The sequence below is a fragment of the Phoenix dactylifera genome, chromosome 5 (assembly GCF_051530095.1).
Source record: "Phoenix dactylifera cultivar Ajwa chromosome 5, Ajwa_hap1_PhDact_Kaust_v1.1, whole genome shotgun sequence".
Classification (NCBI taxonomy): domain Eukaryota; kingdom Viridiplantae; phylum Streptophyta; class Magnoliopsida; order Arecales; family Arecaceae; genus Phoenix; species Phoenix dactylifera.
This window is the reverse complement of record NC_143194.1, coordinates 9,952,349-10,096,527: the sequence shown is the minus strand read 5'-3', so window position 1 is coordinate 10,096,527 and position 144,179 is coordinate 9,952,349. Positions and strand designations below refer to the sequence as shown.

Here is a 144,179-nt window from a genome sequence, read left to right as displayed (position 1 = left end):
AATGCCTAAAGCATCTTCTGATGGAATAACTTGCCGGGCAGAGTATACTCGGGCAACTACTACATGGACTTGCATCTATTTTATTTTCTTAATGAATTGGCAGAGTACTGGGCAATCCTTCCCTCAAAAAAAAGAAAAAAATTGACATCCTTTCAACTTTTGGCATAAAATAGTTTCATTTTAAAACTTTTAATTTTCTCAATTAGGCCCAGAAACTTAATTTTTGGTTGCAATATATCTCAATCATCTATCAGTGCCTTTAACACTGGTGTTGAGAAGAAGATTATGATCGTCCTCCCTTGGAAGATCCTTCCCGTGTGCTATCCTTTGGAAAAGCCTCCATATGGAACTCCAATTCAAGGGGGATGTCATCATATGCAAGTTCCCAAGCAATGTACTGTTGCCATGAAGGATGAATCAAAAAGAAAAGAGAGGAGGATTATGGCATCGACTGTTGATATGAAGGATGAACCAAGCCTCTTGTTGATGGCACCACGGACTTTTGTTGATGCTGCTGAAGGATTGGATGATGAAGTATCTTTTCTCCCCGTGGAAGTAGATTCAATCCTGGCCTGCAAGATCTAATATTGAAGTCTTGTTTTTAGCAGCATCAGTGGTTTTGTCTTCCTCTGTTCCAGGACTATGCCGTCGCTCTGCAGGGCCTATTCAAATCCTGTAATCTTACCTTGCAAATACTCTCTGTTTTACTACTCCCTTTCCATCAAATAAGATATTGCTGGGGAAGAGGAGAGCTTTGATCAGCAGATGAGAGGGATGTGGGAGATGGTAAGGAGCAGAGCTGAAGAATTAGACACATTTTTGTTTTTCTGTTGGCATGCCGGTTTTATTTTTATTTTTTATTTTTTTGATACAACGGCGCCTCACACTAAATATGAGTGCATCCAACAAAATCAGAAAAGAGAAGATGGCGAAAAAAGAAAGAAACAAATATTTGGTTCTCCTAAAGGAATTCTACAGAATGATGAGCTATAAAGGAGGTGACCTAGCCAGCAACACTGTTCGCTTTCCTATAGACGTGAGTGGCCCAAAAGGAGCCACACCCTCTCGATAGCTTGTATATGTCGCGGAAAAGCAAGTAACCTTCAATATTGTTGTGCCAGCCTCGAAACGATCACTGTAGCTAAGTCTTCTTCAAAGTGTTTTATTTTTTTCATGGGAAATAGATTGTAATACCCAGGCCTTTTAAGGCCTGGAACTGAACTGGGTCAGGTCCATTTGACTAGCCTAGAATTTTGTTTTGGCCTAGTTGCTTCGGCGCAAAAGAAAAGAAAAAAAAAGAAAAGAAAAAAAAAGAAAAGAAAAGAAAATACCGCACCTGCGCAACACGTGCGAGCTGGAAAGAGACTCCCGATGGGAGTCTTCTTCTTCCCGTGCTCATCGGAAGGAATCCGACTCCGAGTCGGATTTCGATCGTGATCGAGGCTATAAGAGCTCCTCCCGATCCTCCCGATCCTCCTCCACCAGAAAGACGGCCTCGATTGGAGCTCTTCGCCGGAAATTGTGGCATCTTTCCTCTCCGAAGCTCGGTCACTGTTCACATCGCCGCCACTATCGTTCGTTGTCAGAAACTAGGTAAGGACTTGACCTCCCTTGAGCTCCTCTTTCCCTCCTTCTTCCAAGGTTATTGAGAGCCCCAATTAGGCTGGTGATCATCGATTTTTTGCTGAAAAAGGGCGATGCCCTATTTCCTCTATTTTTGGAAAATCGGCCGTGTTTCTTCTAATTTCAGCTGCCTTCGCCTCCAGCGTTTGTCGTTGGCATCTTCCTTCAGTCCTTCACAGTAGTTGGAACCCATGGCCAGAGTCTCTGTCGTTGCGATGCCTCTGTTCCATGGGTTAAGAGGGTCAAACTTCTGTTTATGAGGGTTTTTTCCTCGCTGCCAGCGGCTAGTTGTCGTCGGCCGCCATCCATAGTGGCGACCGTAGGTCCTCGACTCCGGGCATCACTTGCAGCCACCGTCTCCCTCTCCCTTATTCTTCCTTTGGTTAGAGAGAGACCTTGTTCTCTCTTTCTCTCTTGTTTTTCTCTTTACAAAGTTTCTCTCTTTTCCTTACTTTCTCTCTCTCTCTCTCTCTTTTCTCTCTTGTTGGACTTTCTCTCTCTTGATCCATGGCCAGACATGCTAATTGATTGAGATTGACATGTGCTATTGATAACCAAATTCAGACCCCTAATTGATCCGGATTAAGATTCTCTCTCTTCTCCATCTTTTTCTCTCTAGATTCTCTCTATGGGACTTTCTTTCTCTCTACTGAATTTTCTCTCTCTACTCTCTCTCTAGAGGTAGTTGGATCTAGTAAGAACTTTTTACAATGATTTTAAATTGACCCGGATGAAGGATCCTGATCTAGGGTCGTCGGACGACGTGACAGCCTCCTGGCCCTGCTAAACATTGTTAGATTTGATAGCCCCAATTTTTGTTGAACCATTTGTGCTTTAATCTGAGTATGATTCGATGAATTTCACTTTGATCGAACCGACTGGGATATCGGGCACTCCCGCCTGGTCAGCCCTATAAGGGTATTGGAATTAGGATTCTATTCTTCAAATAATCATGATAAATTCTGATTGAAAATATAATTTTTAAATATCAGGATCTAAAAAAGGTTTTCAAGAATTATTGAATATATTAGTTGGATTGCAGTCGAGGTAAGTAATGTAATATTTTTCTAGATTTATTGGTAAATTATAAATATTTTTTGAGTCGAATTATTCTTGATTTGTGAATTTGATGCATGGTGTTATGACTTTACCACAGGATAATATGGTCATAGTTCTTGACTGTTGAGTTAAATTTGATAATTTGAAATAAATTAATTTATGAATGATAATTGGCTTTTTTGACACTATATGATTTTAGAACTAAAATATGAAATCGAGAACAAATTAAATTTCGACCTAGCTATGTTGAGGACTCTGCCAATGGGGGCTAATATGTTGGTACATGATTTATCCTGAAGGTTGTATCCAAGATTATTAGTGACATACCGCCAGCAAACTAGCAATTCTAAAGGACTTTACTGCAAGATGATGTGCAACTAATAGCAAGATGATTAGTCAGTGTTATGACCCTGCTATAGGATAATGTGGTCATAGCTCAGAATCGATAAGATGAAACGATTATTTGAAAGAATTAAATCCATAAAAACAATTGTACTATTTTTAAAAAAGATTTGATTCGAATATTAGTACTGCACCTATGCTAATTTTCTGCATATTACTATCTATTTAATTGTATGATCATTTAGCTAAAGTGTTCATTACTTACCGGGTTGTTTAGCTCATTATACGATTTCTTGTTGTTTTACAAATTCAGAGAAGTGGCCTACCAAGGTTTTATGATATGAGAGAGTGACTAGAAAAACTGTAGCACAAGTTACCTTAAATTAGAGTTTATTTAAATTGACCAATGTTAGAATTGTGAGACGTTGTTAGTTGAGTTAGTCAATAAAAGAAAGATTGCATATTACTAGTTGAATTATTTATGTCCGTCTGATTTTGATATCATCATGAGATGCCTTGCATGCTTATAGGTGGAGTTTCCTACGAGTGTGCGGCGATTGCCATGACCCCCAGCTCGTGATCTCGGGTTGGGGCGTGACATAAATAGCCCTCAAATATGAATTAAAACCACTATAGTGTGATTTCTTCTCATTCTCCCGTTTTATTATTATGGTTGCCTTGTAGCAGCAAGTGTCATATTTTTTGAGATTGAATTGAAAGCTCTTTTAATCTTCAAAAAAAAAAGTGAGAGTAGAACCATGATATTTTTGGCATAAACAATGTTTGGCTCTACAAAACAAAAGTCGGTACATGATGATAAAATTGGAAAATGGGAGGAGCCAAAAAACTATGGCTAAAGTGGAGAAGGACCGCACAAGGATCGGATATTATAGGCCGGGTAGGTCATATGGGTTTTGGGGTGGAGGTGGCCAAGTGGGTGGTGGAGTCTGAGATGAATAGGAAGAAAACCAGCGCAACAGCTAGATGGGTTGGTGCTAGAGATCTCGTGCTAATTTATTGAGAAGGATATTTTTAAAATTTTAGAAATATTTTGTCAAGATATGGCAATCATGTGTTCAGAGAGTCTAACAGAGATAGATGGTTGGACCATATTGCAGCATAAAATTAAGTATTAAAATTTGATTAAAATATTAAAAGGTTTCAGGTGAAAGTGTTTTTTGCAAAAAGTTGAAAACTTATCACCGGAGAGAGAGACAGAGAGCATTCTTTGGTTATTATAGATTAATTAATGAAGATAATTTGTATCTTTAGTTCGGCCTCCTAATTAGGGTACTAGTGAGCTGGGCCAGGCATGAGCTGGGCCCGTTCCTAACCAAGACCACGGTCGGTACATATATTAAAGCGACTCGGGCCTAGCTTGAAGTTTCCAGGCTACCGAATTTGGCACCCAATCATGCTATACGGCCTTATCAGGCCAATTGTGATGATGCTACATTTGGTAGCCGATCAAACTTGTTTCGATCAATATTGTCCTTCCAAGAAGGAATAGCAATACTTCCATGCTTGCCTCCTATGACAGCTTGATAATGGTCGGGTATGCGTTTACCAAGCATTGATTACGATATGATCACAATTGGGCTAATAAGCCTAAAAATCTGGTTATGAACTAGGTTTCTCGGGTTGGGTCAATTTTCTTTCAGTTATTGATCAATTCTTGAATTAGTTTTAGTTTTCCTCCTAGCTAAATGATTTTCTGAGCTAATCTTCAAAAACATATCAAGCCAAAACTATACAATTATTCTCAAATTATCCACAAATTTTATGATTTATTCACAAATTATTCATGACTTACTCAAAAAAAAATTATGAATTACAAATTAATGATATCATATTTGTTGACGGTGGTGATGTCTTCTGCTATCACCTACTATTCTTGCCTCTATCATAAGTACTTTTAACTAAATTTTCAAAATATCCATATTTCTCGTAACTTTATTTTTTAAAATTTTGGTTATATCAGAATTCTTTCGAAACTTTTGACGAATTTGATGGATTCTTTATGAATTAATAATCATCTAGCCATATTACTCCTGAACGCCAATCTTGTGATTATGATTTAAACTGCTCGGCTGGTTCGGCCATTTGATATCTCTAGCCCTAATTTGTAGCAATTGCCTCAACTTAATAACTGGGGATTGTGGTTGTTAAATTTCTCTATTTGCCCACAGTTATTTAGAATATGTCCAATCTCTAACTGGGCTCGTTTGGTTCGCAGAAAGCATTTTTCTTCTTAGGAATATGATTCTGAGAAGAAGATTCTTAGGAAGAAAATGCCTGAGAATGTACTTTTGGTATGTTTGGTTAAACATGGAAAAAGTGACAGATTTCCAGAGTGCTTATGTTTGGTTGACCATCCACTTTTCTGGAAAAGTTATGTGTAATTCCTATTATACCCTTCATAAAAATTAGATCTTTAATGCTTCTTTAATGCTGAAGAGCCTTTTTGGAAAAAAATAAAGATGGAGTGATTTCTGCCTCATTGGAAAGTGACTTTTCCATGTTTCTCATGGAAAAGACTTTCCCATGAAATGTGAGAATCATATTTTCATGGGTATACAACTTTTCTATCTCTCTCCTTTGAAAACTCTAACCAAATAAGAGGTGTGAGGCCCAAGCCGAAGGAGAGGCCGGAATCCTCGGCTGCATCCTCTCGAGCGTAATGGGGGCGAGATCCGCGGCGGCCATTTGAATGGCCGATGAACCCGCACAACCGCCGCTGAAATCGCGGCGGTAATTTGAAACTTTTCTCCCTAAAAATCCCCCACCTCACTCTGCCTCTAACCCCTTTTCCCTCCTCCGCTGCTAGGGTTTGGAGCTCGCACCAGTGTCGCCGGAGAGAGTAGCCGCAGCTTCTCTTCATAGCAAGGTAAGCCTTACCCTATATCCTTCCTACCTTATGATAATGAAATAAAAGAAGAGGAGAAGAGGAGAAAAAGGCGTATCTGTGATTGTCAGCTTGCCGGCTCTCGGTCGCAGGTATCATCTGGCTTCGGCCGCAACCACCGCCAGTCGTCGGAGGGGGCTGCAGTCGGGTCGAAGTCCTTCCCTTTCTCCCTTCTGGTGGGACAAAGGGGGCGACTCTCGTCTTTTTCCTTGGGTGAACAGAGGAAGAAGGAAAGAAGAAAGAAAAAAAAAAAGAAAAAAAAAAAAGGGAGGGGACTCACCGTGGGCGCTGGCCGCAGGCGCGGCCTGCGACTGCGGCGCCGGAGGCCGGGGAACGCCGGCCGCAGGTGCGGCCTGCGACTGCGATGCCGGAGGCTGGGGAACGCCGGCCGCGGGCCGCAGGCGCGGCCTGCGACTGCGGGCGCCGGAGGCCGGGGAACGCCGGCCACGACCGCAGCCGCGGACCGCAGGTGCGGCCACGGCCGCAACCGCGGGTGCCGCTAGCCGGCCGAGGGGGCGTCGCCGGCTGCTGCTTGGCCCTCTCGAGCCCGATCTCCCCTTACGGGAGAAGAAAGAGGGAAGGAGAAAAGAAGAAGAAGAAGAAGAAGAAGAAGAAGAAGAAGAGGAGGAGGAGGAGGAGGAAGAAGAAGAAGAAGAGGAGGAGGGGAAGCTTCGGGAATGAAGAAGAGGGGAAGTTTCGGGAGAAGAGAAGGAAAAAAAAAAGAAAAGAAAAGAAGAAGAAGAAAAAAAAAAAGAGAGAAAAGGAAAAATAATAATAAATAATAATAATAATAAATATATAATTAAATAAATAGAGAATTAGATGTATTTAAATGAAATGAAATAACAATAAATAAATAAATTAACATAGAAAATGATAATCTGTCCTCTATGATGATGATAGGTACAGTGAAGTTGTCATCTGGTTCTAGAGATTCGTGAGCGAATCAAGGTAAGTAACCCTGGCACTGATCTTATTAATTTAGAAATCACTGTTTAATTGTAAGAATAAAATAATAAAAAAAAATATATTGTTATGATGTATTTTCTTAAAAGTAGGATCAAGCATATGATTGCATGTGATTCATGAGTTTGGTTAAATTGCATCCTTCATAAATATTTCAGTATAAATTATGGTTATGATAAATTGCATGAAAATGAGATTTGCGGCATGATTATGAATCTTATACATTACGATGAATTATGGTTATGATAAATTGCATGAAAATGAGATTTAGATTTGTGGCATGATCATGAATTTTATACATTACGATGCCATTTGTCATTTTCCAACCTATGTATGAAAGTATGACTTACGAAAAAGAACAATGATTTATGAACTCTCAGATAGCTATGCCTACCTCTAGAAATAGAGGTCAGTCGACCCCTCTGGAGCTAGCATCCAACGAATATGGCCCTCTGCCAACGGGTTAAAGTTGGTAACGAATAAGAATAAGTTATAAAACTTGTCGACTACGAATACGAACCCTGTCACGGGATTATAGTGACCATAGCAGCACATCTGTCTGAGAGTAAGATTTATAAAGTATGGATGAATGGCAGCATTTTTATAAGACTTGCATTATCATGTTTATGAACTTGCATGGTTGAAGCATATTGTGCTTTATAACCTGTTTTGAATAATTTATCTATGAAATGCTTTATTTTCTGTTAAGTTCTTCAAATGATGCATGGGCATGAGAAAAATTATGCTTGATCTAATAAGATAGTACATGGTTACTTACTGAGTAGCAAGCTCATACCCCTCCTGTTGTTTTCTTTTATTTATTTCAGATAATTAAGGCGATTAGGAGCGGGAAAGAGTGAATGAAAATGGGAGTTGAAGCATAGTTACAGGGACTCTTAGAAGTATCTATGTTAATAAGTTTGGGTTGTAATATTACAAACTCAAGTATTTGATTTAGATGCACGGTATTTGCTTCTTTATGATTAGTTAATAGATTTGATCGGATTTGATTTTATTTTATGAAATAAGATTGTTATCATGGGCTGCGTGTTATTGTGGGCAACAACCTATAATAGCACGGCCATGTCATAAACCGGATTTGGGGCGCATAATATATATATATATATAAAAAATCATGTCCGGATCCGGGGCGTGACATTTAGTGGTATCAGAGCAATAGGTTTGATCAGGGATAGAAGTTAGAGCTTGGTAATGGGCACACTTAGAGTCTAGTAATAGATGGTTACGTCTCATTTAGTTGGGTCTAACTAGTTAAACAAAAGTAGATAGATTTATTTTTTTGTTTTTTTTATAATCCTACTGTTGCTCAATTATGGAAACTAATAAACGTTGGCTTTCTAATAGGTAAACAATGAGGAACAGAGAGGAACAAGTTTTGAGGAATATTGCAGCTAGAAGAAGAGGGACAAGAGCACCCTCTCGGAGAACTACTAGCCAACCAGTTGAGCCAGCTCCTACCGCGACCGCCACCCAAACAGATTTTGCTGGAGTATGTCAGGTGATGACTCAACTCCTTCAGCAGCAACAGCAGATGCAACAATTGATACAACAACAGATGCAACAGCAGGTGCAAACCACTGTCCAACCTGCACAGCGTATGGACTCTTGCTATGAGAGGTTCCGGAGGTTGAATCCTCCTATGTTTGATGGTGGAGCTGATTATTTAGCTGCCGAGACTTGGATTCGGGAAATAGAAGAAATGTTTGATGCACTACAATTTCCCGAAGATGTCAAGATCAGACTGGCGATACCCATGCTTAAAGGAAATGCCAAGTTTTGGTGGACGGCCATGAAAGCTACATTCGAGGGTGATGATGAACAACTGACTTGGAATGAATTCAAGGATATATTCTATGATCAGTACTTTCCTAAGTCAGTAAGGCTATCAAAGGAGAATGAGTTCCTATCTTTGAGGCAGTCAGAGAACATGACGGTGTTGGAATATGCCAACAAGTTCAATGAATTAGGCCGGTTCTGTCCTCGACTTATGGAGGATGATCAAAGCAAGGCCAATAGATTCGAGCAAGGCTTGAGATACGGGATTCGATCCCGGTTGTCAGTTCTAATTTTTAATAGTTACAGGGATGTACTGGACAGAGCTCTGAAGGTTGAAGCTGAACTGATTAGATCAGAAAGAGAAAGAGGTGGCCAGAAGAAGCCTAGGATATCAGGGAATCAGATTAAACAGCCAAGAGACTATGAAGGCCCTTCAAATAAGAAGAGATTTGAAGCTTGTTACTACTGTGATAAATTTCATGCTGGACCTTGTCTAAAGAAAGCAGGAGCCTGCTTCATTTGTGGGCAGCCGGGGCACATGGCACGTGACTGTCCGAATAGAAAGGAGAATGACTCTGGACCTGCCAGACCTGCTGATCAAAGACAGAAGGGTGGTGCACGGGTTTTCGCACTAACACAGCAGGATGCTAGTGCCAGTGACGAAGTGGTGGCAGGTATGATTCCCATTAATACTATAGATGCTTATGTATTGTTTGATTCTGGCTCTACTCATTCCTTTATATCCTCCAAGTTTTCTGCCTCTTTGAATCGCATACCTGATAAGCTAGATGAGCCACTATATGTTGCTACTCCTCTTAAGAAAACAGTAGTGGTTGATTCTGTTTTTAAGAACTGCATAATTCAGATAGGAGATAGAGAATTGATAGCAAACTTGATACAATTAGATATACATGACTTTGATGTGATTCTCGGGATGAACTGGCTGTCCGAGTATCATGCTCATATCGACTGCTATGGCAAAAAGGTAGTGTTCCAGATACCTGATGAACTGAAATTCTTCTACCAAGGTGATGCACCCACCATGAAGCCCTCCTTGCATATTATTTCTGCTATGAGTGCAAGGAAGGCACTAGGAAAGGGGTGTCAGGCCTATCTAGCCTATGTTGTGGACACTCAAAAAGAATCAGGACTGGAGGATATTCCTGTTGTGAGGGAATATCCAGATGATTTTCCGGAGGAACTACCTGGGCTACCTCCTGATCAAGAAATCGATTTCGAAATTAATCTCATACCGGGTGTTGGACCAATCTCTAAGGCTCCTTACCGGATGGCCCCTGCGGAGCTGAGAGAATTGAAAGTTCAGCTACAGGAGCTTCTAGAGAAGAAATTCATCCGTCCGAGTGTTTCTCCATGGGGAGCTCCTGTACTATTTGTAAAGAAGAAGGATGGAAGTATGCGGCTATGTATTGATTACCGAGAGCTGAACAAGGTGACAGTGAAGAACAAGTACCCTTTGCCCCGCATTGATGACTTATTTGATCAGCTGCAAGGTGCCCAAGTCTTCTCCAAGATAGATTTGCGATCCGGTTATCATCAATTAATAATAAGAGCTGAGGATGTGCCTAAGACTGCATTTCGAACCCGATATGGCCATTACGAATTTTTGGTTATGTCTTTTGGACTAACCAATGCACCTGCTGCCTTTATGGACTTAATGAACAGGGCCTTCAAACAATATTTGGATCAATTTGTTATTGTTTTCATAGATGACATCTTGGTCTATTCTAAGAGTAATGAAGAACATGAAGATCACTTGAGAAGGGTATTGCAAACTCTTCGAGAGAAGAAGCTCTATGCCAAATTGAGCAAATGCGAGTTTTGGCTGGACAACATCGCATTCCTTGGGCATGTGATTTCCAAAGAAGGGGTATCAGTGGACCCAAAGAAAATAGAAGCAGTGGTGGACTGGCCTCATCCTACAAATGTGACTGAGATTAGAAGCTTCTTGGGTTTGGCTGGGTACTATAGAAGATTTGTGGAAGGATTTTCCCGGATAGCTACTCCTTTGACTCGTTTAACTCAGAAACGAGCAAAGTTTGAATGGGGCGAGGATTGTGAACGAAGCTTTCAGGAGTTAAAGCAAAGGTTAGTGTCTGCTCCTGTTTTCACTCTGCCGTCTAATATTGGGGGTTTCACCATTTATAGTGATGCCTCCAAGAAAGGGTTGGGCTGTGTACTGATGCAAAATGATAAAGTAGTGGCATATGCCTCTAGACAGTTGAAACCCTATGAGCAGAACTATCCGACGCATGATTTGGAATTGGCAGCGGTAGTCTTCGCTTTAAAATTTTGGCGACACTATCTGTATGGGGAGCCATGTGAGATATTTACTGATCACAAAAGCTTGAAGTATATATTTACCCAGAAAGAGTTAAACATGAGGCAGAGGAGATGGCTCGAACTACTGAAAGATTATGATCTAAATATTAAGTATCATCCGGGAAAGGCTAATGTGGTGGCAGATGCTCTCAGTAGGAAGTCAGCAGTGGGCACAACAGCTTTGCTCACTACTCAAAAACAAATTTTGAAAGATCTCCACATGATGCAGATTGAGGTGACTACCAAGGATGCTGAGAACATGCTGGCTAGTTTGATGGTACAACCCACCTTGATAGAGAAAATAAAGACTGCTCAACAAACAGATGCACAGATGTGTCAGCTCAAGAAAGATGCAGAAAGAGGGTTGCGACCCGAACTCAGGATTCACCCAGATGGTACTCTACGATTTGGGAGTAGACTGTGTGTACCTAAAGATGCTGACTTGAAGAAAGAGATTTTGGCGGAAGCTCACCAATCCTATTTCTCTATTCATCCTGGTAGCACTAAGATGTATAGAGATTTAAGGGAACATTTTTGGTGGAATGGTATGAAAAGAGAGATAGCCGAGTTTGTAGCTCGGTGCTTGGTATGTCAACAAGTGAAAGCTGAACACCAAAGACCTGCCGGATTGTTGGAGCCATTGGAGATACCAGAATGGAAATGGGAACACATCACCATGGACTTCGTTATTGGGCTTCCCAAGACAGTTAAGAAAAATGATGCAGTATGGGTGATTGTTGATCGCCTCACAAAGTCAGCTCACTTTTTACCCTTTAGGGTTGGCACTTCACTTGATAGGCTGGCGCAGAAGTACATTGATGAGATCGTGCGCCTACACGGGGTACCGGTGAGCATTGTATCTGATCGAGACCCACGATTTGTATCTAGATTCTGGAGAAGTTTTCAAGATGCTATGGGTACTGAATTGAGGCTCAGCACTGCTTACCACCCTCAGACCGATGGTCAGTCAGAAAGGACGATCCAGACCTTAGAGGATATGCTGAGAACATGTACAGTTGATCTTGGAGGTTGCTGGGATAATCATATAGCCTTGGTGGAGTTTGCTTATAATAATAGTTACCATTCTAGCATCAAGATGGCACCATATGAAGCCCTTTACGGGAGGAAGTGCAGGTCTCCTCTGCATTGGGATGATGTTGGAGAAAAGAAGTTATTGGGTCCAGAATTAGTGCAGAATGCCAGAGAGAAAATCTTGTTGATCAAGGAAAGACTCAAGGCAGCTCAGGATAGACAGAAGCGTTGGGCAGATAAAAAGAGGAGAGAAGTAGAATTTCAAGCAGGTGATTTTGTTTTCTTGAAGATTTCACCCTCGAAAGGTATCATGAGATTTGGAAGACATAGTAAACTAAGTCCACGCTACATCGGGCCCTTTGAGATTCTGGACAGAGTTGGAGAGGTTGCTTACAGATTAGCCTTGCCACCCGGGCTATTTAAAGTACACAATGTTTTTCATGTTTCCTTACTGAGGAAGTATGTCTCTGATCCCAGTCATGTGGTACAGTATGAGCCATTGCAAGTTGACGAAGATTTGACTTATGAAGAATTTCCTTTACGTATTATCGATCGCAAGGAGCAAGTTTTGAGGCGGCGTACCATCCCATATGTGAAAGTACAATGGAGCAACCATTCAGAAAGAGAGGCAACTTGGGAGCTTGAGGATGAAATGCATGCGAGGTATCCGCAATTCTTCGAAGTCTCAGGTATGTGAATTTCGAGGACGAAATTTTATTTAAGGGGGGGAGAATGTGAGGCCCAAGCCGAAGGAGAGGCCGGAATCCTCGGCTGCATCCTCTCGAGCGTAACGGGGGCGAGATCCGCGGCGGCCATTTGAATGGCCGATGAACCCGCACAACCGCCGCTGAAATCGCGGCGGTAATTTAAAATTTTTCTCCCTAAAAATCCCCCACCTCACTCTGCCTCTAACCCCTTTTCCCTCCTCCGCTGCTAGGGTTTGGAGCTCGCACCAGTGCCGCCGGAGAGAGTAGCCGCAGCTTCTCTTCATAGCAAGGTAAGCCTTACCCTATATCCTTCCTACCTTATGATAATGAAATAAAAGAAGAGAAGAAGAGGAGAAAAAGGCGTATCTGTGATTGTCAGCTTGCCGGCTCTCGGTCGCAGGTATCATCTGGCTTCGGCCGCAACCACCGCCAGTCGTCGGAGGGGGCTGCAGTCGGGTCGAAGTCCTTCCCTTTCTCCCTTCTGGTGGGACAAAGGGGGCGACTCTCGTCTTTTTCCTTGGGTGAACAGAGGAAGAAGGAAAGAAGAAAGAAAAAAAAAAGAAAAAAAAAAAGGGAGGGGACTCACCGTGGGCGCTGGCCGCAGGCGCGGCCTGCGACTGCGGCGCCGGAGGCCGGGGAACGCCGGCCGCGGGCCGCAGGCGCGGCCTGCGACTGCGGGCGCCGGAGGCCGGGGAACGCCGGCCGCGGGCCGCAGGCGCGGCCTGCGACTGCGGGCGCCGGAGGCCGGGGAACGCCGGCCACGACCGCAGCCGCGGACCGCAGGTGCGGCCACGGCCGCAACCGCGGGTGCCGCTAGCCGGCCGAGGGGGCGTCGCCGGCTGCTGCTTGGCCCTCTCGAGCCCGATCTCCCCTTACGGGAGAAGAAAGAGGGAAGGAGAAAAGAAGAAGAAGAAGAAGAAGAAGAAGAAGAAGAGGAGGAGGAGGAGGAGGAAGAAGAAGAAGAAGAGGAGGAGGGGAAGCTTCGGGAATGAAGAAGAGGGGAAGTTTCAGGAGAAGAGGAGGAAAAAAAAAAGAAGAAAAGAAGAAGAAGAAAAAAAAAAGAGAGAAAAGGAAAAATAATAATAAATAATAATAATAATAAATATATAATTAAATAAATAGAGAATTAGATGTATTTAAATGAAATGAAATAACAATAAATAAATAAATTAAAATAGAAAATGATAATCTGTCCTCTATGATGATGATAGGTACAGTGAAGTTGTCATCTGGTTCTAGAGATTCGTGAGCGAATCAAGGTAAGTAACCCTGGCACTGATCTTATTAATTTAGAAATCACTGTTTAATTGTAAGAATAAAATAATAAAAAAAAAATATATTGTTATGATGTATTTTCTTAAAAGTAGGATCAAGCATATGATTGCATGTGATTCATGAGTTTGGTTAAATTGCATCCTTCATAAATATTTCAGTATAAATTATGGTTATGATAAATTGCATGAAAATGAGATTTGCGGCATGATTATGAATCTTATACATTACGATGAATTATGGTTATGATAAATTGCATGAAAATGAGATTTAGATTTGTGGCATGATCATGAATTTTATACATTACGATGCCATTTGTCATTTTCCAACCTATGTATGAAAGTATGACTTACGAAAAAGAACAATGATTTATGAACTCTCAGATAGCTATGCCTACCTCTAGAAATAGAGGTCAGTCGACCCCTCTGGAGCTAGCATCCAACGAATATGGCCCTCTGCCAACGGGTTAAAGTTGGTAACGAATAAGAATAAGTTATAAAACTTGTCGACTACGAATACGAACCCTGTCACGGGATTATAGTGACCATAGCAGCACATCTGTCTGAGAGTAAGATTTATAAAGTATGGATGAATGGCAGCATTTTTATAAGACTTGCATTATCATGTTTATGAACTTGCATGGTTGAAGCATATTGTGCTTTATAACCTGTTTTGAATAATTTATCTATGAAATGCTTTATTTTCTGTTAAGTTCTTCAAATGATGCATGGGCATGAGAAAAATTATGCTTGATCTAATAAGATAGTACATGGTTACTTACTGAGTAGCAAGCTCATACCCCTCCTGTTGTTTTCTTTTATTTATTTCAGATAATTAAGGCGATTAGGAGTGGGAAAGAGTGAATGAAAATGGGAGTTGAAGCATAGTTACAGGGACTCTTAGAAGTATCTATGTTAATAAGTTTGGGTTGTAATATTACAAACTCAAGTATTTGATTTAGATGCACGGTATTTGCTTCTTTATGATTAGTTAATAGATTTGATCGGATTTGATTTTATTTTATGAAATAAGATTGTTATCATGGGCTGCGTGTTATTGTGGGCAACAACCTATAATAGCACGGCCATGTCATAAACCGGATTTGGGGCGCATAATATATATATATAAAAAAAAAATCATGTCCGGATCCGGGGCGTGACAAGAGGCATCTCATTACTTTTCCGTTGACCACACTTTTTTCCCTCCTTTTCCCACGAACCAAACGAGCCCTAAGTGCATTTGAGACGTGAATTTGTTGCATGACATAGCATGATGAGTGTACATAACCTTGCAGCCAGCTAGTCTTTCATTTATATCTAACAAATTTATTTGATGGGTTCCCACATGTCAAGTCCACCTAGGGGCACAATTGTATAACTCAAGCAGGTTGAGCCCAAAATAACAATCCAAGATAAATATTTTCCACCTAAACCTCATTTGATCCGGCCTTAAAAGCCAAAACCCATGGCTTACACCCCACTTGAGCTCAATTTTGTTAGCTTAGGTATAACGTCGAGCTCTGCCGAGTCGTTAATAAAAATAAATAAAAAGATACTAGAATCAAACCTATAAATCAGAAAAAATAGAAATACCAGCTATAAATGGATAAAGAAATATTTACTTACAATATTTTTGAGATAAATATATGAAGTATGAAAAGTATTATTAAGTGAAAATGAGGCTAAATATAATCTTGCGGTGAACTAAAATATTATGATATAAAAACAGTCAGGTGGAAAGTATAAGTAATTGATTTACCAAGTTTTTTGTTAAAGTAGTTATAATTGAGTTAATGGTATGATGCGGAATGACCTCACTAGAAAATACCACATTCATTCTTAGGAAGTAGGATCCTTTCCTGTGCATCTTTTGCACTGCAGAAGGTTGTGCATATCATCTATCTCAGAATGGAGGGCACTTTCACAATCTTCTTACCTATCATGTTTGGTAATTAACTATATGTTTGGCATCCCGACTTGACAGTCTCAATTTCCAAAATGAATGAGAGCCTTTCATTGAGGTGCATTACATGGCAGCTAATGTGACTTAAATCTCACCCACCTATCACGGATCGATATGAGTGAGCATTTTGAAAGTATTTGAATTCGAAAAAAATTAAATTCTTAGCGGAATTCTAAATGAGGAAGGAGGTTATGGTAGATTTGAATTCTAAGCAGGATTCAGATTAGAAAAGAGATTATGACAATCCCTTGATTTTGTGCCTCCAAATTGTCATGGATAGACGCTCCCTTCTCTCTCTATATATATATAGAGCCAAGGGACCCCAAAGGGTGGGAGGGGGGAGACGAGAGTCTCATAAGCTCTCAAGGCGAGTTAAGGCTTCCTAAGCTCCCGACGGCTGAGCCTCAACCGCCAAACTTCTGACAGGTGCACCTGCAATGGCCAAGCCTCCAACAGCCAAGCTCTCGATAGTCGAGCCTCGATGACCAAGCTTCCGAGGGACGAGGCTGATCACTATAGTAGGACGAGCACTCTAGGTTAGGCAATCAAAACCTAGGCATCCAGAAAGATCACTCTATTTTGATCTTTTTTATTATATATTCTCTTTCTATTTCTCACTCTTATTCCAAAGCCTTATTTGACTTAAGCATCAGAGGAGGCTCAGTTGGAGCCACTCCGGTGGGCCTTTCTTCTCTTTTTGTGGTGCAGGTTGGTATTTTTTCACTGCAAATCGGCTCTCCATCTTCTATCACCGTGGACTGAGCAAATCGATATGTATGTATGTATATGTATATATATATGTATGTATATGATGTATATATATTTGTATATTTATACGAATATGTATATATGTGTGTGTATGTTCCATATATTGTAATCAATGAATTCCAAATTGAGCCAACATATCTTTTATACAAGACTATTGTAGATGACATACTTGATTTAGAAATGCATCTAAGCTTTTCCGCCTCACAAATAGCTTTTAGCATAGAGCCTTGTATGCTCATATTTTTGCCTTATTTTTTCAAGAGACAGAAGCATCCTCAATTTAGAACTTTAGAAAATTTAAACAAACAAGATTGGACATTGGCAACATGTCACATGCTCAACTTAAAAACAAAAAGTTCAAGTTGGCTACATAGGTAATCAATTTTAACTTAAAAATAAGTTAACATGTTCAATTTTAACTTAAAATTGGTTACATGGGTAACCATTTTGGCTAGAAAAGGAAATAGAAATGATATGTGTATCTAATAATATCAATTTGGATTTATTGCAAGATGTGTCTTGTAATGAAAACTTAAAGCTCTGATAGCTAGAAAAAAGTTCAGACTTTGCCAAACAGAAAAGTTTTAAAAACTTGTGACATAATGCCAGAAGTTGTAATTAGTAGTTATTAAGGAAGCATGAGAATAATTTTGAGACTTTGTGCCGCAAACAAATCTGAATTGCTATGAAGGCATCCTCTATATGGACCACCACAGTATTTCATTAATGTCTTTATTTGTATTATAAATATATTGTTCTTGTTTCCTTCCTGATTCTCAGAATTTTGTTTCTATTTAATTTAAAAGGATCCTCAGACTCGATGTGAACTATCTTGTCCACTATGAGTAAGGCTGGATAGGATTCAAGAGCGAGATCAGCCACATCACGTAGCCGAGTTGCAGACCAAAGTTCTAAAAGCCGTAACTTGATCATATGATATCTGATTGAGATGACCTTTATTTTTTTAATTAAGTAGTTTTTCGAGATCTATGACATGACGCCACACCCTTTAGAAGGCGACGCCCCTAGTGATCGAGCCCAAATTTTTTTATTTGGGGCCTAAAACGGGCCGATCAAACTAAAAGTTTTTTTTTTTTTTGGCGTAAGATTTTGATTATCATAGCTCTTTATCCAAGAAAAATTAGATAAAGCAACAGAAGACATAGTTGATATAGAAGTCGAGATCTACCTCCTAAAAAATTTTAGGTTTTCTAAAATATTTGTGCTAGTGATGTCTATTTTAGGAAAGAAAGTTCTACCAGAATTAGAAAGAGGAATCGAGCCTAAATTATGCAAGGGTGGACCTCATCATTGTAAATAAAGGCTGTGTACCTCTGTTTTTTTAATCATCGATGAAAAAAAAGAGATTTAAGTTCTATTTTTATAATTCTTCGATCTTTTTCTAGTTTTCTTTTGAGATATTTGAGTTGGGAGGATTAAGAAAAATCTTTCTTCTTATCACTACCGTGCTTGCATTTTACTTCATAACTTCAAATTAATAAAAGCTTTTGTTAGTCACATGCCAATGGGCTTATTGCAGTTATATTTCCAATATAATGGGGTTCAAGCTTTACAAAAGCAATGTGTGCTATACTATCTACCTTGCGCCAAGCATTTAAAATTGACCCTTCCAAAGAAGTTGTCAGTGTGCTAGGTGAACAACTTCAGGTGATCACCTCAATTATTTAGTTATTTTTTTCTCGTTAATTTTATTTGGCTAATATTCTTGCCTTTTGGCCCTTTTTCTGTTATGAATATGGGCAATTTTTGGTTTCAAAATTGGTTGCTTGTTGCATTAGTGCTGAAAATAAGAGACAACCAACTTGTGTTCATTCATCAGGAGTCTTATCTTTGCTTCATCAGCTTGCTGTGGATGCTGATTCATCACTTTATGATTATCACTTTATGATTACATCCGAGTATGACCTCATAATGTTTGTTAGAGGAGATTATTGTGGTTCAATTTGCTTGTTAGTGTTGTTTAACTAGATCAATATTTAATTTGTTGTATTTCTCTTTGGGGCTTTTGTTCTTGATTTTATCTAGAAGTGGTCATCTGTTTCTGATCATGCTGTTGTAGGAGTTAGAACCATTCCCTGACCTATGTTGCTTGCAGAGAATTGGGGTGTTCCATGATGGCCTGTGCAATGTCTACTCTCCATGGGATCAATTTCTAAAATTTTTTTTGCAGCTTCCCCTTTCCTTTTTCTGTTGCATGTCTTATTTATTCGATACCGACAGTCTCGATTTTGCTTTTAATTTTACTTATATCGACATGAATTTGTTATCTCAAACTTTTCAGATGCAATCAATCGCCATAAGACAATCACCTGCACTTGCGAATTGATGATGACACACCAAATATCAGCCTCTGAAAGTTTTGCAAGGTTAGGCTTGCCCTTAGAGTTGGTTTGATTTAGCATTGGTCAGCACCTAGCTAGACATGCATCCTGTATCTAAACCCAATGATGATGATATTTTCATAGTCCGAGCTTTCAACTTAATTTTAAACTAATCTTTATTGACTTTTAATTTGCTTTTATTGTTATCTGAAATAGAAAATAGGTTTATATATTCTTCATCGCAAAGGTTTGTCTAATTATCCACTGCCGAATGTGACTCTTAGTTTAGCCATACATTGTGGCTTGATGAGTCAGCAGGGAAGCATGATATGAAGACGATCAATTTTCTTATGGACTCATTATTTGTATTCATAATGTTATTTGTATATATAATATTAGCTATATTATAAAAATAATTTTTTAATTTTATATTTGTGGCATATCTCTTTCATGTGTACGTCCGAATTATCCGAATGGGCCGATGAGGCAGTGGTGATGTAATGAACATAAGACTTGGTACAAGAGGGGTCCAAGAAGGAAAGATAAATCATCTGGATAGATCAGACTTCTGTCCCGTCTTTTTTGCCGTCAATGTTACTTTTTGACTTTCTAGCAATACTCACACTTGTTATGTATGAGTTGCAGATGTACCAAGATAAAAAAAAATGAGGGACAAAAAAGCTATTGAGATTCTTGAAACAACCATATTTAGCTAAATTTTCTGTATTGACAAAGGGAAAAGTTTGTCCACGCAGTAAAAAATCATCAATTGCTCCCTCAACTTCTTTCTCCAACCAAATAATATTATGATATAAAAACTTCCTCACTTATCCGACTAACCAAATAATATTATGATATAATATCTTATTCCCCTTCAAATTTATTCATAGTTCTTCTTTAAAAAAAAAAAAAACCATCATCAAATCTAGCCTTTCACCACCCCCCCCCCCCCCCACCCTCCCTCAAGTGTAGGAAGTGTGAATCGTTGACCGTGAGCTTAGTTTGCGGCAAAAGGTTTGAATGCTCTTGCCGACGATGGCTCGGGACCTGAGGGGCTGGTGATAGCTCCTCGGAGGAGATTTTTTATGTGGCGAGAGATTGGGAGGTATGTGCCTATGGCTCTGGCGCATTCGAGGTGGCGGATCGGTGACAGACAGAGCATCGATGTGTTGGAGGACCCATGGGTGGATGCACTTCCTCTGAGTCTATGGCCGACGACGATCAGTGTTGAGGCAGGGGCAGGACTTCGGGTCTCTGACCTGCTCAGGCCGGGGGAGGCAGAGTGGGATGGCGATAGGCTGGGCCAGCTATTTGGGGAGCATCTTGTGGAGCGGGTAAGGGCGATCCCCCTTCCGGGATCTGCAGGTCCAGATGTCAGAGTTTGGAGCACTACCTGTCGAGCCAGTGCTGGGATTGGTGAGGTTTCCCGGGTTCTTCAGCTGGGGTTACAGTCGGGCCTAGACTGTGGTTGGGTGTGGAGGTTCGGACTACACCAGAGGGTTGCCCTCTTCCTCTGGAAGGTGGCTTGGGAGCGGTTGCCGACATGCTCAGTCTTGAGTAGACGTGGTATGAGCCTGTCCCCCTTATGTCTGGTTTGCGGGGTGGCCGAGTCAGTAGATCATGTACTATTCCACTGCGAGAGGGCGAGAGGTGTATGGAGGTTGACTGAGATCCAGGGGGACGCCTGGAGCAGTAGGGTTATTTTCCTGGAGATAGTTCGACATTGGGCTGGTGATCCTCACATGCGGAGATCAGCCATTAGGGCGTCTTGTACAGCATATCAGATATGGCTGGCCAGGAACGCCCGGGTGTTTGGGGAGCGGCGGCTATCCCAGCGTTTTGTGATGGAGCGGGCCTGTGCCCAAGCTGATGAGATTATCCATGTAGAGTCTGCTCATAGACCTTTGATAGCTCGGGACACCTGGGGCTCCCACATTGCTTCGGCAGCTCCGCATCGGGTATTCTTTACCTGGGAGCCCCCACCCCCGAGTTTCCTCAAGGTTAATTTCGATGGCTCTGTCTTGGACGGTGGCAGGAGGGGAGGGGCCGGATTTATTGTCAGGGGCCCCGGCGCTGATGCGATGGCAGCTGGAGGCTGTCAGATTTTTGATACTTCGGTTCCAGGGGCGGAGCTGCACGCGGCCTGGATGGGTCTGTCTTATGCGCGGCGGGTGCTCCACGCGAGCTCGATCCTGCTCGAGGGTGACTCAGCTACGGTGGTCAGCTGGATCCGCAGGGGTCCGAGCTGCCATGGTGGTGCCCATCCCTTACTTCGTGACATTTGGATGATGGCGAGGGAGGGGGTTACATTACAGGCTATGCATGTGTATCGGGAGGCTAATGGGGTGGCCGACTAGGTGGCATCGTATGTAGCGTGCCACTCGGGAGGTACCCTATGGGCTGGGAAGAGAGATATGCCCGGAGCACTTCGGGACCTTTTGTATTCTGACTCTATAGGATGTATTCGTATCCGCTATGTATGAATCGCCCGCTTTAGCAAAAAAAAAAAAAACGATGGCTCGGGAGTTGGGATCCGATAGAAGACGTTGCGGTCATGAGTTCGGGTTGATTGATGTTCTTTGGAGATGTTGCCGGTCGGATGGCGCTCCGTGCAGATCTCAAAGCACTCCAAATCATCCTTCATTATGCCTGCACGGATCTGGAAGCAATCATTTTGCGATCCGACGGTGGATTCACGTGAAGGAACGTGAAAGATACAACCCTGTCGCGCACTATTGGGCCCCCCTCACCGAATATTTGGGAAGTTGGACCGTAGCGGATAGCGTCAACTCCGTATTCGTGACAGGGATTGATATCCCCGCGGCTCGTCGCAGTGTTTGTTGCGACGGAAACCAAGGCTTCTCGCTCGCGATCGACGCAGAATTTTTCATCCAATGCGTACGAAAGCTGTCACATCAATGTTGATTACCTGGCTTTTTGACTGGTCAGACTCCCTGGTTTAGGCATCTTTGCTGCAATTATAACGACGGAGCAAAAGTTGGCATTGAGGCATAATGTTGTTCTACATTATTTTAAATACCGTTTTTTTGAATTACATAAATTTATATTCTACATTACTTTTTCATTGCAGCATAAATGAGAAAATAGTTGTAAATTATTAATTTATGTAAAATTATAAATAGGTTATTTAATATTTTAAAAAATACAGAACTTATTATTATTTTTAATTATTTTAGAATGGCAGATTTTGAAAAAATAGCTGATAGAATAAAATCAAGTGTACTTATTTAATAACCTATTAAAACTATAACTTTAATTAAGCAATTGGTTGGTTTCAACCTCACCATATCAGAAACTTCAATGAGAAGTAAAAGAGAAACAATTAAGAGAGGTGGCAATCCGATCGGATTGGATAGAAGATAGATCTTTGATCCAAATTCGATTTATTCATTAAACGGGTCAAAAATTTATACTTGAATCTAATCATTTTATTAAATAGATAAGTTAACTCGACCAACAGTAAGTTGAATAAAGTTATACAGATTAAATGGGTAAAGCATTGCTATCTCTTAATTTTTTATTTTTTTATAATAGTTAAAAAATTCAAATCATGATTGAATTCAAGTTCAGATTGACTAATGCTGGAGAAAATTAAATATTTATTATTATTATTATTATTATTATTATTATTATTATTATTATTATAATATAAATATGGACGTTGCAAACTTTGTATTGTGAGCTGTGCTTCCCCACGACGGCCGCCTGCTGTCTGACTTGCTGGCCTGCGATCCCACCTCCTCCCGCGGCCGCAGTGGAAACAAGAAGATTCCTCCACCGCCGGCCTCACCCACGACCGCCATATGGACGCGCTTCACAGTTCCCACCAAAAATTTTTATATTTCTTTATTTTTTTCTTTTTCTTTTTGTATTTTTTCTTAAATTCTTATACAAAGATGGCTTTCCCATCACTTTCATTAAAAGAGATGTATACCAACGATAAATGCTTTCTCCCTGCAATTCTTTAAAATCGGCACCGACCTTCCATCTTTATCTCGAATCCGATCCTTTTCTCTCCTTTCTTCTATTTTTCAGCTGCTTCACCACCCCCCCCCCCCCCCCCCAACAAATTTCTCAATTCCTTCGCCGACTTAGCTTCGTAGCCGCCAACTAATGGACCTTCCTCGTTTCCTTCTCAACGCGTTGAGTACTCTTGGTCATTAAGTTTGCAACCAACTGGTATCTTCATAGAAATTTCGTATTCCGACTCATTGTTGCTGTATATATATATCTATACGCATCGTAGGGAGCCAATCCTTCAATCGACTTCTTTTCTCCCGTTCATGGACTTTGCTGCTTGCTTCCTCGCCCCGGGCCGCCGCATCACCTTGCCTCACAAGAGATGGCGCGTGGCGATGACTGTCATCTACTCGTGCCGCACCATCTGCACCCTTGCGAAGAAAAAGCTCAGCGCCGTCCTCCGCAGCCCCTCCTACGTCCTCCTCGACATCGACGGCGCCGATCACCAAAGCGAAACTCCGATCTTTGACGTCGATGCCGAGGTCCTGTCGACCGTCGTCAAGGAGAAGAAGCTCGATGACTTGCACCGGCTCGGCGGAGTCAGTATGCTGGCTGGCAAGTTGGCTTGTCATGCAGAGGCCGGGATCGCCGGCGGCATTGGTGATCTTCGCCGGAGACAGGAGGTGTTTGGTTCGAATACATATCCGAAGCCCAAGCCTAAGGGGTTCTTTTGGTTTGTGTATGAAGCGCTTAATGATTTCTTCCTCCTCATCCTTATTGCTTGCGCTGTTGTCTCTCTTGGATTTGGAATCAAAGAGCATGGCATTAAAGATGGCTGGTAAGTTTTGGAAATTTATAATATTTTGAATTTGATGTTTTCAATATTTGTGTTTCGGGTTTGGATTAATTTAAGCATCAGTTGGATGCATGCCTTTTCTTTTCTTTTCTAATTTTATTTCTCTCATGTTTTCTGGTAGTCATGTTTTCTGGTAGACAAACCACCTCTTGATCCTAAAAAAGAAGTTGGAATTCATACTGCAGTAATTAGAAAAGGTTTGACCACCAAGGGAATTAATACTAGGTCATTAGAACAACTGCAAAAGACAAGTTAGCTAGTTACAGAGTTGAAAAGATCTATCCTTTCCATGGGGTTATTAAGCTGGATGCCTTTAATATCCCCATGTCCGGCCACTAAGAGCCCAATCAATTATTTTGTGACATCCAGGCTGTTAGACAAATTAATAGATTCACAGCTTTGTTCCCCACTAGCTGGGGCTTGGCTAGAGCTAATCAAAATTTGGACCGAGCTCTAAAGCAGAAATTAGGCCTGATGGCTATGCCCAGATCCGGTCCGGCCCGACTGTCGGACTTAAAATTTTGTCCAGACCTGACCTGACTTTATAAATCTGATCCCAGATCCAACCCGATAGGCTCGATTTTTTCGGCCAAAATAGCTCAACAGCTTAATGGGTTCTCTAAAATTTTATATATATATATATATATATATATATATATATATATATATATATATATATATATATATATATATAAAAAAAATAGTGAGTTGCACGTCTTAAGACTTTATCCATTCACCTACATTTTTTTTTAGTTTAGCAATGTTGCATCATAATAATCAGCAACCACTTTCCCAATTAAACATTATTTCCTCAACAGAATAGTGAGTTGCACATCTTAAGACTTTATCCTCTCACCTACATTTTTTTTAGTTTAGAAATGTTGCATCATAATAGTGCAAGCATGATTTTATTTTAAAAAAGCCAGCATGATTTTGATTTATAATTGAAAGAAATTTTCTCACGCAAGCATGATATTATTTTAAGATTGAAGTTTGGCGATCTCCAGCCCTCCATTAAAAAAGAAAGAAAGAAAGAAAGGTGTTTCTCATGTACATGATTATTTCAAACAGGTACGATGGCGCCAGCATTTTCCTTGCCATCTTCTTGGTCGCCGTCGTCTCCTCCATCAGCAACTTCCGCCAGATGAAGCGCTTCGACAAGCTCGCCGGCGAGTGTAGCAACATCCACGCCAATGTCATCAGAGATGGCCGGCGGCAGGACGTGTCCATCTTCGACATTGTCGTGGGGGACATCGTCTTCCTCAAGATCGGCGACCAAGTCCCCGCTGATGGCCTCTTCCTCGAAGGCCACTCTTTGCAAGTCGACGAATCCAGCATGACCGGCGAATGCCACCCCATCGACGTCGACGCCCAAAAGAACCCCTTCCTCACCTCCGGCGTCAAAGTGGTGGATGGTTACGCTCGAATGCTCGTCACCGCCGTCGGCATGGACACTACATGGGGAGAGATGATGAGCACCATCACCCGCGAGACCACCGAGCCGACACCGCTCCAGGAGCGGCTCCAAAAGCTCACGTCGAGCATCGGGAAGATCGGAATTGCGGTCGCCGTCTTAGTCTTCGCAGTCCTGATGATCCGCTACTTCACCGGAAGCACCACAGATGAGAACGGCCGGCCAAAGTTCGACAGGAGAAAGGTGACGGCCGACGGCGTGATCAGCGCCATAGTGGAGATATTCCAGCAGGCGGTCACCATCATCGTCGTCGCCATCCCCGAAGGCCTTCCCCTGGCGGTGACTCTGACTTTGGCCTTCTCCATGAAGAGGATGATGAAGGATCATGCATTGGTGCGGAGGCTCTCGGCGTGCGAGACGATGGGCTCGGTGACGACCATCTGCACCGACAAAACAGGGACGTTGACATTGAATCAGATGATGGTCACCACGTTTTGGGTTGGCGAAGAAAGGGTCGAGAGGGGCGGCGCCGCTTCCATTGATGGAAGAATTCTCCGCTTCATCCACCAAGGAGTTGGGTTGAACACTACCGGTAGTGTTTACAGGCCTAATTCCGTTTCAGAGCCAGAGATCACCGGCAGCCCAACAGAGAAAGCGCTTCTTTCTTGGGCACTTGAGCTTGGGATGGATGTCGAGGAGTTGAAAAGAAGCTGCGACATTGTCCATGTCGAGGCCTTCAATTCGGAGAAGAAGCGAAGTGGAGTTCTGGTGAAGGAGAACGGAAGGGCGGCGACGATCGCACATTGGAAAGGAGCTGCAGAAATGATTCTTGCTCGGTGCTCGAACTACATTGAGACAAATGGCATGATTCGAGAAATGGATGCTGAGAAGAGAAGGATGTTTGATCTCATTATCAAGGACATGGCAGCTTGTAGCCTTAGATGCATTGCCTTTGCCTGCAAGGAGTCTGAAGCAGAGGATGTTCGAAAGCTTGATGATGAGAGGCTAACTTTGCTGGGATTGGTTGGCCTGAAAGATCCATGCCGGCCCAAAGCGAGATCGGCAATTCAAGCTTGTCGAAGTGCTGGAGCCGCCGTCAAGATGATAACAGGTGACAATGTCTTCACAGCCAGAGCGATCGCCGCCGAATGCGGAATACTCAGAGATGATGACTTGGATGGACTGGTGATCAAAGGGGAAGAGTTCCGAAACTATTCGATAGAGAAGAGATTGGAAATTGTGGATAGAATCCGAGTGATGGCAAGGTCATCTCCATTCGATAAGCTGCTGATGGTGCAGTCCTTGAAGCAGAAGGGCCATGTTGTTGCAGTCACTGGAGATGGGACAAATGATGCACCAGCACTCAAGGAAGCTGATGTTGGGCTCTCCATGGGCATCCAGGGCACAGAGGTGGCCAAGGAGAGCTCGGACATCATAATAATGGATGACAACTTCGACACCGTCGTCACCGTCATGAGATGGGGAAGGTGTGTCTACACAAACATTCAGAAATTTCTTCAGTTTCAGCTCACAGTGAACATTGCAGCACTGGTCATAAACTTCGTGTCGGCGGTCGCTTCTGGTGAAGTTCCATTGACTACCGTTCAGCTCTTGTGGGTGAACTTGATCATGGATACCATGGGAGCTCTGGCATTAGCTACTGATAGACCAACAAAGGAATTGATGCAAAAGCCACCTGTAGGACGAACCGAGCCACTAATCAGCAACATCATGTGGAGGAACATTACAGCACAGGCTCTCTTTCAGATAGCAGTTCTACTGGTGTTCCAGTTTGCAGGGAAGTCCATATTTGGAGCAAGTGAAAAGATCAACAACACAATGATCTTTAATACGTTTGTGTTGTGCCAAGTCTTCAATGAATTCAATGCGCGGAAGCTGGAGAAGAAGAATGTGTTTGAGGGGATTCATAGGAACCAACTCTTCTTGGGGATCATTGCAGTGACCTTGATCCTGCAGGTGATGATGGTGGAGCTGTTGAAAAGGTTTGCCGATACAGAAAGGTTAGACTGGGGACAATGGGGTATTTGCGCTGGTATTGCAGCTATCTCATGGCCAATTGCTTGGATTGTAAAGTGTATACATGTTTCTACCACACCAGTCTCTGACCTTCTTGCTCTCTGTAAAGTTTTCTAGTATGATTCTTTTATTTTTTGTTATTTTCATTCTTTTTTTTTTTCTAGTATCTGTTTACTGTGATATGTAGATATGCTCAATACATTCTTTTAGTTGTTATGTCTTATATGATTCAATTAATGTTTCATGTTAGACGAATGGATTTAGTTGCTCTCTGCGTTCTATACCAAACAATGTGAATGGCTTCTGCCTGAATTCTTTAGTGGTTCCTTGATTCACAAATTATCTTCTCTTTCATTTTCTTTTCCTTTTCCCCCACAGAGTGCACCCATTCAGAAATTATCAATAACTCGATCTAGTCTTTTCCATTACCACTTTGTTTTATCTGCTGTTTGTGATCTTTCATCTCTGTTGTTACCAGTTTTTCTGATTACTTGTTTCCTCAATATTTAGAAGCTCTAATATCACCCTATTTAAGACAGAGGTAGTGACACCAGTGAATAGTGTTGTCAGATATTTAGATTCAGGTTACGTTGATGATCTAGATAAAAGGAGATCTCCAACTAGTTATGTTTACACTCATCTCGGATTGTGTCATTAGCTAGAAGCCATTTTGCAGTCTGCAATTGCTTTATCTGCAACCGAGGCAGAATGCATGGCAGCGACGGAGGAAATGAAGGAGGCATTATGGTTGAGGGGTTTGGTTGGTGATCTTGGCTTGCAATAGATGCCGACTATTATGTATTTTGACAGACAGAGTGCCATGCATTTGACCAAAAAATCAGATGTAGCATGAAAGGACCAAACACATTGATGTCAAATTTCACTTCATTCGAAAATTTGTCTTTATGTTTCAAGCCTTCTTGTTTGTTCTAACTAGATGATAACTGAACATAAAAAGCATGAATGAAACTTCAGTTGTGTCAATGCCTGCTTTGCTTATGGACTTGGCTTGCTTGCATCTGTCGTACTCATCATGATGTCTTTTATGGTGAGATTTTGGAAGTTTAAATTGAAACTGCTCTATTCACAAGCATAAACCACTGCTGAACCTGTTATCTATATTTTTTTTCCATCTCCGTTGGGCTATAGTTGGTTGAAATTTGGCACTCTCTGACTAATTGATTGTCCAGCTCAGAAATGTTATAGTTCTTATGTCATTAATAGACCTGCAATTTTATTTCTGAAGAGTAACTTCTACTGGGAACTTGCATCAATCATCCACCTGGCCCTCCATTGATTTGTAAGTGCTTCCATTTCCTTTTGGATGGGCATTCTCCTTTTGTGCCATCATCTATTTGCTGACAATGTTCTTATCCGAATTCAATTTAGATGTTGAGATGATAAAATATAGTTCACCTCTTGATTTTTTGCACAGGGATATGTTTTTAGGCTAATTACATGTATCTTACTTCCATAGGAAATTAAACCTATTTTCTCTGTCCTCCTACAATAGACAAGTAGAGAAAAATTCTACTAGAATAGCCTTTCGGTTTCATGTGATATATGAGCAAATGAATGAATGAATAAATGAATGGATAAATAATCTAATGAGTCAAACAATGCACATTTTTATTATCAATCACCTGGACTCTAACTTGAAGACTCTTTCAATCCTTGACCAGCGGCAATCCAATCTCCAGATAGCTGCATTTCTAGCAATGTCTGTTCGATCTTCTACAAGGTTTCTAAATTTACCCCAATTGCTGAGTCTTCCTGGGTTGACATGTCTCACTCTCACCTCTGCGGTGATTTTTATTCTCGACAATGTATTAGACTTTGTTGACACGCTTCTATCTAACTTCCGCTATGTACCCAATTAATCATATATGGGTGCATTTTCGAACTTGAATCATGTAAAAGTGATAGACTAGCAAATGCTCATATGGATTCTTACTCCGACTTTATAGATAGTTGTCTGCGCGGACAATTGGAAGTAACCAATAGAGATAAAATCAGTTGTATGATTAAGATGTTAAGGGCTTGTTTAGATATTTCTATGGGTAATATCTTATAGCAACATAGTCTCTTGGCCTATCCAACCCGCATTTTCTAAGGGTCTGTCTAAGTTCTAGCCTAAATTCCAGCTAGTAGGCCTGTTGTTTTGCAAAAAGATAAAAATGAACAATGAATTTTTTTTTTTTATTCTTTCAATAGGATTCGGGCCGGAAAGTGTTGGGTTGATATGAGTCATACTTAAATGGACTGCACTATCCACGTATCCAGCAAGAAATTCAGTCCAATCCTCCTGGATCAGCCATACAAGATTGAACTGTGGAACTTGAAAATTTAGTTAATGTGATTTTTGTTATATCCTTTATCCCTTGTGATATCGCATCCCATTTGTTGGAGCATTTAGTTACCCAAAAGCTTATTATCAATAAATCTTGGCCTTATGTTCAGAGTACTGAGCAAGAATTTATTTCCAGATTTTCAATTTGTTTAAGTAAGTTATCTCAATAAATTGTTGCCACTCGTGTCAAATCCACTAATGTTATGAATCGCTAGCACCACTTTGATTGGAATTGGCAAGTGTCCTATCATGCCGTACCTCATTGTAGCCTGTTATAAATACCTAATTGAACCTATGGCTTTCATGTCTATTAGCAAAAATGCTCAACCATCAATAATCTTGCATAGAATGTTTCCTTCAAATTGTAAATATTGAAACTATGTAAAAACCTCGCCCAAAAAAACTAGCTAGAAGGATATAATTTTAGACTTTTATCACTTATTATCTATCCAAGACCACTATATGCACACATATGATATGGGACTAAACATGGCTGCTTCAGTCCTCATATACTTCTCTTAATTGGCCTTCGAGCCTTCACTAAGAAAAGAAAGAGTTTAACCATATAAAAAAAATATACAATGACTAGCTCCTAGTCAACTCCAAAATGGCTTATGTGGCATAGTAACCTTAGTCACACAAGGGTTGTAGGCTGAGTATACTCTAATTTGTTTTATAATGATCTATGATTTTTTTGGAGGGTTAAAATAATAGAAGGAGAGGAGGAGGGGCAGAACCTCACCCGCGTAGCAGCCCCCACTGGGCCCTCATTCCATTAGAAAATGTTCGATGCGGGTTGCAAGTTTCTACGTACCCTTTCCAATCTGTGGAAAACTCCACTAGGCCATCCACATATGAGTACGTTACCCCAGTGCCACCTCAGTACTAATAGAAGGAAAGCATATCCACACAGAGCCATGCAGGCATGGGGCATACGGTCTTCAACGCTCGCACATTTCAAACTCGAACAACTCGGATAGAATTTAAGCTCTCTTACCATCAGATTACCACCTCAGTGGCTGATGACCCATATTCTCACCCAGGGAGGCTGCACAAAATATTGTAATTTGAGATCATTATTCTAATTTAAAGTACCAACTGCCGCCCCATACGCACCTAATATGAGAGTAAAGACGTACAGAACGGCGCGGTTCCTCAAAAAATAGTACAAGTCCCAAGTTTGAGCTTTTATGACACTTGGATAAATCGAACAGGAGGCTGCACGCCTTACCCATGGTTTTAATACCGCGGTTCACATGATTCGCTCTTTTAAAAATTATCATAGGAAGTTTTTTTTCCTCTTTGCTTTAAATGTTGTTTGGTGGTGGTACAGGTGTTGGAAGAGATATCCCTTGCATTGTTGAAGGGATTGGCCTATTCTGCAAAATAGCATATTTTGCTATTTGGTTAATGACATAGTGGAGGAAATTTATGGAGGGAATAAGCTGCATTAAATGTGTATTGATCTTTACAGTAGTTTTGATTTTTTTTTTTTAAAGACTACATTGCCCTCTCTATTTTTTGAATATTTATAGTGGATAAAGATAAAATAGTAATTAAGAGCTCTTTTGGTTCGTGGGAAGCATTTTTTCTCCTGAGAATATGATTCCTAGGAAAAAGAATTCTAAGAAAAGAATACCTGAAAATGTACTTTTGGCATATTTGGTTAAACATGGAAAAGTGACAGATTTCCAAAGTGCTTATGTTTGGTTAACTATCCATTTTTCTGCAAAAGTTATGTGTAATTCCTATTATACCTTTAATAAAAATTAGGTATTTAATGTCTATTTAATGCTGAAGGGCCTTTTTGGAAAAAGAATAAAGATGGAGTGATTTTCGCCTCATGGGATAGTAACTTTTTCATTTTTCTTATCGGAAAGACTTTTTCATAAAATATGGGAATCATATTCCCATGTGAATACAACTTTTCTATTTCTCTCTTTTGAAAACTCCAACCAAACAAGAAGCATCTCATTACTTTTCCGTTGACCACACTTTCCCCCCTTCTTTTCCCACGAACCAAACGAGCCCTGAAGGAAATAGGATTAAGTTATTTCATAATACAAGTCTATTCTCCCATTTTGGTTCTAGGCTTGTACCTTGATGGGAGACAACCCCGCCACAGTAAGCAGATATTCTAAGGTGTTAAACAAGAATTTGGAATGATATCCTCCTAATTTGGAGGATATCCCTACTTACTTTTTGTTTTGTGATCAAACACCCCCTTAAAGTACAGAATGGCTTTGACTTGTAGTAGCAAGATAGGCTATCTTTGTTTCTAAGGCACATACCTAAAAATAGGTGCCACCCCACAACACAAGATGGGATATCTTACCTGATTAAGTTAGATTTCATGGGGACATTTTCAAAATGGGGAGCTAGCCAACGCCAACCCTTTTTCCGACAGAGGAGGAGCTAAGAGTCAATCAAGGATTACTTCACAAGAAATTCTCGAAGAGACTTACTGTTACGATCACTATCTTCAGACCGCAATGATTTAGAACTGTTACGAGTCTTGCAACCCGTTGTGGATAGGGGTGGATAAAAAGAAGAGAAAAAGAGGTAGCCTCATTCGAGAGAAGCCGGATCTCCAAGGATGATCAAAGCGATCATTTTTTGGATATTTTCATACCTTCCCCAACCTTACATAACATGAATTCTTAAATAAAAGAAACAAGGTTTGCATGCACAACTGCATGCACATTACACCCAATCCACCTTCTCCTATCCTTTAGGAGAGGTTACAATAAACGCTAAAGATAAAGGCATGCATGCACAACCGCATGTACGTTACACCCAACCCACATTCTCTTATCCGTTAGGAGAGGTTACAACTAACGTTAAAGATTAGAAAGACTAACCAACAGAGTAGGACCCTTACTTGATCAAGTAACAGCATAATAGAACTTCAACAAAATATGAAGCACATGGGGCACCTCGATCCACACGTCACCCGAGATATCTCATGTTACACCCATGCATGTATCATCCCTCCACGCCGAGAACTTTCTTGTCCTCAAGGAAAACTTGTTCATCGATCATATCTTCGTTGGGAGGCTGGGCTTGAACAATTTTCTTGAGACCAATTCGCTGTTTTAGGAGAGAAACATGAAACATGGGGTGAACCTTGCTATCCGCGAGCATGGCGAGCTTATAGGCGATCGGGCTAATTTTTTGAATGATTTGATAAGGCCCAAAAAACTTCGAAGATAGCTTTTGACTAGTAGACTGGGACATACTTGCCTGTCGGTATGGTTGTTTCTTTAGATAGACCCAATCCCCCACCGAAAACTCCACTTCATGGTGGTGTTTGTCATAAACTTGCTTCATCCGATTTTGACTGAGATGTAGCCGATGACGTATCACTTTCAACATCTCATCTCGAGCCCAGAGTGTTTGATCAACGGCCACGATCATTGTGGTACCCGATACATAAGATAACAACATAGGAGGTGGCCGGCCATACACAACTTCAAAGGATTGCATTGTGAAAAGAGGTGTTGTATATGTATTCAACCCATGGCAACCATGTACTCCATTCTTTTGGCTTTTCCAAAGTGATGCATCTGAGGTACATTTCAAGAGTGCAGTTTACGACTTCCATTTGGCCGTCGGTTTAGGGGTGATAGGCCAAACTGAAGTTGAAATACATCCCCTGTAATTTGAACAAATTAGTCCAAAATGTACCTATGAAAGTTGGATCTAGGTCGCAAACAATGCTCTCTGGCATTCCATATAGCTTAAAGATGTGTTCAAAAAATACTTGCGCCACCTTGATCGCTGTGTAGGGATGAGATAGGGGTACGAAGTGTACAAATTTGGACAGTCAGTCAACCACCACCAAGATGACTGTCTTCCTCCTGGATGTTGAAAGCCCATCCACAAATCCATGGAGATGTGAGCCCATACCTATGTGGGAATGGAAAGAGATTGTAGTAGACCCACGGGTGCAAGGTTTTGAGATTTGTGTCATTGGCATGTGTCACAATCTCGAATGAACTCGCGCACCATGTTGCGCATGCCCTTCCAATAAAAAATCGAGCGAATACGCTGTAGGTTTTTGTGAAATCCTTCATGAGTAGAGTCATGGAATTTTTTCATGATAGTGGGGATGAGATCAGAAGTAGGGATGAGGTATATCCGGTCCTTGAAGAACAAGATTCCCTCAGCATGGCGCCACGGCCCCACTGCTTCACCTTCATCAATGAGCTTGATCAAATTTTGCAAGGTAGGGTCAGCTGCAACTTCATCTTGGATGGGTTTGAGCCAGCGAGGTATCGGTTGGGAGAATGCTTGGAGGTCACCATGATCTCGTCGAGAGAGAGCATCGGCAACCTTATTTTCAACACCCTTTTTATACTCAATGATGAAATCATACCCGATGAGCTTGGAGAGCCAATAATGTTGAGTGTTAATGGAGATGCACTGATCCCATAGGTACTTGAGACTTTTCTGATCAGTTTTGATGATGAAGGGCCGGCTTAGAAGGTAGGGGCGCCATTTCTTGATGGCGAGCATCTCCTTGTCATAGGTGGAGAGCTCCAAGTTGCGCCCATGTAGGGCTTGACTGAAGAAGGCGATCGATCAACCTTGTTATTATAAAACCACCCCTACACCGGATCCGCTAGCATCACATTTCACCTCGAAAGGTTAGGAGAAGTTAGGGAGGCCAAGCACTGGAGCTGAAGTCATGGCATTTTTCAACCTCTCGAAGGCTTCTGTGGCAGCTGGGGACCAAGAGAAATTATTCTTTTAAGCACATCGGTTAGGGGTCCTACAATGTTACCATACACTACCAGAAAACACGCGTATAGTGACGGGAAATTAGTGACGGCCCATTATCAGTCACTATTTGTGACGGATTAGTGACAGACAGAAATTTGGTCACCGTGGCGTGAACTTAGTGACAGATTAGTGACCGACCGGTCACAAAATACGCGGGTAGGGTGGGCGCCAAAACTTAGTGACCACCGTAGTGACGGGATATCTGTCACAAAATTGGTAACTGAAATTGCAACGAGACAGTGACAAATTCATCCGTCACAAAAATCGTAACCCAAATGTTTATAAATTTTTAAAAAATTATTTTTGATAGTGACGGATTATTGACAGAAATTTTCGTCACCAAATTTAATTTCTAATTCTAAAAATATTAAAAATAATATTTTTGAGTAATTATAAATAAAAAAAGAAAAAAGATAAAAGGAGGAAATCTAAAATGAACTAAGAGTGCCGCGCTTAATTTCTAATTCCCCCCCCCCCCCCCCCGCCCGCCCGCCCAGCGCCAACACCAAAATTCTAATCCCCCTATCCCTAGCCCCTGCAGCCGCCCCTCAACCCCCCCACACCACACCCACACCCCCCCCCCCCCCCCCCGGGCGATCCCTAACCCCTCCTCCTCCCCCCCAACCCAAATCCAACAAATCCCTAACCGGAAGGCTGTCCACGGCAGGGATGACCGTCCGGATTTCCTAACCCCTTCTCCTCCTCCCTATGCCGACGAGAGCTACCTGATCTTCTTCGAGTCTCCTCGAATACGGATTCTCGCTTCGAGAGCTCACATCCGAGGCCAATCGCGGGATTTCGTTCTGGAGCCCCAGTTTAGATTCCGATGGTTCTTTCCGGTTGCTCTCGATGCGAGCATTCTAAAGGCTGGTCATACATTTGGGGTTTTTCAATCTTTTGTTTAACCAATTGCAAAAATCAGACATTTTCTAGATTCCAAATGGATTTTGAGCATCGGCGAGATGGCACTGTTTTTACTTCTTTGATTGTCAGATGACCTCATTCTATGATTTTTGAGTCTTTCCCATTTGGTAGTCCCCTGTCACAACTCCAACAAATTTGATCTGACACCTATTCACCCACTATATGCAACTATATGTCTTTAGGTTGTGTATGTCTTGTAACAACATATGATTATGAATCTTGTAACTGCATACAACAATATATTTTTTGATTTGCCTGTCTATGCTCATTGGTATCAACACAATGACTACCACATTTGTCTCTGTGTACTGTAAATGTCATCAGCCCGCTGTTGCTCGTAAGTTATTCGATGAAATGCTTGAGAGGAATGAGATTGGAACCATGAATTCTAGTGCTGGATCCACTAATGATGCACAATATGTAGTGCTATCGAATATTTATGCTGCTTCAAAAAATGGGAAGAAGCAGAGAGGATAAGGAGGAGAATGGTGGAAAATGGAATACAAAAAATGTGTGGTTGCAGTTCGATCATGAAAGATAAAAATTCTTTCATCATTTCAAAAAAAAAAAAAAAAAGGCCCCTCCTTAGTGAGTTTGCCTTAGGCCCCCAAATGCATTGGGCCGCCCCTGCTTAGAATCAGTGGACTTGTTCCTTATACCATTTGATGTAGAAATTTTAATTTGGTAATTTATTAAGTATTTTTTGTCTATAAAGTTAAGTTTTTTTGTTTTGCTTTGAAAGGTGCATTGTGAGACCGTTACTGATGGGAGTGCCAGTGACACTCTGGAGCCATGGAAATTTAAGGTTTCATATGACAAGTTGGTCATTGCATCCGGAGCAGAGGCCTCGACCTTTGGTATACGTGGTGTAAGAGAGCATGCGGTCTTTCTCCGTGAGGTTCACCATGCCCAAGAGATTCGGAGGAAGCTCCTTCTCAATCTGATGCTGTCTGATGTGCCCGGTATGCCATTTCAGAAGATAGGAAACATCATGGATGTTATTGCATTAATTAGTACCTTGTGTAAATTTGTTTTCTTATAATGATTTCAGCCTGCTATGATATTTGTTTTTTGCAAATAATGTTATGTAGTTCAAGCACTGCCAAATCCTGCATTTGTGCATTCTTTGAACAGCAAATATTAGAGTATACAGTGATTTGGTGTAATGCATTTAATACTTGATTTTTTTTTTGGCAAATATAGGCATATCAGAAGAAGAAAAGAGGAGACTGTTGCACTGTGTTGTTATTGGAGGTGGTCCAACCGGTGTTGAGTTCAGTGGTGAAATTAGTGATTTCATCATTGGAGATGTTCATCAACGTTACTCCCATGTTAAAGACTATATCTGTGTGACCCTAATTGAGGTTTTCCTGTCATACCTCTCCAGCATGATTTTATGAACTTGAATTATTTTTTCCTCTATATCTCTTTTTTATTCCTCTAATGGAGTGTTTGATGCTATAGCTCATAAAACATCGTGTAATTTAGTTACTTGAGAAATTTATTTCTAGTCAATCTTGTCAAGAACATATGTGGATAAAAATCATCTGAACTCTTTCTTTTTTGTGTTAGGCAAATGAAATTTTATCATCTTTCGATGTTCGACTCAGAACATATGCTACAAAACAACTCACTAAGGTCAGTGATTCTAAGCAAGGGATTGTGCAATCTCTTCTTTTGTTGATTTTCAATTGCTGTTTGTTAAATTGCTTGATTGCTCTCTGCATTTCCATTTCCCTTAGTCCTGAATTTACTTCAGAAACTTTTTATATGAAGAGCATCATTTTCTTTTATGCTGATATTGTTTTCAATGTTCATTGCTTTTGTATTGACCTTGTACTATCCCTTGTTAAATTGCTATTCGATTCTTTCTCCTTGAGAATTCAGTTCAACCTCAACGGCTCCTGAAGAACAGCAAGCAAAGGTAAACATACTCATTTTAACCAACTAAATGCTTCTATTTATGCCTCTTAAGTTTTATGCATGACATCTTCATTCCGAATTTTGGTTATCACTTGAAGCATCTTATAGTGTTCACTTGAAAAGCATCTTATAGTTTTCACTTGAAGAGCATCTTAAGCTCCTTCCTTTTTCTGAGAAAGCATGTTAAGATCTTTATGGAATATTATGTCTCACAACATTGTTAAGGGGTTCCTGTTGTATCATGCTTATCATATATAGGTAATGTTGATGCCTTTTCCAAGCAGATAAATGAAGTTCGAAGGATGAATGGTCCATTGTCGGAAGCACTGCCAGACTTCTATTCAGATGCTTCAATATCAAGGTACCTCCGGTCAAGAAACTGGAATGCAGAAAAGGCAAGTAAAATGCTGAAAGAGACTGTGAAATGGAGATTGAAATACAAGCCAGAAGCCATTCGCTGGGTATGGGTAGTTCTTTATGTTCTTGAAAAACTGTAGTTTAACACAAGTTGGTCACTGACCAATCAAATTATTTCTGCATCAAATTTTTATATCTCCAAAGCCCTTATTTTGAAAGAAAGTGCAGATAAGTTGCTATTTATCAACTGCATAGAATTTTTAGAGTCCACTCATTCTTGATATTTTGGTAAAGCCTACATGATTACAAGTTTGTTTGTAGCTTTCTGTTTCCTGATGTAATTTCTTGTTGACTACCAGGAAGATGTTGCCCATGAAGCTGCTACCGGAAAGATTTACCGGGCTGATTACTCTGACAAATATGGAAGATCTGTTCTTGTTATGAGGCCTGGATTTCAGGTGGGAGGGAAATATAAGAGAAAATTGTGAATATTTAATAGATTTCTTCATCATCTGACTCTCAGGTTTCTGCATGACATGAAAGCCATATTGTGACTTTTTGCTTTTAATTTTGTATACGTGGTGGTTTTCTCCTTGAAAAAAGAATGAATGAAAAAACAAAGCTGTGTGGGCCACGTTCATTAGCGTTTCATCGTTCGAGTGTTACTTTAAAATTGTACCAGTAGGTTGTGGTGATAATTTTCAAAAACAAAAGTTCTGAACTGGTGGACCAAAATTTTTCCTGTGTCTTTCATTTTTGGGATTATAGGTCTTGCTCGCATGTTATGTTTCAACAAGAAGGAACATGTCAGAGATAACGACCTTTTATATATTACTGTCTTAGGGATTGGGAACCATTTAGTGAGATTATCAGGCTTGTAATTGTTGTTTTGTTTTGTTTTGTTTTTCCAGTTCCAGTTTTGTAATTTCAACCTACTTATAATAATTCAAAAGGTTTCACTGTTTTTGTCTTCCCATCTTCTTTTTTTTCTGGTGCTGCAGAAGGAAGGGAAGCTCTCGTCAACTGAGTCTGCAGTGAGGAAGGCAGAGGATGTGGTGAGCAGCATGCTGGCCAAGGGTTTTGTCCTGAGCAAGGATGCCCTCAAGAGAGCCAGGTCCTTTGACGAACGGCACCATTTTATGTCCGGCGCCTCAGCTATGGCTTTAGTCCCCTGGAGGATCTCACTGGAATTATTGGGCAATCATCATCCTCTTCTACCTCTACAAGTCAAGCTCCAGAGCTGTACTCGCGTGAAGACCTTCTAGGTATTTTTGAGCACTAAAAGAAAAAATGGCAAGAGGAGGTTCTTCAAAAGATGAGAGAAGAGATTGGCTTTGGACCATGGCATGCAGAACGGGGGGTAATGGTGATTCTGGTTCTGCTGATCATGCTTCATTATACTTGCTTTTGCCTTAGATGATAGGTCTTTGCATTTCTAGGAGGAATGAAATCTCTGTTATGACATACTTTTTGTACTTTGATTTTGATGGATTTAGGACATGTTGATGCCTATTTTGAATGACATGTTAAAAAACTTTTGCGTAATGTTGAATGCCTTTGCTATTAATGATATTGTTATTATTATTATGAGCCAATCAATGTACCAAATGTACCAGGTTATTGGAATGTGATCAGTGACTAAATTTGGTTACTGAATTGTTTACCAAGTATTGTGACGAGCAGCCATAAATTTAGTGACAGAGTTTTGGTTACTAAAAATTGATTATGCTCAGTGAGTTGTGACAAATTAGTGACGGTAATCTTGTTACTAGATCAGTGACGGAATTAATAACAAATTTAGTGACAAAATTTGTGACCATGTCTGTGACGACTAAATTTGTCACTGAAGGTTGTGACAGATTAGTGACCAAATTTGTGACCGAATTCTGTGACAAAATCAGTGACCAAGTTACCTTCGTCACTAACTCAATGACTGGTTAGTGACGGAAAATACATAATTTCTTAAATATTTAATTTTTGGATTTGTAATGGTTTAGTGACGGTGATTCTGTCACGGAGTTTAGTGACGAGAATCGCCGCCGTCACTGAGAATTTAGTGACGCGTGTTTTTGTAACCAATTCAGTGACGGGAGCTCCGGTCACAAATTCCGTATTAGTGACCGGAAACATGGTATAGTGACGGAAATTTTCGTCACTATACGCGTGTTTTCTGGTAGTGATAATTCTGGATGAATTACGATAATATCCCATTAGGCCTAGGAATCCCTGAAGAGATTTGATTGTAACGGGTTTTGGCCATTTGAGCATTGCCTTGATTTTCTCCTAGTAGACGTGCACACCCTCTTTGTTGATGACGTGGCCGAGATATAGCACCACGGCTTGGCCGAATATACACTTCTCCCTCTTGACGAATAGTTGATGGGCCCGCAATGTAGAGAATACCAGATCCAAGTGATTGAGATGGTCTTCCATCGTGCGGCTGTAAATTAAAATGTCATCGAAGAATACCAATACAAATTTGCGTAAAAATGATTGCAATACCTCATTCATCAGGGATTGGAAAGTTGATGGATCATTGCTTAGGCCAAATGGCATGACCCAAAATTTATAGTGCCCGTGGTGAGTTCGAAAAGCCGTCTTTTGCACATCTTCAGGTTGGACCCGAATTTGGTGATATCCAGATCATAGATCGAGTTTGGTAAAAATCTCAGATCCATGCAGCTCGTCCAACAACTCATTGATCACCATAATGGGAAACTTGTCTTTGATCGTGATTTTGTTCAAGGCTTGATAGTCGATGCATAGTCGCCAAGATCCGTCATGTTTTTTACAAGTAGAATCGGGGATGAGTACGGGCTGTTGCTGGGCCGGATGACTTCGGACAACAATAGTTTCATGATCATCTTCTTGATTTTTGCCTTTTGAAAATGTGGATATCGATAAGGGTGAACACTAACCGGTGCACTACCTGGTAGGAGAGGAATGCTATGGTCATTGGCCAATTGGGGTGGTAGGCCGGTAGGCTTTTCAAAGACATCTATGAATGTCTCCAGAAGAGCAAGTAGGCGTGGATCTATGGACGTGACTATCATTACTGTGGGTACCCCATCCATGGCGTGTAAATGGATGGCCATGGCTTCCTTTCACCGGCAGGACTCTCGGTGAATTTCTGTTGCATTCACAAACTTAGAGTTTGGATTAGATAAACATGTAGGCATACCCTTGCATTTTCCGTATTGAACTGCATTTGGAGTTTGGAGAAATCCTATAGGATCAGCCCCAATGTTTGCAGCCATTGTGCTCCCAATATGACTTCATAGCCTTCTAAGGGAAGAAGGAAGAAGTCTACTATGAGCGGTACACCTTAGAGATGCATGGGTACCTTCAAACATTTATCCGCACAGGATAACCTCTCTCCGTTGGCAACCTGGACTTCCAAATTTCTACAGAGGACGGGTTTTAACCCCACCCGTGTGGCTAACTCTTCCTTTAGGAAGTTGTGTGTGTTGCCTGAGTCAACAAGAATAGTGACCGTATGATTGATGACCTTACCCATCACCCTCATGGTTTGGAGAGCGTGGGCCCCTGTCATGGCGTGAAGAGAGATGGCGAAGAGTCCTTGAAATGTTCGATAGAGCACTCAATTGTTCCTTTGTCATCATTCTCGTTTCGCCAGCAAGCCTCCATGATGAAGAGCTTCTTACATACTTGATTGTGACGGGGACCATACTTGCCATCGTAATGAAAGCACAGCCCATTTTGTCGGTGTTTTTCGATCTCGGCGGTTGAAAACCTATGAACAAGTGTCGTAGGAGCAGGGCTGCGTTCTGTCCCTTCTTTAACAAGGGGTCGGGTTTGGCCAAAGTTGGTGGGCCATTTTTTGGCGGCCAGGACCCAAGCCTCATATAGCCTTGCAAGGCCAATGGCAGCCGTGAGGGACGCAGGCTGTAAGGCTTACACCTCCACTTGGATGGACTCCTTAAGTCCACTGGTGAAGCACCCGATTTGTTGCTGTTGAATTAAGGTGCCTGCCCGAGTGAGTAGCCTCTCAAATTGAGTTTGATAGTTCCAGACACTTCCTCGTTGTTGCAGCTTAGTGAGATCGCCGAAGAAGTCCTCAAGTTGGATGGGACCAAACCGAGCATGGAGACCGGCTGTAAGTGTAGCACATGTGCAAATGTGGCCTTCTCTCTTTGCAATTTGGTACCACAATTGGGCGTCACCATCCAAATGATAAGTGGCGAAAGCCACTTGATCATTGGGCTAGATGTTCTGGAACTCGAAGAATTGATCTACCCGACATACAAAGCTCGTGGGATCCTTCTTGCCATCATAGTGGGGAAACTCCAGCTTGGTGAGTCGCGGTAGAATGGAGCATCCCCCGGGAGAGAATTCGGCCGAAGGTTGGCCGTTAGAATGACTAGCAGAGGTCTCGCCATGGTCGGGGGGATGCAAAGGAGTAAGTTGATCGAGGCGGATCGTTAGGGCGGCAAACATCTCCTGGATCTCGAAACGACTTTGCTCCTGAGTAGAAGAGAGGTTGCTGAGCTCTACCTCGATGCGGCTGATCTGATCGTCGACCATGCCTAGCTCTGATACCAAGATGTTATGATCACTATTTTCAAACCGCAATGATTTGGAGCTGTTACGAGTCTTGCAACCCGTTGTGGATAGTGGTGTAGCCTCGTTCGAGAGAAGCCGGATAATCAAACCGATCATTTTCTCGATATTTTCATACCTTCCCTAACCTTACATAACATGTATTCTTAAATAAAGAAAACAAGGCATGCATGCACAACCGCATGCACGCCTTTCCAACATGAGCACATATAATATGCTTATTACTCCGTAATGTGTCTTTGTCTACCGATTAATTAGCTAATTGCCTTGTTTCGTTGAACTCGCATCCACTCAACAAGTAAAATTTGGATTAAATTATAGAAAAACTTATATCCTACACAGCATGCACCAAATGATGGTGCACCACGTTTATCACAAGCATTTATTCCTGTGACAGTGCATCGAGATGAGCGCTTGATGAATGAATAAATACTTGTGATTAGTATAGTGCACCGTCACATGGTGCATGCCTTGTAGAATATAATTTCTCAAATTGTAGTCACTCTTTGAGCGGCCTTCCATGAGTAGAATGCAGCCTCATGTAACGTAGCATTTTTTGCTGGCACATATGCTCCTACATATAATCCTTTAAAAGGTGCTATATACTATTTTCTACGCTTGCAAAAAAAGACATAATACTTTTGGTATTTTATATATATTGAATAGCTACCTTAAGCATCTTATAAACCTTTAATTAACAATGTGATATTTACCCACGGAAATCTTTTTATAATAATATATCGGGCATGAGTCAAATGCATCTCTAGTCTCATTCGTATGCTCTATGCTATTTTGTATGCGAAAACAAGAGTCGAAATAAAAGAATACCTGTATTATATTATAGAAGAAAGATCCAAGACAAGATAAAAAGACAAAGGAAATCAAGAAAAGAATGCAGATGAGATGATTGAACATCCAAAGACTCAGTTTACATCTAAGGTTGGTTTGAGCCAAAGGTGGCGTAATACCCTGAGATGGTCAGCAACCTCTTCTAATGGTGGGCTTACCCCACGGACGTCCTTGGATTTTGCGATTCCAATTCGCCGTCCGCCTCCCAAGCGGGATGGCATCACTGCCCGTGCCTTGCAAACCAAAGGAGTTGGAGAGTCCACATGCTTACTGATGAAGGTTAGGTGAAGAAATCTATGGTCAACATTCAAAGAGCCCAACCTTCATGCTTTCACATTTTCCAAGCCAGATGTCCCCAAAATTTCTTAGGTCATCAATCCAAGAATCCTTAATGGTTATCAACTGAGTATTACTCTATGTACCATAAAAGAGATTAGCATATACAAGTCTGATACTTTTAAACCACAAAAGTTCTTGAGCTGTCTTTTTTGGTCCAACATTTGATGCAGTGATCAGTTGAAACCTAAGAAAAATAATTAAGTAATATACACATATGCATATTTATTAGCCACAGACAACATAGTTTACTCCTTAGAAGCAAATTCTGTTGTAGTAGACTTTCCTCAAATAATTATTGATAAATTTAATGGTTATGACAGCCATTACCTGTGCAAATCTTTGGAAGCCTTTCCATGGCCGCCACCTCGACACTATGCAAAGACTCGCCATAGATAGAGACAAGAGACTTCTTTCGGCTCCTTCCTCTCCTCATCCAATCCTTATCTCTGACTCCTTGCCCCTCTTCCTCTTGCTAACCCGCCCCGCCACTACAAGAAACTTGGACATTAGCGACGCTTTTGTTGGCTATTAGCGACGCTTTTAAGCGTCGGTAGAAACCATCCCGACGTTTTCCAAAGCGTTGGTAAAGCGTCGTCTATGCTACAGTGGAAAAAATATTTTCCGACACTTTTAAAAGCGTCGCTTTTTACCGACGCTTTAAAGCGTCGCGAATTACCATTTGCCAAGAAAATTACCATTTGCTGTCTGCATCTTCTCCTCCATTCAGAAATATAAATAACCTCCCCGATCGGTACCTTCATTCTATCCGTGCGGAGTGGTTGGGTTTGGCTATATAAACAATTATTTTTTTTCAGATCCGCCGATGTGGGACTAAAATGAGGTGGTTTGTTGTTTTCCGACGATGCTTTTAACGACACTTTTAAGCGTCGTTATTTAATGACGCTAAAAAGCGTCGTTAAAAGTATCGTTAATTACATATTAACTTCGACGACGCTTTTAAGCGTCGTCATTAGCCGACGCTTTTAAAAAGCGTTGGCAAATGTTGACGGAAAAAATTTTTTGCCGACGCTTGGAATAAGCGTCGGCAAATAAGAATCAGAAGTTTTCTTTTTTTTGTGTAGTGCACCCTACCTCGAGGCAGATGTTGTGCAGGTTTGGGTACAGGTTTGAAATTGTAGGATGAATACAGATGTTAGCTTATCTAACCTATATCCAACTTGCTGTCATTCCTAAAAAATCTATAGTAATTTATATTAAATAGATACAAAAATATTTTATATAAATAATAATAATAATTAAAATAATATATCATATATAGATTATTTATATACTTATAAGTGAGGTAAATAAAGTCAAGCATGCTCATTTGTTAACCAAGTAAGTTGAACTCGAGCTAGCTTATGAGCAACTGGCTTGTTTGACAGCCCTACAAGTGGCATCATATAAAAAATTCTTTATATAACTCACTATAGAGGGCCCTTCATAGAATAATTATTCCTTTTACGGGCCTAGGTAGAGCAAACTAGCTCATTCATGTCACCATTAAGTTATGTTGCATATCTTGTTATAAGGCAAACTCAATTTTCCACTCTCTTGAGGAGTCCTTATAGTTACGCCAAGTTCTACTCTAATTTTTATCAAGTAAAATGGTTGAAAAAGTTATACTCTAATAAACAAAAACTTCATAAAGCAAATCCTGTAAGCATCTACTACAAATTCGACTGCCTTTGGCGATGACACTTGCAAAACAATGAAAATTAGCAAAATGATGACATCATAAATATTTTGATCAAATGAAAGAAAACCAGTTTACACAATAAAAATAAAGAAATTAGTAGCGGCAGCCATATCATCTCTAGTCAGATTCAGCTGATCATGATTCATCATCTCCAAGATAATAACTTAGAAAATGGGCATATTAAGAAGAGAAAAGTAGCAATCCAACTCTGTTTGTTTTTTTTCGCTTAATTCTTAAATTTTACAAAAAAAAACTGAAGAAACTTTGTAGACCAAGCACGACCTTCACAAGAAATTATTGTTACTCATACTGCTCCCCACCAAATATTAATGACACATGCAGCCATCCATGTCTTCACTTATATGCATATAGAACACGGGGATGACCAAGGTCATCCAAAACATTATGTTGACCGTTACAACACATGGCAACCGTTCTTGTTTTCAAACCAAAACTAGACACCATGCATGCAGCAAGACATGGCCAACTTTTTACATAGAGAAAGGGAACGGGAGATATCAAAAAGAAAAAAACAAGAACAGATGATTCCAATCAAATGACAGTTGGAATCATCTGTTCTTGCCTTGGTCCCATCGGAGTTGGCCCATCACATAGATGGAACAACACAGGCATCTCCCACACTCTCTCTCCTCTCTCTCTCTCTCTCTCTCTCTCTCTCTCTCTGATATGAGAGGGAAAGAGAGGAGAGAGAGAAGGTGGTGGGCCCAGCAGTCAAAGTTCTGAGGGGAGGTCAGACCGTGGGGAAATCAGAGCCAGAGTCAGAGAATCCCGACGTTGACCCGTCCCGCTGAGCAAATGCTTTCGCTGCGGCAGTAAACGACACGTTGGCAGAAGAAATTGGACGGCAACAACGAAAAATTTTCAAGATAAAAAAGCTTTAAAGACCGTAAAAATAAAAAAGAGAAAAGAAAACCTAAAAGATTCTGGACGCGACAGCCCAATCTTCCGTGATGATGACGTCAGTCTCGTTCGCATGGTTCTGGATCACTGACGGAGGATCCCGCGGCCTGGGCTTTGACGTCATCCCCGTCCCTGACGCCGTCAGGCGCGGAAGGAGGAGGTGGGGCCCGCTCGTTGCTGAGATAACCCCTCGGTGGGGGTGTCTCATGGGGAATTGTAGAGCTGCCAGAATGCGCTGGACTTATCTCATCAACAGTCATCTGGAAGCCATGCAATGACATCCTCTCCATTGCCTCTCTTTATATCAATATTGTTTTGGAAGGAAAAAAAAAAAATCTTAAATCTTATCGTACCTTTTTGATGGCACATTCAATTGTGTCATAGATGAATCAACTACCAAAATGAGGTCAAATTTAATCCAAGTTATAATTTTTTATAAATAATTAAGTAATGTGACTTGTTGTCTACCAGACAGAAAAGTAAGATTACTTTTTTATAAATTTTTTTATGCATAAGATTATGAGATCTAATACATGCTTGTATGATATCTTTTCTCTTTTTTTTTTTTTCCGCTAGCATTTGAGTTTAATATAAAGTGGAGGAAATTTGCAACCTACAGAATTTTAACATGGGGAATATTATATTTACTTTTTTATTAGTAGTTTTAGTTCAATTAATTTGTTTTGACAATGACTTTTGAGCACCCTATCATGAAATTGATGCGTGTGGATAATGCAAAATGAAGACAAAAACTCACCTTTATTTACACCTATCCAACTTTGCCATGTCAGTTAAGAAGTAACATCGACAAGTGTGCATTACGGGTCTTATGAAGTGGTGAAAAAATGAGCACGTAGACAAAGCCCTATGCAATGACAGATGTACTAATCTACCACCAAAAAAAAAAAAAAAAGTGAGATGTACTAAACTCTCACAAATTAGTCTCCTTTCTTTTGCCAAAGGTTCGAGGTGAGGAGAAAATTCTTGTCACATGCTTTGACATGACATGGATCAGTGGTACCTTGATCCAAGAGGGCACGACGAAAGGACTTGGGATTGAAAGCTGTGATGATGAAGATATGATGGGGATTCGGAGGCCACACAAGGCCGGCCGGGCAAGCGACTGGGGTACGGTTTTGAAGGGGATAAGAAGGGAGCCGGTAGCGTGAGGTGTGAAGTAATCTCTCCTGCAGGCTCTCTTCCAAGCTCACTCGATCTTTTATTAATCTTTTTCTTACCACGTCTGGCCACTGGAGCATGCAGCAGAGACCACATGCCATATCAGTACCATGCAAAAGAGATTAGAAAGAAGAAAGAGAGAGAGAGAGAGAGAGAGGGAGGAAGGAGAGAGATATGGGAACGAAGAAGGGTACAGTCACCTCGTAGGCTCTTACACAGTTGCACCGAACTGTCTCTCCCCGTCTTCTCAAATCTCACGTGAACCTCTTCTGCTCTCTCTCTCTCTCTCTTTCCCCCACTCTTTCTCCTTTCTGAATTCTGAGAAAGTTCTCCCTTCCAGCTCATGTTTGGGCTCTACATTGGCGGTTGGTTTATACTTTATCCCGGACAGAGAGAGGGAGAGAGAGGGAGAGAGAGAGGAATATTCACCAGGGTAGGGGATGGGGCGGTCCCACAAAGGAACAGGCTTGGGGTGGCACCGCGTGTCGAGCAGGGTACGGTGCAAAGTTTAGGATGGAGAAGACAAACTTTATCATTTTTAGCATTTAATTTCAGGTGGGGTTTTGCAATTCCCCATTACTCGTGACCCCTGAGGATCTTTTAAAAAGATCATTTGTTTTATATTACGTTATTCTCAATAGAAATAAGGTTTAAGTTTCCCCATTGTTAGTATTTGATGAAAGGGAGTTGAGCTTTGAAAAAAATAATGTATGCCACCAAGGTGGTAGCCTGGTGGTAAGAAGGCTTGGATTCCATTCGAGTTGTCCGGATTCGAAACGCGCGATCAGAGGACCGCATGCCCCACGCCCGGATGGCTCTGTGTGGATATGCTTTCCTTCCATAAGTAAGCTGAGGTGACGTACTCACACGTGGATGGCCCAGTGGGGTTTTCCATGGGTTGGAGAGGGCACGAGGAAACTTATAACCCGCATCGAACATTTCCTAGTGGAAGGAGGCCTAATGGAGGCTGCTACGCGGGTGGGGTTTTACCCCTCCCCCTCCCCTCCTTTTTTTTTGACCAAAAAAAATAAAAAAAATGATGTATTTTATTTTTATTTTTATTTTAGAAAAAAATAGAAATATTTTATTTTTTTAAATTCAATTCAAAATCTTATCTAATATTTAAATGTTATTTCGATCCTAATTTTGATTTCAATCACAAACTAAATATGTCGGATGAGTATTTCGATTTTTTAATTTTATTCTAAATTTAGAAGAGATTTGCACTGCAATACTACAATGACTTAAAAACTATCACTTGTCAAAAAATAAACAATAACGTGCTTTGTTGGAATTCCATTTGTCTCTTTTAAATTAATAAAATGGTAAAGTGAAAGGTGTAGTACTATGTTGAGCGAGATTTACGAGGCAGCGTAGCATTGCCTAGAGATTCATGCTCATGAGACTTTAAAGTACGGATTAATGCAAATTAAAGAACTGATGCAATTCAGTTTGAGGGACACTTTAAGATGGGTTGGGCGGTGCTAGCAATGACAAAATTTTAGCTAGCTTGTTAAGTGTACCATTGTACTTGCTCCCGTAATTTTACTGACAGTTTAGATTGTTGTTTTTTGGCCAACATTTATGTTGTTTTTGTGAGTTTTTCTTTTGATGTCGTAATATTGTACTAGCCAACAATTATTTGTTGGGTAGTTATTAATACCTCATGAGAGCATACCCTTGGAGGGGATCTAGAATTCAACCCTTGAATATTGCAAAACAATTTATTTAGTATATTCAAATTTGATGATCAAAAGGCTGTTCTCCTGCACTTTATATTTATTACATATTTGGTGCGCATTAGCTAAGTAGTATCATGTATCAAAACTACTAGAAAAATGGATTAGTGAGTCAGTGATCCAATCAATGAATCGTCGATCCAATTGCTATATCAATAATAAGATATTCAAAATTTAAGAAAAATTACAAACTATTTTGTGTGAATACAAAACAAGAACATAACGTATATTGCATATTTGGAGTTTCTAGAAACATGACTGCTCATTGATATATGCATATTTAATGTACCTTTTTCAGCAATAAGGAATTATAATTCTAAAATATGTAAATGAATCATTTTAATTAATTATCTCAATCTCATAAAATAAATGCCTAGTGAGTACAATGCAATTGTGTACATGTGACTATGTCAAAGGCATTCTTGTGTAAACTTTAAAAATTCAGGAAACTAACAACAATTGGCATTTGAAACATTCCTCTTTTTCTCATTGAAATAGTAAATATTGTAGCTATTAAAAATATTAGGCCGAGAGCCAGCCACCCTTTTCCCAACTTCTTGGCATTTGTAGATGGGAGGTCCAGGTTTCAAATCTTGGTGGTAGCAATCCCACCCGTATTCTTAAAAGAAATGTTAGGGCAAAGCAATACACTCAATCTCAAGGAGCTTTGGAAGCCAAGGGGGCTAACTTTCTAGGATTTAACTAGGACTTTGAATGGGGAGAATGACACTATTAGAAGGATTCGATCGACAGTTGTGTTGTCATCAGATGCATTCTAACAATGAACATCACACCATTGGATCTTCTGGTCATCTCTCTTGATTTAGACTTAAATGTCAATTCTTTGGATGGTAATAAACGATCCATCCAATAATTTTAGATGGACTTGATTTTCAAGAAAGCTTTCCTCAAACTTAGAAACTTCTAACGATGCCTTGACCATTGGCCACTATTGGATTAGCCCTATTTTTGAGGTGAATAGTGGATTGTTAATTTATTTTAATAGTCTAAAGCTTGCCATTGGATGGCCTTTTGCGCCTCTAGTTTAGTATGACTTTGATAGTTTAGAGTTGTTACTTTTGATACTTCATTTACATTCATCTTGCACCTAATCATAAATTAATTATTTTTAGATGTTTTTATAATTTAAAATTAGTTAAATTATTTCAAATATAAAATTATAGTATCCATCTGCATTCACATGTGCATTCTGACTAGCAGATAAATTACTATTTTGTAACATATTAAGGAAGTTTTGGATGTTTTATTTATTAAATGAGCAATAATTTATTTATAGGGGTAATTGAGCTTTTGCCTTCTAAATTAACTCTCATTTAACCATTCATTGAAAACTTTATAGCCGTTGCTAGATTTTAGTGTGGCTATTTACATTTAACTGTTTATATCTTTGCAAATGTGTACAAAATAGTTATAACTATGTATAGGGGCAGGCTTAACTACGTACACAATACTCATCTTACTGATGGACTAAAGGTAAAGTGCTAGTTGTTTAGAAGCCAACTTAATTGTATGAGAGTTATGTTTCAAAATATGTTTAGATAACAAAAGTATCCCACAAAGCTGACACAACTAACTTGTAACTCTCATCTTTTATTGCTTCACTCATTGGCAACTTGTACTTGACTATGATCAATGAGCAGGATGAAATGATGGTTACATATCACTTGTACAATTTTATTTTGTTTTTAATTTCTCTGTCACATGAATTCTAAATGAAATGGAATGCATATACAAAATTGTTATCAAAACTAAGGACCAGGATTTTTTTTTTTTGTCAGTAGAGACTAAATGTAAAATGGTAGCAATCTAGTGGTCAGACCTTATTTCTCCTTCTCTGTTTTTTAAGTAACAATGAAGACATCACTAATCATTTCAAATAAATGATATGAAATTTATTTTTAAGCCAAATGCTTGGAGGAGGGTGAGATTTGTATTCTATAACCTAGTTTGCCGCAACTACTCTCATAATGTGGATATCTAACCTAATTGTCCATACTCTTTTTCTTTGCTTGTATGATGCTCTGAATAATTTTCCAACCCATGTTCATAGTTCTAAAATTCTATGATACTCTTGATCGCACCATGGCATGCACCACATGGCCGTGCACGCAGCCAATCACAGCCGCTCATTCTCGTGAGCTTCATTCCTGCTACAGAAACGAGCGCATGTGATTAAGGACATACACGGCCATATGGTGCATACCGTGTAGGATATAATTTCTCCTTGATCACCATGCCATAAATTCTACTTAAATGAAAACTACTCTTTTCGGGGTTAAAGACCTGGAAACATACTTAATCTTAAATGACAACCTCCTAACGAGGGAGTCGGTAGATTTGAAGTAGGAAAATGCTACAGGGTATTGCTCATTTGGCCATAAAAGAGTAGCCTCCTTATTTTTGCAAATAAACATTGGTACCATCAATAGAACCAGCACAGACTAGTTAGAGGCTTGTCCTCAGTGCCAAGACTTGGTCCAACGCCTGCCTTGCTTGTAACTGTTACACTTAGCTAGCCTAGTGTCAGTCCTGAAGAAAATATGTAACCCAAGACCTCTTGGTTAACTGAACATTTACAGGCATGGATCCAGATGCCTCGTGAATACCTAAGCCTATGCTTCTAGAGTTGCACATGATTCTCTTTAATCTTATTTGATGATAACATAATTTTGTTAAGGACCTCAAATTTAGTCCATACAAAGGAATTTCCGGACTACCACCCTAGCAATCAAAAAGTTGTCCATGATCAGTTTGCCCAAGAGATCATATTCTTTTCCCATGCTTAGATGTAGAAGAGAGTCCTATTGTACCTTCATGTACCTTCATGTCCCTTTGAGGTGGATTATATTACTCATAGATTTCTTTCTGTTGAGAAGTACGGTTGGAACTTCATCTGAGAGAAGAAGATGTCATCCATCTCAGAGATGGGTGGCTCTTCTTTATCACCGCACCGTATATCATACTAACAATGCCTCATCGTATTGCAAAATGAATAAGAGCCGTCCAACTTCGAGATGGACGGCAGGGCCGCTATCTAGGATTCTGCGGTACAAAAGTGGCAAAAACTGGTTGGAATGCCTTCTTCTGACCTATGAAATCTCTCTTCCAACTGGACACTAATAAGACTATAAAAGTGTTACCATGGCGGATAAGGCTATATGCTCATAAATTGGTACTTGATAGTCCAAGCACTTTGTGAATGGGCCATGCAAGCCCTACGCATGCTGCCATAACATCACATAGCCATATGTACATGCATCGACATAGTAGTTAGCTCATGTGTTGAGAGAGATGACAACCAATGGACCTGAGTTTCATTGTCTCAGTAGTAGAATTTCAGGGAGTTGGAGAGCATGCATCCCTTGTAGCACACTTCAGAAGTTCAAGATTCTCTCTCTCTCTCTCTATAGTAGAAACCTGAGTTACTAGCCTGTCATTAAGCTCGATATTTTAATTTTAGCCATGTACTTGGTACCCAACAAAATGATCCATGAACATGAGAATTTGATACTCTGTTCTTGGCCAACCAGCAATAAGTGAATGCTGTGTTTACTTTCTCCTCATTCAAAGTACCTAGTGATCTAAGAAGAATCTAATGAAAAATCAGGTCCCAATCATGTACCAATCCATTTGATTTGAAGCTCTTTGAGGGAGGGTTGTATCCCTCAAAAGCTAACCATCATGAGAGTGGTCCACCCCCTCTCCACAACATAACTGTGAGAAGTTGAGATCCCCTATCCAATTATATATTATTCTAAAAATCATGTGACTTATGAGTGACTTCTTTTATATTACTGCTATCATCATTGGTCTGGTAAGTTTGAGGCTATGAGATATCATGGAGTCATGTGAAGTGCAAGTAGTCTTTGGGCTTGGCCTGCCTCTTATACAGTACATTAGTACCTACATGAATGGAGACAGGAAAACCACCTCAGAGCCATGATGTGCACTACCAAAGCAATTGGAATTTGGGGAGCAGGGACTCTCTCTCTCGCTCTCTCTCTCTCCCTCTCTCTCTATGGGGGCTGGGGAGATGGAAAGAGAAAAGACAGCACAAGGGGCAGAGAAAGGCCAAGACACAGAGGCACACAAAGGCAACACAGACATTGGCAGTATGGGACTAACCACTGCTCTCTTTTAACCTTTTGTATGTGTGAGACAGAAGATCCTGTGGAAAATTTGTGTCATGTACAGAGAAGTAAAGCAAGAGGGTCTCCACATAGTTCCCTCAGAAGCCAACATCCAAAACTATGAGCTTTTGGGATTCTCTTAAGCTCTCCTCTTCAGTTCTCCTTGCTCACTTGACACTACTTGCTTGTCCTTGGGGGTGTGTTTTGGAGAATAAAATTCCTGTTTTCTGGATAATTTTTCCAGCTTTCAGCTATATCAAGAGCAGTCCTGATGGCATCAGCACTGGCGCCAAGGAGTCCTCTCCCTGTGAATCCTACACAGTAGAGTCCATCCTCCCCTTTCCACCCATGGGGGAATGGAGTCTTGGGCTTGCCATCATCTGAGAAAAAATCAGTGTCCTGCATTTGAAAACAACTATCTATTTTAATGAGTAACTATTTTCTATAACCTAAACTTAATACAAAACCAATATTCACTTTACTGAGTAAGTGTTTTCTCTAAGGTAACTGCCTCCCAACAAAAAAGCAAAAGGAGGAAAACAAAAAGAAAATGGAGGTCATGCTCCTGACTAAGTTATATAGAACTCAAACAACTAATCTACTAAGATGCAGTACGAGGGGTTCTGAATCATTGTAAAGGGGGCTTACATTGAGCCAGGTGGGGACATTGCTCCTATAGCCAGTTGCAAAGACCACAGAGTCAAACTCCTCCTCTCTTTCATCTACAAACTTTGCTCCATTGCTTGTTAGGGACTCCACTTCTGGTACTATCTGCCAGCAGGGAGAGCAGAGTAACTATTATGACAAAACAGAGTAGATCCAAGAGATGGTAAAAAACTTGGCTGAGAGAGAGAGAGAGAGAGAGAGAGATGCATTTTCTAGTACGTATTATTCTGTTTTGTAATTAGAAAACAGAGAAAAAGACCGGATGGAAAGTTTACAAAGAAAGGACTGGAGAATAATGAGTTTGGAAGAAACTACGTTTTATCATATATATCATAAAAATGAGTATATACACAGATGCATTTAATTTTTTTATGTGAATGGCACAGAAACAGTTGAAGAGGACATAGTAAAAAAAGAAATAAACATAAGAAAATGTTAAATGAGGCGGAGTGAAAAGGCGTTTGGTAGACTTTTGGAATTGGGATTTGGGCATGCTTTGTAAAAGAGATCCCATTAATCAAACCAAAGGGAAAAAGGTAACAAAAAAAGAAACAAATGTGAAATAATAAATGCATGGAAGACTTCAAGAATCATGACAGATTAACATGTTACTGGCTTGGATTTTTTTTTTTTTTTTTTTTTTTTAAGAAGAAGAAGAAGAAGGGAAACTACATATATTGCATTAAAGTGAAAGAAGATACCTGGATCCTTCCTTTTTTGATCAGGGACAGGGCTCCCACATCCAAGACAGGGGTCTTGCCAGTTGTATTCTTGAGCTCTAAAGGTCCCACCTCTGGCCTTTTTAGCCCATACTTCTCAGTGTTACCAATCACCATCCTGGCCACCATTAACAAAAACCTATCAACCAACCTCACTGGCAAGCATTTCAGCAGCTTCATTGCTAGCCCAAATGTAGAGGTCCCAAACATCTCCCTTGGCAGCACATGAACCTGTTTTCAATAGAATTGAATAATGTATAAAACATTAAAGACCAAATCAAGATGATAAAATCCAATTGGAATGGAGGACTCCATTAACAAACTTAAGAAAAGCCAGATATTCAAAAATAGCCTCATGTAGCATATTAAAAAACTTCATTTGATTCAATGAAAAGACCCATGTGCCAAAAAGAAAAATATATATCTAGATATATAATGCAGCTTAACAAGAAGCAGAAAAAAAGTTTGCTCTAAGCTCAGAACAGTGAGGAGATGAAAACAAAATGAGCAGAGGAATTAAAGGAGAGATTACCCCACTCCTCACGGACAGGAAGGGCATTGCACCTGACTCGCACAAATCCAAGCACATCTCCATCCCAGAATTCCCACATCCCACAACCAACACTCTCTTTCCCTTGTACTCCTTCCCACTCTTATACTCGCTAGAGTGCAGCACACTCCCCTTGAACTCCTCTATTCCTTTCAACTCGGGCACCACAGGCTCCGCATTCTCTCCGGTGGCCACCACCAGCCATGGGGAAACGTACTCCACCACCTCCAACTCTCCCGGCTCCGACGTAGAGTGGCTTGACTCGGAGAGCGAGTCACTCAGCTGTGATGGTGAGTTTGATTGGAGAGAGAGGTCGGAGACGGTGGTGACTCGCCAGAGGGACTCGGCGGCGTCGAAGCGGGTGGCGACGACGGTGCAACCAAAGATGGGGTGAAGGGAGAAGTGGCGGGCGTAGGAGTGGAGGTAGCGGAGGAAGTCGGCCTTGGAGGGGTAAGTGGGGAAGTGGGAAGGGAATGGGAGGTGGGGGAGCTGGCAGAAGGCTTTGGGGAGGTGGAGGGAGAGGCGGTCGTAGGTGCGGTGGCGCCAGAGGTCGGCAATGCCGTCCGACCTCTCGAGGATGACGGAGGGCACCGACAAGCGGCGGAGGGAGGCGGCCACCGCGAGGCCTGAGGGGCCTGCACCAACTATAATGGGACCGTGAGCCATGACAACCCTTCGGATGGGGGTACTTGGGGTAGTACTTGGAGCATCAACAATGGCAGTGGGAGGTGGTGCTGGGATTCTCTCACACATCTCTACTTGTTCTTGTGGAGTCAGCGGTTAGGAGTCAAACTTTTTATTCTACTGTTTGTTTTCAGTGCAAGTATTTCCCCTCTTAGGATGCCAAAGAAGCTAAACTCAACACTCTTATAACATAGACATAATACAGTACTAAAACCCTATAAATATCCAAGACCTCTGTGTGTGTGTGTGTGTGTGTGTGTGTGTGGAACGTGCATTACAGTTAAAATGAGGGGCCTGCCTTCTTCTTTTCTCTCCTTTTTCTCTTCATGTTGGAAAAGAAGAAATATCAGTGATAGAATAGGCTCTAATGTTGTGAAGAAAACCTACATACCCCAAACTTTATTGTGAACTTTATTGAATAGGCTCTAATGCTCTCTCTCTCTCCCCCTTTTCCTACCCTACGCCGTCTGCCTTGTCGTAATGAAGTTAAGGAGTTGTGTTCCACGCTCTGTGAGTCTTTTTTTACCCTCCCGACTCTAGAAGAGAAGCCAAACAAAATGACTTGACCTATGAGTACCTAAGATAAACTGTAGTATCTTCATATCTCTCTCTCTCTTACATAAACTACAGTGGAGCAGGTCCAAAAGATGAGAACTCTCTCTTGGTGCGAGCTCAGCAGGAGGGCCCCTTCCTATATATATAGGAGAGAAGCGAAACGACGAAGTACATAGTACACAACTATTTCAATATGTTGAGACTCTGATCCTATTGCAGCACTTTTCAAAGCTCAGTCCTCCCTTCCCCAGTTCCCCTTTATGAAGCTAAAAAGGAAGGCCTCTTTAGGTCATCCAATGTGGAGAGGGAATGTCCCAAATCTATTTCTCTATATGAAGTGATACAGGGTGGATGTGGGATTGAAAGGTAACGCGAACCAAGAACGGAGGGGAGAGGAGAAGGAGGTGATCTCAATCATGCACTGTTTTATCAAAATGGTAGGAGATTTTTTTTTTTTTTTTTTTGCATGAATTCTCTTCTAAAAATTTTAATTCTTAAAATTTATGTTTTTTTTGTACCCTTATAAAATACTATTTCTGCACAAATGTTTCTAATATAATAGTTTCTTCTAACACCGTTAATAAAACTATATTTATTTTAATTAAAAATAAAATAGAATTTTAAAATTATTTTTTTGTCCATTATTTCGATCATCTTATAAATGTTTCTTTTTGCACATTTATCCATTAAAAGTATTTTAGTTATCTTAATTTGAAACCGTTAATTTTTTAACATTAGATGGCATGGATATATATGCAAAAATAAGAATAAAAAAAATAGAATAGCAAAATAAATGTCTTAAGAGGATATATATATGCAAATATTAATTTGGAAGGATATTCATGCAAAATTCGATATTTAAGAAAGTATTCATGCAAAAAAAACTTAAAAAAAAAAAAAAAAATCTTAAGCATGAACTTGGTTTTCTGTGTACATTGGGTCACCTATGGCATATGAATATATGAGAGGAATATGAGTTTGTTGTCCTCTTTGACCAAAGAAAATGTTTCCAATATTTTGTTTCAATTACTTACATTAAAATGAGAAAGATCAAGGAAAAGAATTGGTGCAAACATGTGGACCATGAATATACGAGAAGTGATCATCTGTCGATCTGCAAAGCGATTTGCCCATTCTATTACCTGAATTGAAACAAAAATAAAGGCCTGATGGAGTTGGTCTGGTCCAAAATTGAAACCATACCGACCGGTCGGATTCAGCATATTTTAACCCTTTGGGTTCGGTACATGTTGGTTACCAACCCAACCAAGAAATTTCAAATATCGACCTTAGTAAAACATCAAGATGGTTAGATCAAGAAAGTAACAAATGTTATTTGGGAGGTCGAAAGTTGTCCGTTCTAAAGTCATGACAGCTTGTTTGAAGAAGCATACTGAATTGAAGCACACTTATTCTTTAAAATCACATATTATCCACACAAAAAAAACCTTCATTTGCTTCAAATAATGGCTGATATCAAGAAAAAACTGTGCATTAATGAAGACTTTTGTAGACGTGGAAACTTTACCATAAGTGTGTAATATATGGCACATTATGGGCAAGAGCTCGGGGCAGCTTGAGAGGGCATATTCTTTGCAAGCCGGAGACTGAGTGCAGAGCTCATCATCCTGGAGGAAGCCTCGGCCTCGGTGATTGATTAGATACGAGAGGAGTGAAGGGGGATGTGAGCCCTCTACTCCACGACATCCGACAGATGATGAAAAGATACAGCGCCTTTAAAATTGTGCATGTCTACTGGGAGGCAAACTGAGCCACGGATTGGATTACTACTTATGCGGCCGCAAATTGAATTGATACTTTTGCGGCTCAGCATCCCAAGAAAATTCTTTGAACTCATCAGGGGTCCCTCCTGCACCCAACCTACACTAAAGTAGGATGAGCAGCCGATGTACCAAAAAAAAAAAAAATCTGTGGGAATAATGGTATACCCTCAATAGTCAATAGTAACAATCCTAATTCATGGTACTAATTTTCAAATACCTAGTAAAATATGGTCATAAGTCACCCAAGTATTCTAGTATGAGATATTTTCCTAAGTGTTTGACATGGTCGCCCCCTGCATTTTCATCCTTCGAAACTGAGCTTCATGCCCTAATCCTTGTGTCGTTGGCGTTATGTGCGTATGATGAGCATGTCATCGACAGGCACCTTCCTTCTTCCTGCTAGTACATGGTTGTCAGATCCATTCACCTTCAAAACCATAAAACAATAACTCTCCCATGCTATGGAAGCCCATCAAGTCCACATGAAGGCATGATCTACCGGTTGCTCTTATCCTCCAAGGACATCTTTTATGGTCATAAAATTCTTTGACCTTCTCAATATAACAAATTCTACCACTTACTCTAATCATTATGACACACTTGTCTGTTCCTTTTCTCATCACAACTAACATTTTAAGGCAAGCAATTATAAGCACAAATATCTCACAAACCTCACAAATAATTTAGTTTCTATACACAAGCAATATAACGGAGTTTGTTTCACACAGATCGAACGTATTGTTCACACCACATACAGTTTGCTGCACACAGATTGAAAATACTGTTCACAATCTCATAGAATTAATTGCAGCTCGAAGGAGCCTAATTTCTGCACTCTATGCCAGTGTGTTACAGTTCAATTTGATACAGCTTCCAGCAGCAGTGTTTCGTAGTACTCAACCAGTACGTTCCATCCACCTGGACACATGAAGCCATCTGGTGGATCCAGTCTGTTCTGTGCAAGAGACCGCATCTGTATGTCCCAACCAAATCATTTCAGTATCACTTGAAACAAGCTGTTATTTATCACATGTGAACAGTAAAGTAAATTACCTTCGTGCCAGAGATGAACAGAAAATCTTGAGGCCTGGAAGGATCAAAGAAATCCATTTTCTGCTTCTTTATGTCATATGCAGCAACCTAGTCATCCAAAAATGAATAATAATAAACCAAACCAAGCCCCGATGCATGAAATATAATGTTGCCGCAGTCAGCATGAAGTATAACGCTGAGGTTATGATCGCTACTGACATATAAGTCACTCAAAATGGTAATTTGGTGTATACTTTGAAAGTTTTGAGTAATGTTGATGTCCCATAATAATTAAGCTCTTCTAAAATCGTTAGGTACCAATGCCATGTAAACAATGACCATGATCAACCCAGCTCAGCCCTGGACAGGATTTTTTGGAGTATAAAGTAATGGCTGTTGTTAGTCATTATAGATTAATAATGGTGAGATAAAGTGTAATTTCATGATGTCCTTGTAGATTAAAATATTATTACTTGAACTCAGATTTCAATTCAAAAATATTATTTTAGGCAGACAAACAATGAAAATGAAATATGGAAGCTGATATTACCATGATAGAACAGATGTTATAATAGGATAGCAGCTAAATTACGCCATCGGCTTAAGCCATGCTACCTAAATAACTTATAGGAAAAGAAAACAATATAAAAGGACGTTGGTAAACTTGTAATAGCTAACAAGTTTCATCAGAAATCGAGAATCAGATGGCACAATTTGCAAATCTGTAAACTTGAGAAAATCAGGACACCAATTTTATTAAACATATACTCAAGGTCTGCAGAATCGGTACTGGAACCCGTACCGGTCGGTGGGCGAGTCAGCACGGTACTGTACTGACATATGGTATGTTTGGCCGTGCCGGTTCCGAACCGGCATGCCTAATTTTTTTCTTTTAAGTTTTTCAAGTTTAATTAAGTTTGATCAATTTTTTCAACTTTTTCAATGATTTTAAGTATAATTTGATGTTTTTTGATGCTTATACGATCCCGGTTTAACCTAAATGATGTATTTTATTGTTTTAAAGTGATACAAAATACAAAATGATTAGTGAGATGTTGTATGCTACAAGAAGCAACATGAAATATCCTAAAATCAACTAGTGAAGTAGAAAATATAAAATAATATAATTAATTACATATATTTAAAGTACAACATACATACCGATATCTAAAACCTCGTCAAGAGGCAATGCCTCTCGTAAATATCCAGATCATTAACATAGTCACGAAGCATATCAGCCCACCCTTCTAACCAAGCGGCGTTGTAGTCTTGTATTTCATCCCATAATGAATGCGCTCTGGGTTATAACCACTCTCTGATCTCTCGTTGAAGCTCTGGCTTTGAGAGGTATCCTCTGACTGATAATATGGCTATGGAAGAGTCCATCCAAATATGCTCGCAACAAAATCCGACTTGTAAGATGTTTCGGTCTATGTAAGATGGCCACCGAAAGACAATGCCTCAGATGCACCATATCCATATTCATATCCATATGGATCATAGGTTGCCTATGACCGCGGATAATAGGATCTAGTATAAGACTCGGAACTTGATACGTCTATTGATCCTACTCCATGTACAAGATCATCTACAGCTGCATCGTGTCCTTTTGAATGACCTCGAAGAGCTCGTCTCCTATATGCAATCATATCCTTGCAGACTCTACCAAATCGTGCACCGTGGTCCCTATACTATATAGCATGCGTAAATTGGAACTCACCGGTGAATCGAAAACCACTCTGCGGCTGTCTCATGAACGATGGTCTTATATCCTCCACTCTCTCTGACCAACAGATCCATGACCACTAAAATTGTCATCGTTGTTGCTGCTCCTAGTCCCTGAATCTGAGTGAATTGGCTCCTCCACACTCTCCATGGAGGCTGCAGGTGCCTTTTTTTTTGGTATGCTGAGTAGCTACATGCTTACCATTCGTGGCCCTCTACCTACTTGTTTTTTGTGCCCCTCTGCCTGGCTATGTTGGGAGGATGAATGTTGCCTACCTGACCAAGTCGACCGAATAGCGTAATGGCCTAGCCTAAGCATCTCTCGATCACATCTCTGAAAGGATGTCTCAAACAAGTCATGTGATGATCGGCTCCCCAATGACTCCTGTGGTTGTGGTTGATCAGTTAAAAGGATGCATAGAATATTGCAATCTGCCCATTGTCCAACATCGATCCTAGCCTTGCTGGCTACGAAATTAGCCGGCTGTGAAGGCGATCCTCGCTCATCAAGCTCTAGGTTTTCTGCTGGCCCACAAGCCATCCGATCATAGGATCATCCCCATCGTCAACGAAAGTACTATGGATCAAATCTATGTACTTTAGATCCATTTCTTACTAAATGCACTTTAACTTCAACCTCAAATTGTAGTAAAAATATACAAGGTCGTTAAGGCACTTCTACGGTAGACGGTTTCTCTGCTTGCTGTGGATGAGGGCGAAGTTGAACTAGCTGTTCTCGCAGCCAATTGAGGAGACCGTCTAGGAGAGGATCCCTATAGCTAGCAACTTAAGATTTTTCGCGAACAAACCAAAATGAATCCACCATTTAACTGCAAAAATATTGAAAAAATTACATATAAGATAGTATCATATTAGTAATCATCTAACGTCAGGTAAATGTCCTTCTAATTTGTAACATACCTGAATTCATACTTTTTTTATGACAGCTGCCGAGACTCCAAAGCTGCCAGTGCCCTCTCTAAATATTTTCATTTGTGAAAAAAAACTATATTATAAAATATTAATAATTGAATAAATTAGTTAACTTACCTCTTCTAAATATTAGGCTGCGACTTTTAGATCAGGCTCCATCTTGTAAATCACATTATGCAGAGTGGCCAAAAGTTCATCCATATCAATTCTAGATACGGTGTACTGAAACCTTAGATTCATGCAGTATGTTGCAGATAGAGTTCGTAATTGTCTTAGTAAAATTGTACAAGTACAGGAGCAGTCTAATTTTCAATATTCTTACTTATTGCTAGATACAAGTTTCTATCCATCTAGTAGTCCCACTACCGCTTAATGATATCAATGTAATCTTGGACATACGTCGGATCTGTCTCCTTGATCCGAATCTTTGCCCTCTCTATCATATGATACAAGAAGCCCATCTGAGGAAACCTCTCATTGTCTATAGCCCGAAGCATTTCGTACCATGGTTTGATAGCCTTCACTATCTTCTCGGCTTGCTGTCAGAATATCTGCCTCGCCACCAAGTCCTCGACAGTGCTTTCTTCAATGTCGGCCCTCAAATCTACTTTCCTACCACTCGGAACTAACAAACATCTGACATAGGGTTGCTTTCCTCTCAAGAAGGCTATCAAGTGCAATGTAGTTGGTAGCAAACCGTCACACCTAGTAAAAAGACCTCTCCCCTTGCATACCTCTTCACTAGTGATAGAACACATGCATCACTATAAATATATCTGGTGATGGTTTAGACTGTCTCCACTATCTGTTGCACCCTATTAATCATCGCAATGTCTATTAACATTAGCTCGATACAATATACAGCACGAGGTCTAGAAAATATGTGGTCGTCGCTCCATCATGATCTTCCGGTGATTTTATATTGTAGCCCATTATCAGTGATGACTTGCACAACATTCTCCTCTCCTACCTGATCAATCACCTCCTTTATCAATCTGAGGATATACAGTATTGTGTACCGGATCGGAAGCATCAAGCGACTTATGAAAGAAAGTCTCATATCACAATATGTCAAGAAGTTAATAATGCTTTATCTAATAGGATCGGTCCAACCATCACACATCATTGTCAGTCCATTTGTCAGCCACTTACTCTTGTAAGAGACAATCCACTTCTCTAGCTCATCCTTATTATTTTCAAGAAGCTCACTGTAGATGTCCTTCAATCCTAGAGGATCTACACCAGGATCGATAGCCTATATAGAGAAAATACAAATCTATAGTACGTATTATCTACCATATTCGTTGGGATGTGGCTGAAGTAGAACCAGCATCCAATAGCTCACCACATATCCTTTTTATCCTTCTTTAGCATTGTGTCAATCATTTACTGCTTCGAATCTTTGCTGGAGAAAGCAAGTGGATCTAAATCATGGATGATGGCTCCTGGTGGAGTCTCCCTAGAGGATTTTCTACTACCAAAAGCTTCTAGCATAGATGCAATATGGCCACCGCCTCTGCTGACGGCCTTCCTAACTGAGAAAATCCTCCTGAACTCTGGATCTATCTTACTGCTTACAGAACCAAAGCCCGACTCATAGTATGAGGGCCAAAATCGAGCCCTATGTATGGCCACCTCATCCTGCTGCCACTGATCATCCAGACTCGTCTGAATAGCGCATGGATCTGTGTCTCCTCGTCATTTGGAACAGATGCCTTCTTTGACTCCCTGGAGTAATAGAAAGATGGTTTTGCCACTCGGCGGTCCACCTCCGCCTTCTTGAAAATTCTCCCCTTTGCTATTTTGAAATCAGCTAAGTGTTTCTTCATCAACTCTCGAACCTCCTGTGAAAATTTTCAAGTACAAATACGTCGGGATAACTACCAGCACCATATATGACCTAAAAATTAAAAAATTTATGACATTGTATAGCTCATCCATAAATCTATAACATATCATAAAATCAAGCCAAAATCAAAAATTTTAGGATGATCTCCACTTATTTTGCAAATTTTAAGATATTTTTTGGCGTCAAAAAAAAGAAGAAAAAATAAGATAAGGGAGAGAAAGCATACCTTATTTAGGATTGGATTCTTCTTCAATCGTGCTGAAACAGCGTATGTTTTGTTGTGGGGAAGAAGATGTATTCGGATAGGTTGGGAAGGCCTGAGAAACTACCATTCTTTAAAACAAAAAAGAGAGAGAGAAGTGGGCCAATTCGGAACCGGCCTAACTCGGTGCAAACCGAATGATTCACACCGCTTTCAGCCCGTTTTGGCCAGTTTCTATCGATTCGGGACCAGTTCCGGTTGGTTGGAAGCCGATCCCAAATAAAATAGGCAAATCAACCCAATCCCCACTGGGTCGGCTCAGTACGAGCCAAACCGAGCGGTTTGGCAGATCTTATATATACTACTATCTGAACTCCTACAAGGCTGGCATACTCTCTCTCCCTCGCTCCCCCTCCCCCCAACCCTCTCCCACCTTCGAAAATCATAATTTGATGTGTACCCAATTGAAAAAAGATTTTGCATATAAACGACTGAGGTATGGCACCTTCCCATGTCCAATTCTAATTTTTCATGCACATGAAGCAAAACATCATATTTGAATGCACATGCGAGATGCTATAGATGTCTGAATTGTTAGTTTTCATTAGAATTGAAAAATTTCAGAGGGTCAGTTAGTATACCTTGAACGGTAGAATGTTAAGCTTCTCAAGTCCTGGAGCCATACTCAGAACTCCCCCCCCCCCCCCCCCACCCCCCAAAACCGTCTCCCACCTTCGAAGATCATAATTCGATGTGTATACAATTGAAAAAAGAATATGCATATAAATGACTGAGGTATGGCACCTTCCCATGTCCAATTCTAATTTTTCATGCACATGAAGCAAAACATCATATTTGAATGCACATGCGAGATGCTATGGATGTCTGAATTGCTAGTCTTCATTAGAGTTGAAAAATTTCATAGGGTCAGTCAGTATACCTTGAACGGTAGAATGTTAAGCTTCTCAAGTCCTGGAGCCATACTCAGAACTTTCTTTCCATGATCAGGATCATAAAGGTCCTTGTCTTGTTTTGGGTACTTCATACCAGCTGGGTCTCTACCCACAATATAGAAGTTCGCGCCAGCATTTATCCGAGACTTTGCATGCCACTGCACCTCAGTCGGACCAGCATAATGCATGGGAGAGGGGAATATTGCAATTACTGTTGTCTCTGGGTCAAGTACACCATCCTCAAGAACCTGTAATAAACCAGGGGAAGCAAAAAAGAATTTTTAGCACTCATGAACCACTTATAAGCATCCATATGATGTCCTAGTTTTCTTTTTGAAAGAAAAAAAGGATTAAGCAGAGTTTCAACTACGTGTTATTGGGATGACAAAATTCGGTCAGACATACAAACATCAAATTTGATGCAGGAATGAAATGGATAACAAGAGTTTGATCCAGTATATTGCTATTGCTAAAAGATATATCTGATAGTTTAACGTGAGAACCTTTTCATGTTGCTTCATTCTCCAACCAAGTGGTACATCATCTGCTTTGGTGAAGCCCCCCAGTGGATGAAGCAATAGAATTGGGTTCTTGTAGCCCATTTCTAGAAGACGTCTACGTGTGTCTGTCATGAGTAAAGCATGCCCATTGTGTACAGGATTTCGAAGCTGGAAAGCAAATACTGCATCAGCATTGCGCCTCGAAAATTCTTCACGGAGTTGAGCAGGTGACAGCCGATAGCCATCAAGACCATCATTGTACTTGATTGGCTCTGTAACTTCCAAATCTCCTCCAATTAGCCAGTTTCCAGCATTTTCAATAGCTTCCTTAACATATGGCAAGCCTTCAGCAGTTGTTCCCCAAGTTCTTGCAATTCTTTCTTCTTTGTTATGTTTGTAGATCTCAATGCTGAAAGAAAAAGTGAGAAGACATCCAATTAAAACTCTAAAATGAGATTAACAAAATACAGTAGTTAAATGCTAACACATTTCACACCCCTCAAAACATGAAATATTATAGAAAATATGATGTTATTTCAACTAAGGTTAATTATGATAATCAGTTAACAATCAAAATCCTACTTACTTTAACCATATGCATGCAAAGCACTATTTAAGTTTCTAAAGCGAGCTATCAAGCAATAATTGGCAATAAGATGCTCAAAGTGGAGGTAAGCTAATGTAGATATGTATTGGAAATGCTAAAAGGTAAGATTTTGTGTATAGAGCCAATATAGGTCAGCAAGAATTTCTAATGTGAATAAATCCTTAGAAAGAAAGCTTAGATAATTAATGTATTTTACACATACTTGAGAGCTTCGGATGAAAGTGGTCATCAAGGTAGGTTGAACCGTACCGAGCCGACCCAATGGAAAACTGGGTCGGTTCGCCTAATGGAATCGATTCCAGCCCCGAACCAGCCGGAACAGGTTCCAAACCGATCAGAACCGGTCAAAAAATGCCCGAGCTTAACTAAATCGGCCAACCAGTTCCGTTCGAACGACGGTTCGCACCGAGTCGACCTAGTTCGGAACCGAGCTCCCTCCCCCTCCGCTTCTTTTGTTAAAAAAAAGTGTTAGGAAGGCCCCAACAGTTTTTTTTGAAAGTTTGTTTAGCCGTAAGACGGCTAAACAACTCCTCCTTCCCCCCAATTTGCGAAATCACACCGATTCAACGTGATTGAAGGAAGATCCAATCCTAAATAAGGTGTGCTTCCCCTCTCCTATCTCATTTTTTCTAAATTTTTTTTGGGCTTGAAAAAATAGCTCGAAACTTGCAAAATAAGAAGAGATTATGCCAAAATTTTTGATTTGGCTTCCAATTTATTATATGTTGTAGGTCTATGGATGATTTACATGATGACATAAAATTTTTATTTTTTAAATTATATATAATTTTTAAAAATTAAAAATATATTTTCGGATTAAAAAATAAAAAAAATATAAACAAATAAAATTAAAAAAATGTAACATCAAAACTCAAAAGTGTATTTAGGGACATGCAAGCTACTCTCCAATAAAATTTGATGTCCATTTATTCAAATTTTGATGTGATTATGTGCACAGTGACCTAGGCCTAGGACTCCTCTCAGAGCCAGAGCTTCAACAAGAGATCCGAGAGTGCTTATAACCCGAAGCGTGTTCCTTATAGGATGAACATATAAGACTACAATGCTGTTTGGTTAGAAAGGTGGGATGATATACCTCCGGACTATGCTAATAATTCGGATATCTACGAGGGGCATCACCATTCGACGAGATTTTAGATATCAGTATATATATTATACATTAAACATATGTAACAGATTGTATTATTTTATATTTTTCACCTCACTACTTGATTTGAGGATATTTCATGTTGCTTCTTGTAGCATGCAGCATCTCACCAATTATTTTATGTTTTGTATCATTTTAAAACAATAAGATGCATCCTTTAGGTTAAACTAGGATCATAGAAACATCAAAAAATATTAAAAAAAAATCAAATTAGACTTAAAATAATTGAAAAAGTTCAACAAGATTGATTACCAATTAAATTAACTTGAAAAACTCCAAAAAAAAATAGGCATGCCGTTTCCGCCCATCCACCGACCGGTACGGGTTTCGGTACCAGTTCGGCAGACCTTGGTGGTTGCTATATTGCTATATTAACTAGAAAAAGTCAGACACCTTGGCTTTAAAGTTAGCATGTCTCACAGTACTATTTGTAACATAAGATGTCTTTAAGGCATCCACATTCCAAAAAACTAAGAGCACTATGCATGTCATTCTTCTTTGGTCCAACAATAAGTACATGGTATATAACTGATATTGTGCAGATGAAGGATCACATACTATATAACAGCTACATTAGAACTATAGGTGGGTCCCATCTAACAATTGTACTTACCATTCATATGGTATGGAATCTACAGGTTAATTTTGCAATGGCAATTGTTTGATGCATTGGGGAAATATGAATCTCGCATTAAATATAAACTTAGAATGAGAATGATACAAGGTTCGTCATCTCAGTACCGGACCTATATAGGTACCATGCTGGTATAGTGTCAGTACATCCAATATAGGGATCGGTTCGGTGTACCAAAACTTGGTGAACCTCACATACTAAGACCCGATTTGGTATCAGTATGGTATAGCACGCTTGGTATGGGGCGGTATAGATCAGTATGACAAGTCATGGAATGATATATATTGGAACTGCACATCGATGTATACAATGGGTCATAACAAAAAATTTGTTTATTGAAGCACTAGATGTTAACATGTAATATTTGTTCGAACATTTAATTGTGTATTCAAATTTATGCTAAAAATCTCCTTCATCTCTGCTCAATTTCTTCTGCATTACATCACACTTCATTCACGCAATGCCAGAGAAATTATGATAAAATTTAACTCTGTACATACATGTGTTACTGCAATCTGAAGTGTATGAAGTTTCTTTTTTTTCTTGATACAACATAAATATTTACGAAATTGAAGTGCAAGGAAAATAAAGGAGCAAGGGCTTATTAAGACAATGCTTTGTCAAAGGATTTCAGGAAGATGAGATAAGCTAAGGCAACATGGACTTCACCCTTGAAAAAGAATTTGGCAAGGTTTGCCATAACACTAGAGGTAACTCTCAGTAGGAATCATTGGCAAATGAGGCTTCATATGCTGACAGTACATACATGGGACAATGCTTGATGGTAAAGATTATGGTCATTATTTCCTTGATTAATCTATACTATTATCTAATGATTGATTAAAGCATGAATTGTTATTAAAAAGCTCATTATATCAGCATGTTTTATCCAGACCTATATTCAATTCAAAATATTGTATTTCTGTTACACTATTTAGTTCTATGGTCTACTCAGGATATGTCTATGTTGATCCTTGAATCTCCAGGTTCCACATAGAGTAAGCAATTTTAAACCACTTGTAGCACTTATTCCTAGTGACTTTAAATAAATCCCTTTCTCCATCACAGAAATCAATATGGCAATTTAATGTTATAGACTTGGAAAGGCAAGAACTTGTTAATACAGAATTGCCAACAGTCCTAACAAATATCCAAATATTCAGACTAGCAAATCCATATCTTGAAATCTACAATACTTGAAGCGGTTTATGTAACTTCTGCCCATCTTTGATTAGTTTGAACAAGCATCTAAGGATCGTTTTGGTAAGAACAGTTTCGTGATTCTTAACATATTTGTATTACATGAGGATGTATTATTTTTATGGACATCACTTAGAAAACCCTTGTAAAAAGAATGTGAGCAACTGATTCAAAAACCAGTTTATAAAACCTGGCATATAGGGTAGATCAATTCATACTTGCACTCAGACACATTTGTCATACACCAGTTAAAATAGAATCCATGCATATTACATATATTCTTCATTTTTTCTGTTTACTAAATGACATATATATCTGATTGGAAATATAATGATTCATTAGGACAATGGTCATAATAATTTTTTAAAGTAGCAGAAAAAATCATTCAAATATATGAAATATTAGTTTTAACTCCTGTGCATGCATTGAGAATACAGAACAACACATTTTCTGGTAATAGGGTACACGTATCTGAACCAGGATATAGGGGCAGGCAAGCTTCCTAAAGTCCAAAAATCCTAAGAACAATATTGTCTGAATTTTCACCGGATTCTAGATGTTTGACAAGCTAATTCAACATGCTCCATTGCTTTAAACATTTTTGTTAACTTTTTAAAATAATTATATGTTAAAAAATATTTAATCTCAAACTTCAGAATAATATATGTCATAAGCTTTAACCGTCTATCCTTACATAAAAGAGAAGAAATTGGTAGCTCGACCATAGTGTTCATACTTCATACCTTTCAGTTCAGGAGCATCTCCTCTTCAGTGGAATTATAGATCCTTTTTTATTTCTTATATAAAAGGCTAAATTCCCATTGTAGCTAAAGAAATAAAAATTAGACCAGCATAAGGTTTAAGGAAACATAACTTCCCGCCCAACTCTTCTCTTAAAAGAAAAAGGATTGATAATTTCAAGTCTTCAATAGTAGCATATAGATAGTATAAAATTTACAAGAAAAATTTGTTAAATTACTTAAGGAAGTATCCAGCATAAGATCGGAGGAAACATAACTCCCCCAACTCTTCACTTGCAGATAAATACTAGATAATTTATTAGGAATCATTAATGAATCCTTTACCCTACAAGATAATTTATTAGGAATCATTAATAAATACTAGACATTTTACTACATTATCCTACTTACAATATTAGATTAGACTATTCACGATGACCATAAACACATACAGCTACCTTTCTTTAAGATTATTTCCTTCCAAAAGTTAACCGGCCATAGAGCACTTTAAAAATAGTAATAACATTTTATTGTTTTCAAGGTTGTTGAGTCAAATATCCAGGCTGTCAATGGGCTCGGCTGGCCCAATCGGCCCAAAGAACCAACTGCAAAAAAATAGGGCATGTGTCATGTTTTAGCGCCATGGGCCCAAGCTCAAGTTTTAGGGCCATGGGCCAAGGCTTCAGCCTGAAAATAGATATTTAACTAAATTTTGGAATGAGCCTGGGCTGGGAAATCAGTAAAAAAAATGAATAAGGCCCAATTTTAGCCCAGCTATGCTCCAAAAAAGGTTCTTGAACTGGGTTGGACTTGGGCCTAACACCTCTGAACATGATCCAGGCTAGATCGGGCTCAAGCCTGACAGTTAAACTTCATGATTGCTTGACACTAGGCCCGTCCGGCCCAACCTAGCCCACTGACACCCCTAAAGGCATCTTAGAAATCATTTCTTCATTTTGCAACAATCGAAGAGGTTCATTAACCAAGATAATTAATTGTTCTGAAAGTCATGTTTTTACTTAAGATGGCACCTTTGCGAGGATATCTTTAATCAGCCAATGCCAAGGCAACAAAGCTAGCATCAAACCTACCCACTCAGAACCCTCCTTAATTCCTACCAGGGTTCCCATCACCGATGACAGAAGAAAGATAAGCTAAAATGGGAGCTGGAGGGGCAGGAAGAAAGATTCTCACTTGGACAGGACATGCGGACGAGTTTTGACCAAGCTCCAAGAAGCTTGGGAAGAGAAGGAGGCAGGGCCAAACTGAGCTAAACCTAAAGGAATGCATGGTTAAAAAGAAGTGTACCCAAGTGTCGTTGGATAATTTGTTGATCCTTTTTATCTTTATCCTGGTGGTGCTCTCTTACTTACTATTTTTTTGGTGCTTTAGCCAACCTTACTCATCTATGAGATAGATGAGACAGTGGGAAAATGCTGTGTCAAGACTTTTTCCTTGAAAGGCATCATCTGTTGATGAATTCATTTTAAGACTAAGATTCCTCAATTTCAATTCTATAACGGGACACTTTTTTATGATATTTGTGACTTTAGAACATATATTAACTAATATATCTTTTTCGATCATTTCAAATTGTGATTACGATTCATTTCATTAACTTATGAGTCTAAGAAATCGTAGCATTACATGATTCATCGAAAAAAGGAATGATAGCCACTTTTTTCTCTATAACAGGATTATTAGTTTCTCGTTGGATTTCTTCGGGACATTTTCCGTTAAGTAATTTATACGAGTTATTAATCTTCTTTTCCTATATTTTCTTTATTATTCATATAATTTTCAAAAGATTGAACCACAAAAATGATTTAAGCACAATAACTACCCCAAGTACTATTTTTACTCAAGGTTTCGCTACGTCGGGTCTTCCAACTGAAATGCATCAATCCACAATATTAGTACCTACAATCTCAGTGGTTAATGATGCACGTAAGTATGATGTTATTGAGCTATGCAGATCGTTATTATCAATCGCTCTTCTAGTCATTACATTTCGAAACAACATCAATTTTTTTTTTGTAAAAGCAATAATTTCTTAATTAGATCATTTTTCTTTGGTAAGATTAAATACTTGAATGAAAAAAGAAGAAGCATTTTTAAAAAAACTTCTTATCTTTCATTTTGAAATTATTACAAATATCAATTGACTCAGCATTTGGATTATTGGAGTTATCGTATGATTAGTTTAGGGTTTACCTTTTTAACCATAGGCATTCTTTGTGGAGCAGTATGGGCTAATGAAGCATGGGGATCTTATTGGAGTTGGGACCCAAAGAAAACTTGGGCATTTATTACTTGGACCATATTCCCAATTTATCCACACACCAGAACAAATCAAAGTTTACAAGGTACGAATTCGGCACTTATAGCTTCTATAGGATTTTTTATAATTTTGATATGCTATTTTGGGGTCAATCTATTAGGAATAGGTTTACATAGTTATGGTTCATTCACATTAACATCTAATTGAATAAGCTACATAAAAAAATACAAAAGAATATCGACCCATATATAACGAAAGTTTGCTTGTTCGAGTTTTAGTTTTGACAATCAGTCAAAACTAAAACTCAACATGCATCTCATTACAATTCTACTTCACTTTATTTTTTTGCAATGTACAGTGAACGATTTAAAAAAAAAAATCTTAAAATTAAAGAATTATAAGACTTTTTATCTCACTAATGAAACACTATTTATAAAAGTAATTAGATAGAATAGCTTGTACCTTGTCAACTGATAACGAGAGAACCAAATCTAGATAAATACCAACCCTATTACAGGTAGAAAGATACAAATTGAAACAAATAGTTCTCGTGGTCCATAATCCAAAAATTAGAGTGTGGAATATTCAATAGCTTGTATCCATAAAACATCTGACATGACATAGATAATAAATAAATAGGAGTTAATATCACTCTAATTGCCATTACAAAAGTAATTAGTATTGCTTTTTGGCATTAAAAGATATTTTGGACTAGTAATTATTCCAAAAAATACTACTGATTCTGCAACAAAACCACTCATTCCTGGCAATGCAAGAGAAGCCATCGAGAAACTACTGGACATGGAAAATATTTTTGCCGTTGGGATAGATATCCCTCCCATTTCGTCGAGATAAACAAGACATATTCTATCACAATTCGTTCCCGCCAAGAAAAAAAGTGCAGCACGAATAAATCCATGAAAGTATTTGTAAAATGGCTCCATTGAGTCCCATGTCGGTTATAGAACCAATTCCTATAATTGTAAAACTCATGTGAGATACATAGGAATAGTTTATTCTCTTTTTAAAATTGCGTTGACCGAGAGAAATTCAAGTTGCATAGATTATTTGCATCGTTCCAACTATTACCAACCAGGGAGAAAATATAGAATGAGTGTGGGGCAATAATTCCATATTGATCCGAATCAATCCATATGCCCCCATTTTTAATAAGATTCCAGCTAGAAGCATACATGTACTGTAATGTGCTTCTCCATGGGTATTTGGTAACGATGTATGCAGGGGTATAATCGGCTATTTGACAACATAAGCAATGAAGAAACCAAAATATAATATTATTTCCAATGCCACAAGATATGATTGATTAGTTAATCTTTCAAAATCTAATGTTGGTTCATTGGAACCATATAAACCCATACCTAGAACTCCTATTAAGAGAAATATAGAACCCCCTGCTATGTACAAAATAAACTTTGTAGCTGAGTAGAGAATTAATTGACTAAAAGGCTTTCTACTAGAATTGCGCACAACACATCAAAGACTTGTAAAAAATAAAAATCCCTATAATGCACAGATGTTTTAAAGATATAGGCAACACAAGATGACCTTTATTCAATACAGGATGGAAGAATAATCAAATATTACACATATGTTTTCATACAAGGTTGAAGGATAATTAGATATCGTATATTTGTCCAACCAACTGGAGCCTAGAGCTAATGATGATCCTAAAACTTCCTCCAACATGTAAAATAAAATATTAACAACTTCTATGTACGAAAGGTGATGCACTAATAAGTATAACAAACATATAACAAATAACAAATGCAAATCATAGCAAACAAGTGGAATAGAACAACAATGCCTAGCAATGTCATTTGCGCAAATGCTCTATCACCATTTCGTCATTGATTTTGTTTCAAAAGGACAAGATGTATGAGTCTTGGCGCCGATTCTAGTTCGAATATACTGCAATCAGTAGTCTCCATTTTAAGAAATAGTATTAGAGCCAAGGAATGCCAAACCATCCCGAACCAGTCGAAAGCCAACATGGTTCAAGCCTTTAAAACGAAATGAGGCTGGTTCACTTAGACTGCCCCTCTCCCAGCTATTTAATGTGGTTCAGCCTCGATTCTTCACCTCTCGGTGGCTCGGAATACCCAAGAGAGACTCCCCGCTGTTCAAGAAATGCCTCGCTTACAAACACCACCTACCCCTCAACCCTGCGTCCGCCTAGCCACTCGCAATAGCCTGCCCCCCACCCTCCGGTAGGTCACTCCCTCCTACCTCTCCCTCTCTCTCGGTCGGGTTAGGGTTAGGGTTAGAGTTTCCATTCCTTCGCCCTCCCCCTTCCTCCCTTCATCCCTCCCTCTCCCTCTCCCTCTCCCTCTCTCTCTCTCCCCCTCCCCCCTCTCTCCTTTTCTCCCTCCCCCTCTCCCTCTCTACCCACTCCCTCCTTTTTTCCCTCTCCCTCTCCTCCTCCCTCTCCAGCTCATCTTGTGTCGACACTATTTTTTTCCCATTTCAAACTTTTTTAATTTTCAAACTTTACATTAAAGTCAACAAATCATCTACCAACTTCGGTTCAAAATTTGAAAATAAAAATACATCCGAAACGGACCAGAATGGCATGGTACCAACACCGTACCGTACCATTGGGCGACTAGTACGAGTTCCGGTACCGGTATAGACAACTTTGATTGGAGCTTTCCGGAGAATATCTAAAGTATGATGATTCATATGATGGATTGAAGTAAAATGAACAAAGTCTGAAAAACTAGCCAAACAGTCAAGATATTGCATTATCTAGAATATTGCAAAGAACCTATAAGAAATGCATTATATTGGTATGACCATAAAATGATGTGGTTAATCTGACAGGTAATTGGTTTGAAACCAGTAGCACAGCCAACTCTTTTCTATAGCTAGAGGTGCAGCTACTATCAAACTACAATCTCCAACAAAGAGAAGTGATGGGCTATGATTCTTAACTAAAGGTACAATACGCCAGACAGAAAAAAGCAGAATGCTTTTGTTCTCTCTATCCAAGAAGAGAACCTGGAGTGCAACCTTATAGATGATAAACAATAAGGACTTAAGAAGGAAAATAGAGAAAAGACCTTAAATGAATGCATAATAAGTTAATTTTTTCTAAGAAGCCACTTAAAGTGGCAACTGAAAGATTAACACTTTCAGCAGTAACTCTATATGATGGAATACCTCTATCCAAGAAGAGAACCTGGCATGCATCTTTATAGATGATAAACAATAGGGACTTGAGAGGAAAATAGAGAAATACCTTAGAAATGAATGCATAATAAGTTAAATTTTTCTGAGAAGAAACTTAAAGTGGCAACTGAAAGATTAGCACTTTCAGCAGTAATTCTATATAATGGAATACCTATTGCAAAGTTGTCAAAGAAAGAAAAAAGTTAAAAACCTTGTGTCTAGATGGGATGCAAAGACCCATGCAAGCACTTGTTTAGTCCTACAATGGGTGTGCATTAGTAGATTTTGGATACTTAAGCAGGGCCAAGGACCCCAATAAATAACTTCTAGCCAGCCCTTTCTAGGTTAGGTTTTCGATTGCTAGAAATGGTATCAAAGCAGACACAATCCACAGCCCATAGGGCTAGGGGATGTTGCAATTTGGGATGAATACGAGGTGGTTATGGCGTTCAAGGTAGGATCCTTCCATTGGAAAGGATGCTAAGGCTTAAATGGAAAATGTGAGGGCCTCAAGGTTATGTGCCTAATTCCATAGCAGATCTACATTGGGAAGATCTTGGATACTTGAGCAAGGCCAAGAAACCTCAAATAATAACCTTCTAGATGGACTTTTTGGGGGAAGCCCTGCATCATTACAAATGATATCAGAGTTGAAGTAACCCATGGCCAGCATAGGCCCTTTTGGAGCTGATCACAAGTCGCTATTGGTGTTTATGATTGGACCCTTCCCTTTGCAAGAACACCCCAGCTTAACAAGAAGTGTGTGTGAGAACCTGCACACGAATGTGTTTAGTCTCACAATAGGTATGTGTTGAGGAGATCTTGGCTACTGAAGCAAGGCCAAGGACCCTAAGTAATAACCCTTTACCTAGCTTTTTTAGGTGGGGATTTGGATCATTAAGTAGAATACCCATAGGGCTGTCAAACAAATTGAAAAGCTCGAGCTCCGCTCAAGCTCAGCCCAAGAAGAGATACAATAAAACTTGGCTCGAAGCTAAACAAACCAAACTTGAACTTGATTTTGATTGGTGCATTTGTTTTGGACTGATTAAATATTAATTGAGGTCTGAACCAAATCCTAAACCAAGCTTGAATCAAGAATTGAATTTTCATTTAAGATTGAACCAAGCTTTGTTTAATCTCAAGTTGATTACAACACGATTTAGGATTATCGAGCTGATCAAATAGGCTCCCCTTCAGCTCAATTGAAAAATAAGTTTAAATTCAGCTGAATATAATGATAAACAAAACAAGCTTGGTCAGTTCCAAGCTTGAGCAAGCTCAGCTCAATTACAACCTTAAATACCCCTAATACATTGTGAAAAGATCATGATATCTAATCCCAAAATCATTTGGTAACTCCTTCAACAAGAAGACCAATCCCAATGATCTTCACCAGAAAAGTTTCATTAAAATCTGATGCAGCAGCCACCATACCCTTGTCCAACTTCCCTGATAATCCATGCAAGGCCTTAAGTTCTTTTTTGTGCTCCTTATTTTTTGCATTTGTCTCTATCACTTCAAAATTCCATATTGCAAGGTTTCACATGTATGTCAAATGCATACTAATGTCATATAGAGACACCGCAGGTACATGCATAATAACAGACACCCTATGCAAATGTTATGTCCTATTATGATGGAAATAATAGCTGTTAATAGACCAGTTCACCCCTAACTTGATTGATTTAGGAATAGAAGCATGGCGGCTATAGCAGCGGTTATTAGCAGTTATAATGGAAAATGACAGGAAAATGAGGTTATATTTGATGTCAATTAGATAGAAAATATTTCTTCGATCTGGCATCGATAATCAAGTTCATAAACATTATTTTATCCAGAGTAAAGTGAAATTATCAAATAATGACCATCATTCCCAGTATAAAGTTATAATAATGGCCATTAGAACAAGATAATGGTCAAATATTGGCCATTACTCTAAACCTTATGTGGCCAGAAAAAATGTCTGAAATCTAGTCATGTGCCATTCTTTATCAACCTAGCACAACAGCTGGTCTAGAAGGATCTGCTTTTCATTGCAAGAATTTTAATACTGCAGAATGGACCCACAAGTATCCTCATCTTTACCTTTAATAGTTTTGAAGATAGAATTGTCTACAATATTCATGTCTAGCACAGAACTCATACATTAGTAACCATTGCTCTAGGAAGAAAAGTTCCAAGAGCATTCCCAATAAAAAAGGCATCAAAATAAATATTTATTTTTAAAACAAGGAACTCTGAATGTCTTGGGGAAAAAATTACAGCAAGAAATAAGGAAAACCAACAATAAACATGTATATCTCAATTTTTTAAAGGGAATAAAGCATGTGACTGTTACATGTTTGACAAATAAAGCCTCATCAGATTCAGGTATGACCTAAATCTTTAATGATTTCTAAGCATTAGGGTCCAGTCAGATGTCTAGAATCACCTCACCACTTGAAAAATATCCAGGCAGAAAGACCGAACAGGACAAAAAGGAAAGGAAATAAGAAAAGGGAAGATGAAGTAGCAAAGGGAAAGGACACTTCAGAAAAATCTTCCACTGAGGAAATAAAAAATACCATTGTCCTTGAAGTTTTCATAATCTTAAACTCACTAAAATCTCGAGTTAATCAAGTTTAGCACGTCATCTTTTTTCGAGATGCCCCCTTTACTTCATTAAGATGATGAAACAGTAGTGCAGATACTAGTTTATCCAGTTTACTTATATTTCAAATAAACTAGGTAAACGCAAACACCAGACCCTAAGATGAATTCACAATCAAATATCAACATGAACTGATAATTTCAGAAATGTTACAAGATAAGCATAACAAACATTAATAAGGGTTTCTCATAATATAAAACTGTCAAGGCTCCAAAATTAGATGTTAACAATACACTATTGATAAATTTCAAATCGCAATATAGAATGGAACATCTAAAACAGGACATGCTATGAGATATGATCCATACTTCAATTTTAAACCAGATACACATGATTCCTGTGCTCACTGTTACACTAATAATGAGATCCAGAACATATAACAAAGTAGTAAGAAGAAACTTGTGACTCTGAACATTTAGATTCAAAAGGCCAAAGAATTTGATTTTGCAAAAAAAAAAATCATACATAAACATTTTCATATGCATGAGTGTGAAGTAATAGAAGTAATAATTTAAGAAAAAAATATGTATAAGTAATACTATAATGTAATAGTAGTAAAATTTAATGCAAGATGCTAAAGCCCTAGAAAGTTAATCTTGAACTTTCACATAAAGGCACAATCACCCTATACTGGCATCATCAAACTAATAATTAAAAAAAATTAAAATCATAAGATAATTGATAAGTCTTACGCACATAATAAGCTGCATACATACATGTAGACATTCTACAGCTTAAACTATTTTATCATTGATGGAAGGTTATCACATACTACTAAGAGAAATTTTAATTATATATACAGCGCATCATTATCCCATTTGCTTACTAGGACAAATCACCCATATGATTGCAATACAAGCCTTTTTACCATCAAAATAGGGTTTCCTATGTAGTATAATCCAAAGTCAATAGAGTTCATGGAATTACAAAGCAGTGTCTTCTTTTTTTCCTTTTTGACTAATCAGTGACTTAGTATTAACCCAAAGTTGAATTCCTAGCAAAGGCAACTTTACATGACAGCGGGGCCTACCATGACACCTACGAGGCTAGTTGGTAGATGTGAGATCAATTTTTACCAGCCCATGTCTAAGATAATGCAGCTAGGGGCACTTCCACAAATTTTAGAACTTTAAGTATATTGATATGTATTTAGGAAAAAAAAACAATAATGTTACATTGAAATACATAGGTAGGACCCACAAAAGTGAAAGAAATTCTTAAAAGCTGTTTAACTAATAACATCATCCCAACTATAATTTGAATTGATAAAATTCATGTCGTCGAGTCCTCATTGACCGGATGTCATCAGCTTCTCAGAGACGACTCTCCGGTCACGTGTTGCGATATAGGGTTTCCACAATCCACATCAACAAGTGAATAGTTTTTGCTCAACATCATAATTGCGTTATACTCACGCAAACATTTTTTTATAAGTAAGACTACGAATACATTACAAATATAATTCAACAATGAAATCACAAAAATAAGCTATGCATAAACCAGAAGCCTCCATCATGATCAGAAACTTCAATAACCTATGCAATCTATATCAGTCAAACTTAAGTATCACCAAACATGGTAGGAGAAAAAAACTAACAAGAATGTCCTACCAACATCCGTCGATTTCCCAGCAATAAAAATCTCAGCAGAGCCCTTTGAATCATTGAAAGCCAATTACAAGCATTGATATCGAATCAATCCACTTAGAAAAATTGAAACAACTAAAATAAGAAGCTAAAATCCTATCAACACCTCAAAATCAATCAGTTAAATAAATACAGAAAGCACTAGTCATCACTCGCAGTAGAAATTATGAAGATAACATCCTTCACTAACCGATTCACACTATAAAACAATTTACAGAATCCAGCATACACGATTCAAGCAGTCTTAAGTACATCCATCCATAAGCATCAAAATATAACAGCAGTAAACCCCCTCTTTCACTATACTCGCAACTAAAAAGATAATTTTGCATTGTATAGTCTATTTTTGATCATCAGAAAGACCACACAGATTAGTTAGAACACTAACACTAAAAAACAATAAAAAAGAGAGATTTTTACGAAGGAAAAGGCAACAAAAACTCTCTTACTCGCTCAAGATGGCGACGAGTTTGTTGTTGGCGTCGACGAGCGCGACCTTGCGCTGGTTCCCGATGGCCTTCTTCTGGGTGTCGTCGATGGCGAGCACGATCGGGACCGACATGTTGACGAACGACCCGTCCGGGAGGCGGAGCGAGTTGAAATGAAGTGCTTGGAGGAACTCGGCTTCCCTCATGAACCCTCGGAGGGGGCTCGCCCACCCCTCGCTGAGGACATGGACCCACTCGAGATCGACCCGCGAGAGCCTGAGCTTGGGCAGCGCCGCCGCCTCCCTCCGCCGGACATCCCTCGCCGGCCCCGCCGGCGCCACCAGGTCCACCAGCCGCCCGCCGTCGGGCTCGATGAGGCCGCACGCGATCCGGCGGCTCCTGAGGGTCCTCGCCGCCTGCCGGGGAGCAGCGAGGAGGGGGAAGGGGAGAAGAGGGCGAGGAGAGATATCGTATTTGAGGGGACTGGGGAATGGGGGGGTTGAGATCGGGGTTTTGGCGAGGAAGGTCGCCATAGATGCCATTAATGGAGGCAAACAGAAAAAAAGAGGACTTTTTTTGGTACCCCTAGTCCCCTCCTCTTCCGATGGCCAGGGGGGTATTTTCGGAAGGGGGAGGAGGTATATTTTGGGAATTTGGGAGGGGGTAGTTAAATAGATTCCAGGGGAGTCGGTAGGTACTATCTCAATAGGAGAGGACGCAGGTAGACGGATATGAGGATGGGTTCAATATCTTGCAGAGGAAGAGGATGAATCTGGACTGCTTTTCTGGCTTCATCCTTGGTTCCAAACCGGGGGATATGCAAGGATCCTTTTATTTTTTCCAAAAAAGTTTAGGTTTAACCGTTTGAGGGATGGAGTCCGTAACTTGGCCTTGGTGCATGCTTCCTCGATGCTTTTCCCTTGTTGGAATTTAGAGGCGGCTCCAACACTTGGTCATAGACAGCTATGGATAATTAGAAAGGTGACTTTATTGTATTTTCTTGTTACCGTTAGGAAAAAGGCCAATCAAATTTGAATGCAATATTTTTATTCTTTTAAGGCTACCCATATTAACATAAAGATTAATGCACCTGACTGAGTTGCTACATATACAGCCAATCATGAACCATTTTATGGATTTCTACTTCCATAGCTCCAGCTCAGTTATTGAACGTTTTATATGTTGATTTTCATGATTATATTTATTCAAAAAAAATATAATACATATCCAATTCTAAGCAACAAAAAAAAAATCAATCATAAATTAGGCTAAGTCTAAATTTTAAAATGAACTTCCTCGAGTCATGGAGAAGGAATGAGTTGGCTAACAAAACTAATTACTAAATTTTTCTTTTTTCAATTCCATTCTTAGAATTTTTTATTAGTCAATAATTTAAATAAATTGAATGTTGCATGGAGAATTAACTAAGTCAATACTCAAGAAACATGATCAACATGACGACACGACTTAAAATAATAGATATTTAGGATAACTAAAGAAATAATTAAAACTGTGTTTTGATATCTGATCTGGTATAAAATATACTTGCCTATCATGGGTCAATACGTGGTATGCAGGAAGACCAAATTCTAATATATTTGAATTTTAAATGTATTAAGAGGAAAGCTTATAGCTCCATAATTAAAAGGATCCATACGAGGAAGGACGGTTATAACACACTGTGAATTCGGCCTCCAATAGTAACGGAACCATATCTCCTTCTCTATATAAATAGGGCCAGATGATCAAAGTACAAACTCTCATAGCTCATCTATCAACTCAGACTGTCATTCTGTTCTTCTTTTGTGCAGATCAAAATTCTTCTTCTCTCGCCTCCTTTCTCTGGTTCTCTCCAGAAATCTCTCTGCTCTCTTCTCCGCATTTAGAAAGTAGTGAAAGCAGAAGGGGAAGTCCGGCTTCATCTCTTCTTCTCTTTTCCTCAAAGAAAGACCTACCACGTTGCCAACCTCAAGCTATATCGGCTCTCAAGCTGATCTCACAAGACCACAACCTCGATGAGCTAGCCTCTAGAAGATCGATGAGCTGACCTCCCGTAGGTTAACAAGTCGACCTTCTACAGATGAACAATTTGACCTTCCACAGGCCAAAAAGATAGTCTTTTCTACAGACTCAAGACTCCGAAGAATCCTCTTTAATGACTCCTCTATAAAAGGAGATCTGAAACACCAAGCATACAGATTAGGTTATTCTATCCCATACTCTCTTCTTCCACACCATTATCAAAAACAATCAAAAGTCTCTTATTCTCTTATTATTGCCTATTTCCTTTTCTTTTCCGCACCAAACACTCTTTCTAATTTAAGCATCAGGAGTCCGATCGGAACTAAAACAACGACTCCTTTGAACTTGTGTTGTCTTGCATATCAACAGAGGTGCTCCACATCAGCAATCCAGAGATCGGCAGCAATAATATAGTATGAAATAATTAATTAATTAAAAAATTTAAAATGCCATGCGGTGGACCAACAATGCATCTCAAGCTTAATAGTGAAGTGGTGGCACTTTTTTTTTCCCTATCTGTATATCTTTAAATAGATGATATCTATTTATTGATTTATACATGTCTGCTAGTAATATCCAGTAAATAATTAACAAAACTTCATTACTCTGATGAACAGTTTAAATGGACAAATCAACATCAAAGTAGTCCCATATTGCCAGGCTGTGTTTTGGTGACAGCGTCAATAATGCAATAAAATCGCATGTTTGTATTCACTCATACTTCTGTCATTAATAATTTGTTTTTGGTCTCGTTGGCCCATCTTTATCTACCCGACAGCTAGTGTCTGAAGCGGATACCTCCTATGTCATTTAATAGTTATTATTTCACCCACTCGCTTTGATGAGCATAGTGCACACCAGCCCCACTAAATTATTCACTCATGTTCTCTCCTCTAGGAATAATTGAAGACCTTAAATTAATCAAGTGGTCCATGAGTAGCTTCTTCCATGCTGACTCCTTCAGCTATCAGGTGCTTATAAAGTATTATGCCCATCACTTCTAGGTGAACTGCCCTAGCACCCACCTGTTAGAGTGATGGCCATTTTTTTTTTTTAATTCCACAATTTTATGAAGCTCCTTGCATCATTGGTGACATGGTAGGCATGATTTGTAAAGTAATAATGTTCGAAAACATGAATAAGTGCATTTGCAATGTGATTGACACATTGGTCTCAAGTTCACTGCTGTAATTTGACATGATTTTTGGATTGATCAAGGATTTGAGGTTTATGGATGTATACCTAAAGCTACATCTTGGCTAACCAGCTTAGTAATGACCGAAATCTAGTCCAAGAGAGAGTTGCAAATTGGTACCCATTTGTAAACCGAGCAGCAATTACATCAAAATCCTCGATCCATGATGCTAATTCAAGTTGCATCCGACTAGGATTATCACCAAGCCTGCATATTTTGTACTAGTTAATTCATCTGTTCAAACCTTGTATGTGAACTAGACATTGTTAGGAAAAATTTAAATGCGCACGCGGCCCGAAATTTGGCCGCGTGCGCATTTGAGAAAAAGAAAAAGAAAAAGAAAAAGAAAGGCCAGCGGGCGTTACACGGATGCATTTGAAAACGCGTCTGCAAAATTACCATATTGCCCCTATAAAAATCTCTATATAAACTCCTTGTTCTCATCTCTTTTAGATACACAAAAAAAATTGAAAAAAATAGTGGAAAAATTCTTCTTCCTCTTAGCCACTTCCGAATTTTGTTTTTACATTTTCATTCAGTTTATTTAGTTTTTTTCATTACGCTCTTTGCTGGATCTGCAAGTCCGATCGGGTCGCTTTGACTTCTTCCGAGACGTGCCGAAGAAGAAGTTGTAGGATCGTCGTATCTCCGAGAAGGATTGCCAGGAGATCCGTACGTGGGGGAAAATACTTCTTTGGGACAGCGTCTACGCGCTACGACCTTTCTTCAATCAGGCTACTTTCTTCTACTTTTATTTTTAATTTAATATTAGTAGATTTGTAGGATTTGAAATTTTATGATATAAATTTATTAAATGCATAGATTTATTTTGTGCTAGATTAGATTTATTTTGCATTGAAATAAAATTATTTAGATGCCGAATAATATGCATGTATATTATTCCCTTTAAGATTTTTTATTAATTGAATTAATAGATTTATTTGTTTATTTATATGATATATTGCTAACAGACATATGGCATGCAATGTATCATGTTGATTTTCTTCGCATCTAAATATTGTGCAATGCTGTTATCTAGCTACGAGATAAGTTAACATGTTTCTTTTAGGTCTCTATCTGCACTTGATATGGATCATGATATAAGTTAAACTATAGTTTAATCCGTGGGCTAGTGCTGTGGCAACCAAAAGGTCAGATTTGTTTAACCCAAAGCCCGCCTGTGGTAGCTGGAATCCAACTCTAATTTCTTTATTTTTCTAATAGTACACTATAGGGAAAATAGGAATTTCCGACCATAATCCGCCAACGCTAGAAAAAAGCATCGATAATTTGGCTACCGTGCCAAAATTTGCCAACGCTTTTTACTCGTATCAGTATATTACGGTGCTTAAAAGCATCGGAAGTAGAGGAAAGGGATCTCCCAGACTCTTTTTGGTAAGCATCATTGGGAGCAAATAATAAAACAACGTGAATAAGCGTCATCAGAAGCCAATAACAAAATGACACTTATAAGCGTCGTCGATTTCTATATATTCTCCTAAATCGATCGACCGACCCAGCATCCCCATCAGCCCCCTTTTAGTCTCCTTTCTTCTCTAATGCCCAAATCAATCGATCGACCTGCCGAGCTCTGCCTTCGCCTTTTCGCGCTTTCTCCTTTGCCAACTTCCTCCTCCTCGCTGCTCATACCCACCGCCAATCTGTGGTGTTCTTCGAAGCTCCAGCTAACCGCCCTCCTCCGGCCGACTGCCCTTCTTCACTGCGGATCTCAACCAGTCTACTTTCATGCTGGTGATTTTATTTTCAGAATATTTTCCTCTTGTGTTTCATGCATATATTTGTATATAGAGTTTTAAATATATATTTTTTTTAAAAATACACTTATGATGCTTTTAAAGCATCGTTAAAACATACGATAGCGACGCTTATTTGCGTCGTTAATTAGAGACGTAAATAAGCATCACCAATATAAGACGCTTCAATGCCAACGCTATTTAAAAGCGTCAACGATTAGCGGCGCTTATGAGCGTCGTTTGTTATAACTCACAACGTGAATCAAAAGTGTCGTAAAATTATTTTTTTATGGTAGCATTGATGACGCTTTTGCAATGCTTTAGAAAGCGTCAGGAATCTAACTTGCAGTACTTTTCGCATCGGCAAATCCATTAAAAAGTGTCGGCAATGCCAGATGTTCCTATAGTGGCATGTGTTTAAGGGTGTGATAAATAGAGCTTGATTGTGCCTATGTTTGGTCGAGCTTGGTGTTACATTCAATTTCAAGCCCGACTTTTTAGACCATGCTCGGTTCTTTTATTATTTGATCTGAGGTAAATTCAAGCTTAATTTCTAATCAAGCCAAAGACAAGCCAAGCCAATTTGCTTGATAATTTAAATCAAGTTAAAATCAATTCGAGCTTAAATAAAGTCTCAACTTATGGAGCTTAGACCATATCTTCAACAATTAACTACAAGAATGAATTTGTAAATACAGGGCCAGATGGGCTGACTGGGACCATAGTCGGCGGCCCATCTGAAGATCCAAACTAGGTATCTTCAAAAAGGAGGCGGTTATAACTGCCTAACAACCGCGGACACGACGGATCTCGCTCCCCTCTTCCCCAAAGCAAGCCATAAAAGCCGGAGGAGTTCTTCACTGAGGCATCTTTCCCTCCTCAATACTTCTTTTCTCCATTCTTTTAGCAGCAGCGGAGCTCCCCGGATCCGCCGTCGAGCTGCCGGAGGAAGCGGTACAAGCTGCCGGAAGAAGTTCCCCATCTCCTCCTCAGAACTAGGTAAGCCCTTAATCCCTTTATTCATGCTCTGTTAGATTAGATCTAGCCTAGCTATGAAACAAAAACAAGAAAAGGAAAGAATGAAAACAAAAGAAAAAGAATAGGAAGAAGAAGAAGATGAAGAGGAGGAGGAGGAAAGGAAGGGGAAGAGTTTACCTGGTATGCTCAGCCGCAGTCGTCGACGGCCGGAGGCCCTTCCTCCCCTCCTTTGGTCACGACGAGCTCGGCCGCAGCCATGGCCGCATCCATGGCCATGGCCGCATCCATGGCCATGGCCGTGGGTTATTGCCCCTGCCCCAATGGGAACGAGGAAGGAGCCACCGGCTCCGACCGCAGGCTCCATCGGCCCTCGGCCAGAGCTGCGGCAGGTCGGAGGCCCCTTCCTCTCGAGAGGGTGGTCCCGACCCCCATGTCCATCAAAGGGGGAGATGGGGATGAGGGGAAGAAGGGAGGCTGAGGATGGGGAAGAAAAGAGGCGGGCGACGGTGGACTCTAGATTTGGTAGCCGAAGGCTCCATAGAGGAGATTGGGGCCTCCCGAGCCCGCCTCCTTTCCTCATGGGAGGAGAGGAGAAGACGAGGGGAAGGAGATCGGGGTGAAAAATGGAAGAAGAAGGGGAAGAAGATGGGTTTTGATCGGGAAGAAGAAGATGAAAATAGGAAAAGGGCTTTTTATGGTTCAAATAAATGGACCAAGGGCCGGGCTTGGTCCGAGCCCAATGTCCCTGAACCCAAATTGACTTAGGCTAAAAGGGGGCCTAAGGGCCTTCAATAGGTGCTGAGTTAATGGGCCACGGGATGACCTTAAATAATGGTGATTATAAGGGCCTAAAGAGCCTAAACCTTACAGAAGGGTTAATTTGAATATAAGCTATATGGGTTGAGTCAAAAGTTTCCTTTAAATTAACTAAAGCTAATAGGGTCTAGTTATAAATCAACTAAGTAAGTTGCTGGGCGTGAATATAAACAAGCCCATAATCAATTTAAAAAAAAAATCATCGTCCACAAGTTGTTCCTTTCAAACGCGCATGTCATCCCAATTTCATTTTCATCTCTCCATACCAAGCTCCTTGGTAATCTTGTCTTCCGTATGCACAAATAAAAGGTTGTGAATGGGAATCTAGGTACTGTCTACAAATTAAGGAACATCAAATTTGCTATAGAACCAACAACCATGTCTATAAGAAAAGAAATTTGGCCATACCACTGTATGAAGAAAAGGTGGTCAAGGGAAGGAGGCTTTGGTCAAGATGGAGGCTTAGAAATGAGTTCTCTAAGGTCCCTATCGTAGAACCTAACTTTCCTTCGTACGTTAATGTTCCCATGCTTGAAAGAGTCACTGAGCATGGGTTTGGGGACAGTTACGTGGTCCCAAGTCCTAGCCCATGAACTGGTCCTCTTTTTTTTGAACACAGACTGCTGGCCTTCAGGTTTACAAGAAGCAAACAAAGCTCTCCATCTCTCTCTCTCTCTCTCTCTCTCTACACACAATACATACACCCAGACACACAGACATGGTGAACCATGCGATGTGTTTGCATGGTTTGAGATGGGGTCCAGGAGGGCCCGACTATCCTGAACCCTGCAATGGTTAGTGATCATGCATGTTTCCGTTGTACATGCACATGAGAAACCTAGCAAGGGCCTCAACTTAGATGGTATACCAAATTTATAAAGGAGAAAGTATTGTAAAAACTAAGCAAAGATTCCCGTGCTTCATAGGAGAATGAAGCATGCAGAAGTTGATACACAAGAAAAAAATAGTGAATAAATAGATATCTGTACTTTTTGTTCCTTTGCAAAGTTTAGATCATTTTATCACCTCTTTTTCTTACCAGTACTCATGCCAGTGGTTAACTAGCTCTCAAACAGTTTATGTATTCAATATATTTTCTATCATTTCTTTTACATGTTTTAAGGGTGAAAAAACTGCTATAATTGCATATATATATAAAAAACCTACATAAAAGCCACATGATGTGGCCTAAATCTAATCCGCCTATCATGGGTCAACATGTGGCGAGCATTTTAAAATGATTTGAATCCGAAAGAATTTGAATTTTTTGTAGGATCCAAATAACAAAAAAGGGAGATTATGGCAAATTTGAATCCAAATAAGAAAGGAGGTTATAGCAATCCCTTGATTTTCGCCTCCAAATCGTAATGGATCTATGCTCCCTCTTCTATATAACAAGGCTAAGGGACTCCAAAGAGGAGAGAGGAACGATCAAAGTCTCTGAAGCACAGATAGCGAGAGGCTCTCAAGAAGATGCTTTCAAGCTCTCATTGCTCTCAAGCACAAGCTCTCATAGCTATCTCTATGCATAGCCATACCCACATGTTATCTCCTCTCCAGATAGGATGCGCATCCTTGGAGGCCGCCCTTCCATGCCATCTGAGATTCGAGCATCATGCATGCGAGACCTATATCCTGGAGACTAGGACATGGGTCCCTAGAGGTCGTCCTTCTATACCATCCAAGATACAAGCATCATGCGTATCAGACGTGCAACTATTGTGCTTGCGCACGGGACGCAACCACCGACCAAAAGGCCGAGCTACCAAGCTCCAAGCCATGCTCCCATGCCGAGCTCCCAAGCCAAGCACTTCAGGTCGAGTCTTCCATGTCATGCACCGCAGGCCAAGCTCCCAAGCCAATAACTCTAAGCTGAGCTCCCAGGCCGAGCATTCCAGATCGCGCTCCCATGCCGAGCACTCCATGCTAAGCTCCCAAGCCAAACACCTAGGTCGAACACTCTAGGCTGAGCACTCCAAGCACTCCAAGCCGAGCTTCCATGCTAAGCACCCTAGGCCGAGCTCCTATGTCGAGCATGCTAGGTCGGGCTCCCATGTCGATCACTTCAAACCAAGCATCCCAGGTCGAGCTCCTAGTCCGAGCACTCCAGGCCGAGCTCCCATGCTGAGTACTCTAGGCCAAGCTCCCATGTTGAGCATTCTAGACCGAGCACTTTAGGCCAAGCACTCACAGCCTAATAATTCAGAGAAATCGTTCAACTCTAATGCTCTTTATTCTCATGCTATTTCTCACTGTTATTCCAAAAGCCCTACCAAATTTAAACATCGGAGGAGGTCCGGTTAAAGCCACCCTAGTGGGCTTTTCTATTCTCCTTATGTGTAGATCTATGACTCTCCATGATAAATTGGTGCTCCGTCTTTCACCACCATGGACCGAGCAAATTGATCTACACCCTTCATACCTCCAAATCATCAGACCATGGTCGGGCAAGATTTGGACAACAACAGATTGATGCAATATGAAGGGTTTGAACCTTCAACCTTGTGGAAAACAAGGATGTACCCACTTTCTTTCTTTGTCGGATTTGAGCACCTTCGATAACGACATCATCAGTCAGACACAACTCGATATGACAACCAACAAAGACTCTCTCAAGTGTAACAGGTCAGGCGATCCATCCAACGGCCCTGAGGAGGCAACACCTCTATCATATAAGCCTACACGGCTATCACAGGTCGGGCAAGCTATCTTACGACCATGAGGAGGCAACACCTCCATCCTATAAGTCCACAAGGCTACCACAGGTTAGACAAGCCATTCAACGGCCCTGACCTGCAAGACTATGCAGCTAGAAAGTTTTTTGGATAACATCCATAGAGACAACACCTCCGTTCATTGGAAGAGCCATCCAACAGCCCCAACTTGCAAGCCTATTGGGCTAAAATATTTTTTTGGGGAGCTTCCGCAAAGGCAACACCTCGTTCATTAGATGAGGCATCCAATAGTCCCAACCTACAAGCCTAGGTAGCTAGAAAGTTCTTTGGGGAGCCTCCGCAGGGCTAACACCTTCATTCATCGGATGAGCCATTCAGCGACCCCAACTTGTGAGCCTACGCAGCTAGAAAGTTCTTTGGAAAGCTTTTACGAAGGCAATACCTGTGTTTTACTGACTTCCAAGTCGAATACTTGGCGAACTAACCGACCTCTCTAGGTTGGAATAGCCAAGGTGGAGAAACTGGCTCTTGCGTTGAAGACCTGACCAACTAACCGACCTCTCCAGATCAAGACGACCCAGGTGGAGACCTACTTCCATTCTACTGACCCTGCATCGAAGATCTAGTGAGCTAACCAACCTTTTTAGGTTGAGACGTCCTTGATGGAGATGGAAATATCCAACTAACTATAAAGTTGACTAGATCTGTCGACCAAAAGGATAGGATGAGCCTAGAGTAGTTGAAGTCCAAACTGACCTAGGACGCCTAGCTCCATCACCTCAGTCGACAACCATGTGATCTTCGAATCTCAACAGCTCAAGAGTTGAACCTTCGAGTACTCCCAACCTATAAGCTCGCACATGAAAAGATCCAAATCCACCTTGGCCAAGTAGCACTAAGAATAGGGGGCAAACATCTAGCAAGCCAATCTATCCAGCAAGCTAACCAATAGTAGGTTGAAGAGCAGATCTTCATAGCTCTTAGCATGAAAAGCCGACCCTAGCAACTTTCAAAACAAAGAAGGGTTTAATGACTAGCCGAGGTTTTCACACCTGGTCGTAGTTTAGACTCGTGACTTTAAAAGATGGATGAAGCAAAAGGGGCCCAAACCTGCCTACAATTAGCTAGCTTGACTATTTCTATCATCTAAGCTAGGAAAAATGGCTTGAACTTGGAAGTGGGGAAGGAGGGGGCAAGTGATGTGGCCTAAATCAAATCCTCTTATCACAAGTCGACACGTGGAGAACATTTTGAAAAGATTTGAATTTGAAAAAAAAAAGAATTCTTGGCAGAGTCCAAACAAGAAAGGATATTATGATAAATTTGAATCCGGACAAGAAATAAGGTTATAGCAATTCCTTGATTTTTGCCTCTAAATCGTAATGGATTCGTGCTCCCTCCACTATATAAACAAGGCCATGGACTCCAAAAAGAGGAGGAACGACTAGTGGCTCCTAAGAATAGATGGCAAGAGATTCCTAAGAAGAGGCTTTCAAGCTCTCATGGCGATAAGCACTCATGGCTGCCTCTGCGCCTGACACCTCTTCCATGGTCGTTCCCGCACATAGTCTCCTCTCTAGACGGGATGTGCATCTTTGGAGGCCACCCTTCTATGCCACTCGAGGCCCGAACGCCATGCTTGCAAGACCTGCATTCTTAGAAACCAGGAGACACATCCTTGGAGGTGGCTCTTCCATGCTGTCCAAGACACAAGTGTCGTGTGCATAGGACACGCAATCGCCAACTAGAAGGCCGACTACCAAGCTCCAGGCCGCACACCCACGCTGAGCACTCTGGGCTAAGCTTCCATGCCGAGCACTTCAGGTCGAACACTCTGGGCCAAGTTCCCATGCCAAGTACTCCAGGTCGAGCACTCCGAGCCGACCTCCTATGCCGAGCACTTCGGGCCAAACTCCTAAGCCGAGCTCCCAGGTTGAGCCCTCTAGGCTGAGAACTCCAAGCTAATCTTCCAGGCCGAGCTCCCATATCGAGCACTCTAGGTCAAGCTTACATGCCAAACACTTCAGACCAAGCTCTCAGGTTGAGCTCCTAAGCTTGGCGCTCCAGGCCAAGCTCCCATGCCGAGCACTCCCGGCCAAGCTTCCATGTCTAAAACTCCAGGCTAAGCTCGTAAGCTGAGCTTCTATGCTGAGAACCCCAAGCTGAGCTCTAGACTGAGCTCCCAAGCGGAGCTTTCATTCCGAGCACTCCAAGTCGAGCGCTTTAGGTCGAGCACTTCAGGCTAGACACTCAAGACCTAACGATCCAAGGAGATCATTTTACTCTGATGCTTATTATTCTCTTGCTATTTTTCGATGTTATTCCAAAGCCTTGTCTGACTTAAGCATCGAAAGAGGCTCGGCCGAGGCCAACCTGATGGGCCTTTCTCTTCTCTTTATATGCATATTCGTGATTCTCTACGGCAGATAGGCACTCCGTCTTCCACCACTGTAGACTGAGCGGATTGAGCTGCATTTTCTACACCACCAAATCATCGTATCATAATCTGGTAGGATTTAGGCATCAATACCATCTATAAGATATGTGGCCACTAAGGTCCTGACCACATCAATAGATATCCTTTCATATTCTCTTTGGAACTTGGTTTTTTTTCTTGGTTCTCCAGAAAATCTTCTGCATTATCTGGCCTCCAAATGCTTCAACTTCCATGGTGGTGGCTTCAGTGGGAGCTTTTGGAGATCTCCTCATCAATGTCCCGGTGCGTGGCATGATGGAATCCTGAATAGAGTTCGAGTACATGATCATCATTCCCATTCATGTAGCACGGCCCACAATTAAAGCTTCAAGCCACATGGCAATCCAAACTAGAAGATCACAGGGGCCTCCATCTCAATCATTAACTCTTTCAGGCTTAAATGTTCAGTGATGTGATGGTCTCGTACTAGCTAAAATCCTCATGATTCGACCAATGCCTGAGACCAACATGTTGGTCCCATGCCTAACCAAATGGCTAGTGGTCTAAACCCGCCAAAGTATCATATCCTCTGTCCTCATTAGCTTGAAAACTACTGTTTATATCCTGGAGTCATTCAGCCGTTAGACCATGTTCAGTTTGGAACTCACCTCCAAACGGGCTTTGAGAGAAAGAAATAAGAGAGAAAGTCATTCCAATCAAACATGCTTATTCCAGAAGAAATATCTATTTCTACTATATCTTTCTCAATCTTAAACAAAAGATGGCATTAAAATATACCATTGTAGAACTAATATCAAATTATATTCTAGAAAAAGTTAAATACGAGATCCAAATTAATGCACCAAACAATTTTTAAGTCTAGTGGTTGGCACCCCATCACTTAGCACATCTGGGTAGAGATAAATATAGGATGCAAAGTCCAACTGTTGAGTTCAACAATGAAGTAATTGCACGTAGGGTTGTATATGACTACAAGTTCGACAATTCCATTTCCCCCTTCTTGAAAACCTATCTCAGCAGTGATCTTCCTACTTTTTTCCCCCTTGTTTGTCACTAATTCCTCTCTATTAGGCTTGACAAGTTATCATATGTGTATTAAGCACTTGATGTATAGGTTAGAATTTTCAAATCACATAATTTTAGAGGCAATAGATGATACCCAATGATTCGAATCATCAATATGAAACCTAATCATCTAATTTTAAATAGGTGTAGGATGACTTGGATCCATATAAATGTGTGGACGCCTATATGTGTTTGTGTATATAGTTTGGGTAGGGCTATGGTTATTGGCTGGAACCAAGGAGGCGCCGATGGTATGGGCGGGTGCCATTCCTTGCTCCGAAGTATTCGATGTTGGGATCCCTTGCACGCCGCAAAAAAAATTCTGAACGCAGCGGAAGACATGCGCGAGATCCCGTTCATTGCATGAACTGATTTTAAAACCGATGTTTGTAGATAGATTAGGATTAAATTCTTTTTACATCATTAAGAAGATCAGATCTTTATTTTGTGCGGATAGATGATCACCGCAAACTGATGATCATGGTATTTGATGAAGGTTTGCTTGAAGCCGCACACGCGTCCGGCCTCCACGGGTATCCACACGAGGTAGAGGACCGACTGAAGCCTTTGAATCTCCTCGGGGTGCTAGCTCCCTTGCAGAGATGACTTTGGATGGCTGAAATCTTTCCTTTGAATCAACTCTTGATTGCCTATTGAATCAACTCTTGATTGCCTAAGGGAAGAGAAAGAAGAAGGAATAGCCAAGGAAGAAGATCTAAAGGCCACGCAACCTTTTCTTTTTTCTTTGTATTGGAACCAAGGAAGGGAGGAAGGAGGCCCATGCCACAAGCTTCTTTTCCTTTCTTTTTCTTGCGGCTGAAAGGAGGAAGAGGGAAGAAGCCTTGCTGCCGTGATAACCCAAGGAAAAACCTAAGTGGAGGGGTCGCACGCCCTTTCTCTTTTATGCGCTTAGGGATTGGGATGAGCTCCTAAAAATTTAGGAGCTCATCCTTATCCCCACGTTTTCAAGAGAGGAGGGGCGTACGCCCCTCCTTATCTCTTCATGCAAATGCAAAGGAGGGGCGTAAGCCCCTCCTTCCCATCCTCCTTTAAGTCAGCCTCCACTTAATCAAATTAAGTGAGGGGGTTGGGTCTAATTCTGGGGGTCCAATTCTCTTCCAAAAAGGATTAGGTGCACCCATTTTCTTTCCTTTCAAATTCTAATCCAATTAGAATTCAATTGAACCATGACTCAATTGAACTCTTCAATCCTAATCCAATTAGGAGTCATTAGATTAATTAGATTAATTAATTAGGACTTAAGAAATCCTAATCAAATTAGAACTTATTAAAATTTCAGTCCTAATCCAATTAGGACTCTAGAAATCCTACTCCAAGTAGGACTCTAATTTAATTTGGAATCCTAATCCAATTAGAACTCTAAGAATCCTACTCCAAATAGGACTCGATTTTAATATGATCAAGTCCAATTAATTAAATCCAATTAATTAAATTAAATTGCAATCCAATTGCAATTATTCCTTCTTCGACTCACTAACTCTTAGTGGGTTAACCAATTATCAATCAAATTGATTATTTATGATTCCTAATCATAATTCAATCATCGGATCGGTCAATACCTCTAATGTGTGTGACCCCATAGGTTCTATTCTGTCTGGTAATGAGATATATTGCGATCTCTATCACAATATCATTGAAAACTTTTTTCAATGGGTTGGAATAATTCCAACTCAACTCACCAGGGATCATTGATCATCAAGATAGTCCCTGTAAGTTTCACCATCCACAGTGACACCTAGCAGCATGTAGTGGCTACCCAGCAGAATGGAATGATGAACCTCTAGGTGCAATTATCGTATGATACAGTCTTTCTTTTGTGGATCCCTATAGGACGGAGGTCATGGATAACTCCTCAAACCCCATCGTTTGTCATATGTCAAGATTTATTTGACTTCAGTTCGAGAATGGAAAACTCTTTCTCCACTGTACGTACTGTCCTAGTCGAGGTCTTACGAACTCCGTCTTATAAATCATATAGGATCACTCCCTATCCACCAAGGTCGATAGATTCCTTGTAGGTACATATCCTACTTCTACGGTGAACCTACTACAACCAATCTACACCACAAGGACCCATATGGCTAGAGACTATATATACGTGCAGTCAAACTACAGCAACCTCACTGTGATAGCCGAAACACAGCAGGTCAAAGGACTAGTCACACTACTGCAACATCAAGCAAGTCACTGACGAGTGGATAGATATCCAAGTGACTTCTTGTCTTGGTCACGCTCAGTACCCTTGTTCTCTAATAAGCACCTGCATTATCACTTCAGTATCCCTACACTGTGGACTCGAGTCTCGTCCATCCATAAGAAAAGCAATCTGTGCACTGATCTCATCAGATCGATCACCATCCTTGTGATGATCCATCGATCAGGAGCATTTAAGAATTAATCACCAATAACACATGGTTCAAATTCTCAACTCTTGAGAATATGCATCATCATCTTATTAATTTTTTGGACGATTCATAGACACATATACAATATGAATGAAAAAAATGCCCATTTATTATTCAATAATAATAAAGTTAAGTACAAAATTATGTCTTAGAATTAATAATGTGTCAGCCAGATTAGCTTCTAGGGCATACATCTAACATTCGAGCTATGGTTTGTGGCGATGTGGCCTTTCAGGTCAAGCAGGCCAACGAGGCTGCAGACTAGGTGGCCTTGTACGTGGCCAATTATTCTGGAGATACCCTTTGGGATTGGAGAGAGGGAGTTGCCTAGTGCGCTTCGAAACTTGTTGTCTTTTGACTTTTTTTGAATGTATCCGTACTAGAATTGTATGAATCATCTATTCTAAGAAACAAAACCACTGAATTTTTTTTTTCTTTTTAAAAATCACCACCTCGTAGCCTTTTCCACATGATAAAAGAAACTATAAGCCCACCAAAGGCTAATGCATGCGTTTTATGGGGTTTCACCATTTAACAACTTAGGATCTTATCCAAAAAAGCTAACCGAAAAGTAATTTTTAGGTTTCTTGGTCCTGTATAACTATCCAGAATCTACCCAATGATTAACCGATGTGGGACTAAACACATGCCTGCACGAGTCCTCACATACTCCCCCATTTAAGCCCTAACATCCTCATCAGGCAAAGAGTTCAAATTCATTCAAATTTAATCACAAGCATCACGATCGGCCCATAGTTAGCCTCAATAAATTCGTGCTACAGTGTCTCCTAGTCCATATAAATTATGGGCCAAGTCCATTTTGATACTATTTGCAACAACCCAACAACCCAGTACCTTACCAAAATACTAGTCAAAAGATATTTTTTGGTTTTTTGGTCTATCCAAAATTTATTCAACAAATGACCAATATAAAAACTGCCCAGCGAATAATGTGGGAATAAACGCGATCCTCGCACACTACCCTCTCTTTCTGCCAACCTATGCTCCTCTTTATTTACCTTTCCGCGCTCTCTCTCCACCGTATCCTTCGAAGAATACTTTAAAAAGAGCTCTTTTCTAGGATTGAGCTGAGCTCTGTACTGGGGGGATGAGGAGGTTGGTGAGCCAGGATTGGGATATTTGGGCTGTAGCCCCGTTGCCTTTTATTAGCTATTGGGTTGGTTTTGTTTTTACCGTTGTTTTTGGCTGGCGAAGGAAGCTCTGCTTTTGACCTGCTTGCATTTGTTTCTTTGGTGCAAAGTTTATTTGAGCTGGTGAGTTGATGGGTCTTGGAGGCTTGGCTTTTTGGGACTGCATCATGAGATCTTTTCACTTCTATTATGTCAGTCTTGGGGTTGGGTTTTTGAACTCTAATCCTTCTCTCGTCTCTTTCTCTCTTTCCTCTTCATGTCATGGTCTTTTAATTAATTTGTTATGTTCTAGAATGAGCTCGACATTTTTATTTTGAATATGGGTAACTGGTCTACTTGTAAAATATTGTATTTGCAATTAAGATTTTATTATTATTATGAGTTTTGAATATAATTCTGTGTTCATGAGTTCAAAGTGGTGTTGGGTTTATGCTCTAATCCTTTCTTTGTCGTGTTTCTGGTTTAAAAAGTTGAGATCTTCAAGACTTCCCCCCCCCCCCCCCCCCCCCCCCCCCCCCCCCCCTCAAATTTAATGGTTTGGGTTTATTTTATGAGTTCTTAGGTTGGGTGTTTGTTGATTAGTTTCCACAGAAATGTCTTTGGTTGATTTTTGTTTTTTGAAAATTAGATGTGTTGATGCTTTACTTTCATTTCCGAATGGAAGTGGGTTAGGCTCTGAGTAACTCTTTATCTAAGAAGATTTGTTAATGCTTTTTGTACTTGGTTGGAATATTTTAATCTCATTCCATCTTTCAAGAAAAGTTTAAAGCTTTCACTCTTTTATATTTGATGCTGAACTCTTGTGCTTTAATGTCATGAATTTTTTTGGTATCACAGGTGGGGTATTCCATGACTCATTTCATAGGAGCTGAAATAAATACAAAAATAAAAACGAACATATTTGTTTGGTGCATAAGAAAAAGTTTAATATCATGAATTGTATGGTTCATTACATATTTGACAAAAAAATTCTTCTCTCCACTTTGAGTTCTTGCTGTTGTTTATTGGTTTATGAAGATGGAATTCATGGTTCTATTGAGTTTTGTCCCAATGCAAGAAAAATATTGAATCAAAAGTATTGAGTTGTGTGAATTAGCTATTGGGTTTTATGAACAGTGAGTTGTGGCAAAAAGATTGTGCTTTTATTCCTCTCTTCAACCCTTTGGTCTCTATATTGTTTCAATAATAATTTTTTTGTTCACTTTCCTTCTTCCTTTGGGAAATGCATAGGTCTTGCTGACAGGTTTTCTTCTCTCCTTTCTTCTGGTTTTTAGCACAGCAATCCATCAAATCTTTGAGAAAGAAGGACTAATACGCAAGTTGGCGAAAGACCCTTTTGTTTTCAAACAAGGTTGGGTTTTTGCTTCCCAAGTTCTTCGGCAGCCATGCCTATAAGACAGATGAAAGAGAGCTCAGAGCAGCACCTTGTGATCAAGGCCCAAGCTAACACCCCCATGAGCCAAGTTCAGAAGGCTTCTAAAACCTCTCAGAATGGAATAGGCCCACCACCTCAGGAACCACCCCAGAATGCAAAGCAGCCAAGCCACAACCCATCTCCTGCTAAGAGTAGAAGCAGAAGACGAGGTCAAGGGGTGCCAAAGGCCGGGCAATGCGACACTCTATCCAGATTGAAGTCGCTGGCCACATACCAGATTCCATCTGAGTGTTTGGAGAGTTCAAGTCATTTGGGTGACTCAGAATGGGTTTCCCTTCTTCAAGTAAATCTCTGAGGTTTCCTTCAAGGCCTGGGCTTGGTGAAGCAGGGACTAGATGTATAGTAAAAGCTAACCATTTTTTTGCTGAGCTACCAGACAAGGATTTCATCCACCATGACATAAGAAAAATTAATCTGTTCTAACTCCCTCCTGTTTAAATTTTTTAAATTTTGTATCATGCTAGCATAACAAGTACTGAAGCTATAGTAAATTTACATTGCTGGCTACCATCTCTTATTTTTCATGTTTTACATTTGCAACAGTATATCTTCTTCATATTAAGTTTATCTTGAGACATTAATTTTATTTACTTATTTCAGCATTTCAAAATGGCAAAAGTGAAAATATTAATTGGTTTGCTCATCTTTTCTCAAATAAAAGGGGACAGATGGACATATTGATCTGATCTCCATATTGATTTTTGTCCTTTCTTTTAGGGGAAGGTAACATTTCAGAGTATGCATTTTGTTTATTTCAGTGAATATAACACCTGAGGTGGCATCAAAAAATGTGAACAGAAGTATCATAGCAGAGCTGGTGAAACTGTACAGGGAATCTGAACTTGGGATGAGGTTGCCTGCCTATGATGGCAGGAGGAGTCTGTACACGGCTGGAGATCTCCCTTTCTCTTACAGGGAGTTCAACATCAAGCTTGTGGATGAAGAAGTAGGATGGCCCCAGGTAAGGACTTCTGGTCCAATTTATTGTGTCATTTGTTCCCCATATTCTCTTTTACTTTATCTCTTAATGGGACCACGCACTCCTTTTCTTGCATCTCAAAAACTCAGACATCTTGATAGACTTAAATGTGCTAATCAATCATCTACCGGAAAAATTTCTTTTAGATTTTGTTAGCATTTAGTTTTTCCCCTCGGTCCTTTGCTAAAGAGTTTCCAGATCTGTTCTTATTCATCTGTGCTGCAAGTTTGTGGACTTTCCTACTTTATCATGTCATTAGCAGAATAGTATTATTCCCTGCTCCTGTAATGATTTCATTTTCATGTTATTAAATTGAAGCAGAAGGAAGAGAGAATATAAGGCGGTAATTAAGTTTGTTGCCAGAGCAAATTTGCACCACCTTGGCCAATTTTTGGTAGGCAAACGTGCAGATGATCCACAGGAAGTTCTTCAAGTTCTTGACATTGTTCTGAGTGAACTTTCAAGTAAAAGGTGTCCATCCTAACGAGGTTTTAATGTGGTTTCAATACTTCTTCTTTAAGTACAATGAGTGATTGGGCTCTTCATATAACCTACTATGTACGTAATTATGCACATTAGGTACTATTCCGTTGGAAGATCTTTCTTTTCTCCCGAAATTAGGACACCACAAAGGCTCAGTGATGGTTTGGAGTCATGGCGTGGGTTTTACCAGAGTATAAGGCCTACCCAGATGGGGTTGTCCCTAAATATTGGTATATCTGCCTAAAATTCAATTCCTGTATGATTAAATGATGTTGATATGTTAATCCATGCTTTAGAAAGGAGGCTTTGGAAGCTCTGTGACTCCTCTTTTCAAATGCTTTTTGTTCCATTTTTGTTCTTTAGACATGTCTACAGCAGCATTTATTGAACCTCTGAGTTTGTGGCTCAGCTCCTGGGAAAGAATGCATTGTTGAGGCCATTTTCTGATTCCAGTCATGTTAAGGTATGAGTTTGTTTATACAATGTTAGATACGAGTAATTTCCTTTACGCATGTTAGTTAACCCTCTTTACTATTCAATGTTAATATTCACCAGGTTAAGAAAGCACTTAGAGGAGTCAAAGTTGAAGTAACACACAGAGGACATGTGCGACGGAAGTACCGGCTATCTGGGTTAACATCACAACCTACTAGGGAACTCATGTAAAATTTCAGACCAGATAACTCAACATAGCTTGATTGTATTATCTTCTCAACTCCTATCAATTGTAATGTTTGTTTTCAGCCAAGTTTGAGGGATCTTGATGCCAGTCTGGTCGTATCAAATGGTATTGCAGCGACTAAATGCTTTGTTACGGTTCAACTTTGTAGGTTTCCAGTTGATGACCAGTGCATGAAGTCAGTCATTGATTACTTCAAGGACATGTATGGATTCACCATCCAATATACCCATCTTCCTTGCCTTCAAGTGGGAAACCAGAAAAAGGCTAACTATTTGCCAATGGAGGTGAAAGGCTTATATTATGATGTCAGACTGATTCAGTAGGTACCCTTTAGGTTATGTTGGTCATATTGAAAAAGTCATTTGTTGACATCCAACTTTACAGGCATGTAACATCTTGGGAGGACAAAGGTATACCAAAAGACTGAATGAAAAGCAAATCACTGCTCTGCTGAAAGTCCAACACCAAAGGCCAAAGGATAGACATTTTGCAGGTGCTCTATTGACCACGTACCAAACATTTGTCTGCCTGGATGTGTTTTATTAATTAAGTGCTTGTTTTCTTGATATGCATGTACCATTGAGCCTCATATACTAATGTCATGTGCAGACAGTTCAACATAATGTCTACAATCAAGATCTGTATGCAAAGGAGTTTGGGATCAAAATCAGTGAGAAGCTAGTTTCTGTTGAGGCTCAAGTTCTTCCTGCACCTTGGGTGGTGCTTAAGTTCGCACTGCTTATGATTATTATTCTTATATTGTTGTTATCATTATTATCATTATTCATTACTGTTATCATTATTAGTGATCTTTTATCACTTTTTTACCTGTCTCTTTCTGCTTTTGTGTTATCTTTTCATAGTTGAAATATCATGACACTGGGAAGGAGAAAGAATATTTGCCTTATGTTGGTCAGTGGAATATGATGAACAAGGTACTTCCATTCTGCTTATTTCCTTTTCCATTTGAGAAAAAAAAAAAAAATCACAACCAAGTCTTTGCACTTTAACGGATAGCTTAATTCTTATTCCCTGATGTTGCATCTCTGAATTCAATTTGATATGTCATTCTTAACTACTGACTGATTTTTTAAGTCTGGGTTTCATGTTGGTTTCCATATAGAAAATGGTAAATGGAAGCTAGGTAACTTGATGGGCATGCATTAACTTTTCTTGTATTGTCCAAGAGAGAGTAGCACACAACTTTTGCAATGAACTGGCTCATATGTGTCAAGTCTCAGGCATGGCAATCTTATTATGTTTAAATATTTTGTTCTACCTTGTGTTAAAAATGACAGTTATCTTATGATTGTTATTTTGTCATTATTATTATATTTTTATTTTGCAGGAATTCAATCCTGAACCTGTAATTCCAATATATTCAGCCAGGTCTGAACATGTTGAGAAGGCTCTGAAGCATGTCTATCATGCATCAATCAAACTCAAAGGGAAGGAATTGGAATTACTAGTAGCTATTTTACCCGACAATAATGGCTCTTTGTATGGTATACTCTGCATGTCCTTTACTTGATCCCACTGTATAAATTTACATTTTGAGTCAAATGGTCATTGTCTTACATTTCCAAGGGATCTCAAGTGGATCTTTGAGACAGATCTGGGGTTAATATCACAATGCTGTCTCACAAAGCATGTTTCCAGGATAAGCAAACAGTATCTTGCCAATGCCTCCCTGAAAATCAATGTGAAGGTTAAAAAGAGACATCCTAATTTAAAGTGCCTTGATAAATATAGATGTATGTTTACTTGTTCATGGTTATTATATTTGAATTCTTCCAAGTTCTTTAAACTTTAAAGATGAGATATTTGTCATTTTACCTGACCATTTGCTGTCCTCTTTATGCCTCCTGCTGTTTAATGTATATTGTTGATGTATCCAACTATCTACTGATATCAGAAAGTATATCATTTTATGAAAGACACAATGGTATTCTTGTTGACATTGTTTTCTTCTTCGTTTTGCATGCTGAAAAAGCTCAAATATTGCCTCGCCTAAAAAATCAGGGTCATGTTCCAAGGGTCATATACACTGGTATATTGGCTATCATGCTGATAGATGTATGCATTAACTTCTATCTTCAAGTGATTTTCAATTAGGCAACACGCTAACCATCTGAAACCAAGAAAATTAAATCCTGGAGAGTTTAATAACTTATATAAAATTATAAAAACTATGATGATTTGACCTTTCTTTTGCTCAAGTTATTTTAAGTGTCCAACTTATAGAAAAAACAGGATTATACAACAAATATATGATGTTTTTCAGATGGGAGGAAGAAATACTGTTCTTATGGATGCAATCAGTTGGACAATACCATTAGTCAGTGATACACTGACTATAATATTTGGAGCAGATGTGACACACCCAGAAAATGGAGAAGACTCCAGCCCTTCAATTGCTGCTGTACCGAGAAATTTATGAATTGTTAGATAACTTCCATAATATTTGTTCAAGATCTCAAATGTCAACAGGTCATTTCCTTGTTGTAGGTAGTAGCTTCTCAAGACTGGCCTGAAATTACAAAATATGCCGGCCTGGATTGTGCTCAGGCTCACAGGCAGGAACTTATACAAGATTTATGTAAGACATGGCATGATCCTGTCCGGGGCACAGTTAGTGGAGGCATGATTCGGTATGTAGGTTTTCTTGTCCAAGATAGATTCATATAGGTTCAGTTAAAGTACACCATATTACATGTCCTTGTTGAAGTATCTTTACAGGGAGGTGATATAATTTTAATTAGTATGATTTGGTAACACCAGCTTTGCTGGTTCGACCCAACATTACTTGAAGTTTTTTTTTTTCCTTTTCTTTAGCATAACTGCTTTAGGACTTTCTTCCCTTTATGCTAAAATTCCAGCAGAAGTTTATCTTTCTTCTGATAAATGCTTTCTTTTTATATACCACAGGGATCTCTTAATATCCTTTAGGAAGGCTACTGGGCAAAAGCCATTGAGGATCATATTTTACAGGTCATCATACATTTTTCAGCATGTGTAGATTTAAATGTAAGCATTATATTGAGAAGTAAATCATATGATCCAACTTCTAGATACAAACTACTTATGATTAACTGTTTGTCCGTTACCACTTTTCTGAGGTTTAATGGAGAATCGATTTTCAAGGTATTTCTTTACTTGCATATAGCCTTTTGATCAACATATGGTCGATTTCAATGTGAGGCATCTAGTTGATCAATTTGAAGTTAATCCATATCTTTCTCGGCAAGGTTCGCTATCTCGGTATCAGACCCGTATTGATACCATTCTATTACAGTATCGACATGCGGCATGATATGAGATGTACCGAGTGTCGGTATGGTATGAAACTGCTTACCGATTTGCTACCGATATGGTACATCCAGTACGGTACAGCAGTACTGTACCAAACCGACGATACGGCGAACCTTACTCTTTGGTATGGTCTCAAGTCTCATCATTGGGCTCTTACTAGTACCCTTCTTAGGAAGGTTTTCAGCCTTGTATTAGGCCCCATTTTAGTACCTTACAGGTATGATAAGATACACCCCAATACGAACACATGGCACATTATTGAAATTGGCATAGCACCTATACTATTTGCTGATACGAGGGTGTACCAAGTCCATGTACTGTACCAGGCAGTATGGTATTGCCCGTATTGTGGGTCGGTGCTCAAAACCTTGCTCCTAACAGTCTTAGGAATATAAATGTGAAAAAATACTGCACTGCATATATTGAAACCAATGATCAATTCTTAACGGATTCAAAAAATCGGCCATGGTGTGATAGTCCAAATATGTAAGATTATGACAAAGGCATAGATCATCAATTATGGCACATTTATTTAATACATGATCGGACCATTAATGCATCTAGATACTACAATTTTATATATTCTTGCATACAGACCACGCCATAGAACTTAAGACCCTTCCACATCCCTTCTTATAATCATGATGATCATAGATCAAGAGTTTGGTAGATAGTAAACAAATCATATTGCAATGTCAATCTTTATGAAAAAGAAAAAGTGCCATTGAGAGGATAGGCATAGAAGTCTTGTATTAATTGACTATGAGATGTGCATTGTGTGCCTAGTTAGATCATTAAAAAAAAAACTAGCCTTTCTGTTGGGTAATTGGCTAACAAGTATAATGAATCAGAAGTGTCCAAAAGGTGTGGTAAACCCGTTTCGTGCTGATCCAATGCATACCGAACCAAGAAGAAGGAGAGGGACTGGGGGAGAGGAAGGAGAGGGAGAAGGGAGAGAGAGGGGCCCATGGAGAGGGGGAGTGGGAGAAGGATGGAGGAAGAGAGAGAGAGGGAAGGACGGAGGGAGGGTGAAAGAGAAGGAGAGAGAGAAAGGGGTAAAAGGAGGTTGATGATCGTTGCCAGAGAGGGGGGGGGGAGGTAGAAGAGAGAGGGTGACTTACCTCATCAGCGATGGCTAGCGCCGAAAGAGAAAGAGCAGCTCAAAGGAGCGAGGGCATAATTGGGACTTTGAGACTAGGGCAAGATCGAGATTTGAGAGAACCCATCAAGGAGGGAGGGAAAGAGAATAGGGGGAAGGGGGCCTTACCTTGTCAGTGGTTAGTGGAGAGAGAGAGAGAGAGAGCAGCTCGAAAAAGCTAGGGCACAATCGGTCTTCGAAAGATCATTGGGGGGGGACAAGGGGAAGAGTTTTATCGCCAAACCATCCCGGTTGGTGTCGATTCAACGTTCCCTAGTCCAAAGTGACATCTAGTTTAGAGATAGTATGACAGACAAACACCTTCAGCTATAATGTGAGACACCCCCAATACTTTGCTAATATTAGAGCATGTGATGGTTTCTCTTGGTTTCTTTTGAGATGAGATCATCAGTCTCTTTGAAAGAATATGAGCTAATAGTGGAGTATTATTAGTAGGATCATCAACCTTGAAACTTAACCATGAAGGGTACACAATTATCAAACTGGCCACTAGTGTGAACAACATATACAATGTTGTGATATATTTGTCGAGTGAAGAACCATATCATGCTTCATCAATCTGGGGACAAATCTTATTTACGTACATTCATTTAGCAATTGATGAGGTTGAAGAACCCAATGCTCCTAAATGGTGGTGGCTTGTCATCTTGGACATCAAGCTACTTAATACTTGGATTTTCACTTGTAACATGTATAAATAGTCAGATCCAACTGGAAAAGAAGATCATGGGAAGGTACAAGATGACACATCCTGTGCACAGTATAGCAACTCATTCAGTGAGCAAGACCGTCCAGTGCATTGGAGGTGAGTGCAGAGGGGATGAACAAAAAGAACATTGTAACATAGAAGATTAGGTAAATATCAAATAATTTCTTTACAACATGTTTTATATTGAGCATTTAGTGACAAAGAATCACTTGTGTTTCAAAAAGCAATGAGCTTTCGTCCTTAATTTGAATGATAACCTGATCTAGTTAGATGTTTGCGATAGATTAGTGCCTCATGAATTCAGAGCATTCTGAAAAGAATATACCTCATCAACCAATCAACAATAAAGAAAACATGAAAGGCTGAAGAGGACATGATTAAAGGTTATGAAATATCTTCTTGAGGAAAGTGATGCAAAGAACCTACTTTGAATGCGATCCACAAAAAGGCAGACAAAAAAGCAGCCAGAACTAGCATCCCAAAGAATCAAAAAATTGTGAAGACTCAATGAAGAAGATGTGAAGTTTTTTTTTTTTTTTTTTTTTTTGTGTGTGTGTGTGTGGGGGGGATCCTTGTGGTTGTACAGATGAAATGATGCAAGAAGAGCTGAATCCAACTCAAACTTGATAAATGAAATCTTAGGGCTTCAAACTGGCTTCGTTTGCTCATGACTGGCCCTAAGGTGCCTGTGGGAGGAAGAATTCCAAATTAGGATTAGATGACCTATAGAAATTGGCGCCATTGCAGAGCACCAATGCAGTGACAAATAAATGAAAAGAACAAAATATTTATTAAGAACAAGGGAGTCTCAACTGGAGAGCATGATAACATCACAATGATGTGTGTGTGTGTGTTGGGGGGGGGGGGGGGGGTTGTGTGTGTTGGGGGGGGGGGTGGTGGGGGACCTTGAGGCTTTGTGATTATGATGAACTTTGCAGCAACCTGTGGCAATCAGGATGCTAGATTTCATCAACAATTGGCTAAGCCTAGGCACCTACAGCATCACGTGTTAAAAATTGATGGGATGTCTGCATTTAACTCAGAGGTAATAGGCATGGCAATTTCTTCTGGTGAGTCACCTAAGGTATTGCAACCAGCTAGGCAAGACAATTTCAAACTCTGAAGGTACCTAATGAACAATTGCTGTGAATCCATAGGGGCAATTCAACAAATATACACAGGGCATAGTCTCTCATGTTTGGGACATATATGAAATGCATGATAATGCAGTGTATGTACATATATGCAACAACTATATGATTAATATTTAAACAATTAATAAACATATTCACATAATTATGCATATTTTTGCTTTCAGGAATGTTGTGAGTGAAAAGCAATTTTACCAAGTTTTGCTCTATGCGCTAGATGCAATCCGGAAGGTCAGTAAAATTTTGCATATTTTTTCTTTAATGGTCAAACATAGATATATAGGTCAGAAGTTCCAATAACCTAAGTAAGATCATGCATGATTATATGCAGGCTTGTGCCTCTCTTGAACCGAATTATCAACCAGCAGTGACTTGTATTGTGGTCCAAAAAAGGCTTCATACAAAACCCTTTGCGAACAATCACAAGGATCGAGCTAGCACTGACAATAGTGGAAATATTTTACCTGGCACATTCTTAAGTTAAGCTATGTAGACTTTAAGGTAGATTTGTTTGGAGATTTTTCTGATATAGGTCTTTTTTTTGTTTTTTTTTCAGTCATGATTGTTTATTCTAAAATCTGTCATCCAACAGAATTTGACTTCTATTTATGTAGCCATGCTGGAATTCAGGTGATCTTACTATTATTTGAAACATCAACCATAAATTTATCTATGATTAGCTGAAGCAGTGCATAGGATTGAGAACAAGATATACTACAGTTAAATCACATCAAACTCAGTTTAGACTCAGGAAAATGGAAGACAATTAAATACCACTGCACATAATAATCACATGAGTTCAGAAATAAACATGCAAAATGTGATTTGCCGGCATCATGATCTGGAACCAACCTTCAGGCAGCAAGTTGTCTAACTCTAAACTGTTTTTCTAGTAAATATGATGATATGTTATGTGACATATCACCAATGCTACGTACCAATACATATTAAGCTTGATGGAGGGAATTGATTCAGTAAAACAAGCATATATTTAACATATAGTACCATAACTGACATAATGACTTAAACTCATGCAAACCTTCAAAATTACCAAATAGGATATACATCTCACGATGCACAATTCAGTAGAGCTCCTTTAGAAAAGGGTTATTCTTATTGTTGAGGAAAACAACATTCTGCAAAGAAAAGGCATTAAAAATGTTTATCTCTATGCTTATAACTGAACATTCTGTCTTGTTTGACAGCACTATGAATTTGAGTTGTTCATCTAATTACTATCTCTATTTCTTCTTGAATCATAGCTTGGGAGATGCTACTTGGAAGTGTTTCTCAAGTCCAGCCTATGGCTTTCTTTGCAAAAAACATTCTTTAACTATGTTCTTTAACTATGCTACTTGTTAAAGGTTGTTAAAGATGAATTTGGATAGAGAAGCAACAATAGAAAAAAAAGATTTCATGCATGGTATGCTGTACCATACCGAACCGGGCGATATAGGGCATATCGCACCATACCTGGTTGGGTACCAGTACATGGTACCGAGGGGGATACCAACACTTAGTACGCCAAACCAGCCCTATACCATACCGTACCGACAGTGATCGCATGGCATCAGTATGGGGCCCGGTACTGAAACAACGTACCTTGATTTCATGCAAAACTAATATCTTATGAAAAAAATCGCATTGTAATGAGGATGTATCTTTAACTTTTAAAATTTATAAACAAGTTCCTAGGAGACATTGTTCAAGCAAAGTAAACGTGGAAGTTTCTCCTTAGAGAGAGAGAGAGAGAGAAGGAAAACAAGCTTAGAGTGGTTGGCTAAGACTAATCAGGTGATTGGTTGCAAATGGGACTCTTAGTCGGAAGAAAACCCATAAAGGTTGAAAGTGGAGTTGCACATGGATTGTATCATAACTATAAAGATAACCATGAAATGTTGTTTCGACCATCTTAGTTGAACATCAATAGTATCAGTGACCAAAAAAGCGGAAGGACTTTGTACTAATATATTTCAAAAATAAGCCAGAGTGATGCTTGGGTTAATTCAAGAAAATTAGTGCGGACATGTAGAGTATTCCAGAAAGCAGCTAGATCTGTAAATCAAGGAACCTTCTTGTGAAACACAAATTAAAATTGCATGGTGCAGATATTTTTTCTAGAAAATCTGTGTCCAATAGGCAGTTGGATAAAGCATTCTTTGAGGAGATGTAGGATTCAGATTCATCTGAAAGAACTAATTCAAGCTATACCCTATATATATGATAGAATGAACAGCACTAGGTGAAGGCTCAAGAAGATGAAGGAGAGAGATATTAGTTGAGGGTTTGTGCAAATAAAGAGATGAGCAGACGAGCATTAAGCCCTAATCCATGGAGTCTCTATGGTCATTAATATACTACGCTAAAAGCTTCTTTCAGTTATCTTCTTTTTTCCATTATTATTTGATATTTCTTTTGGTGTTATCTCTTGGTTTAATACCTTTATAATCCTATTGCAAGATAGCTTTTACTTTCTAGAATAATGGGATTTACTTTAAAAATTAAAAAGTTGTCTCACTTCAAATTGTTATGCAGTATATTTTTAAACAATCAACTTAAAATAGAACTCTTTAGACCTGACAGTATGCTGTACCGGTCGGTACCGGACGTACCGTACTAGTACCCAAAACCGGTACGCCAGTGTTGGTACGTCTGGCATACCGCATACCATACCATACCGACACTCGGTACGCTTATCTATTGCGGCACCGGTACGGAGTCCGATATCGGTATGGCGAATCTTGCTTGACGTATTGTATTTTTAGTTTAATAAAAGAAACAAACCAGAACATAAGCAATGAGTATCCACTACCAAATCAAGAGTTTTGTTTTGTGAATTTATTTTATTGAATTTTGCATAATTTTCTACTAAAATTTCATGTTATCAATTTTGAATTTTGAAAAACGTTATAGATCTATATAGATGCTTTTAAGAACTTCTCCCATGTAGAAAGAGGGGGCAGTCTGGAAGTTCCAGATTTGTACTCGTTTTTTTTTTTTTTTTTGCTCAAAAAAGATTCATACTAGTCTGCAAGTTGTGACAAATTTATAAGGGTATACCGACTAGCAAAAAGGTTCAATTAGCAAAGCTATTTTTTCTGTTTCTGATGGATTACTCCTGTTGCTAGAGATGATATCCACTAGGTTGTGCTTAGATTGTCAGAAATTCAAGATCACTTTTATTTTTACCTTTTTCAGTGGGCCCACTCATCAATCTGCAGAAAGCTGATTAAGTTGAAAGGTTATCATAAAGTTTTCTAAGTACTTGATGGACAATTTACCCCCAAAGTTAATCCTGATCGCCGGCTAACTATAATTAATGCACCCTGATTAAGAAGATTAAAAATTGAGTCTGTACTTAGCTAATGGTTAGATCTGAATGTTTGTCAGGCTTTTCCTAGATTATTGCAATGGCGAAGAGAATTTTTTCTGAGTGCAACACATTTATTCTCTTGTTCATAGTTGATTGGTGCTTATAGTTCTTATGGATCTTTGACTTATTTTCTTGACACTAAACAATTCGGATATGCTCCTCACCAGTGTTCTGGACCTTGACACTCTCTGAGTTGCATTACTAGTAGATGCCTCATTACTATTATCCATTTTATTATAATCTCTCAGAAAATACAAAGTGGAGCTTCTCACCAACTCCAGTCGACTACATTAAGAATCTATCAAGCATCTAGAGCCTTTGGACCTGTGACACTCTAAACAAACCTTGACACTAAACATACCTATAGGCTATAGTTCTTACGGATCTTTGACTTATTTTCTGAACATATTCAGATATGCTCCTTGCCGGTGTTTTGGAGTGACACTCTGAGTTGCATTACTAGTAGATGCCTCGGAACTGTTATTCATTTTATTATAATCTCTCAAAACATACAGAGGATTTAGAGCTTCTAACCAACTCCAATTGACTACATTAAAAACCTATCAAGCATCTAGACTCTTTGTTATAATTAATCATTCTCAAGAACTCTAAATCATACATGACCATGTCCAGAGACAAGTGCTTAACAAAAAAATTTGTCTCTTTTTCTTCCACAATAGCAGCCTAATGCCACTTGAATACCCACTGGAGGCCATCAACTGGTTGACGGTAGCCTGGACCACCAAATAGATTTTAGGCTATTTTCATAACCACCTTTAAGAGTTACTAACTTACTATACTATGTAATACTAGTATAAGTCAGATACTCGGATCTTTTTGAACTGGTTACTAAGAAACCTCTTACCTGAACCATTGACAGGCTCATTTGGGGTCTTTCTGGAGGCATACAGTTATCCTTGTTAACTATAATGATCATAATATTGCAGTAGGTATTGAGATAAGCCATGGGAACTGAGAATGGCATGGAACACATCACTGTAACCAAATATAATCCTGGACTACAGGAAATTCAAAACCCACAAGTCTAGAACAGCACACATGGATTTGTGGCAAGCTAGAAAATATGCAGAGGTTGAATTGATGAGAGACTATGCTATCACGAGCATCAAGTATTTGGCTTACTTTATGCGAAGTCAAAGATAGTTATGTGGATTCTCAGTAGTCATGCACAAGGATGAATGAGGGATGGACTAAGATATTGTGCATCACAGTTTAGTACAAACATATACTGAACAAGCATGAAATTTACCTTGCAGTTATAAAGTTGACTTCATAATACAGCAGAAATATTTGACACTGTCATATATAGCAATACTGTAAATTTGTTAGACACACTCGATACCTTCATGTTGCTATACACAGGTATAAGTAAATGCTGGTAATTATGTCTCGGTGCCTGCTATAATGTAATATTTACATGAAGAGGTACATTAAGCAATATATTCAGACACCTACATGCATCCATTGTAAAAGCAGTACTTTATTAAACCTATTTTATATTATTGTTATTGGGGCAGGGGACAAGTAGGCCACCACATTACCGTGTTCTATGGGATGAAAACAATTTTACAGCAGATGGATTGTAGTCTCTAACAAACAATCTATGTTACACGTAAGTATAATTTCTTTCTCCTTTCTTTCAACTGTTTACCTTATTATTTTGCATTTAATCTCTTGGAAAATTTTTATGTGCTTCATAATTTTCCAGATATGCAAGGTGCACATGATCAGTCTCCGTTGGTATGCCGATCTACTAACTCTGCTTTTAAGTTATTTTTAGCAAGGATTTACTTAAGGTGTGCTACCTTCAAAACAACGAAGGTTCCCATTTGCAAACCAAACTGTCTAGTCAAATACATATGTTCTATCATCCATAGTTTTCATCTTGAGATATTGCCTCAATTTTTCCTTCGATTCTGGATTCAATATCATTGGACTATCAGTGGTTTCCAATAGCTTCAACGAACATCAGGACCTTAAAAACAGGGAATGTCATGATATCGAATCTATTATTTCATATACCAATTTGATTTGTGAATAATCTATAATCATCTGACCAGAATTCATTGTTCTGTTATCCTGTTCATGACCTCTTGGAATCACACTGTTTTTGTACTCAAAATGGTCCTTTTCTTTGCAGTCAACTGTGTAGTTCCTCCAGTGTATTATGCACGCTTAGTGGCCTTCCGAGCCCGACTCTATGTGGAGCCTGATTCCGCGGAGAATGGTGCAGCAAGCAGTGGTGTACGGACCACATGTGCAGCTGGAGACTCTGCGTTAGGACGCTGCCAGCTCTCAAGGAGAACGGGAAGAAGGTGATGTTCTACTGTTAGAGCTTTACAAAGTATTAGGATTCAGGTCATGTATAGAGGAACAACAGCCTCATTGCTAATGGCTGCTCTATGTGGCACTTCTTGTATGATGGTGTGTCAAGTTGGGTAATCCATTTTGAATCAGTGTAAGGTCTCAAGTTCTTGTGTTCTTACTCCTCTATCTGAATTCAGAAGTGTTCATGAAATTTTGGCGGCAATAATTTAGGATGGAAGTGAAAAGAATTTAAGATCTTCGAACACCAACCCATAAGTAGGGTTGAAAAAGGATTGGATGTAGATCTGTATTCATATCTATATTTGTTTTTATTTGACAAATATGGATGTAGATACGGATGTTAGTTGGATACAAAAATTTCTATCTATATTTATTTTAAATAGACATGGATACAAATAGGATATTGAAAGTACAAACATAAATATGGATATAAGTTGGGTAGTTAAATTTTATTATCCCAAAACCAAAGATATTACTAAGTAGAAGGTAAATCAAATTTATAACATGCTGATATGGCCAATTATTTTCTATAAAAATTCATGAGAGATCTATGAGATTAAATGATATTACAATAGAACTGGATATTCGGATACAGAACAAATAGTTGTCTATTTATATTTGTATCCATTTTTTTAACGAAAGCAAATACAGGTATAGATATCAGTTGGATGTACAAATTTGTATCCTAAATAAATTTGGATATGATAACGGATCGAGTGGATATTATGAAGTCCGCTTTTGCACCTATTAATGACTCAGCTGCATTTGTTTGTAGTTTCTTATGGGTGAACTATCTTCAGAAAGTTGTCAGAAGTTCGCCTGTTTGAGGAGTCATGATAACTTACTATATAAATAATGTTGATGCTATTGGGGTGGATATATGGCAGAATCAGGGTTAAGAAGTGATATTCATAGGTACCTACTGCCCTTCTGGAGGCTGGTGCTCCATGAGTGCTGCGTTGTTCTAAGAAAATTTTCTGTCCTTTTTTTTTGAAATGTTAGACATTTTTCAGTCCTCACAACTAGAAACTCCATAAAATTGCTTGTTTCATTTCAAAAGACCAAAGAGTTTATAGGTATACGGATGGAACATATGTATCTGCACCTCTAGGCACTCAGAAACAAGATTGAAACTTGGAAAGAAACCAATAGTGGTCATTTTTATCACGGGAGACCTTGCTAGCATACCATATTTTGGGGTCACTATGCCTTGAACACAAATCCAATGCATAAAAGTTGCACACTTTTCCAACACCATTTGGTATATATGGTTTTGGGCAGTTTCACAAAATATATTTTCTTATTTTATTTTTCAATACCCCCAAGTAGAACAATTCTAGCATACTTTGCCGTCCACAAGCAATTCAACTAATTACGAACACTGTAACCCAGGATTTCACCTAAAAAAGTTAGCCAAAAAAAACAAAAGAAAAATGCTTATGAGACCTTATAGTTTCACAGCTACTTTTTTGTCTCTAGGTATACAATATGAGAAATATATCTAATCTCATTAAAGTATGTCTAGATGATGGAATTTAGCCCTATCCATGAAAACTGTTGGGATATCGTAATATCATTAGCACATCTAAATAATTAGATAAATATCCAACCTCTTACTTTCTCAAAATAATATTTAACTTCTTAGACCACAAAATGATAAAGAAGTGAAGAAAACACTACCATAACAATATTGATCACAATTTATCGAAAAAGTCGAAGAACAAAAATGAAAAAACAAGAAAAATGTGGCGTATATAATCTGGTAATTTTAGTATGGATCAAAATAAATCACTTTTAACTTGGGAACTGAGCAACTAATCAACTAGAAATTTACTTGCAATTTTTCTACAGAGCGAAATATTGTAAGTTTCAAGCAAAATCTGACCAAACTCAGCTCAGTTCTTATTGATACTCTCGAAGTCAGATCCCAACATGAATTACTTAAAATAACGGCTTCTTATCATGCCAAATCTCTTAATTGGCAAATTTCTTAATTGGCCAGGGTTCCACCCATCCTAGTTCTCAAAGAAAAACTAATGACATTGCATCCAAGCATTTGTTTCTTTCCATACTTCATACTAAAAAAGACAACCAAGTCGATGACAATGATATGCCATCATCATGTGGCAATAAAGATGCATTAAGTCATATGATATGTCTAAGGTGTCAAGGCCTACTGAAGATTAATGAAAACGTTTGCCATGGAAGAGTTCAAACACAGTAGGAAGAGTGATGCTTTGGGTATTTGATATACTTTCGCAAGATATGAACTTGAACTTGTTAAGATATTAGAGTCTATCTTACTAAGCAAGCAGGTGGAATAGGTTTAGTAATAACCTTCAGAATCATTGTGTCATAAGGAAGCTATTTCTTGATCTTTTCGTAATAATTTTATTTTTCGAACAAAACCATTAGAGTGTATGATCTTTCATAAGCCGCCTTGTCCTTTTTGAAGTATTTTGTGCTAACAGCTTATCATAATGATTTGAATTAAACATCTGCCCAAATTAGACTGCAACAGCTATCAAAATTCCTTGACATCAAGTGACCTGGGGATGCCCCAGAGTTACATGCATCCCTCCTCTTCTTTGAAGAAGGTTCTGTTTTCAAGTCATGGGAGGTACATCTCCAAATATTTGGACCAGAATAATTTACCTCAGGTGGATCCTCGATCTCTCTCTCTCTCTCTCTCTCTCTCTCTCTCTCTCTCAAAACATTAAGCACAAGACATGTTTCATCGGTAATTGTTATTTTATGTCTGTTAATCTATTTTTTTTTACTCATGTTTTGTTGCATTAGCCTTATGCCATGCTACTAATGAAAATATTAGAAACAAGAGTTTCTAATCAAATTTCTTGCGGCTATTTAAGAAATATACAACTACAACTAGCTCACAGATAACATAAAATTAATAAAACATTATGACTTTAATCTAGCCAACACCTATAAAACAATCTACACGGAGGTTACTAGTGATCCCAGATATATGGTTTACGAATATATCATTTCATGTTTCTACGGCATGTTCAGTAACAAGATCTAGCTTACAAGATCAACATTTCTGACATCACAATATCGAGACACTGGCTACTTATCGGTCAATTTGATGGCTAGCGATAAGAAATTCCTATTTCCTCTCTACCTATCCAAGGATTTTGCTCTCGAGCTAATTCAAATATCATGATCTGAAAAGAAAGAATTGAGAGGGAGGGTGCACGCTACTCAGTCCTAGAAACTTTTTTCCTTTTGTTTTTGAGAACTAGAACAGTGTATGGTGTACTGAATGTTAGAACAATGCATCCATAACTAGGTACGGTAACTTTTTTTTTTTGAAAAAAACATTAAAGATGCTCAAGTTTGCTAATGGTTTAATCCTATTGTCCAAAAAGAATATCACATTCTACTATTTTACCTTCTATCAGGACAACCTGATGTGCAAAAAAGAACAAAACCTATTTCTCCTAGGAAACAAAATTTTCCTGTGTAAATTCTTCATCTAACATTTGCAAGCTTATGTGAAGACAATCAAACATAATTGTAGCTACAATGATAACAACAAAATCTCAGCATCATTAGTTCTCGTCTTTCAATAAATAGATATCATGTTCCAAAGGAGATTCCCTCCCAAAATTAGAAAAACTTTCATCTCCCCTTTCTCTCATGTCTCCTTTTTGGTGTCTCATACAAAACTAGCTGCCCATGTCAACCCCACCACAAAAGGTTTTGGTAGAACAAGTACTGTCTTCAGGATCACCTTTAGAAGACTACAGTGTGAAGTATGCCATTTTGATGTGAAGGTCAGGAAAGATGTCATGTGGTTGGGAGCTTCCTGAGAACAACTCTAAGCAAACCCATGAGTAGCACTCAAGAGAAACCAAGGTGGGTGAGGAATTATGGATGTGTTGGTACCAACAAACCAAAAGGATATCTAGACTTTTTGGCAATTAATGGTGCTTCTAAGCATACAAAAGCAACCAAAGCAACACAAAAGAACCAAAAAAGAGGAAGAAATGAAAGGGTAGAGCTGTTAGGGGGTCAGAAGTAGAAATCTGGATGAAAATGTTCTTTAAGAGAGGAATAAAGACAACTGCACTAAGCTAGAAAATAAGAAAGAAGGAATAGGTTTAATTCATAAAGGAAACTGTTGGTATGAGGGAAAAAAATGTGGCTTAATTTTTTTCAAAAAAAAAAGAGAGTTGATGATTTGATTTAAAATATGACTTGTTTATCATAGGAAAAAAAATGATGCTAGGATACAAAAAAAACATTGCATGCACATAGGGAGGGAAGAAGGGAGGGAGTGTGGGGTGAGGAAGACAGAGAGAAACAGTGTTAGTTCTTCATATACCAGCACTTATTTTCTCTACTTTATCCCCAACTTCGGTATTGCAAACTAAAATTATAGAAAGGTTTTAGCAAATTTAAGCCAATTCAGCTTTGAAAACAGTTAGGATTTCATGAGAGAGATTGTGTTATATGCAAGACTTCATCCATATATCAAATATGCATGAGTATTGTCACAAACACATAGTACATCATCACAAGAACATCGATACGCATGTATAAATGCAATTCTCATTCTTTGCGCATGCATGTACTCATTTGTCCATAAACAACACATGCATCCATGTGCATACATACAATACAAATTTAATAGCAACAACAGAGAAGAGGAGAAAGGATTCTTGCCTCCCAGCACCACGTAATATATATGCCAAGTTGTACATATGGTGACTATTACTACTTGAGGTAGAGTTCAGGCCAATCTTCAAATTAACAGGCTCCAAATGTGAAATATACTAAAGAAACTATAAATATGACAAAGATAGCCAAAAGAAAGCCAGAAGGATATAATAAAACAAAAACTTACATAGAAGGGTGTGTAGCTCCACCACCCGAGGCCAAGGCGGTGCCCTCAACCCGAAAACCCCAGCATCCTCCTCGTATGTTAAGATTCTTCCTAATCCTCCTCGTATAACACAGCTACCAATAGCAAACAACAATCACGACAAGATTAAAGAGTACAAAAAAGATAAAAGAACGGAGATTATAGGCATCCATAAGCTTAAATCAATCAAGTGATTCAAAACCAATAAATATTTCAGTTTATCCCCCAAGGGTTCTTCATGAAACCCTAGTGAGCATGAGGTGGGGATCAGGGTTAGGGTTTTCTTTGTGCTCCCATCAGTAGATGAAACTGCCAGATGATCTGATGGGCTTCTTTTGGAAAAAAAAAAATCAAGATCACAAGGATAGAGGAGAGATCAGATCATGCTGGCAGCTTCAGCAACTTGTGGTGCACCAAGAGAAGCCATGCACTAAATAGAAGGCCTTTGTATAGAAGAAGAGAGGAGAGAGAGAGAGAGAGAGAAGGGAATAGGAAGAGAGAAGCAAAGGATATTGCTCATAAGGGAGAGGCTCTTCCAGAGGGGTCTGGGGGTGAAGAGAGGAGAACTATATAGAAAGAAAGGAGGGAGGTGTGGAAGGGGTTTTACCTTTTTGGTGGTCTTTTGCTACTGGGGGTCTTTGGCATGGTTGAAAGAAGACATGGAATAATTTAAAGATGGTGGTCCCAAAGAATGGAGAATTGAATATGGTCATGCCCACCCCACCACCATGCAGGCTAAGGTTTCTTTGCTGTGAGCTTTTAATAGCTTTTTCGGGGGCCCTTTCATGCATCTCCACGTCCCATTCATAGCCAGAGAGATAAAGGGAAGGAGGCCGCTGGGGGACCATTTTTGCATGGACCCTTCTGTTTTGAGTTGAGTTCCACAAGATGAGGGCACCTTAACCAAACAATGTCATGTGACTCTCTCTCCTTCTCTCTCTCTTCTCTCCCTACCATTATATAAAAACATATAGCATCATATGAACAGTGATTTTTACATATGTGTACTATTATTGTCTTTATTACATCATCACACGCACATATGTATATATATGTGTGTATATACGTATGTATATATGTGTTTGTATGCATGTGTGCATATATATATATATATATATATATATATATATATATATATATAGTATGTATGTATGTATGTATGTATGTCTGTCTGTCTGCCTATCAGACCGTCATAGTAATCATTTATTGGCATTATCATAGTTCAAAGAATTTAATATTAATGTTAGTAAGTTTTGGTAAGTATATTGACTTAATATTGGTTTATTGTAATATATATGATTATAATACATGGATATACATCATTGTCATTACTCATGATGTGCTTTGGGAGCGAGTTAATATTTAATTTGAAATATACGTATATTTTAAAAATGTTATTGTTATGAATTAGATCCTTTCAGTCATGGTAAAAGCAGTAATGATTTTGGGCCATCTCTGTTTCAAGGGCATAGAGGCATTATAAATGATCCCACTTCCCCTTATCTCTCTCTTGTGCAATGAATCCATCACAAATAGGAATCTATTCTTTTCATGAAATGATTGCTTTTATTTTAGTTAATTGCTGCTGCTTTTCGTGGCTTGTATTGGTTGCTCATTTAGTGGTAGCTCAAGACATTAGCTTCTATTGAGATCAGTCTCCATCAACAGCAGAATCTTCAAAGAAATAAGAAAATGATATGTATGATCAGAGTTTTCTGAGACCACAGACATTATCCAATGAAATCTCTATTGCAATCCTGTATCTTTAGCTCATGCACATTCACACACATACACATGCGCACCCATGCACAAAAACACATGCGATGATTTGCTTCCTCTTTTGTGGTTGAAATCCGCTTATAATGAAGAGATATATTACTTTTGCTATTAATATTTTCTTCTTCCTCCATATATCTTGTGGGTTTGGGTTGCATCTTTCGTGTAAAAATTGATTTTCTTTTGCGACGCCAATTATTGGATCACACCTTGCATAGATCTCAAAGAACTCCAAACTTTTTTTTTTCTTCTGCATGCACAAATCTCCAAATAGTCATTGCACGATCCAACAGTTGACGTCATGGAAAAAAAGGTGAATCAATCTTTCATGAGAAAGATGCAAACCAAACCCATTTCATATGGGGAGGTGGATATAGATGGAAACACATTCATTTTATGTTCAGTTTCTGTCCATAGCAACTATGCACTATAAATAGATTTTAAATATTTATATACCATCAAGAAATCCAAATAATATCTTTTAACTAGCTTTTTCGGTTGAGATACTGATTGTTACAAATAGCATCAAAGCATACTTAATTTATAGCCTATATGGATTATAGGGCACTGTATAGGAAAGGTCTATTTATGTTGACCATAGGCTGATTATGGTGTTTGTGGTTGAATTTGACTGAATTTAGATCCTCAGCCTGACGAGAATATTAGGGCTTGAATAGAGGAAGTATAAGAAAATCTGTGCAGACGAGCGTGTATGTAGCTCCATATCGGCTATGCACTATATAGATCTTGAGTACTTATAAAAAATCAAAAAATTCAAATAATATCTTCTGGCTAGCCTTTTTGGATGATATTATTGATTGTTACATATACAATTAGGCTTGTGCTTTGCACACAATTATCCCTCCATTTATAGCGATTAAATATAAAACGACAGTCGATCCATGGGTGGATCTCTATTACCATATTGTTTATAGATGTGATGGAAGACCTACCCACGAGGACACATCTCCCAAGCTCGGCATCACCTCCAATTGGAAGAAGAGTCTAACAACTGTGCTATTATAACCCTTTTTGCAGTTGATCATAACATTCATCATCAAAGAGTTTGGTGGAACAAACAAATGAACCCATTTATATTGAGCCATCTAATTTGTAGACTGCCTTTGAGCTAGTTAACTTTTGAGGTGGATTTATTGTGGAAATCTTTGTTTTTTACTTGCTTTAAAAGTGGAAATGTTAATCCTCTCATACTGCTTTGTGCCACCAAAAGCCAAATGGGATGTGATCTTGTGACTCAATTTCCATGCTCCACGGTTGAATGCTCATCAAAGTTCATGTTCTACAATATTAGTTTATTGCTTGAAATTGACAAGGGATTAGAGGCTTGCACATCCAGTTATCGGAAGACAAAGCTAAGGAACCTTATTCTATGGCAAAACCTGCCTTTGAACCTTAGCATTAATTATTTGTAGTGAGACAAGTAGGCCACTAAGAATCTTACTAGTATATTATTTTCACAATCTTCATGTCAAAGGGGATGTTAAATGAAAAATTATTAAGTAGTGTTACAATGATTTTTTTGAGGAAAAGGGTAGTTATGGTGAATCAATATGACTCAATTAATAGTTAATGAGCACCTTTTGCTTAAAAAAGTATATGACAAGCAACTAACCTCTATCTTTTGGTACTTCGAAAAAATGGTGTCAAAAAGGATTTAAGAACTATGATAATTAAGCATTGCTAGTAATTTAATTAAGAGGAAAAAGATCAAATGGAATCTCCATTGAAGGACCACTTTAAATCATAGATTTCTCTATTTTTTCCAACCGAGGGAGGGTGGTTGTAACCGCTAAGTTCACATCACCAAAAAGTGGATTAATTAGGGGAAGAGAGGTCCCCATGAACCCATTTCACCTAGGTAAGGCTTGTACTAGAGGACCATTATAAGACATATTCAGGTGATGGAGCAAAAAAAGTATATTTAAGAAAAATTGTCTCAGAATTATAGGGAATCCTTGCCTTGGGCAAAAGAGTTTTATAAATCCATCTTAGGTTTACATTTCTTTCTATGAAGAGCTACAATCTCAATTTTCAAATCAAATGCTAAATGAATTCCAAAGTGTCAATTACTTCTTTCATCAGAATCTACATCATCAAAGATGCTTTAAAACCACCTTTCTCAAAGATCAAGAAAAATTTAGAGACATCATGGATAAAAACTAATCTTTTCTTAGGAGAAATGGTTCAACCGATATAAGTGCATAGGTGGAGATCTGACCTAGATAAATTTGATAAGCATCAGTGCAAACGATGATCTGAAGGCCATAAAAGCTAGATCAGCTCAGCCTACAATTGGATCTGACTAAACAAAACCCTTAGACTGAATAGATGGGGATTAGATACAAACCATATATAGAGAAGACACCAATTCAACTTGGCTATGTATTTGGTGGGATAAATCAAAATCTAATTGCTCTGCGTAATAATAGTCCTTAAAGGAGCCAAATCCACAAAAGATTACAAAGTTTATAAGCAGCCTAGATATGAAAACCCAAGAGGCCTTCTCAAGAGAGGATCTTAGCTGTGACTTGTCATATTGTACAATTTATGTAATTTGTTTCAACAAAAAAGTAATTAGATCATAGGTAGGGGGAAGTGGGTAACAGAGCATAGGGTACAAAGGGTAGCACTTCCTTGAAGGATGTGGAAGAGGAGAACCTTTCTATGTATGGATAGAGGATGGTCATGGATGGACAAAAGAAGGGATCTTGATTACGAAGGGTCGAATACAGTTTAGCAAGTAGAACTTGCTCCAATATGCCGCAAAGAAGCATTGAAAGAGCTCTTCAGGTTTTGTGATGAGACCGCATTCCATCGGGTTTTTCTAAATTAAGAGAAATCGGTTTCTAGTGCAAACTGAGAGAGACGTTTGAATGGGTTCTCTCTTTAATTGGAATTTGATCATGTAGCAGCCTTCTTGACTTGAAGATAAAGTATATATTCTAATCAATTGATTAACTCAACAACTTGAACTTGACAAAGGGAAAGAGAAAAAGATCCCAGAAGCCTAATAGAACAGCAGGTTACTTTCTAAGAGTACTCAGATGACCTTCCCATAGGTTGATGATTTGATGAATCCCCCAAATAAACCTGCTACCGTGTTTTGGACTTATGTGCATGTGAAAATTACAAGTCAGGTACCTGTTATCATTGAATATACTGTACCTGAGCATAGTGAATGTGCTAAGATAACAAACTAAAGGGGGATCCAAAGCAGGAGATTATTCACAGGGTGGTTCTTGGTCCTGTCATCAATTCTTATCTACCGTCTGAATTGCATCGGTATGCATAAACGAATTACTCTTTCGATCGATAAATGCTGAGGGTTTTCACCTGAAAAGAAGTAAAAGAATGTCAAGGAATCCTTGAAATAATTCTGTTGAATTAAGTGCCAACCTATCAAGTAGGTGTGGGCATGTCTAGCTAAACCTTTTGGCGTTGTTGGGTTGGTCCCAGAATTTTATTTGTAGGGGTTGTTGTTGTTCTTGCAGCTGAGCAACTTGCAGCACTTCGACAACGTTATCTGGTTGCCATTACCAACCATGTATTTAGAATTTCACCGAGCAGTTTGGGTTAATTAACCTGCAAATGGTTTCTCATTGCCATCCTGAATTTTACTTGGATTAAATTATGGGCAATGACTCAATTCACCACATTGGTGTTTTTTCGGTAAGATAGTTGGGACCTAACCTATGAAACCAATTCATAACCTTAATATTTCGTAACAATATCATTAATGCGCCCGATCTTCTTACCGACTACTCTAGTTTTATTGTCTGGAGATGATTTTGGGCCGTTCCAGCAAAGACAGTAGGCATATGATGCATGTAAAGATTAGCAGGATTTCCACTAAATTCATCGATAAAATTGTGATGTTGGAAGTTTTTCTTTCTTGTAATTCTCATCCAGAGTATGATATGCAAGATTTTCCACTGGTCAAGTGAGCAAATTGCTGCTTAAGCTACACCACTTCTTGTTCTATCTTGCTACAAAGACTACATTACCATGCTTCCAAGTCCACTACTACCATTTCATACAAGAACATTTCTAGTTATGATTCTAATTAGGCAAAGCATGTGAGCTACATAAAAACACCCAAGATGTTGGACATATTTATTATTTAAAAGTAACTATATGAACATAATCTGAGGAAGCTGGTGATAGAACTCCATTTAGCACTTAAACAGGAGAAGAAGTCCACATCCCAAGGAGAGCCCACTAAGGGCAGGCTTTTTGTTATCATGAGAGCATATCTGTCAAGATACCTTCAAAGTTGCTTCCTTGCATAATATAGTTCTATATTCAAAGTCATTTTGGACAAGCCAAAAAACTGGAAAAACAACTTTTAAGTGGTGGTGGATTCTCTCTGAAGAATTGAAACAAATTTGCCTCCCAAAATAGGCTGGTTCAAGATCTCAAAGATGCTTTTTTTTTTTTTTTTTTTTTTTTGGGGGGGGGGGGGGGGGGGGGGGGGGGGTTATGTTTGGCCATTTATGAGCAGATTTAACTCATTCCTGAGGCAAACCAAAAGAAAAATCACTTCAGCCATATGGCGAAAACAAAATAGCTTTCTATCCTATCTACTTCAAGTTACAAGAAATATCATGAATCATTCATTACCTCTTATATCTTCTATACTATATGATTAATGACATGGCTCTCTCTTGAGCAAAATAAAGAAGCTTGAAATGGAAACAAGAGAGAAGTAGGTCAAGAACCCAATCCATTATTGAGTTGAGAAGCATGCAAGCATAGACTGTTTTTAGTGTATCCAAGGACAGCATGTGGACAGCACCATTCTCTCTTCAATCAAGCATAGTATTCATCCAACCAAAAAGTACTGTACAAATAATGCATTGAGCTCACTCCAGAGTGCAACTGAAGCAGAAGGGAAGCCTCAACACACAAGAATCAGGAGCATAATCCAAAGCAGGCTGCTACCAGACCAAAGAGATATCATTTCCTTCAAAAGCATATTGAGAAAGGCTGAGCTTGAGACATCCTTTCCATGTAAACAAGTGTGCCTGTGAAACACTTATGCTCACTCCCATGAGTCTTGTCAAAAAGGTGTAGCATGATAAATGTCATGACATCAGAAGCTCATACTTTTAGACACTTTCAAGGGTTCAGGAAGCCAGATAATTGATGAATGTGGACAGAAAAATATATATACCATGTAAAGAAAAGATCACTGGGGAATAAAGTGTGAGACACTGTTCTATTGTCTCAACTTTGAAATACGTACAAAAAAAAAATCTTAGAACCCCCTCATATAAGGTGGGCAACTTTGTTAGGAGTGGCGGTAGTAGAACATTAATTGGGTAAGCATCTGAAAAATACCAGGTTGAGAAGCTCCTCCTTCTTGTAGATGGGATTAACTGACAAAAAACTTGAAAATACAATGAGTAGGTAAGCATGGTCATGTGAAGCAACAAAAGAAGAATATACTCACATTGTTCTTCACTTTTTCTTTCATTTTCTGTGATGAGTGAGGGATCTGCTGTGCCCAAAAGGGGAACAAATGAAGCTGTCAAAGCATGATCTAGCCAAGATTGAGCCCATATCCATTTCCACATAAAATAAACATTGTCTCTTCTTTTTGGCATATACACACTTGTGTATCCCTCTCCCTACTGGGTGACCACAGGGAGACATGGGAAGGGGGGGGGGGGGGGAGAGAGAGAGAGAGAGAGGGAGGGAGCATCTATGAGGAAAAAGGAAGGTATGCTTATGGATCTATGATTCAGAGCTAGATCATGCTGGCAGCTTCAGTCATTCCCTTGGGCACGTCTCAGTTGGGTGATGTGAACTTCATTGGAGATGATGAAGAAACAAAGTCAGGAGGAAGAAGATGAGCTTGAGAAACATAAAAAGTACAAGAACTAGAGATGGAGATGCATGTTTGAGCTAGCAAGGTCAAGCACCCATGGGAAACAACTTAAACAAGTGGTTCTATATGAAGAAAAAAAATTTAATTGAGTAGCCTCACAGGGACTCGGAATTTCTCGAGTAGTCTCACAGGGACTTGGAGCATCCAATGATTAGCTCCTAGGTCAACTTTCAAGATGCAAACGAAATAACAAGCTTACTTATATTCCACTTGATTAGATAAAGCTATTTCCCTTCCCATCAAGAAAAATAAGTGCCAAAAAAAAAATCAAATATCACATTTTTAATAGAGACAAGAAAAAATTACAAGGGAAAGCTTATTTGACAAAAGAAGCAGTTTGCATGACTGTTTACATATTTGTCCAGAAAAAAGTCCTAGAAAAAAATGCAGAGAAAATACTTGGATGAAAGCATCTTAATGGAAGAAAGAAACAAAGAAAAGGGTAGAACCATAGCTGAAAATAATGCACCTACCAGAAGACATAGAAGGAGAAGGCAAAAGAATGCAAGCGACTGACCAAAAAGTGATGCGACAGAATGGTAGTGGAGGTGAGAGGAGGAGGAAAATGAACAAGAAGTTGGCCTTTTTCTTTGATGCAATAAACAAGAAGATGGCTTTGAGGTGGAGGGGAAGAAAGGAGCGGAGGAAGATGAAGGCAAAGGCAAGGGGAAGATATAAATCAGTAAAGACCCAGGAGCAGTAAGACATGAACAAACATTAAAAAACTTCATTGTACCCAAAAAAATATTAAAAAAACACTTGGAGGTAACATGCCCAGAGCCTATAGCATTCAATGCTAAACGCCTAGGTCAACTTTCCAGTGGGAAAAAAAAATGGAGACCCTTAGCACCGCTTAAAACATTTAAAACTTCTAAAAAGTAGGAGCTCAGTTTGCACAAAAGAATAAAAAAAAAACTCATGCATGACAACATAATAAAATTCAGCAAAAGTTAAGAAAAAAAAATATGATTGGGGATTGTTGCTTGAAATTGGATCCGGGGGTGACCGTCGGCTGAGAAGGAGGAGCTCCGGTGCTGGAACGGTAGGAGGAGGTGGTCCGTCGGCGGGTGGCGTTCTCCGGGAGACCTGCAACAAGCCGGTGGCCGGGGTTTCCGGCACCGGCCCTCCGATGCTTAAGTCAGAGGGGGCTAATATATTAGAGGAGAGGGAAGATATGCTTTTTCTGGGTTTCAGAGTCCAACCCCCTCTAAGGTGGAGGGGTTCCCCTTTTATAGAGCGGTATTGTATTACCTGTGAAGTGACGGGGCAAATGGTTCTTTTTTGTTCATAATTGAACACGATCGTGTGCATTAATATAGTGTCGTGGGAGATCAAACCGGAGTCAGTGAGTCGTCGTGGCTGATCAGACGTGGCGGAGTAGCTCAACTGCCTGCCATGGAGGGCTTGAGATCCGTAGATAACAAGCGTATTGATTGTTGAGTGAACCGAAGATCGGCCATACGCTTTAATGGTTGAGTGAACCGGAGATCAGCAGAGGCCATACGCTTTAATGGTTGAGTGAGCCGGAGAACAGAACAGGCCATGCGCATTAATTGTTGACGGCGAGCAGGGTATGGTCTCCGGTTGAGCTACGGAAGGGCGTGACGTTAGTAGGTGAGCGGTGAGGTTGGGCTTTTGAAGCTAGGCTCCCGAAGGAGATTGGACCGAGGTCGAATACTATGACGGGGCGTCTCGGAGTCCAGCATTTGGTCGGGCGCCGAGCTGAGCTTGTCGCCTTCAGGTTGGGTGCCTCCTGGTCGGGCGTTGTTTGGTCGGGCGCCTGCAGGTTGAGCGCCTTCTGGTCGAGCGCCCTCTGGTCGGACGCCTTCTGGTCGGGCGCCAGCAGGTTGTTCTGGGATAACTTAGTTTTTTTCCTAACACTACCCCCCAACTTCCTAATTCGAGAAGCTTGCGAGCTCGGACGAAGGAAGTAGTTGTTTAATTGCGCTCCACACTATTTAATGTTGCATCGGTCGGGGCCAGGGAATTTTGAATTTTTACGGTGCTCCGCACGTTTCAAGGTGTCATTAATAGGAGAAGGCGGGACGACGGCTTTTCACCGTCTGAAACGGCCTCGCGTCGTGGGCTCATGATGGGGCTCCACGATCCGATGGGACGCCGCTTTGATTCGGTATTCAAAGCGTCGATCTGAATAGGATACGCCACTTTGGCCTCCTGGGGCCGACGCATGGCACAATCTGGACAGGAGGCGGGATTCTGTCTCGCCGATCTGGGCCGTTGGAGGGGTTTATATAAACCCTTGATTCGGTTTCAGGGTTTCTATTTGGTTGTCGTAACCTGGTGTTTCCCAATATCCCCTTGTTTCTTCCGGCGGCCTCCCGAAGCGGTTACTCCGGCTTTCTCTACTACTCGTTGTTATCTCCGGCGAGGTTTCAGTAGGTGCTTTCTCCCCCTCTTTTGTCTGCTCGGAGGTTTTTGTTTTTTGGATTCCTTCTTCTTTTTTTGATTGTTTTTCTGGGATGGGTCGTGGTCCGGATGAGTTCGGGTCCATTATGAGTGGTGAGGAAGTAGAGATGGCTAAGGAATGGTTTTTCCCTCAACGGGGGTTCCGTTTGGAACCTGCGGGGCCGGAGGATCGGATAACGAGGCCTCCCCCTGGTCGGATCAGGGTGTATCTGGAGACACTCTTGGTCGGTCTGCGGTTCCCCTTCCATGCATTTGTGAACGAGCTCCTGGTGACTTACCAACTTGTCCCAACGCAGTTCGCTCCAAATGCGTGGAGGACGATCATTGGTTTTCTATCCTTGGGCATTGCGCACGGGATACCGACTTCTGTCAACGTCTTCCGGTGGTGCTTCTTACTGAAGTCCAACCCGGGAGATGGAGAATGGCTTTACCTTGCCCTTCGGGATGGTCGGTCATTCTTTCGGGGTGCTCCGACATCCATTCATAGGTGGAAGGAGAAATTCTTCTTTTTGTCCTCTGAGCGGTCATGGGGGTTCGACCCTAGGTGGGGGCAGGCTCGGCTCAATAATGCTAACATGCTCCCAAAATTGTCCGAGAAAGAGCAGAGGATCCTCGATGCTCTAAACGGCCTTGAGGAAAACATTCTTCTGAACGATCTCATAAGTGAGGACGCTTTGGTCAATGTAGGCTAGAGCTCGGCGCGCCCTCAGGGTAAGGATGGTGGTGGTCTCTCTTTTTTCTCCCTCCTCTTTTTTTTCTTTTTTTTTTTGTTTCTTCTCTGACATTCTGACTTCTCCCTTTCCTGCCTCTACAGACGTTCCGAAGATGGTGACCAAGAACGCAGCCCTCTACGCTCGCTTCCGGAAGAGGGCGGCCGAGGTTGGTGGGGCCTCACCCGAGCCGAGGAAGAAGGCCAAGCTTTCATCTGGTGCTGGCGCCGAGGCAAGTATAGCCCAGGGCGGGCCTTCCAGGCCTGCTCGGGAGGTTCCGAGCACCGACCACAGGGGCTCGAGTTCTGCAGGAGCTTCGGCGATGCTGGCTTGCCCGGCTCCCATCTCTCAGCGCCCTGGTCGACGTCCTGTCGAGCAGCGGCGCTCGGATCCCGAGCCGAGAAGTAGCCAGGGGGCTCCGAGGTCGCCCCCGCCCCTACCCCCGCCTAGCCCAGCAAGACCGAGTCTCCCTGATCCCTCGGAGGCCGATTCCCAGCCAGAGAGGAGGCCTTACCTTCCCTCGTGGGAGGTTTTCGAGGGTGACTCGGCCCTCAACGATCCTACAGTAGCGCGGCAGATTTTTCGAGTCGCGCTGCTTCCGGCCGACCAGGCAAGATCCGGTCCACGAGCTACAACAGCTTCTTGGACGGAATCTACTGCTCCGCGGTCCGGGTAAGTTCACCTTTAGATTCTCGTTTTCGTCTTTTAATTTTTAGCCTTGACTCATTTTTTCCCCTCGTTGTTAACAGCATCTTCACGAGGTCGAGACTCTAATGCACATAGCGTTCGACTATCGGGAGCGGGGCCGAAGATGCCAGCGCGGGCAGGAGGAGGCCGAGAGGAAGCTCTGCCAGGCCAAGGCGAAGCTCGGCAAGGCCGAACTCCTGCGAAAGGAGCTGCTCGCAAGAGTAGAGGCCAGCGAAGGCGAGCTCCGGTCGCGGACTGTGGAGCTCGAGGAGGAGAAGGGCGCGCATGCCCTGGCTAGGTTAGAGGTGCGCGCTAACGAGGCGCGTCTGGCCGAGGCCCGCTCGGCGCTCGCTGTCCGCGAGCAGGAGGTGAAGGATGCTCACCTCAAGGCCCAGGAGCTCGAGGCCCGCGAGAAGAGGGCCCAGGAGGAGGCTCAACACGCGGTTCAACTCTTCCAGGAATCGGAAGAGTTCCGCGATCTGCTGGAGGAGGAGGCCTGGATGGGCTCATCCGCGGCTTTGACAATTTTCGCAACCAGCTGAGGCGGCTCTGCCCCGAGTTTGATCTCAATCTGCTCCAACCTAGGGCAGGAGTCGAGGAGCTCGACGCGCCTGAAGACCCAGCTAGGGCCGAAGTTCAGGTGGCCGAGGGTGAGGATCCCACTGAGGGGGATCTAGAAGGAGCTTCTGATGCTGCCCTCCAAGATGCTGATACGACTCAGGCCGAGGCGACGGCTGCGGACGACCTCAGAGCAGAGCCCGCCTCTTAGGGTTTTGTTTACCCTCTCTTTTTTTGTTTCTTTATTTTTTGTAAGCAAGGTCGGCCCTCAAGAGTGTATGGCCGAACCTTGGTCTTGTACTTAGCCTTTGGACTTTCATTAATGAAAATTTCTTTTTTCTAAATTCGCGATTGTTCTGTCTTTTCCTTCCACATGGATAAATTTTCGATCATTTAAACTAGAATTCCCTTTGACAAATTTCTCGGGCTCGGCCGAGCCCTATTTGCGCTTGCCAAGCATAGATCTACTAGGAAACGTTCCGAGCTTCATCGTTTTCGAGCCCGGGTTCGCATTTCGCCAAAGTCTTTGGGCTCGGATTTGAACCTTGCCGAGCCCTTGAGCTCGGATCCGAATTTTCGGAGCGCCGAGCTCGGTCTTTTGCCCTCGGAGGGGTTTCGTCAGGCCTTAGGTTAATCTTCCGGAAGGTCTTGGCAGTCTTTAAGCTCGGCTTTTCGGGTGTAGGCTTGTAAAAACTTTAAAGTTGGTCCCCGAGAGGATCGTAGACCCAAGTCGAACTATTGTTAGGGCCTATGTGGTAGTCAACCTTGAATTCGGTTGGCGTACCAACTAGTAGAATCGAAACATAGTGACTCGGCACTACTAGGCTCGGCTAGAGTGTTTAGGGTCGAGGCCGTCGCTATGGGTAGGCGTCAACCTGGACCGACATTTAAACTCGGTCGAGCCCTCATTTAGGGATCTGCATAGATCAACCTGTAGACTAGTGGTGAGAGCAGGTCTGAGGTCGAAAAGACCTCAGCTTATGGTTGGCTCAGACGGGCATCTCGACCTTGATCGGGGGAGCTCCCAAGCTCAGTCGGAATTTTGTCAATCATTATGGTGCATAAGTAAATGCAATATTGTAGGTGCTAGGTGAGAAGTACCTTTCGCACCGTCGGGGCCGAGCACTCCAGGTGGAGATAGCCGATTCTGCTCTGCGATCGGCTCTTAGAGGCATTCTGTGGCCTGTGGTCCGCTTTCGCGGACAATATTGTCCGTCTGTAGAATGAGACGCGCTTTGGTCAGGGTCTCGCACAACAGCGTAGCCCATTCCAGCCGATCAGGGGAGAATGTTGTGTAGTCTTGTCTTAGGCGCGCCTGCGCGTTGGAGGGTCCGCGAAGGTCCCATCCTTTGTTGTCTTCCCGAGGTCGGGGGAAATTGTGCTTGCTGTTGACACACGGGGGATCTCGGCCTTTGTCGAGGGATGAACACGAGGTCGGAGGAGCTCGAGCTTGTTGCCGACCTAGTGACGCTTCCTGAGGTCAAGAAAGTTTGAGACTCTACTGTCGACTCACGGGACATCTCGATCTTAGTCGAGGGATCGTGCGCAAGGTCGAGGGGTCCGGAAACGCACTATCGACCTGCGATGCTTTTCGAGGTCGGTGGAGTTTGGGACTCTACTATCGACTCAAGGGGCATCCTGACCTTAGTCGAGGGATCGTGCGCAAGGTCGAGGGGTCTGAGAACGCACTATCGACCTACGACGCTTTCCGAGGTCGAGAAAATTTGGAACTCTACTATCGACTCACGGGGCATCCCGACCTTAGTCGAGGGATCGTGCGTAAGGTCGAGGGATCAGGAAACGCACTGTCGACCTGCGACGCTTTCCGAGGTCGAGAAAGTTTGGGACTCTACTATCGACTCACGGAGCATCTCGACCTTAGTCGAGGGATCATGCGCAAGGTCAAGGGGTCTGGAAACGTACTGTCGACCTGCGACGCTTTCCGAGGTCGAGAAAGTTTGGAACTCTACTATCGACTCACGGGGCATCTCGACCTTAGTCAAGGGATCGTGTGCAAGGTCGAGGGGTCTGGGAATGCACTATCGATCTGCGATGCTTTTCGAGGTCGAGAAAATTTGGGACTCTACTATCGACTCACGGGGCATCCCGAACTTTATCGAGGTGTTTGAGGAAGATCAAGACCGAGCTCGATAGCAGCGCAGCGAGGTGCTTCAGGCTTAATTGGAGCATCTGAGCTTAATCGGGCATCCGAGCTTGATCGGGCATCCGAGCTTGGTCGGGCATCCGAGCTTGGTCGGGCATCCGAGCTTGATCGGGCATCCGAGCTTGGTTAGGATTTTCTGGAATTCACGAGCGTCCCAACATCAGGAGTATGAAATGATTAATGGAGAACCGTAAGCAAATCATCATAAGTGGAGTGAGAGTGGTATTCCTATTTGTCGATGACCTCTGAAGGGTTCATTGGTAGTACATTCGAAGGTTCTCGGAGTTCCAGCTTCGAGGGATAAAAGTTTCCTCAAGAGACTCCAATTTGTACGCTCCGGGCCGCTGGACTCGCGCGACTCGGTAGGGTCCTTCCCAGTTTGAGACTAGTTTTCCCTGCTTGGTGGGCTGAGAAGCCTCAGCCCTCCTGAGGACGAGATCTCCTACTTTGAAGAGCTTGGCCTTTACTCTGGAGTTGTAGTATTATGCCGTTTTCCGTTGATACCTCGCCATACGAACTCGGGCCGCCTTCCTGGTTTCCTCGATGAGGTTCAGGTTGCCTCTGAGTTGGGAGGAGTTGGAGGCTACATTGTAGTGTTCCACCCTTGGTGAGGGGAGTCCAACTTTCAGAGGAATAACAGCTTCCGTTCCGTATGCCAGGTTGGAGTGGTCTCACCGGTGGGGAGCCGAAACGTTGTTTTGTAGGCCCAGAGGATATTGTAGAGGTCTTCAACCCATTGCCCCTTGGATCGGTCAAGCCTAGCTTTGAGTCCCTGAAGGATGGTGCGATTCGTCACCTCGGTTTCTCCATTTGTTTGTGGATGGGCGACCGAGGTGAAGCGGTGATCGATGCCGAGCTCGGAGCAGAATTCTCTGAAACGAATGTTGTCAAACTGAAGACCGTTGTCAGATATAAGGATGCGGGGGAGTCCAAATCTACAGATGATTGACTTCCACACAAAGTTCCGCATTTTTTGCTCGATGATCCGGGCCACCGGTTCAGCTTCGACCCACTTGGTGAAGTAGTCGATGGAGACGATCAGAAATTTTCTTTGCCCAATTGCCAAAAAAATGGCCCCAGGATGTCGATTCTCCACTGGGCGAATGGTCAGGGGGCACTGATTGAGGTCAGCGGGGCCGAAGGTCGGCGCTGGATATTGGCATTTCACTGGCATCGGTCGCACCTTCGGACAAAGTCCGTTGCGTCCTTTTGGAGTGTGGGCCAAAAGTATCCTTGGCGCAAGATTTTATGAGCCAGCGCTCGGCCTCCCAGATGGTTCCCGTATATCCCTTCATGAACCTCTCGCATAGCATAGTCCGCTTCTGACGGACGGAGGCATCTGAGGAGAGGAGAGATGAAGGATTTTCGGTAGAGCTTGCCTTTATACAATATGAATCGGAAGGCTAGACGCCTGATTCGGCGAGCTTCAGGCTCATCATTGGGGAGGACTTCACTTTATAAATAATTAACGAGCTCGTCCATCCAACTCGGCTCGGTGTCTATGCACATGGCCGGCTCAGGCTCTTCTGTGCTGGGTGTTTGGAGATATTCAAGTGCCATCGCCTTGGGGAGCTCGCTCATGCGGGAGGTCGCCAACTTCGACAGTTGATCGGCCCTGAGATTTTCTCTTCTTGGGATATGGTGAATGTTGAAGGAGCTTAGGGCGGATGTGAGGTCTCGCATCTTTTGGAGATATCTCTGTATTGACGGCTCCTTTGCTTCAAAATCTTCCAAAATCTGGCTCACGACCAGTTGGGAGTCACTGAAGACCTTCAGGTCCTCGGCTTTTAGCTCGGTCACCAATTTGAGCCCGGCAATGAGCGCCTCATACTCCGCCTCATTGTTCGAAGCTGGGAACTCGAGGCGCAGGGCCTGCTCAGCCACTACACCGTCCGGGCTGGTGAGGATAAGATCTACTCCGCTACCCCTCGAGGTCGAAGAGCCATCCACATATAGGGCCCATGGCTGCCCCGGGGTTTCTTTTGTTGGCATGAGCGGGTGCTCAGGGTCGTCCGGCAAAGTGCACTCCACGATGAAATTGGCGAGCGCCTGGGCTTTGATTGCCGGTCTTGGACGGTATTCGAGGTCGAACTTTCCGAGCTCGACTGCCCACTTGGCAATCCTCCCGGCACGATCCGACCACTGCAGAATCTGCTTCATCGGTTGGTCGGTCAGTATGGCCACAGTGTGGGCCTGAAAATAGGGTCGGAGCCTCCGAGCTGAGATGACCAGGGCAAAAGTTGTTTTCTCCAATTTGGAGTATCTTGTCTCGGCATCCCTCAGGACTCGGCTGGTGTAGTACACTGGTCTCTGGAGCTTATTCTCTTTCCGTACCAGGACTGAACTCACCGCAACTGGGGAGACGGCTAGGTACAAATAAAGGAGCTCGCCCTGCTGGGGTTTGGTGAGCAGCGGCGGAGAGGCGAGAAGGCGCCTAAGCTCTTCTAAAAATGTGGACCTTCTGCTCAAATTGTCCCATTTTGTTTGGACACCGGTTCATATTTCGTCGACCAATCCTTCCTAATTCACATCTTTGTTGAAAAAATTTCTTTTGTAATTCCTTACATAAGGAATCAGAAAAAATTGATAACTTGCTGGCATTCCTCCGACCATAAGAAGTCCTTCGGTCGCTTGAGAATTTTGAAGAATGGGAGGCACCGCTCGGCCGACCTGGAGACGAATCTCCTCAGAGCCGCGATCCGTCCGGTGAGCCGCTGTACCTCCTTGACTGTCTTTGGTGGCACCATCTCCTGCAGCGCCCGGATCTTCTCAAGGTTAGCTTCGACTCCACGCTGGGTTACTATGAAGCCCAGGAATTTGCCCGAGGTGACTCCGAACGCACACTTTGCCGGATTGAGTTTCATTTGGTACTTTTTGAACTTAGAGAATGTTTCATTGAGGTCAGCCACATGATGCTCTGCTGTTCGGCTTTTCACCAGCATGTCATCCACATAAACCTCCATGTTTCGGCCTATCTGATCTTTGAAGATTTGGTTAACCAGTCTTTAGTATGTGGCTCCTGCATTCTTCAATCTGAATAACATCACTTTATAACAATAAGTGCCCTTGTCGGTGATAAAAACCGTCTTCTCCTCATCTTCTGGCGCTATTCGAATTTGATTATATCCCGAGAAGACGTCCATGAAGGTCAGCAGTTGATGTCCCGAAGTGGAATCGACGAGCTGGTCGATGCTGGGAAGGGATAAACTATCCTTCGAGCAGGTCTTGTTCAGGTCAGTGTAGTCTACGCACATACGTCATTTCCCATTGGCTTTTTTCGTGAGGACCACATTGGTGAGCCAGTTCGGATAGAAGACCTCCCGAATGAAGTCGGCCTCGAGGAGTTTGTCCACCTCCTCTGCCGCTGCTCGTTGTCGTTCCGGGGTGGAGCCCCGTTTTTTCTGTCGCACGGGTCTGCAGGTTGGCTTTACTTGGAGCCGGTGGACCATGACCTCAGGGTCGATTCCCGGCATGTCGGCGGGCGACCAGGCGAAGATGTCCATGTTGGTCCGAAGAAACTCGATCAGGCGGTCCCTCTCGAGGGAACTCAGGTCGGAGCCGACCTGCATGGTTAGCTCTGGGCAATTTTTTTGTAAAGAAATCTAAGTAAGAAGCTCACCAGGTTCTACCCGTTTCTTCCAAGTGTTGTCCCGCACCTCCAAGGTTTCAATGGGCAGCGCCTGATTTGATGTTTGGGTTGGCGCCTCGGCAGTTTGTTCGTCATGGCTTGATGCTTCAGCTTTAGCCGGTTGCTTTGCTTTATGGGTTGCTATATAGCACCGCTTAGCTATCAGCTGATCTCCACGAATTTCGCCGACTCCTTGGTCGGTGGGGAACCGTACGAGCAAGTGGTAAGTCAAGACCACGGCTCGGAGAGCATTTAGCCCTGGTCGTCCGAGAACGGCGTTGTAGGCCGAAAGTGGGCGGACCACAAGGAAGTCCATCCTCACAGTAGTTTCTCGGGGGGCGAGCCCGACCGTGACCAGGAGGCCAACCTCGCCCTCCACTGGGACTGAATCTCCGGTAAATCCGACCAACGGAGCATTCATTCTTCGAAGCTGGTTCTCTGTCATCCCCATTTTTTGATAGGCGTCATAGTACATGACGTTTGTCGAGCTTCCATTATCTACTAAGACGCGTTTTACATCAAACTTATTTATAATCATAGAGATGACCACGGCGTCATCATGAGGAGTTTCATCTCCTTTCAAGTCCTCGTCCGAGAACGAGATGGCTTCAGAAGTGCGCAGGCGCTTCGGAGGATCCTTTTCCTCGGCTGGCACTCCGACCGAGGTTCCTCCGATGGTGTTGATGGTGCCTACGATGGGTCTATTGGCATTCGGATCTTCGGGCTGCTCAGCGTTTTCTGATGGCCTCCTTTCCTAGCGCCGGTTTCGTACAAACCGGTTCAGCACTCCACGACAGATGAGTGCCTCGATCTCATCCCGGAGCTAGAAGCAATCCTCCGTATTATGGTCGTGGTCTCGGTGGAAGCGGCAATACTTCCTAGGATTGTGGTAAGCTTCGAGATCCCTTATCGGGGGCGGAGGCCGGAAATAATCTCAGCCCTCGATCTCCATTAGGATCTCTGTCCGGGGAACATTGAGGGGAGTGTAATTCTCATACCTCCCTGGCGGTACCCGTGGCCATGCTGGAGATCTTGCTCAGGGCGGGGACCTTGGTCTACGCTGTCCCTGCTGCCGAGGTGGACTCCTTAGCCGCGGCAAGTTTTTGATTCGGCAGGGAGACAGGCTTCGCTGGCGGCCGCGCTCCTTGCGGCGTTTCTTCTGCTTCTTTGAAGCCTGCTCGATCGCACCCCGCCTGGAGGCGATGGCCTCCTCAGCCTTTGCATACTTCCGAGCTCGGGTCAGCATTTCGGTGAAGTTAGCAGGGAACCTCTTCTCGATGGAGAAGAAGAATCTGTAGGAGCGAGCCCCAATCTTCAGTGCCGACATGGCTATCGACTGGTCGAGCTCGCGAACCTCCTAGGTTGCAGCGGTGAAGCGGTCGAGGTACTCCCTGAGAGATTCACCCTTCCGTTGCTTGACATCCAGGAGGGAGTCCGACGTTCGCCGCTGGCGCCGGGTGGCAGCAAAGTTGGTGGCGAACTGCCTGCCGAGCTGCTCAAAAGAGGAGATCGTGCTCGGCTTTAGCCCAGAAAACCAAAGCCGAGCCGTTCCCTAAGAGTTGCTGGGAAGGCCTTGCAAAGCACAGCCTCCGAAGATCCTTGCAGTACCATAAGGGCTCTGTAGCTCTCCAAATGATTGAGAGGGTCGACAGTCCCATTGTAGGGCTCCACTTGTGGCATTTTGAATCTGGGTGGAACCGGCTCATCCTCGATCTGACGGGAGAAGGGGGACTTGGTGGTAAACTCGAAGTCGCCCTCGCGCCTTGCCTTTCTGCTGTGAAGCGCCTCAATCTGGCGCTCAAGGTTCTCGACCTTCCTGTCGAGTTCCCCAATCTGGAGGATTGCCACAGTAGTCTGCTCCGGCTCACGGCGGTCCGGGGCGGACTCGGCCTCCAAAAACTGTAGCCTCCTGTCTATGCTCCTCCCTGGCAATTCTCTCCGAGGAGACGCCCGGGCCGAGTCTTGGCGACAGCATCGCTCTTCGTTGTTGGCCCTTGAGGAGCCGTGAAGGTTTTGGCCCTGGGGCACCGGTCCATTTAGGGGGAGCACTGGCCGGACTGGGCCTGCGAAGGCAGCATAGGTGGGGCTTCCCCACGTTGCAGTCCTTGAACAGAGGTGGCCAAGGCCTGAACCTGCTGGACCAGGACGTTGAACTGTTCCGGCTGGACCTGGGGAGTTGGATCAGCCGGAGATGGCGAGTTCCGAACAGAGTGTCCGGAGCTTTGTGGGAGACGCCGAGAGACATTAGAGGCTCCTTTACTTCTCAACTTCATGGCCACGACTCGGGCCCTTCCTCTAGCGCCAACTGTTGCTGGAAATTGGACCCGAGGACGACCGTCGGCTGGGAAGGAGGAGCTCCGGTGCTGGAACGGTAGGAGAAGGCGGTCCGTCGGCGAGCGGCGTTCTCCGGGAGACCTGCAACAAGCCGGTGCTGGGGTTTCCGGCGCCGGCCCTCCGATGCTTAAGTCAGAGGGGGCTAATATATCAAAGGAGAGGAAAAATATGCTTTTTTTGGGTTTCAGAGTCCAACCCCCTCTAAGGTGGAAGGGTTCCCCTTTTATAAAGGGGTATTGTATTACTTATGAAGTGACGGGGCAAATGGTTCTTTTTTTGTCATAATTGAATACGATCGTGTGCATTAATATAGTGTCGTGGGAGATCAAACCGGAGTCAGTGAGTCGTCGTGGCTGATCAGACGTGGCGGAGTAGCTCAACTGCCTGCCGTGGAGGGCTTGAGATCCGTAGATAACAAGCGCATTGATTGTTGTGAATCGGAGATCAGCAGAGGCCATACGCTTTAATGGTTGAGTGAACCGGAGATCAGCAGAGGCCATACGCTTTAATGGTTCAGTGAGCCGAAGAACATAACAGGCCATGCGCATTAATTATTGATGACGAAGCAGGGTATGGTCTCCGGTTGAGCTACGGAAGGACGTGACGTTAGTAGGTGAGCGGTGAGGTTGGGCTTTTGAAGCTAGGCTCTCGAAGGAGATTGGACCGAGGTCGAATACTATGACGGGGCGTCTCGGACTCCAGTATTTGGTCGGGCGCCGAGCTGATTTTATCGCCTTCAGGTTGGGCGCCTCCTGGTCGGGCGTTGTCTGGTCGGACGCCTGCAGGTTGGGAACCCTCTGGTCGGGCGCCTTCTGGTCGGGCGCCCGTAGGTTGTTCTGGGATAACTTAGTTTTTCCTCTAACTGGGACCTAGAAGTGGTCATACAAAAAAGTCAAGTCGAAAGATGAAAATGTGCAGTAAAAACAGGAAAAAAAAAACAAGAGCAGGATGGAGTTAGACTAAGATAGATATTGTAAACCAAAGAAGAGGAAAGAACCAAATGGGTGCCAATTTCAACCCAAAATATCATCTAATAGAAAGCAAGACGAGAAGAGAATAGTAGATAAAAACAGCAAAAAGAAAAAAAGAAAAAAAAAAGGAAAACCTGGCATATTAAAAACAAACCACCCAGGAAAAAGGATATGGGATAGAACAAGAGAAGGAAAACTCCAAAAGAGACTCATTGGAAGATACAGCTTACAGGAGTATTACACTGATCCCCCAGTTGGAGTTTGTGGATTTTTTTTTTTTTTTTGATAAAAGAAGTGTGTTGTTTACATACTAAGAAGGAGAGGATGAGATGGGTAAACTGGCATTAGAATAACAGAGGAGAGAGAGAGAGAGAGAGAGAGAGTTATGGGGTACAACGAGCATAGGTGTGGTGAGCGTAGGTGTGTCAAGACATCGGGAAGAGTGAAGGAAGGTTTGGATCACGATTGAAAGATGCAGGGGTCGTACCTCACGCTTGTATGTGAGCAGGGAGTGGTAATTACGATTTCAAAGCTTTACAATACCGAGGCATAGACTGAATAACAAAAAGTTTCATTCATTGTAATAAATTTAACCTTGATATAAAAAAATAAAAGGTCCTGCAGCCACATTTCAGTAGGGGATTGGTATTTTATACTGCAACCTTACCCTTAACTGCACCAACCTCGCTCTGCCACTTGTTGCATTCCTGCAGGTTCCACGGTTCTGTCCCTGAACCTCACTCTTTATTTTTTTCTGCTGCAGCTTTTTGCTGTGGAATCGAGATGGCTATAAAGGGGAGAGAGAGAGAGAGAGAGAGAGAGAGAGAGAGATGATCAGTGTAAATCACAAGTTCAAATATTTAGGCATGGTTTATTAAAGATTTGGTCAATTCTCTACATGCAGCATGTACACACTGTGAATCCACGCTTTGCAAGACCCAAAACCTCCATTTCTTAAGAGCAGCAGTAATGCCTTGGTCCATCAAAGTAGATCTTATGATAAAATTTATAGTGGCCAACCCATCAAAAAGAGACGATTAAAAAAAAAGGTCTGAATTATCGTGCATGGTCAAGGAGATTATTAAGATTAGGATTTGAACAGCCATGGACATGGTTCTGACCATTGCAACTAATTAGGTCAGGCTAATGCAAATACTCACTTGACCAAGCAAAAATTTGGATCAAATTTGGCTAATTTCCAGCTTTCTACGGGCTTCACCTAGCATGACGCTAGTTTTTATGATTAGATAAGTTTTCTCCGCGTAGAGAAGCAAATAGGTCCTACCTAGACCCAAAGAAAAAGATGCACAAATTGAATGGATATGAATAGCACGAGCTGCAATACTCTGAAAAAGATTTATATTCAAATCTTATTAATTACATATACATATGTTATTCAAATTGAAAATTCACATCATTAATCATGTTTTATAACCTGCAAGCCTCTTTTAAACAAAAAGAATTGTATGTCTAGTTACCTCTATACTAGAGCTAATCGTGGGCTAAGTTGAGCAAAGAAAATATCAAATTCTAAATAGACTCAACCTGAAGCCCGGCTAAAATGAATATGGTTCAGGCCTGAGGCCTGACCCATGATTAACTTTGCTCAATATGTAAGGACAGTTGGTATGTAAGATCTAAGGCATACCAAAACGTAAGGTGGTGATATAAATCAAGAAGCCATATCAATGATTGTAATTAATCCATATTTTTTTTAAACATAATTTCAAGTCAAAATAGTCCAAAGGGCCCTAGAGTTTTCTTGACCCTTATAACTATATCATCATTTACCTGCATCACTAAAGGCTGTGGAGTATGGTCTCAACCACTTAAATTTCCAGTTTACTCTTCTTTCCTAGGCCTTCCATAAAGGTTCTTGAACAAGTTATATGCTGATGGTACAACCTGACAAGAATTGCCTTATCAAAGGTTGGGCCTTCTGCCCTACCACCCATTAGCCCAAGAACCTATAGATCATCTAAAGTTTCATGGCCATCAAAGGGTTAGCAACCAAGTAGGTGACATACTTGTATCAAAGAAAACAAAGTAGGGTCATAGATGAGCTTAATGTGAATGGTGCAAATTTGATGCTTTTAGGAGAGATTAATATATAAACTTTATCTACCAAATGTCCCAAACTTGTGATGGAGGCTGAATAATTAACCCGTATAACCTGCGTCTAGATACGCCCTATTCTTGGGATGCTATGGACATTTTTTCATAATATTCACATTATAGGACTTTGCTTCATAGATTGGAAGGCTAGTTAATTTAATGCAGTATAATGTTCCCAACAGTACCTACTGACCCATATGAGCTGTTGACACCATGGCTAATAATTCAGTAGTATGGTGGCCATGAATAGTTCTGCAACATATGGTCCAGTGAGCAAATGGCCATAACTTGAAGGACTAGTTCATGTGATCAGGAGTTTATCTAATGCACTACAATGACCTCAATTGCACCCACTGGCCTGCCTGCATCAGTCATCAATTGTACGGTATATATATGAACCGTTCTGCAATATATGGTGGTCCAGTGAGCAAGTCAGTTCATATTGATGTTGGTGAAGTTGGTATCAAGTAGTTGGAGACAGAAACATGTACCCTTTAGTTTATACAGAAACTAGAACTGACTGTTACCACCTTCATTTTTTTTTTCCAACTAGGTTGCATGTCAAAGGTCCCATGCATGTGTTGCTCACCAGGAGAAGAAAAGGAACCCTTGGGAAAAAAAACAAATGGAAGGGGCCCCTAGAATCAAAACCCCAATGCCAAAGTGGTCCAAATAGCTTATGGCAGAGGGTGGTCCTAGCCCTCCCACCTCTTTGAATAATACACACCACCAATCAAAAAGCATGGCCAGTGTAGCTGCAAGAGGCTGTTAAATATCAATGCAACAACTGCCAAGATTGATATAGAACTCTTTTTTCTCGTTTATTTAACTTTCATGGAGCATGAATGCATTCATCAGAAGGAATCAAGCAGGAACATTGTCGCATAATTCGCGGCGGATTATTGCATCAGGGAGCCCATTGCGCCTTCCATCATGCTGTCACCAAATTCAATATCACACTTGCATGAAGGATTCTGCAATAACGCAATAATCTATCTCCATGCATGCATCAAAATATGATTCATGTGGGCTTTTTTTTTGTCTTCTATTCATATTTAGTATTTATATTCGATATAATGTTGAGAGGTGTTCTTGGTTTGCTCCCTTGAATGTTATCTGTAGGAGGTTAAGATGATGAAAAGTGTCTGACGTATGAGCATTGCTGGACCATTACTGCCAAAGTTGAAATGATTCAGAGTACATGATGAACAATGTCATAAGTTATTTAAAGTTTTAACATCGGAATAATTCATCTTTTCCCATTATCGTGAAATCTTTATAACATATCAACATTATTTTTAATTGTCATAGTTGTCTCCTCCTTTTTTGGTTCTTGTAAGCACCAGCATGTGTGTGTGTGTATATATATATATCAATTGTGTCAAAATACTTTTGCAATTTACTTATTATGAATTTTCACTGATTTTTCCTCTCTTTTTCTTTGAATTTTTGGAAGTTAGGATATTTTTGGATCGGAGTGATACACTGCAATGGTGAATGCCTTACTTAATCCAGGTATATATATATATATATATATATATATATATATATATATATATATATATATATATATATGTGTGTGTGTGTGTGTGTGTGTGTGTGTGTGTGTGTGTGTGTGTGTGTGTGTGTGTGTGTGTACGTGTATGTGTGCGTGTGTCTATGTGTGTGTCATAAAAACCAATATGATCATGACACTGTAGGTGGATGGATGCGACTTCCTTTATAAGTAATGAGTGGCAAAGCCTGTAGCAGAAATGTTTGGTTATGACAATGAATCTGGTTCAGTACTTATGAAACATTCAATTATTCGGAGGTATCAATAGAATAATTTGATTTATTTGGTTCATAATTCTAACCAAAATCGATTCGTCGCAGTCAAAATACTTGGCTGTAGCTAAGCTCTCATATCGAAGGAAAGAACAATGTTGTGGAACATATTTTCTCCAGTCAAAAGGGTGATGGATTGTCTTGTGCTTTATTTTCATCAGCTCTTCACTCGTCTTATCGAGTCTTTAGCTCCTTGGAGTCACTAATGAAGGTGCGAAGCTGAAGCGAAGTGCGTAGCACGATTAATTGGGGGTCAATTCATCAGGTCACAACTTCTTTTTTTATATTTTGAGCAATATCCTTGGTTTCTATAGAATCCTTCACCGAAAGGGGATTCCCTAAGATTCTAATAGACGAGCATACTCTTATAAAAAAATTAGCATGATTGACGTGATGGCATTTGACAGAGCAGCAGAAGCTGGATCAACCAATGAGGCTTCAGGCTTTGAAAGAAAAGAAGGAACTAACCTTCTGCACTCTTCAAAACCTTTTTCGATTCAACAAAATGGTAGTTTTTAATCTCGTTTGACCAAGTAAGAAGTATCAAGCTTTCATATATATGATTTCTTGTGGATTGGATGATGGATAAACCAGTAAATAGGATTTGCCTGCCTCCTCCCTTTCCTATTCAGAAGTTTTATATTATCCTCTTCCTTAATCAAACTAAGCTAACCTAAAGCTACATGATATCAAGGACTTTTTTTCATCACCCCCTATCAGCCTCAAGAAGAAGATCAAGGAAAGACCTAATATATTTTAAATAAAATGTACTGCCATTATTCTGAATCTTAACCATCAATTCTTTGTCTTCTCAATTTGGATGAACATGCAATATAATTGTTTTTAGCTTTACCAAAGGGCCAAACTTGCAATTGGTAGGCTCTAATATTGAATTTGTTGGACTTATACTTATAATTCTTGCCATATCTAGATCCACATTCAGATTTTAAGGTTTTTTTTGAGAAAAATTCTCTAAAATACAATGTAGCAACCACAATTCAAAGTAGTAATCTTTCACCTAGATGACAAGCATCACCAAGGGGCTGTAACATGCATTTCTAAGAAGTTTATTATCAAATATTTAAAATATTAATAAGATCTATGAATTTCTAAATTTATATGTAACTTTTCTTACAAGCTCTCTTAAAAAAGATAATTCATGTTTATTTTTATTTATGCCATAACTAAAGAGTAATGATGGTATTTGCAAAAAAATATTATTAATATTTTTATATTCTTTTTATTTTTTAAAAAAATATTTTTAATATTTTAATGCAAACCTAGTCAGTCTTGATCTTTAACCATGCAGATCTCCGTGCAAGTTTCATGACTATGCTTTAGATCCTTAGCTACTGGTGTGAGGACTCGTGCGGGCATGTGTTTAGTCCCACATCGGTTATTCGTTGGGTAGATCTTGGGTACTTATACAGGATCAAGGAATCCAAACAATAACTTCCGGCTAGCCATTTTGGGTGAGGTCCTGGGTTGTTACAAATGGTATCAGAGCCGACCCGGCCCATAACTTATGTGGACTAGGGGACACTGCAGCACGGATCCATTGGGGTTGACCACGAACCGATCGTGGTGTTTGTGATTAGATTTAAATGGATTTGAACCCTTAGCCTGACAAGGACGTCAGGGCTTGAACGGGAGGAGTATGTGAGGACCCGTGCGGGCATGTGTTTAGTCTCACATCGGTTATTCGTTGGGTAGATCTTGGGTACTTATACAGGATCAAGAAATCCAAACAATAACTTCCGGCTAGCCATTTTGGGTGAGGTCCTGGGTTGTTACAACTGGTATATCCCATATGATCTCTATAGTGAATTCTATTCCTATATTTTATTGGTATAGAATTAATCTTAATTTTTATTATTGGCATATCCAATTTTTATTAGAATAATATATGGCTTCTATCCATATTTGGATAGAAAAAAAATATCCTACTTACATTCATATAAATAAGAATATGCTTAATATTCGATTCATATATATATCTATTTAAAATAAATATGAATATTAATTTTGCTATCTATTCAATATTTGTATCCATATTCATAGTCATTGAAACATATGAATACAAATACAAACATACCAGAATCTAATTCTTTTTCAGCCCTGGTTTTTTGTAATT

The 144,179-nt window shown here is 40.5% G+C and overlaps 6 protein-coding genes, 3 long non-coding RNA genes and 1 pseudogene across 15 annotated transcripts; 4 read left to right on the top strand and 6 right to left on the bottom strand.

Moving 5' to 3' along the window:
• The first annotated feature begins 23,363 nt into the window (after positions 1 to 23,363).
• LOC103720196 (calcium-transporting ATPase 7, plasma membrane-type-like) lies at positions 23,364 to 27,626 on the top strand. The gene is made up of 2 exons (XM_008809798.6): positions 23,364 to 23,934; positions 25,024 to 27,626. Exons 1-2 carry the CDS (start codon positions 23,420 to 23,422, stop codon positions 27,518 to 27,520), a joined length of 3,012 nt encoding a protein of 1,003 aa, XP_008808020.2. The 5' UTR covers positions 23,364 to 23,419; the 3' UTR covers positions 27,521 to 27,626.
• An 8,405-nt stretch (positions 27,627 to 36,031) lies between these two features.
• Positions 36,032 to 39,144, top strand: LOC113462369 (uncharacterized). Of its 2 annotated transcripts, XM_089930660.1 has the most exons (6): positions 36,035 to 36,424; positions 36,666 to 36,826; positions 37,035 to 37,100; positions 37,670 to 37,846; positions 38,102 to 38,200; positions 38,744 to 39,142. In XM_089930660.1, the coding sequence occupies exons 1-6, from the start codon at positions 36,406 to 36,408 to the stop codon at positions 39,005 to 39,007; spliced, it is 786 nt and encodes a 261-aa protein (XP_089786786.1). In that variant the 5' UTR covers positions 36,035 to 36,405; the 3' UTR covers positions 39,008 to 39,142. The 2 variants fall into 2 exon arrangements, with proteins under 2 accessions (XP_089786787.1, XP_089786786.1); XM_089930661.1 differs by lacking the exon at positions 38,102 to 38,200 and having other exon boundaries at positions 36,032 to 36,424; positions 38,744 to 39,144.
• Positions 39,145 to 53,217: 14,073 nt separating this feature from the next.
• Positions 53,218 to 56,810, bottom strand: LOC103720204 (indole-3-pyruvate monooxygenase YUCCA8-like). Its single transcript, XM_017845955.2, has 4 exons — positions 55,118 to 56,810; positions 54,568 to 54,816; positions 53,849 to 53,971; positions 53,218 to 53,599 (listed from the first exon to the last, which is right to left on the bottom strand). Exons 1-4 carry the CDS (start codon positions 55,886 to 55,888, stop codon positions 53,378 to 53,380), a joined length of 1,365 nt encoding a protein of 454 aa, XP_017701444.2. The 5' UTR covers positions 55,889 to 56,810; the 3' UTR covers positions 53,218 to 53,377.
• Positions 56,811 to 58,819: 2,009 nt separating this feature from the next.
• Positions 58,820 to 80,685, bottom strand: LOC103720197 (ATP sulfurylase 1, chloroplastic-like). Of its 4 annotated transcripts, none has more exons than XM_008809801.5 (5): positions 79,920 to 80,664; positions 65,356 to 65,761; positions 64,840 to 65,100; positions 59,212 to 59,298; positions 58,820 to 59,131 (listed from the first exon to the last, which is right to left on the bottom strand). In XM_008809801.5, the coding sequence occupies exons 1-5, from the start codon at positions 80,438 to 80,440 to the stop codon at positions 59,015 to 59,017; spliced, it is 1,392 nt and encodes a 463-aa protein (XP_008808023.2). In that variant the 5' UTR covers positions 80,441 to 80,664; the 3' UTR covers positions 58,820 to 59,014. The 4 variants fall into 4 exon arrangements, 3 of the variants coding, with proteins under 3 accessions (XP_008808023.2, XP_088577743.1, XP_088577742.1); XM_088721617.2 differs by lacking the exon at positions 58,820 to 59,131 and adding an exon at positions 63,924 to 64,014 and having other exon boundaries at positions 79,920 to 80,677; XR_015986966.1 differs by lacking the exons at positions 58,820 to 59,131; positions 59,212 to 59,298 and adding exons at positions 61,139 to 61,745; positions 61,837 to 63,692 and having other exon boundaries at positions 79,920 to 80,685.
• On the bottom strand, positions 72,210 to 74,228 carry LOC120111572 (NAD(P)H-quinone oxidoreductase chain 4, chloroplastic). Its single transcript, XM_039128940.2, is given in 2 exon segments — positions 72,210 to 72,903; positions 72,905 to 74,228. Coding segments are annotated over 2 exon segments (723 nt in total). The 5' UTR covers positions 73,360 to 74,228; the 3' UTR covers positions 72,210 to 72,635.
• Positions 80,686 to 85,263: 4,578 nt separating the features above from the next.
• On the top strand, positions 85,264 to 99,291 carry LOC148703367 (protein argonaute 1-like). 2 transcript variants are annotated; one of them, XM_088721618.2, is made up of 4 exons: positions 85,264 to 85,868; positions 97,692 to 98,189; positions 98,611 to 98,813; positions 99,150 to 99,278. In XM_088721618.2, the coding sequence occupies exons 2-4, from the start codon at positions 98,117 to 98,119 to the stop codon at positions 99,168 to 99,170; spliced, it is 297 nt and encodes a 98-aa protein (XP_088577744.1). In that variant the 5' UTR covers positions 85,264 to 85,868; positions 97,692 to 98,116; the 3' UTR covers positions 99,171 to 99,278. The 2 variants fall into 2 exon arrangements, with proteins under 2 accessions (XP_088577744.1, XP_088577745.1); XM_088721619.2 differs by having other exon boundaries at positions 85,286 to 85,868; positions 99,153 to 99,291.
• On the bottom strand, positions 85,509 to 96,906 carry LOC103720199 (uncharacterized). The gene is made up of 2 exons (XR_606097.6): positions 86,025 to 96,906; positions 85,509 to 85,919 (listed from the first exon to the last, which is right to left on the bottom strand). It is a non-coding gene; the product is annotated as an uncharacterized LOC103720199 (long non-coding RNA).
• Positions 99,292 to 99,351: 60 nt separating the features above from the next.
• Positions 99,352 to 112,239, top strand: LOC103720205 (protein argonaute 10-like; annotated as a pseudogene). Its single transcript, XR_015986967.2, has 12 exons — positions 99,352 to 99,544; positions 99,678 to 99,777; positions 99,870 to 99,976; positions 100,145 to 100,280; positions 100,381 to 100,489; positions 100,606 to 100,716; positions 100,860 to 100,931; positions 102,281 to 102,418; positions 102,505 to 102,647; positions 102,925 to 102,987; positions 106,495 to 106,558; positions 111,239 to 112,239. The product of XR_015986967.2 is annotated as a protein argonaute 10-like (transcript).
• A 1,030-nt stretch (positions 112,240 to 113,269) lies between these two features.
• On the bottom strand, positions 113,270 to 117,536 carry LOC113463592 (uncharacterized). Its single transcript, XR_003388080.3, has 2 exons — positions 116,920 to 117,536; positions 113,270 to 116,815 (listed from the first exon to the last, which is right to left on the bottom strand). It is a non-coding gene; the product is annotated as an uncharacterized LOC113463592 (long non-coding RNA).
• Positions 117,537 to 123,440: 5,904 nt separating this feature from the next.
• On the bottom strand, positions 123,441 to 125,288 carry LOC120111571 (uncharacterized). The gene is made up of 2 exons (XR_015986965.2): positions 124,075 to 125,288; positions 123,441 to 123,758 (listed from the first exon to the last, which is right to left on the bottom strand). It is a non-coding gene; the product is annotated as an uncharacterized LOC120111571 (long non-coding RNA).
• Between the last annotated feature and the right edge of the window lie 18,891 nt (positions 125,289 to 144,179).

What these genes read in the sequence shown, in the direction of transcription:
- LOC103720196 (XM_008809798.6), top strand. Translation starts at nt 23,420, where the DNA reads ATGGACTTTGCTGCTTGCTTCCTCGCCCCGGGCCGCCGCATCACCTTG. An exon ending in CATGGCATTAAAGATGGCTG is followed by an intron (nt 23,935 to 25,023) that starts GTAAGTTTTGGA and finishes TATTTCAAACAG; the next exon opens with GTACGATGGCGCCAGCATTT.
- LOC113462369 (XM_089930660.1), top strand. An exon ending in TCTGTGTGACCCTAATTGAG is followed by an intron (nt 36,827 to 37,034) that starts GTTTTCCTGTCA and finishes TTTTTGTGTTAG; the next exon opens with GCAAATGAAATTTTATCATC. An exon ending in AGCCAGAAGCCATTCGCTGG is followed by an intron (nt 37,847 to 38,101) that starts GTATGGGTAGTT and finishes GTTGACTACCAG; the next exon opens with GAAGATGTTGCCCATGAAGC.
- LOC103720204 (XM_017845955.2), bottom strand. Translation starts at nt 55,888, where the DNA reads ATGTGTGAGAGAATCCCAGCACCACCTCCCACTGCCATTGTTGATGCT. An exon ending in TCCTGTCCGTGAGGAGTGGG is followed by an intron (nt 54,817 to 55,117) that starts GTAATCTCTCCT and finishes TATTGAAAACAG; the next exon opens with GTTCATGTGCTGCCAAGGGA. An exon ending in ATGTCCCCACCTGGCTCAAT is followed by an intron (nt 53,600 to 53,848) that starts GTAAGCCCCCTT and finishes TTTCAAATGCAG; the next exon opens with GACACTGATTTTTTCTCAGA.
- LOC103720197 (XM_088721616.1), bottom strand. Translation starts at nt 80,440, where the DNA reads ATGGCATCTATGGCGACCTTCCTCGCCAAAACCCCGATCTCAACCCCC. An exon ending in GAATGAAGCAACATGAAAAG is followed by an intron (nt 65,101 to 65,355) that starts GTTCTCACGTTA and finishes GGTTTATTACAG; the next exon opens with GTTCTTGAGGATGGTGTACT. An exon ending in TTAACATTCTACCGTTCAAG is followed by an intron (nt 63,693 to 64,839) that starts GTATACTGACTG and finishes AAATTTTCACAG; the next exon opens with GAGGTTCGAGAGTTGATGAA.
- LOC148703367 (XM_088721618.2), top strand. Translation starts at nt 98,117, where the DNA reads ATGGGTTTCCCTTCTTCAAGTAAATCTCTGAGGTTTCCTTCAAGGCCT. An exon ending in TGGTGAAGCAGGGACTAGAT is followed by an intron (nt 98,190 to 98,610) that starts GTATAGTAAAAG and finishes TGTTTATTTCAG; the next exon opens with TGAATATAACACCTGAGGTG. An exon ending in AAGAAGTAGGATGGCCCCAG is followed by an intron (nt 98,814 to 99,149) that starts GTAAGGACTTCT and finishes ATTAAATTGAAG; the next exon opens with CAGAAGGAAGAGAGAATATA.